At 37.7% G+C, this 144,179-nt stretch overlaps 2 protein-coding genes and 1 pseudogene across 5 annotated transcripts; all 3 read left to right on the top strand.

Annotated features, from left to right (window-relative positions):
* The first annotated feature begins 41,902 nt into the window (after positions 1-41,902).
* On the top strand, positions 41,903-90,692 carry MTCL3 (MTCL family member 3). 2 transcript variants are annotated; one of them, XM_071096417.1, is made up of 7 exons: positions 41,903-42,696; positions 44,604-45,790; positions 46,261-46,485; positions 48,265-48,423; positions 80,737-80,808; positions 87,469-88,644; positions 90,558-90,692. In XM_071096417.1, the coding sequence occupies exons 2-7, from the start codon at positions 44,690-44,692 to the stop codon at positions 90,666-90,668; spliced, it is 2,844 nt and encodes a 947-aa protein (XP_070952518.1). In that variant the 5' UTR covers positions 41,903-42,696; positions 44,604-44,689; the 3' UTR covers positions 90,669-90,692. The 2 variants fall into 2 exon arrangements, with proteins under 2 accessions (XP_070952518.1, XP_011712357.2); XM_011714055.3 differs by having other exon boundaries at positions 44,599-45,790.
* Positions 90,693-90,732: 40 nt separating this feature from the next.
* On the top strand, positions 90,733-123,146 carry LOC105465578 (KIAA0408 ortholog). Of its 3 annotated transcripts, none has more exons than XM_011714056.2 (6): positions 90,733-90,869; positions 109,588-109,842; positions 113,856-114,218; positions 114,307-114,386; positions 116,485-117,817; positions 119,916-123,146. In XM_011714056.2, exons 2-6 carry the CDS (start codon positions 109,708-109,710, stop codon positions 120,087-120,089), a joined length of 2,085 nt encoding a protein of 694 aa, XP_011712358.2. In that variant the 5' UTR covers positions 90,733-90,869; positions 109,588-109,707; the 3' UTR covers positions 120,090-123,146. The 3 variants fall into 3 exon arrangements, with proteins under 3 accessions (XP_011712358.2, XP_070952520.1, XP_070952519.1); XM_071096419.1 differs by lacking the exon at positions 90,733-90,869 and adding an exon at positions 101,325-101,424; XM_071096418.1 differs by lacking the exon at positions 90,733-90,869 and adding an exon at positions 104,581-104,793.
* Positions 123,147-143,236: 20,090 nt separating this feature from the next.
* LOC105465571 (protein cornichon homolog 4 pseudogene) lies at positions 143,237-143,685 on the top strand (annotated as a pseudogene).
* Positions 143,686-144,179: the final 494 nt, after the last annotated feature.

The raw sequence follows: 144,179 nt of genomic DNA, 5'->3' as shown, positions 1-144,179 counted from the left end.
ATTTTTGGATATCTTTTCAGCAATGCCCCACTGTACTGGTACCAATTTACTGTATTAGTCCAATTTCACGCTGTTGATAAAGAGATACCTGAGACTGGGAAATTTACAAAAGGAAGGCGTTTAATGGACTTACAGTTCCACGTGGCTGGGGAAACCTCACAATCACTGCAGAAGGGAAGGAGGAACAAGTCACATCTTATATGGGTGGCATCAGGCAAAGAGAGATAGCTAGTGCAGGGGAACTCCTCTTTATAAAACTCCGAGATCTTGAGAAACTTATTCACTATCACAACAACAGCACGGGAAAGGCCTGCCCCCATGAGTCAATTACCTCCCGCTGGGTCCTTCTCACAACACGTGGGAATTCAAGATGAGATTTGGGTGGGGACACAGCCAAGCCATATCATCATTCAAGGAATTTGACCTTAATTCGACAAGTAATGGGAAATAATTTTGGTATTAAAAATTATTATTAATATTATTTTTATTGATAAATTATAATTTCATACATTTATCGATACAGTGTAATGTTTTCATATATGTATAAAATGTGGAATGAGTAAGTCAAGCTAATTAACATACCCATCACCTTGCTTCCCTATCATTTTTTATGGTGAAACACTTGAGATTTACTCTCTTAGTTATTTTTGAAATATATAACACATTATTATCAAGTATAGTTATCCTGCTTTGCAATTTATCTCAAAACCTATTCCTCTTGTTTCTCTGAAACTTTGCATCCTTTGATCAACAACTTCGTATTCCTTCCCTCCCCACCACCCCCAACTTTGCTAACCATCCTTCTACTCTCTACTTGTATGAGTTCAACATTTTTAGATTCCACCTATAAATGAAATAACGTTATCTGTCTTTCCAGGCCTTGTTTAGTTGACTTACCATGATGTCCTCCAATTTTATCCATGCTGTCACAAATGACAGAATTTCCCTGTTTTTTTAAGGTGGAATAGCATTTCATTGTGTATATATGCCACGTTTTCTTTATTTGCTGGTAGACAGGTGGATTCTACATCTTGGCTGGTATGACTAATGCTTACCATGGGAATGCAGATATGCCTTCAATATATTGATTTCAGTTACTTTGGATATATACCCGAAATTGGGATTATTAAATCACATGGTAAGTTCCATTTTTAGTGTTTTGAGGAACCTCTATATTGTTTTTCATAATGGCTATATTTACATTTCCACTAACAGTAAAGAAAGGTTCCTTTTTCTCCACATCCTCTCCAACACTTGTTTTATCATTTTTATAAAGACCATTCTAGCAGATGTGATATTTCATTGTGGTTTTAATTTGCATTTTCCTCATAATTTGTAATGCTGAGCATTTTTTTCATGTACCTGTTGGCCATTTGTATATCTGAATAATGTCTGTTAATGTCATTTGTTATTTTTGTAATTGGGTTATTTATTTTCTTGCTATTGAGTTATTTGAGGTTCTTATATATCTTGGATATTAACCTTTAATCAGTTGTATAGTTTGCAAATATTTTCTCCCATTCTGTGGTTGTCTCTTCATTTTGTTAATGGTTTTCTTTGCTGTGCAGAAACTTTTTAGTTTGCTGCTATTTGATTTGTCTGTTTTTGCTTTGTGGTTTATGCTTTATGTGTCATATCCCAAAAATTGTTGCCCAGACCAATGGCATAGTGATTTCCTCCATATTTTCTACCAGTAGTTTTACATCTTCAGGTCTTTTATTTGTCTTTAATCCATTTTGAGTTGATTGTTGTATATGCAATAAGAAAAGAGTCTAGTTTCATTCTTCTACAAATGGATATCTAATCTTCTCAACATCATTTATTTGAGGCTATCCTTTTCCATTGTGTATTCGTAGCACTATTGTCAAAAATCAATTGACTAGAAATTCATTAGTTTATTTCTGGATTTTCTAATAGTACCATGCTGTTTTCATTACCATAGCTTTACAATATGCTTTAAAATTAGGGCATTTCATGCCTGCAGTTTTGTTCTTTTTGTTCAAGAGTGTTTTGTTTTGGGTCATATGTGGCTCCATATACATTTAAGGGTTGTTTTTTGTATTTCTGTGAAAATTATTGTGGAATTTTTTTTGAGACAGAGTCTCGCTCTGTCCCCACTGGAGTGCAGTCGCATGCAATCTCGACTCACTGCAAATTCCATCTCCTGGGTTCAACCGATTCTCCTGCCTCAGCCTCCCAAGTAGCTGGGACTACGGGCACATCCCACCCAGCTAATTTTTGTATTTTTAGTAGAGATTGGGTTTCATCATGTTGGTCAGGCTGTTCTCAAAAGTCTGACCTCATGATCTGCCCATCTTGGCCTCCCAAAGTGCTGGGATTACAGGCGTGAGCCACCGCACTTGGCCTTATGGAATTTTCATAGGACTGAATCGATAGATGTCTTTGGGTAGTATAAACGTTTTCACAATATTAATTCTTCCAGTCCATGAACATGGATATATTTCCATTAATTTGTGTTTGCTTCAATTTTTTTCCAACAGTGTTTTGGAGTTTTCAGTATATGGGTCTTTTACTTCTTTGGTTAAATTTACACCTAATTATTTAATTATTTTGCCATTATTGTAAATGTGATTTAAAATTTGTTTTAGATAGCTCATTATTAGTATGTAAAAATGCAAGTAATTTTTGTATGTTGACTTTGTATGCTTCAACTTTAGTGAATTTGTCAGTTCTAACAGTTTCTTGGTGGAATATTTAGGGTTTTCTATGTACAAGACCTTATCATCAGCATATACAGGCAGTTGGAAAGAAAAAATTTCTTTCTTTCCAATTAGGATGACTGTCATTACTTTTGCTTGCCTAATTACTCTGGCTATAATTTTCAGTACTGTATTAAAAAAATAAGTAGTGCGAGTGGGCATTCTTATCTAGTCCCTAATCTTAGTGGGAAAGCTTTCAATTTTTCACCATTGAGAATGATACTATCTATAGGTTTGTCATATATGGCTTTAAATATGTGGAAGTACATTTCCTCTATACCTAATTTGTTGAGAATTTTGATCATAAAAACATGTTAAGTTTTGTCAAATGTTTGTTCTGCCTCTATTGAAATGATCATATAATTTTTATTTTTCATTTTTTAACATGGTGTTATTGATTTGCATGTATTGAACTACCCTTACATCCTGGATCCTCTCGTATAATAGTATACTCTGTTTCTCCCTCCTAATCATTTAATAATTTCTTTATGTATTTAGGTGCTCAAATGTTGAGGGCATATATACATATATATATACAATTGTTATTTCCCGTTGGTGAATTAACCTCTTTTATTATCATGTAATGACCTTCTTTGTCTATTTTTATAGTTTTTGATTTAAAGTTTATTTTGTCTATATAAATACAGGTGCCTTTGCTTTATTTTGATTTCCATTTTCATGGAATATCTTCTTCCATCTCTTTACTCATAGTCTATGTGTGCCCTTACTAGAAAAGGGGTTCTCTTGTAGGTAGCATATAGTTGTATGATTTTTAATGCATTTGGCCATTCTATAATCTATTTACATTCAAGGTAATTATTGATAGGTTAGAGCTTGTGTATTAATCTGTTCTGATGCTGCTCATAAAGACATAGCCAAGCACTGGTAATTTATAAAGGAAAGAGGTTAAATTGATTCACAATTCCACACTGCTGGTGAGGCCTCAGGAAAAACAATCATGGAGGAAGGGGAAGCAAACCTGTCCTTCTTCACATTGTGGCAGCAAGGAGAAGTGCCAAGCAAAAGGAGGAAAAGTCCCTTATAAAACCATCAGATCTCATGAGAACTCCCTCACTATCACGAGAACAGCAACATGGGGTAACCGCCCCCATAGTTCAATATCCTTTCACTGGGTCCCTCCCACGATACATGGGGATTAAAGGAACTACAATTCAAGATGAGATTTGGATGGGGACACAACCTAACCATATCATTATGCCCCAGCCCCCTCCAAATCTCATGTCCTAATATTTCTGAACACAATCATGTCCTTCTAAAAGTATACCAAAGTCTTAATTCATTCCAGCATTAACTCAAAAGTCCAAGTCCAAAGTTTCATCTGAGACAAGGGAAGTTCCTTCCACATATGAGCCTGTAAAATCACAAGAAAATTAGGTACCACCTAGATACAATGGGGTACAGGCAGTGGGTGAATACACCCTCTTCAAATCGGAGAAATTGGCCAAAACATAGGGGCAACAGACCCCATACAAGTCCAAAACCCAATGGGGTAGTCATTAAACCTTAAAGTTCCAAAATGATCTCCTTTGACTTGTTGTCTCATATCCAAGTCACACTGAAACCAGAGGTGAGCTCTCACGGCCTTGGGAAGCTCCACCCCTGTGGCTTTGCAGTGTACTGCCCCCCAAGGACTGGTGATGAGTGTCTGTAGCTTTTCCAGTGTACAGCCCCCATCGACTGATGATGAGTATCTGCAGCTTTTCCAGTGCATGGAGCAAGCTGTCAGTGAATCTACTATTCTGGGGTCTGGAGGACAGTGACCCTCTTTTCACAGCTTCACTAGATAGTGCCCCAGTAGGGACTCTGTATGGGCACTCTGATCCCACATTTTCCTTCCACACTAACCTAGCAGAGGTTCTCCATGAGGGCTGCACCCCTGCCGAAAACTTCTTCCTGGACATCCAGGCATTTCCATACAGCCTCGGAAACATAGGCAGACGTTCCCAAACCGCAATTCTCAACTTCTGTGCACCCACAGGATCAACACCACATGGGTGCCACCAAGGCTTGGCATCTGTGCCATCTGAAGCCATGGACTGAGGTGTACTTTGGCCCCTTTTAGCTAGGCTGAAGCAGCTGGAATGCAGGGCACTAAGTCCCTAGGCTGTACACAACATCTGAAATCTGCTGAAAGCTTTGAATGTGATCTGTTTTTTATCTTTTGCTATTTTTAGTATTCTTTCTTCGTCTAAATTTTGACAATTTAATTATAATGTGTCTTGGTGAACTTCTCTTTGGGTTGAATTTTACTGGCAGTCTCTGAGCTTCTATATCTGAATATCATCATCTTTCCATAGTTTTGGAGATTTTTCAGCCATTATTTTCTTAAATATGCCTTCTAGGCCTTTATATCTCCCTTCTCCTTCTGACACTCCTATTATATGGTGGATAGTTTTTGCTTGATGGTGTCCCATAATTTGGGTAGGTCTTCTTTATTATTTTTCATTCTTTTTTTCTTTTCATTTCTCTGACTGGATAATTTCAAATGCCCAGTCTTTGAGATCATTACTCTTTCTTCTGCTGGATTAAGTCTGCTATTTAAGCTACCTATTGGATTTTTCTCAGTTGTTACATTCTTTATCTCTAGGATTTTTATTTTTTATTTTTTACATTTCTTTGTTAAATTTCTATTTTGTTGATACATTGCTTTCTAAATTTTATGTTTCTATTTAAATTTTCTTAGAGCTTTCTGAATTTCTTTATAGGTTGATTATTTGGAATTATTTTTTGGTCATTTCATAGATCTCCATTTCTTCCAGGTCTATTATTGGAGCTTTATTAGTTTTTTTGTTTTGTTTTGTTTTGTTTTGGTGGTATCATATATTTTCCTGATTTTTCATAATCCTTAAGTCCTTATATTGACACCTGTGTGTTTTAGCAGACAGCCACTTCTTCCAGCCTTTTCCAGTGTTCTTTGGTGGTGATAGACCTTTACCATATACTCTAGCCTGGGATCTGGAGTAATCAGCTTATAGCAACCTCAGAGAGGCTAAACATGGTTCGGGTGTCCTAGTTGGGCTGGGTCACTTCCTGTGCTCTGAGGTCTAATGGTACTGCTCGTTGTACTCTCTGGTTTGGTGAGATCACTAACTGGACTCTATTGTCAAGTGGGGCTTCTGGCTGGACTCTATGATTGTCTCTGAATGGGCAGGATTGTAGATTTTCTTCCTTGGCTGGGTGATTCTGTTGCTCAGAATCTGTAGTTGTGCAGGATTATATGCTGGGCTCTGAGACTGGATGAAGTGGCTCAACCACATAAGATGGACAGGGCCAGAGGCCATGTTTCACAGATACACATGTAGTCTTGCCTCCTTTCTATGGTGGGCTTAAGCAGAGCACCCAGGCTTTTTGGAGTCACTGCTCTTCAGCTTGCTTTGAGTGTGGCCACATGCTCTCTCTGTGAGTACCAAGGCTATATGGAGTAGCTGGCTAGGGACTCAAGCCTGGCAAACTTGTGGACTGTGTTCCTATTGCACTATGCTGTTGGCTAGTCATGGTGTAATCCTGCTGGTACTTCCAATGTTTCCAATAGGCCAACAGGAGTGAGCTTTCTATGAAGGGTCCCATAATTGTGTGGAAACTGAATGTCTTCTTCCAACTCATTTTTCTCACTGTAGAAACCATGAGTCCATGGGAATTCTCTGTGTGTGGCACTGTACTGTCTTGAGGTTTGGGTGGTGCAATCAAAGAGAATGATTCCTCTGATCCCCTGAACATGGTTTTTCTCACTAGAGTGGTCCAAGCGGATCTCTCAGCCTCACTCCTGAGTTCTGGGATTTCCCACAGTTTGTCAACATTTATTTACATATAATTTAATCCTTTATGTTTTATCCAGAGATATTGATAACTTTTTTAAAATATCAGTTCTTACAGACTTACTTTGTTCTTCCAAGGTTGGCACAATGCTACATTGTAAGTTCGTATAATAAACCTCTTAGCATGGAAATTTTAATTGGTTGCAAATTTTTGTATTTAAAATGATCCTGCAGTAAGTAAATATTATTTGCTATTTTATTCCCAGTATCTCACATAGTGCCTGGCACATAAAAGGTGACCATGAATGTTTACTTAAGAAAATATGTGCATCTACATTAGAAAAACTTTATTTGGGTTAAAATATATATCACTTGAAATTAAATTTTGAGAGACTGTATCACATGGAATTCCAAGAAGGATATATTAATTTATACTACCTCTCTTATGAAAAAAATTTGCACATCTCACTAACTCTCAACAATTCTATTATAAATCACTGTAATGTTTGCCTGATAAAATAAAATTTTAGTTGTTTTCTTTTGTATTCTTCCTTTAGTGAGATCCACAGTCTTTACAAATCATTTTTAGCCAGTTTCTCTCTCTCAAATTGACTGTTCACTCTGTTTAGCTATTTTTATCTTATTTCTTTTTGTTAATGACTTACAAAACCCATTTACAAAACATGGTCTGGACATTAAAATTTTCTTTGTAATATGAGACAAATATTTCAACTTGGATTATGTTGGCTTAACTACAAGTATTATTAAATTTTTCTGATGCACTTATGTCTTCATTAAATCTAACAGGTAAATTTATTATATAAATAGTTTCTTAGAGAATTAAGATGTCAAAAAATAAAAGAATAATTGTTATTTTAAAATATTAGACAAATTAAATGAATCAACCCATTTCATAAGGATATTGGGTACTATAATTTAGTTTGCTTGAACAGCTGTTGGAATATTCATAATTATAAAATTCTACCAAATTAATGTTAACCTATCTGTCTGGGAATTCCATAGTAAGCAAATTCATGCCTTGCAAAAACTATACTATTATGTTAACATTATGTTTTTTGTGTTAACCTTTATGTTAATATCATTTTGAAACTATGATAAAATAAAGAAGATATTAAACCTAGTGTCTAAGTATTTACCAAACTTTAGGATATTTCTTGAACTTTTGTTACATTTATATGCCACCTACTACAATTTTTAAATTGTTCTAAATGCCTTCAGTTCTGTTAGCAGGTCTTTTTTTCTAGTTTGACATAAACTCTTACATAGTAACATTGTAGGCGTGGCTATTAACTTGACTCGAAGTTAAAGTCTTTCTATTTGTACTATAAACTTTAGCAAAACAGTTTTTTCTTAAGGAATTGACATATTTTAATAATATAGAATTACATTTTCTCTAGAAATCCTTCAGTTTCTCCTTTTCAAAATGATATCAGCAATATATTTGTAATTATAAACCAATAAGCACAGAAATTAGCATTATAATGAATATACCATTAGAAACTGGGATTCCCTTCAGACTGTTCACTCTTTTGAGCTCAGAGGTCCCGTGTTTGTCATAGGATTCAAGGAAAGTAAGCCAAATATGACAAAGATAATGTGCAAGGAATGACACAGAGCAACTTTCCACCTGAGTTTTAGCCCATATTTTGGACAATGATGGTCTACATACGGGTTAAAGAAGTTGGGAAAAGACACAAAGGCAGGTAGATGAGTTACAGATTCAGTGAAGATCCAATTAACTATGTATTCCAAATCTTGACAACAAATACTTCTCATTTTCTGTACAAATGTAGTGGACAAAGCACAAACAATGAATGGGAGCTCAATCAACCAGCTCTGGGCACAACATAGTGGCGTTGTGTACCACTCACGGAAGACTGCTGGCTACATTACAAACTAAGGTAAGCGAGGACAGTAAAAACTGTGTCATTGTTGAGTTACTGACCACTGGAAACAGTAGACCCCAGAAACATAAACTCAAGAGGGCCTCTCATGACCTTCAAGTCCTTTGCTGATCTAAACAACAGGTTCTCAACTAGGGATAATTTTGCCTACCAGAGGGCATTTGGCAATGTCTGGAAACATTTTCTATTGTCACAACTGGAAAGGAAGGTGCTACTGATGTTTAGAGGGCAGAGACCCGGGAGGAGGCTAATTATCCTACAATGCACATAGCAGCAACCCCACCCTCAACAAAGAATTATGTAGCCTGAAACATCAATAGTGCCAAGGTTGAGAAACTTCAGGCTAGGCATGGTGGCTCATGCCTATAATCCCAGCTCTTTGGGAGGCTGAGGCAGGCAGATCATGAGGTCAGGAGATTGAGACCAGACTGGCAAACATAGTGAAACCCATCTCTACTAAAAATACAAAAATTACCCGGGCGTGGTGGCACGCACCTGTAATTCCAGCTACTCAGGATGTTGAGGCAGGAGAATCGCTTGAACCCGGGAGTCAGAGGTTGCAGTGAGCCAAGGTCGCCACTGCACTCCAGCCTGGTGACAGAGCGAGACTGTCTCAAAACAAAAAAAAAAGAGAGAGAGAGAGAGAGAAACCTTAATCTAGATGAAGGAAAGCTGACAGGTTCATTCAGTAGGATGTCTTTTTTTAAAGGAGTGTCAAAGACATTCCATCAATAATATAAAAACTGAATTTCCTTGCTTGCTCAGGCAAGACAAAGTAGCCCAGTGAAGAACTTCCCTGAGTGGCCCTCTGATGGATAGAAGCATTTATGTGAGAGAAAGGAGATGTTTATTGTAGTTAAGTTCATTAAAAAAATTGAAATTTGTATCCTGCAAAGGGGAGGATTAGTATGTAAATCTGCACATAACTAGATAAAACACATCCTATTGTTCATTGACTTGTAGCTTTCTTTTTTTGATGTGTTTTAGTGTGGTTTTAGTATCAGGGTGATACTGGCCTCACAGTATGAGTTTGGAAGTGTTCCCACCTCCTCTATTTTTTAGAATAATTGGAGTAGAATTGGTATTAGTTCTTCTTTAAAAGTTTGGTAGAATTCACAGTGAAGCCATTTGGTCCTGGGCTTTTCTTTGATGGGAGGCTTTTCATTACGGCTTCAGTCTCATTACTTATTATTGGAACATGACATCACTCTTGATGTTAACTAGGATCACCTGGCTGAGATAGTGTTTGTCAGACTTCTCCAATGTAAAATTATTATTTTCCCCCTTCTCTTTTGCTGTCTGTGAAAGTTGCTGTGCACAGCCTACACTGATGGTGTGGAGAGTTATTCAATCACTTATTTATATCAGTGTGGAATCATGGATATTTGTTTTATACTTTGCGTTTACTCCAACACCATGCTATTTTGCTGCTCAGATTATTCCAGCTTTGGCCATAGAGAGCTCTTTTGGTGAGCTTTCACGCCTCATGGACGTACCCCATTGTAGTGTTTTATGCTTTATGCAAGCTTTTTTGTTTTTGTTTGTGTGTATGTGTGCATTTGTTTGATATTTTATTTGTTTTCAGCACTTTCTTGCTTTCTGGCACCACATAATGCTCCAGGCTCGTCCCTTAGACTTGTGCCTTGGTCTTAGAACCAGCCATTTCTCTAAAGAGCCCTGATTGTTTGTATTGGAAAATGGTATTGGAAACCAAGGTCTGAGTACTGGGTGTCTTCACTACTACTGGGGAATCATTGGTTCTAGGCCTTCTCAAATATGTATATATACTAACCTATGTTTTTTATAAATATTACTATAAATGGCCATCTATACCTATATTAAGCTGAACATGAGTTCATATTGATGTCTCCAATTCTAATCTATTGCAACTTAGACTTTCTAGCCTTCTTTTTTTGCTGGTCTGTAACCTCCCACTCCATAAATGAGAAATCTGACTCATGATCTACCATCCAGTTACTTATTACTTAATTATTACTCACTCCAATAGAGTTCAGAAATCCAGTAGAGTGAGTTAGTTTTTTCATATTTTGTTAAGAAACTGTTGTGTTATATTCACAAGAAATATTGGCCTCTAGGTTGTTTTCTCTAGCAATGTCTTTATCTTGTTTTTGTATTAGAGTGATGCTGGCATCATAAAATGAATTATGAAGTATTTACTACTATTTTGGGAAGAAATGCAAATAATTATTATTTCTTCATTAATTGCTGGATAGAATTCACCTAAAAAGTCATCTTGCCCTGGTGCTTTCTTTCTTGAAAGATTTTTTAATTATTGATTTAATTTCTTTAATATATATACTGAGAGATTAAGGTTATTATTTTTCCCTATGAGTAAATATTGCTAGTGTGTGTCTCTTAAAAAATTGGTCCATTTCATCATTTCATCTACTTATCAAATTTGTGGGTACACATTTATTCACAGTATTCCCTCTTTCTCCTTTGAGTGTCCATGAAGTCTGTTGTAACGATCCTTCTTTCATTTGTGAAATGGTAATTCGTGTCTTCTCCCTACATTTTTGTGTGTTGGTAAGCCTTGCTGGAGGTTTACCTATTTTATTGATCTTTTCAAATAACTACCTTTGGCGTTATGTATTTTCTATATTGTTATTTCATTTTATTTTATTTATTTTATTTGAGACAGGGTCTTGCTCTATCAACCAGGCATGATTATGGCTCACTGTAACATCAAACTCCTAGGCTCAAGCAATCCTTCCACTTCAGCCTTCTGAATAGCTGGAATTACAGGCACCTGCCACTACACCTGAATTATTTTTTATTTTTTGTAGAAATTGAGTCTCATTTTCAACTTTATGAAAATGAGAAAACAAAGTGATGCTTACATTTTTATTATCTCCCTACATGGCAAATTTATAGTAATAGATTTAGACAAAGTATGTTCTCACACCACAGTGGAATTAAGCTGTTTCCTGGGATCTTATTTTATGCTACTGCCTTTTTCCAAAATTTCACTTAGGCTTCTGAACTTCCCAGCGGCTCTATAACTAGCCTACCTGTTTATTGTAATAATAGAAAGTTGACTGGAAAATCTCCAAATATTTGGACATTAAACAAAACATCTCTAAATAAAACTAGGGTCAAAGAATAAGCCTTGAAAAGCATGAAAATATATTTTGAATGAAATTATAGCTAGTAAAAGTAGTGCTTCAAAGGAAATGTTTGACTTTTAATACACATATTTAAAAAGAAGTTTGAAAAAGTTAAAATTAATAACCATTCCACTTTAGAAAGCTAGAGAAAGATTAACAAATTAAATTTAGAAAGTAGAAGTGAAAAAAATTAAAAAAAATAAGAACACGAGTTTAAAACATTGAAAATGGGAAAGCACTCCAGAAAATAAACAGTGACAAAAGCTGATTCTCTGATAAGATCAATAAAATGCATAAACTTCCACGGCCTACATGTATACACCATGTATCATTTCCCCTAAGAAAACTTCATTTGCTTGTGATAAATAAAATCCCTTTTCTCTCCAAGTATGAGTTGCTATTTTAACTATTAACCACTAGGTGGGGATAAGTTACATGGAGAAAAATGAAATGCATACTTGCACAAGGACTTCGTTTCCTAGAAACCTTGAGTTTCTGATACCCGACTTGCCTCATTACTTCTCTCAACAGCCAATGGGCCAGGACAGCAAGTCATAGACAAACAGAAAGGTAACCTTGAGATGAGTGAAGGTTTTAAATTTTAGAACAGGAAATGTCATTAAATATATAATCCAAAACACTTATTTTACTTCCTAGAATACTGAGGTCCAGCCTAGAGACAAGTTGCCCAGAATCACATATTGGATCAGGAATAGAACCAGACCTAGAAGGTAGATTGTACAGTTCTTTTATCTGGCACTTTTATTTGCAAGGGTAGTGCCCTGTGTGTAAAAGACTGCATCAACCCTGTGCTGGGGCACAAGCCTATAGTCCCAGGTACTCGGAAGGCAAAGACAGGAGGATAACCTCAGCCCAGGAGTTTAAGTTCAGGCTGGGCAACACAGCAAAGCCAGTCCCCTACCCTCTGCCACAGTCCAGTCTTTAAAAATATAAATAAATAAATGGTTGCATCAGTGTACCAATTAGGAGGGTGAGCAGAGGATTGTTCTGGCCATATAGTAGAAGAAACTGTTCTAAGGAACACGTGGGCCTTTCCACCAGCAGAGTGGCTGCACCAGTGAGGCAACCAACCCACCAGCAGGAGGTGCACAGCTGCCTTCTTGAAAAAAAATTCAGTCAGTCCAAGAAGTTAATGAGCTGGTAAATCTTAGCATCCACAATGTGTGTCATTGAAGACTATCTATTCTGAGGCTTTGCAGAATTCTGAGATAACTTTCTTTGATTTGATAGCTATAGAAGAAGGGCATTTGCGGACATTAAAAATATATTTAATAACACATTCGTTATATAACATCTTCAGTATGATTGAAAGTAGGGGAGTCAGGGTAATTGGCCAGGCTGTCCAGGGCAGAGTCACGTTAAACCAAGTATTCAGTTCCTGAAAAATAACGTAACCTTTCATACGATCACATCTTTAACACAAAGTCATAATAATGGGTTGATGTGAGAGTATAGCATAGAGAAAACGACTATGGACAGATTTAGAATTGGTCTGACAGATCAGTCAGGTTTTACCCTGGAAATCAGGGAAGTGGGTCAGGGAAATCAGAGGACTAGTAGAGTGAAACAATGAAAATAAGAAAAAGTCCAAGCATGAGGTGCTGACGAACTAATCTGGGTTAGGGACTAAAGTGCTAATGGATGTCCACTGAAGAAATAAAATGAGAATATACGGTGTCTGGGAAAGGAAGAAAAAAGAACAAAGATGAGGTGCAAGTGGCGTAGATTGGAGGCGGCATTCAAATTCATTTTGAATTTGGAACTTAGTCTAAAAGCATGTTAACAACTGAAAAAAGAGCTTCTTACAGCTTTGCTGTAAGAAACTAATTTAGTTCAAACAAGCATTACAGATTTTGTTAAATGCCCTTGTTATACACAGGGGCAAATTTCCTACGCCAAAACAAAAATTCATGAATAAGTTTTACAGATAAGATTTGTCTCCCTCCTCTCTCAGGCTCCTATGATTCCCCCAAAACGTAAAAGAACATCATCCTGCCAAAAATGTGATTCAAACAATGATGATATTTCACTGTGGGGGACACGAGGAAATCTACTACTGCAAAACATACATCAGAGTGGTAAATCTTTCGAAAAATAAGTCATTAACATGCGCAAACGTACAGTGATCCAACTGGAAAAATACTCGTTATTCAGAGAGAATAATAAGGGTGCTTTCTTTTCCTGATTAGTATTCAGTGTTGATACAAAATTCAACATTGTTTCTAAGCAAGATTCTTTGTCAACATAAAAAATGAAAATAATTCATAGATTAATTTGAAGAAGCACTTTTTCAGTATACATGCTAGTTTTCAGTTCTTTTGGAGAAAGACAGTTTATTCATATTCATATTTTCATTTTGAAACCACTTAATCCAATGCAGGATAACATTTTTAAATGAGTTACCGTTGCAGATATGTGATAGGAGCTGAGTTTTAATATAGTATTTCCATCTGTCATTATTACTTAAGGGAGGATTCATTTATATTTTAACACTCGAGATTTAAAAATGATTTTCATTTTTAAAGGAACTATTTCAAGTTGGTTGGCTGAGCTGATTTTTGTTTTTACTTAGTTCTCATTGAAATTCAAAAGAACTGCCAAAAAGTTAAGGGAAATCAAAGAAGTGTGACTTCAAGCAATTTCTGGAAGACATTATACTGATGAGATTAAACTTAATGAATGGCAAACCACCCAGCAGTTTACTAACCCACCTGGAAAGCCAATGGACAGTTTTCAGAAAGATCTGAAAACACAGTGAAGTTCTACTTGACAAGGAATACAGGCAAGCCTAGCCTAAAGAAGGGGATGATGGGTGAGAAGGGTAAAGGGAGTTCTCAATCTTACCTTGCATCCATCTTATGAAAGTGCATGGAGGCTTATTCACAGGCTATCATCCTGTCCTGCACTTGGCCCAAATAGTGTATTAGTAATCAATCCAATAGCAACTATTATGTTTGATTGAAAAACAAAAGCAAAGCCAAATCCCACTATTTCCATTAGAGTCATGAAGAATGTGATATAAATGACATTGCACCATTACCTAATCTTTTTCAACATTGTTTAGAAAGCTTTAACCTAGAGAAAGAGAGAGAGGGAGAGAAAGAGAAAAAGAGAAACAGGGATAGAAGGAAGGGTGGGGAGGGAGGGATGGAAGGAGAAAGGAAATCAATAGAGTATAATTATGAAAAAAAGAGTAGGCCAGGCGCGGTGGCTCACGCCTGTAATCCCAGCACTTTGGGAGGCCGAGGCGGGCGGATCACGATGTCAGGAGATCAAGACCATCCTGGCCAACACGGTGAAACCCCGTCTCTACAAAAAATACAAAAAACTTAGCCAGGTGTGGCAGCGCATGCCTGTAGTCTCAGCTACTCGGGAAGCTGAGGCAGGAGAATTGCTTGAACCTGGGAGGCGGAGACTGCAGTGAACCAAGGTCATGCCACTGCACTCCAGTCTGGCAACAAAGCGAGACGCCATCTAAAAAAAAAAAAACCACAATGAGATACCATCTCACACCAGTTAGTATGGCGATCATTAAAAAGTCAGGAAACAACAGGTGCTGGAGAGGATGTGGAGAAATAGGAACACTTTTACACTGTTGGTGGGATTGTAAACTAGTTCAACCATTATGGAAAACAGTATGGCGATTCCTCAAGGATCTAGAACTAGATGTACCATATGACCCGGCCATCCCATTACTGGGTATATACCCAAAGGATTATAAATTATGCTGCTATAAAGACACATGCACACGTATGTTTATTGCAGCACTATTCACAATAGCAAAGACTTGGAATCAACCCAAATGTCCATCAGTGACAGATTGGATTAAGAAAATGTGGCACATATACACCATGGAATACTATGCAGCCATCAAAAAGGATGAGTTTGTGTCCTTTGTAGGGACATGGATGCAGCTGGAAACCATCATTCTTAGCAAACTATCACAAGAACAGAAAACCAAACACCGCATGTTCTCACTCATAGGTGGGAACTGAACAATGAGATCACTTGGACTCAGGAAGGGGAACATCACACACCGGGGCCTATCATGGGGAGGGGGGAGGGAGGAGGGATTGCATTGGGAGTTATACCTGATGTAAATGACGAGTTGATGGGTGCAGCACACCAACATGGCACAAGTATACATATGTAACAAACCTGCACATTATGCACATGTACCCTACAACTTAAAGTATAATAATAATTAATAAATTTAAAAAAAAGCAAATTTATTATTATGTACAAGCAATAAGATTATTTATTTAGAAAATCCAAGATAATCAAATAAAGAACTGTCAGTGTCTATGAGAGAATTTAGAAAGGCAAGGTGTTTCTGGAAAAAAATAGAAAATAAAAGACTTTTTTATATTTGAGAAAAATAAAGAAAGAGGTGCCAGGTGTGGTGGCTCATGCCTGCAATCCCAGCTACTTGGGAGGCCAAGGCAGGAGGATCACTTGAGATCAGGAGCTCAAGGTTGCAGTGAACCATAATCATGCCACTCCAGCCTGAGTGGCAGTGTGAGAGCCTGTCTCCCTAAACAAAACAAACCAAAAAAAAGGAAAGAAACTAGAAAAGTAAATAAGACATTTGTTAACAGTTTAAAAACAAACAGATAAATAGAAGAAGAAAAAAAGACAAGGAATTCACTCAAGCATTTGAAATAATTTGGTATATGTTAGAAGTATAATTTTAAATCAGTTTGACTTTCGAATAATGCTTTGGGCTAAGTGACTAAACATCAAGGTAGACCACTACCTCAGAGAAATAGATTCTACATCAGAGCAAAAAATTGAAAGGTGTTTAAAAAGAAAAGAAAAACCCATGTTAATGAGTTAATGAAAACATGTAAATATAAAATAAAATGCTAGAATAAAGTATTAATGAATAATCCCAGATTGAGGAGAAAACTATCCAGTTATGTAACCAAATGCAGAAACCAATAATTAATTTGTAAAGAAGATTCTTTTTCATTAAAAAAATTGTTTTTGTCTTGTTTTGTTTTGTTTTTGTTTTTGTTTGAGAGGGAGTCTCTCTGCGCCACCCAGGCTGGAATTCAGTGGCATGATCTCGGCTCACTGCAACCTCTGAATCCTGGGTTCAAGAGATTCTCCTGCCTCAGCCTCCCGAGTAGCTAGGACTACAGGCGCTCACCACCATTCCCAGCTAATTTTTGTATTTTTAGTAGAGACAGGGTTTCACTATGTTGGCCAGGCTGGTCTCGAACTCCTGACCACAGGTGATCTGCCCTCCTCAGTCTCCTAAAGTGCTGGGATTACCTTACTCAGCCAAATATATATACATACACACACACACACACACACACACACACACACACACATATATATATATGTGCGCGCACACACACACACACAGAATAAGTGAAGGTGAGAAAATGGGATAGGGAAACCCACTGAAATCTAGAATTTATTGGATGTCTTTAATGTTGGAGCCCCTCCCATTCAGAGTAAATGATGAAGCCTGGTGCTCTGCAGGTGACCTTAGCAGATGAAACACTTCCAGGAAATTCTACTACAAGCCTCCATATACATGTTTCTCAGTTTTGGAACAAATATGGTACTGCTATAATCTGCCCTGAAATACTTGGACCTGAGACAATGCAAAACAGATTAGTGGAATATATTATGTAGGTAACTAATGGTACTGACTGTTTCACAAGGTTGTGCAGATTCTAGTGTATCAGTTGGCAGAAGAAACCAGAATATAAAAGACATAAGCAGAAATTGGTGTTACTCATGAATCTCTGAAGATGTGTTTCTCTTCATTGATTTCTCAGATATGTATGTCCTCCAAAGCTCTGGCTTTGTGGAGATCAGGGCTAGGAAAGGACTGATAAATGTTAGCAGTGGTCTCTCATGGCCATGCATTAAGGCTGAAGAAAACATGTTGGAAATGTAGTTATCCAATTTTCTTCTTCATAACATGCACTGGATGAGCCCCAGAGGAGACTGATGGCATGTGATTGATACAGTGTTGCATAGAGGTAGACATACAACCTGGGACTACACATGGTAGAAAGGAGGGTAATGGAGTTCCATATTGAACCTCTCTTTCCTCATCACACTCACTAGGAGGCCAGAAGAATATGTAAAACAATAATATGATTTAGGTTTAAATTACATCTTCTAAACTATACTAGAAGTATCAGAAATACTTTTTCCTGCCATATACGAATCATGTCCAAATCATCAAGGGGTCCAGGGCCTCTCAGCTAAGGCCTTAGGGCCGCTAAGCATGGCCACTACCCTGTGACTAGTAGGCAATAAGTAAATGTTCCCTCTTGGCCCACTATCGCTCCTCTCCTCTGCTCTCAACTCCACGTGTCCCTTGATCCCTCTTGCTCCTGCCACAGGTTTATGCCTCTTCTCTTCAATGTGTCCTGCTTCGGATTGTCAAGTGTTCTGATATCATCCATCTCCAAGGTCCTGAAGATAGGAGTGAAGCTGTGAGTAGAAAGTGAAGACCTAAGAGGGCCTCTTCCTGTCATGTCTCCTGGAGTTATTAAGCTAAAGTTGTCTCTGCCTCTTCCTGTGATTTATGTTGTATTTCCAAAAGCTGCCTTTTTATCCAAGATTTGTCTTAAACTTAGCCCTAGAAAGAAAGGTAGATACAGGAAACATGGTCATCAAGGATTGCAGAAATACCAATCTCAGGCTCAGGGAGTGGAAACCGCAGTTTAACAAAGAGACTTGTCTCTCCATGGGCAACACTCCCCAGGTGAGGAAGAGGTTTGGTGGATTCACTTCTGGTAAATGACACATTTAGAAAGGAATCCAGATGCCAAATAAGGGGAAAGAGAGAGAAGAGGTAATAGAGTGGAATAGAAAGCTGTGGTGCTGCAGAAAGCTTGGATAGGTGTGTGCAAATTTATAGCGGCAAGTTCTCCAGCGGGTGTTGGTTCTGTGTGTTTTCAGCAGGAAGCTGATGACTGAAGAAAATGTGGGAAATGTATGTAGAGAACATGGCAGTTTGGAGTTGATTCTTATGCAAAGTCCACAGGGTGAGGGTGGGGGATTTTGTCAGTATTAGAGGCCCCTTCAGAAGGCATCCATTTGAAAAGTTCACTCATTGGGATGGTCCTCCATGGAGGGGATAAAAAACTACATGGAACCAAAGATTTGGTCCATAAAATGGATTAAAGCACATCTTCTTCACCCCATTTCCCTTCTTTAAATTACTCTAGATAGTTTCTGTGAAACAAGACTGTTCTCGTTTATCTGATTTTCATTATAAACCCAAGTCTACTAAGGGCCAGGGTCCTCTGGGCATCGGAGATTCATCTCTCCTTTTATAGGTTACCCCTGAGGTAGAAGTTTCATGGAGGCTGTTGTGCTTCCAAATAAACAAGCCTAGCCACTGCTTTCCCAGGCTGACCTGGTGAAGATGATTCCACTGCATTAGATCTTGGGGGTGGAGGACCCTTTACAGTATGGCAAAGATGAGCAGACATACTGTTGCCTTAAATATATCTGCTTGAATAATGCTTTAGCAACACCTGAGCTGATTTATCTCTTAGCATCTCTGAATAATTTGCAAAGCTGTTCCTGGTTACTGCCAAGAACAGTGTAAGTTATGTCTTGTCATGAAGAATTGGTGAAAAAGAGAGTTCATTTGGTTGTAATATGCAAGCCCATGGAAATATGCCTACAGGAGGCCCAGGAATCCTGCATCCTGCTTGGATGTAGGAAAACCCCCCAGTATACTTTCCTCAATCAGGGGACTGTGACCAAATGCCACTCTTTCAGGCTCCCCCAGATCTTGAGCCTTGTGTGTGTGAATGTTGATTCTTGATGAATCTTGATTTCTAGGTCACCTCTGGATTACTCTGGAAGGAAGGAATGAGGTGGAGGGGAGCAATATTGCTTTCTATATTCCAGTGAAACATTCTTAGAATTGTCATTAATGTGGTACATTTTTAAATAACTGCTAAGAAGCCAGATGATTTCAATAAATATTCCAGATATACTTAAAATATATCACCCACACATCTATACTATAGAAAATATGTTAATGACTACACATATACATTTTATATTTTAAGACTCCATTTTAAAAACCCGTTTACCTCAGTAAAACTGTGATTTATATTCAAAATGTATCTGATTTTAAACCTTACCACTCAATGGACTGCACTCATCAGTCTTTAGTTTACAATGTGACTAAAAACTGCTCCCATGGTGGCATTCGATACAGAAATGGGAAATTAAACTAATTTTTAACAAGCTGGAGTAACAGTTTTTTCTCACCTGAGGATGGATAGAATAATATTCCCACACACCAGGAAATATTGTTACATCAAGGGAAGAACATATGTTCAAATTACCTCTTTTCTCATGACTTTTTCCCTTGTTGATCGTATCAAGATTTGAAAAACTTCATCAAATAACTGAGGATTTGTAAATATTAGCCAGATCCTGGGCATACGGGTCATGATATGATGAATTTTCTAAAGATATGTAAAAGACCTTGGTACATGCCTAGTGCTCCCAGTACAAGTTTATTTATCACATGCACTATGAAATACTGTATCTGCTAAGTGAATGTCAGTTTATACTAAGCATCATCAAATAATGTTGGGCTAAATATAGTCTTTAAAATATTCATGGTTGAGTGCTCAATTTTTTATTATAGAAGCCTGCAGGAATCCCTCACATTAAAATTATGCTGTGCTATGTAGACCTGATAAATGCTGGAATCCCACTGTTGTAAATCACACATCTATAAAAGAAAGAAAATAAAACGTATTTTAATACATTGTATTAAAATATCTGGTGGGTATAGAGTGAACACATGGATTCAGAACCAGTTTGACTGCCGGCTCAGAGCCCTGTGACTCCCTTTTTTCCTATCCTAGTACCAAAGTGGCACAGCAGCTCTCAGGGGTGGCCCTGGAGTAAGCAAGCATGCCCTCCAGATGCTAGGCTAATGAGACCACTTACTTAACTATGTTTTGCCTCGTTCTCAAGAGCACCTGTTTGTCTCCTAGGAAGAAAGATCATATACCAGACTATCTGTTGCAAACCTTGACATCTGGTTCATGTCATACCATTATATGAGAGCAAATGAATATTTTATGCAAGCGAATTTATCCCAAATTTTCTAAATTTCATAGTTATTGTGACATCAACATTAAAAAGGTGGGTTTTGAAAACATTAATTGAAATGATTCTTTAAATGGCTGCTATTCTCTTACTGGGCCCATAAAGTATATAAATATGTGGTTATACATTTATTGTCAATTTATGATACATTTGTAAAGATTACATTAAGAAAAATAAAACTTCAAATATTAAATACATATTTAATGTATAATGCTGAAATTCTCTAGATTTATCACTAGATGGTAGTATATAACATTCAATACGCTCTGTTCCCCTGATTGTGCTGTTCTCTGCTTCAAGCTCTTTCCAAATGGCTTTTTAATGATCACAGACTTAATTACAACTAATATTTAATATCTTCTCTGTCTAATATCTAGACACTGATCAAATAATATTATAGTAACTGAGTGATCTTGGACAAGTCTCTTATCCTCTCTGTGCCTCAGTTTCCTCATCTATGAAGTGCGGTGCACAATTCCCCTTGTAGCCTCTTGATGTCACCTGAATATATCAAAGGTAAGCCTATAACCTAATAAGTGACTCAGAATCTTTCCCCAGGGTTGTTCAAACTGTACTTAGGAGTAGCTAGTACATCCCTGGTAGTGGGAGCAGCAAGATGTAAAATGCAAGTGCTGGAGGAAGCAGGGCAGGAAGCTGCCCTTGAGCAGAAAAAAAAAATGAAACTGAAAAGCAGAGAGGAACACAGACAGTATACTGAGGTAGAGAGGGGAGGGTTCAGTAGGAGAGAGTCCTGACCAGGCTGATGTCCCTGGTTCCAGCTATTCCTGGAAGCCATGATGTCACGCTTCCAGGAGTTGATTATTCATTACTTTCCTTCCTTCCTTCCTTCCTTCCTTCCTTCCTTCCTTCCTTCCTTCCTTCCTTCCTTCCTTCCTTCCTTCCTTCCTTCCTTCCTCCCTCCCTCCCTCCCTCCCTCCCTCTCTGAGATGGAGTCTCGCTCTGTTGCACAGGCTGGAGTGCAATGGCGTAATCTCGGCTCACTGCACCTCTGCCTCCTGGGCTCGAAGGATTCTCCTGCCTCAGACTCCCGAGTAGCTGGGATTACAGCCACGCGCCACCACACCCAGATAATTTTTGTATTTTTAGTAGAGACAGGGTTTCACCATATTGCCCAGGCTAGACTTGAACTGCTGACCTCAGGTGATCCACCTGCCTTGGCCGTTCAAAGTGCTGGGATTACAAGCATGAGCCACCGCTCGGGGCCACATTCCTGTACTTCTTTAATCAAACTTGATAATAAGGCGTTTCTCTAATAAATATTCACTTTTGCCCCAGCTACTTTGACTAGGATTAGTTACTTTAATCAGTGCAATTCTTACCAATTCTTCCCCAGGTGAGAAAGAGATACTACTGTAGCTCTTAAAAATTAGTTTAATTTCCCATTCCTGTATCAAATGCCAGCATGGGAGCAGTTTTATTCACATTAATAAACTAAGCGCTGATGGAAGCTGCTCACTCATTCTGTCTATTGAGGAATAGTGGAGCTGTTTAAGTCCTTACCCACGTGGTCTATTTCAAGTTTAACTCTCAGCTATACATTTAACACCAAAAGAGGAAAAATGCAAAGAAGATAGAAGACAAAATAAGGAGAAGTTCAAAGTTTTGGCTCATTAGAACTAATTAGAATCTTTTTTTTTTTTTTTTTTTTTTTTTTTTTTTTTGAGACAGAGTCTTGCTCTGTCGCCCAGGCTAGAGTGCAGTGGCAAGCTCTCAGTTCACTGCAGCCTCTGATTTCTGGGCACAAGCGATTCTGCTGCCTCAGCCTCCTGAGTAGTTGGGATTACAGAGCACCCGCCACCACGCCAAGGGTAATTTTTGTATTTTTAGTAGAGACGAGGTTTCGCCATGTTGGCCAGGTAGTCTCCAACTCCTGACCTCAGGAGATCCTCGTGCTTTGGCCTCCCAAAGTGCTGGGATTATAGCAGCGAGAATCTTAAAGAGATACACGGGCCGGGTGCAGTGATTTACGCCTGTAATCCCAGTACTTTGGGAGGCCAAGGGGGGCGGATCACCTGAGATCAGGAGTTGGAGACCAGCCTGGCCAACATGGTGAAACCCCGTCTCTACTAAAAACACAAAAATTAGCCGGGCGTGGTGGCGCGTGCCTATATTCCTAGTACTCAGGAGTCTGAGGCAGGAGAATTGCTTGAACCCAGAGGCGGAGGTAGCAGTGAGCCGAGATCGCGCCATTGTACTCTTGCCTAGGCGACAAGAGCGAAACTGCCGAGAGAGAGAGAAAAAGAGAGAGAGAGAGAGAGAGACCCAGAAAACTCAAGGACTTTACAAATGGGTATTGCCTTTTAAGACCATAACTTCAATCCTAAAAATCTAGATACTTCAGTCCTTCCAGACATTTTACTAGCGGGGATTTTAACAGTTTTGGAGGGTAGGTGAGTGCTATAACTTTATTCTATTAACTTATAGAGGTCCTAATCTGATGATTATAAACTGATGGTGTTGAGTGGGTGCAGTGTCTCACGCCTGTAATCCCAGCAATTTGAGAGGCTGAAGCAGGCAGATCACTTGAAGCCAGGATTTCAAGACCAGTCTGGTCAACATGGCAAAACCCTGTCTCTACTAAAAATATAAAAATTAGCTTGGCGTGGTGGCATGCGCCTGTGGTCCCAACTACTCGGGAGACTGAGGCATGAGAATCATTTAAATCTGGGAGGCAGAGGTTACAGTGAGCCAAGATCATGCCACTGTACTCCAGCCTGGGCAAGGCATCTGGAGTGCAGTGGCATGAGACTCTGTCTCAAAAAATAATAATAATGAAACTAAAACTATGTTAATTAAACATTTTAAAAAATAGAATAAACTGATAGTGTTAACATATATTTCCCAGGTACCTAAATTTTCAGAAATCCAAGACTAAAATACCTAGCAGAAATTACCAGGGGTTCTAAACCAGTGTAGAACCTCAAAGCAATAAGCCAATTTGGAGATACTCCTACCTCTCTCAATCTCTCTGTCTTCTTTCCTCTCTCTTTCTCTCTCTTTTCTTCTCCCCCTTCTCTGTCTGTCTTCTCTTTCCCTTCCTCTCTCTACCTCTTTCTCTTTCTCAATGTTTCTATCTCTCTGTCTTTTCTCTCTCTCTCTGGAAAAATGTTGGATTTTGGAGTCCGTTATGGCAATGAGCTGCTTATGAAAGCAGAATATCCTAAAATGGAGACACAGCTAGCAGAGTAGGGCCACAGAGAACCTCAGGATTCATTTATTAGTTTTATGACTCCTTTAGACCCAGTAGGAACATACCCTAAGCTTATTTGGATCTGTACAGAGCCACTCCTCTGCTAGCTAGTATACAGATCAAATGGCAGCTGCCTGATATGTGGAGGAGAAATTTGAAGTATAAAAAGTAAGAACGTGGTTTAAAAGGGACAGTCTTTTACCAGTGTGTCCATTCACCCTTCACTAAGTCATTGAAATAAAGAATACTACGGGTTTGAAACGGTTAAAGAAGAAATTATCAATAAGCCATGGCTGCCCACCCCACTCCCATTCACAACAGTGTCATTTTCCCCAAAGAAACGGAACTTCCCAAGTTCTCCTTGTTGTGAGTGGACTCACATTTTCCAGTTCTCAAAGATCTCAGTATTGGGAATGTCTATGAAATACCGTTTTCATCCACCCACTATAGTTAATCTGGCCAATTCACATTTTCTCCCACATGAAAATTGTAAAATTTTCTTCATTTCCATAACTATTTCTTTTTTTTGTTTTGTTTTGTTTTGAGACGGAGTCTGGCTCTGTCACCCAGGCTGGAGTGCAGTGGCCGGATCTCAGCTCACTGCAAGCTCCGCCTCCCGGGTTTACGCCATTCTCCTGCCTCAGCCTCCCGAGTAGCTGGGACTACAGGCGCCCGCCACCTCGCTCGGCTAGTTTTTTGTATTTTTTTTTTTAATTTATTTATTATTATTATACTTTAAGTTGTAGGGTACATGTGCATAACATGCAGGTTTGTTACATATGTATACTTGTGCCATGTTGCTGTGCTGCACCCATCAACGCGTCATTTACATCAGGTATAACTCCCAATGCAATCCCTCCCCCCTCCCCCCTCCCCCCTCCCCATGATAGGCCCCGGTGTGTGATGTTCCCCTTCCTGAGTCCGAGTGATCTCATTGTTCAGTTCCCACCTATGAGTGAGAACATGCGGTGGTTGGTTTTCTGTTCTTGTGATAGTTTGCTAAGAATGATGGATTCCAGCTGCATCCATGTCCCTACAAAGGACTCAAACTCATCCTTTTTGATGGCTGCATAGTATTCCATGGTGTATATGTGCCACATTTTCTTAATCCAATCTGTCACTGATGGACATTTGGGTTGATTCCAAGTCTTTGCTATTGTGAATAGTGCTGCAATAAACATACGTGTGCATGTGTCTTTATAGCAGCATAATTTATAATCCTTTGGGTATATACCCAGTAATGGGATGGCTGGGTCATATGGTACATCTAGTTCTAGATCCTTGAGGAATCGCCATACTGTTTTCCATAATGGTTGAACTAGTTTACAATCCCACCAACAGTGTAAAAGTGTTCCTATTTCTCCACATCCTCTCCAGCACCTGTTGTTTCCTGACTTTTTAATGATTGCCATTCTAACTGGTGTGAGATGGTATCTCATTGTGGTTTTGATTTGCATTTCTCTGATGGCCAGTGATGATGAGCACTTTTTCATGTGTCTGTTGGCTGTATGAATGTCTTCTTTTGAGAGGTGTCTGTTCATATGTATTCTTTAGTAGAGACGGTGTTTCACCATGTTAGCCAGGATGGTCTCGATTTCCTGACCTTGTGATCCGCCCGTCTCGGCCTCCCAAAGTGCTGGGATTACAGGCTTGAGCCACCGCGCCCGGCCTCCATAACTATTTCTTTAAACTTGATCTCAGTTTGGGTTATAGCAGTCACTTCTTTACTCTTTCTTGTCTTCCTCAGATTTATGCAGTTTTTGACTGAAGATAATCTCTATTCCCTTCCTCAGGTATCTGCAGTGTGTTCTTGCTGATTTTCATACCAAAACAAAACTCCTTTTGGCGTTTAAAATCTCCATCAATGTTTTTTATTTATTCATACGTTTATGCTTTACTCATGGATGCATTCATTTATTCAAATAAGTTAAAATAATTTTAGTGCTTACTAAGATCCTCTATCCTGAGTCTTAGGGATACAGCAGTGAAGAAAAACAAACTCCACCATCATGGAGTTCCCACTGTAAGGTGAAGTAGCAGACAAGAAACAGTACATCAGGTGGAGATTACTGCTGTGAGGAAAAATATAAAGCAATGTAAGAAGGGTAGAGATTATTGAATGGGTGGAAATGTATGTAAAGAATTAAGATTATATCCTGACAATCAGAGAAGGTGACATTTGAAAAAAGACCATAAGGAAGTGTGAAGTTGAAGCAAACAACTATTTGGGGAAAGAGAATTCCTATCAAATGGGAAATGATGCTTCAAAAATCATGAGTCATGAGTGTATATCTAGTATTTGAGGAACAGGAAGGAGGTCACTGTGAAGGAAGACCAGAGAAGGTCAGAGAGAGCGCAGGAGCCAGAATTTGTAGGGCTTAATAAGCAATATATACACCAATGCGGAGGGCTTTATGAGGAATATATATACCTTGAGTTTGCTATGGGAGAGATCCCAAGCCATTGTACAGGTTGAGCTACGAGCAACATGATCTGACTAACCTTTGAAAAGATGACTTTGGTCACCATGTAAGCTTCACTTATATGAGAAAGAGGGCAAAGTTAGAAGCGGGGTGACTCTTACAGGCACCATAAGTTTTCCCCTTGGACTGTGGTGGTAACAGTGAAAGCAAAAAGGATCTCTTCTATTAGAGAATTATTTTGCATATAGGGCTGGCAAGATTTCCTGAAGAGCTGAAGTAGGATATGAAAAGAAAGAGAGGAGCCACACATTTTTAATTGAATAATTGGAAAGATGGTGTTTTCACTAACTGACATTGGAGAACTACAGAAGATATCCAACTACTCCTTAATAGAAAGATTCTCTGTGTTTCAGTTTGGCCTCCTTCCTAGACTTACTCTACATCTCTCATTTCCTTTGCTAAAATTCATCTGCCTACCCACAACACTCTCAATCAATCAAGAACATTTATAAGCCACTCATAATTTTCAAAGCCCTGCATTAGAAACTGAAAAGGACATCAAAATATATTATGTGACTCCACAAGTTTCTAAGAATCTATGTGAGAAAAATAACGTTTACCTGTAATAATATAAAAATATAATTCACGTATGCAAAATTATCTGGATAAATAGCCTTTTATGAGCAAAAATTAGTGAATAGCCACAGACATACAGTAGGGCTATAACTATGAACAAGAAATTACTGCTCTTAAGAAGTTTGTAACATACGCTGAAAGTTCAATAAGTGATATCCATGTTTCCTGGTTGGAATGTAACAGTTTTTCAAAATGCATTAAATGAAAAAATGAAACACCAGAACTAAAGTGGGAAGAGATCATTGTCAGCCAGGGGAATTAAATAAATAGGTCAAACCTGCAGCTCCTGCAATACCAGCTTGCATCTTACCGTTTCATGATGCTTTCTCTAACTAAATCCTTCTCCAGCAAATTTCCTCTATACTTACATACAATCAGCACTAGTCTGATTTTCACTTATGTTTATGTTTGCTTAGAAGTATACATTAGTTATGCTCTAGAATATCCATTTGATGGCAGGAGCTTCATCTTATTTAATTCCCTTTGAGCTTTAGAGAAGCTAAATAAATATTGTGAAAAAGTTACAACACATACTTGAATATTAAAAAATGTTTTACATTACTTAAAATCGCTTTTGGAAAAGGGGGAGGGAGTAGGGATTCTTTCCAAAAGTCTATAAAACTTCCTTCTTTTGGAATATATATATCTTTTGCAGCCCAAGATAGGAATCCACTCAATGTTCAACAGAATCTGTCAAGTACTTGTTCCCTAATTTTAGTTGTCAGATTTTAATCCAGGAAGTGGTACTATTTCCACATATTGTGTATAATTTCAATCAATCGTGAGATATGTGATGTAAAGATTCCTTTCATCAGGAACTGCAAGTTATATTAATTTCTTCTAAAATATTTCTAATTTAAACTCCCACTGAAGACTGATTTTTCTAAGCCTCTTCAGTGGGAGTGAAAACTACAGTTAATGTGAAGTCAGATCTATATTTTGTTCCAACTCTGTGGCTCATTCATCTGCACCTGGTTAACTCAGACTAGTAGATTTGCTCTCTCATCTATCACACAGAGCTACTAAACCCTGCCTATGTCACATAGCACTAGATTGTGATGAAAAGTTTAAAAATAATAATAGCCATCTATAGAAACACTATCAATCGTGAAGCATTCTACAAAAGTAGAATATTTTTGTTTACCAGTAAAACCTGCTAATATGCCAGTTCTGTCTTCTGGCGAGATGCTTTTGGTCAAAATGGGGCATTTATCTAAAACGGCAGACAGCAGTTTGTTACTTTGCTGATTTTGTTTCTCATACTTTAGGAATTGTGTGTGTGTGTGCATTTCAAACAAAATATCCTTTAGTTGTCTCAGGTCATCAGTGACATTCATAGTATGAAGTTTTTGTTTTTAAAGATGCCAAGATTGACAAAACATGATGAGAGAAATTATTGCACAATGCTGATGTTTTCCATTTGTCAGCCACACTTGAGTTTCTTAAGCAATATTTGAGATTATCATAATGTAAATTGACATATCATTTTTATTGTACTTTTTATGCAAAAGGAAAAGAGAAAGCCAAAAAAAGATAACAAAGAGAAAAAACACTGAAGTGAAGGAAATTGCTTCAAACACAGTTCACATAGCTGAAAATACAATAAATGTAGTTAGTTACTTTGATGGGTAGATGCAGTGAACATTATAGTTCTCTCTGCCTTCTTCCTTTGTTTATTCATTTTTGTAACCATTTTATATTCTTCATTTCTAAAGGAAGTATAAAAGGCTTTTAATATTCTTTATTTGTAAAAGAAATTTAATATAATACATGGAATAATTAGAATTAGAATTTATAAAAGCATTCAGCTATGTGATAGAGATAAAAATCAACTAGCTTTAGTTTCCATACATAGCATTAAATAATTGGAAAATAAAGCTGAAAAATAGGCTGCTTATCATTTAAACAAACATTCTGGAATACTGGACATAAAACTAGAAGAAAAGTGCAACACTATAACAAAAAAACCTGAAACATTATTAAGGACCATTTTTTAAAAGCCAAAATCAATGTATAGATTATATTCCTAAGCAAAAATGTTCTAATATTTTAAGGACATGAATTTTCCTAAACAAGTGTATAAAGTCAGATAATCACAGCAGGATTTTCATGAAACTTGACAACAAACTTTAAAGTTCATTTGTAAGATAAAATGAAAATAGACAAGAAAAAATTTAAAGAAATAAGAGGGAATGCCCTACCAGATATCAACATGGTGTATGAATTCATGGTAATTAGAATACCATATGTTAGCATAATAATAGATTAATCAACAGACTAAATAGTATGAAAAAGACTCGTAATAATATTGGAATTTAGAACATTAAATAATTAGTATACAGTTAAGAGCACGTATTATGGAGCCAGAGTGCCTGTGTTCAAATTTGATCCTGACACTAATTGGCTGTGTCACCTTGAAAAAATTATTTAATCTCAACCTAAATTTTGATATATATAAAAAGGAGATATAACAGTATCTACCCATTTATAAAATTAAGCTCTTTTTTTATTGAGAAGACCTTTCTAAGCTAGATGCAAACTTAAGCACTATAAATATAATGATTTGAAAAGTGCTTGCATATGAATTTTAAATTTCGTCCAAAACACTATAAAGTCAAGGAGCAAAGGAGAGTCTGGAGAAAAAATTATGAGTAGATTATAGAAAGGTATATTATCTAGAGTATTTTAAAAATCCTAAATATTAATAAGAAAACTTGAATCTAATTGAAAAATAAGCAAAGGAGATGAAGAGCAATTCACCTACCAATGAGATATAAAAAGATGCCCTATATCACTAATAATCAGGAAAACATATATTGAATAAAAATTATATATAGCTTTTATTTACTTTTTCTTAACCTTAAGTTCTAGGACGCATGTGCAGAATATGCAGGTTTGTTACATAGGTATACATGTGCCATGGTGGTTTGCTGCACCTATCAACTCGTCATCTAGGTTTTAAGCACTGCATGCATTAGGTATTTTTACTAATGCTCTCCCTCCCCTTGCTTCACACCCACTACGTATAGTTTTTGATCAAATATATTGTAAACTATTTAAAAGATAACCTAGTTTTGACAAAAAGAGGAAAAACAAGTCCTGTCATGCACTGTTAGTAGGAAAATGCATTAATAATGCTCTAGAAAGTAAAAGGGCAAATTCTTAAAATATTAAAGGAGCATATACTTCAATCAGTAATTCATTTCTGAATGTCTACTCTACAGAAAAACAGAGGTGCACAAGGGCATATGTACAAAGTGGGCTTTTTATATTTTTACGTACAATAAAAAGTCACAAACAATATAAATGTCTTAAATATATTGGAATATTTCTAGTATGGTGTACTAAGCAGCAACTAGAGAATAAGGCAAATTAGTATGACTCATAGGAGAAGATACCCAACTCATATTGTTAAGTTAAAAGAAAGCATATTGCAGGACTATACAAGTGGTATGCTCACATTTTATATTTAATTCATTTACTTCTAATGCAAATTCATAGGAAAGGCCAGCAAGTGCATGCACTAAACTCTCAACAATGATCAATTCTGTGTTGAATAATGAAACAAGAGAGATGTGAAAGTAGACTTTCAGTTTTTAGTCTATATTTCTCTATTTTAAAAATGTTTCACAGTAAAATATGTAGGCATCACTTATGTAAATAAAATAAAGAATCCATAGTAGACACCCCTATCACATGAGGCTCCTTTTCAGTCGATTATATGATATTTTGCTATGGTTTGAATTTTTGTCCCCTCCAAAATTCATGTTGAAGCTTAATCCCCAGTGTAGCAGTATTGAGACGTGGGACCTCTGTTTGTTTGTTTGTTTGTTTGTTTGTTTGTTTTGACAGAGTTTCCCTCTTGTTGCCCAGGCTGGAGTACAATGGCATGATCTCGGCTCACTGCTACCTCCGCCTCCCTGGTTCAAGCAATTTTCCTGCCTCAGTCTCCCGAGTATCTGGGATTACAGGCACCCGCCATCATGCCCAGCTATTTTTTGTACTTTTTGTAGAGACAGAGTTTCACTATGTTGGTTGGGCTGGTCTTGAACTCCTGACCTCAGGTGATCCACCCGCCTTGGCGTCCCAAAGTGCTGGGATTACAGGTGTCAGCCACCATACACCCGGCCTGAGATGTGGGACCTCGTAAAGGTGACTGAGTCATGAGAAGTGATTGAGTCATAAGGGTTCTGCCCTCAAGAATGAATTAATCCATTCATAGATTAACGGATTCATGGGTTATCATGGGAATGGGACTAGTGGCCTTATGAGAAAAGAGAGACCCAAAACTAGCAAGCTCAACTCCCTCAACATGTGATGCCTTGTGCATCCTTAGGACTCTGCAAAGGGTCCGTACCAGCAAGAAGGCCCTCAACCAGATGCACTCACTCAACCTTAGGCTTCCCAGCTTTCATAACTATAAGAAATAAATTCCTTTTCTTTATAAATTATCCAGTATTAGGTATTACATAATAAACAACAGAAAATGAACTAATACACCACAGAATGCCCAGCCTCACTGATTTCTATATCTCTAAGATTTTCTACCACCCAAGGAACTTTAACCTCCCTCCTCTGCCAACTATAATGCAGAACAATTGAACTTTGCCCCATTTTGTACTGGAAATCCAATGTGTGAAAATACAGAGTTGTAGTATAATCCCTTGTTTAAAAGCATTTAGTTGAGATGTCTCATAACTACACTGAAGGTGTCTTGGTACCACTAACATTATACGTTTATAATAGACTACCCACTGAAGAACCCTTAACTCACTTCTTTTCCTTTTAGATTTTGTACTATGAGGACATGACTCTTTAAGCCAGGACAATGATCCACTACCTCAAGATATAAAGCCAAGGAAATATTAGAAAATGGGAATCAAAACCTTAACATTGTTGAGCTATAAAATTTTCCCTAGACTGCCTAACTCTGGAAATCTACAGGTAAAAAATATCATAATACATATTCATATATTTGATATATGCTGGTGTATAAACATACTATATATGTATATATTAATTTGTTAGTTATATAGTAATAGAAAATAAATAGATATTTCTTTAATACATAATAAATTACTATATAATAAATACATATTCATATCTAACTAATATATTAATATATTATTAGTTATATTAACATGTAATATGTATTATATATGTATTAATATAACATATTAATATAGCTAATATTTAATTATATATTCATATATTAATATAACTAATATATGATAGAATAACCTAATATATTAATATATACTATGCTAATATATAAACATATTTTATATACATTAGAATATTTTTTACCTGTAGATTTCCAGAGTTAGGCAGTCCCAGGGATAATTATATATATATGTATATACACACACACACACACACACACACACACACACACACCCCACCATAACCAAAACAAATCAGCATGTGGTATTTTCAATGAACAGGTTTAAAGTTAAAACATTATATTGAATTTTTTTTTTCTATCCCTGCTCTATGTGGATAAGAGAGATGGGGAAAGCTAGAAGTGTGTGTGTAAGTGGTCCCAGCTGTCTGTCTGAGTCCCAGACCCCCCACTCTGAAAGTCTCCACTCAGGACCCTTCTTATTAGCAGTGTCCACTCCTTGGGCCTACGCTTATTGGGAATTCCACTTGTAGAGGTTGTATGAGCTCCAGTTTTCCAAACATGAATTTATAACTCAAATCTCACCCCATAGTTTAGTTCTGTTACCTGAGAATATCCAATTTGGTTTCCTTTCTTACAGTAATAACTACATAAATGGTAAGAATTTGGGGTAGTCCTTTGGATCTTTAACGAAGTCTCAGCTTCCTCAGTAACAAGTTGGTGCAAATTTTATCCATAAGTTGCTCCAAAAGAATCAGACTTTCCAGAGGGTATTGCACAGTGGCATGGTGTCTTTTTAAACATATATAGTGGTCTTTCCTCCCAACTGCTAATATCTGGTCAGAACTCAACTAGGTATCTTAGAGACTCTCTACATAATCAATCACCATTTAAAGGTTGTTTGACCCTTGATTCAGAGAGTTATTGTTTGCCTCAAGACTGAAGTACATATCTACTATTTGGGCATCTCAGTATCAGTATCTCATTCCTTTGATAACAATGACTTAACTTTCCTTTGGAAGACCTGAATCTTCCATCCTGCCATATGGACTGATGAGATTTACCCTACAACCTAGCTTAAGCATCTGACACATGGTCTAGATCTAGTAGTGATAATTACACGTTCCCAGGACCACTGGAGGGTGAACTTAAGACCCAACGTGGAACAAGGAGAGTGGTGTCGGGAATTTCACTAAAGCTAACTGAAAAAAAAACAGATGTTCTTATTTTTCTGAGGTTGATAAGCCTGGAAATGCAGGTGTTTCCCCACAGACAAAGAGCCTGTCTGAGATTGAAGCCAACACAGAGGAAAGCAGACATACAGGGGGAAAATGACAAATTGAAGATGTGCTTTAAACGCTGAAATTCAGCTTTATCAGGTGTCACGAAAGCCAGTTCTACCTTGGAACTACTTTTTTCTTGCACTCAGAGTTAACTATTATTCTGAATTTTGTTATTATTTCCTTGCTTTTCATTCTAGATTCACTTGTATGCATGTATCCCTAAATAATATTGCTTAATTTTGCTTTTTTTTTTTTTTTTTTTTTTGAGAAAGAGTCTCGCTCTGTTGCCCAGGCTGGAGTACAGTGACGCAGTCTCAGCTCACTGCAAGCTCTGTCTCGCCGTTCACACCATTCTCCTGCCTCAGCCTCCCAAGTAGCTGAGACTACAGGCGCCCGCCACCATGCTGGGCTAATTTTTTGTATTTTTAGTAGAGACGGGTTTCACTGTGTTAGCCAGGATGGTCTCGATCTCCTGACCTCGTGATCTGCCTGCCTCGGCCTCCCAAAGTGCTGGGATTACAGGCTTGAGCTACAGCGCCCAGCCTAATTTTGTGTGTTTTAAAATTATGTGAGTAAATGTTTTGTTCATGTATTTTGTGAATGACTTCTTTTACTTAGCAATATTGAGAACTATTTACATTGTTTGTAGCTACAGTTCATTCATTTTGACTGTTATATAGCAATCCATTGGATAAATATGTAACAATTTTATTACTCATGTAATTCCTGGGTTTTTGATATTACAAATGTCTTCATGAACACACACACACACTGGAAAACATGGAAGAAATTCTATCCCTATGATTGAAGATCCCAGATTGTAAGAACCTATTGCCTTTAATATTTTTGTATAACATTACAATATTTCCCAGAGTGATTGCACAAATATGTAATCCTACCAGCCATACAAAGGCTTAATGTTGCTCCATATTCATTTCAACATTTAGTTTTATCAGACTTTTTAATATCTTGAAAATATGATGGGAATATGTTAGTTCAAGTATTTTATTAACATTTCCTTTTTTACTAATAAGATTGAAAATATTTTCTATCTTTGTGAGACATCCATTGCTTATTTATGTCTTTTGATAATTTTGTGTTACGCTGTTAATTTTTTATTGATTAGTAGGAACACTGAAATTTTCTGGATATTAATCCTTTGTTGTTACAAATTTAAAGCTACCATTCCATATTTGCACTTTTAAAAAATTATCTTTTGATGAATATAAAATTATATTTAGCAAAGTCTGATAGTTTAATGTGCCCATTTGTCTTATACAATTTTTGAATTTTATTTTTTAAAACTTCCTTCTTTATTTGAGACCAAAAAATATTTTTCTCCTGATCTTCCTTTTAACTGTTTTAAAGTTTTGTCCTCCATGTTAAGCCACAAATCCATTGTCAAATAGTATTTTATGATGTAACATAGTGACTTATTTCTTTTCTTTTCTTTTCGTAGACTTAACCATTTGCCTTAGCACTATTTATTGAATAATCCATCATTTCTCTGGTGATTTTAAGGTGCCATGTTACTTTACCATCTCGGTTTCTTTAGGTTTTTTATCCCTGAGACATATACGTATACTGAGTGTTATAGTTTAAATATAAATGTCTGGTACAGCCTGTTAACTCATTTTGTGTTATGGCTATCATTGGCCTTCGAGACTTATGTACAAAACTAATACTCATATGCTAAAGTTCAAAAAATAAACCTGTGAGATTTTGATTGGTATTATTTGAACCTATCAATCAACTAGGAAAAAATGGGCACCTTTTGGATAACAAGTTCGCTTAATAACATCTATTAACATCAATGTCTTAGTTGACTTAGGCCTTGTTTAACTTTTCTGAATAAGAGTCTATTGCTTTCTTCAAAAAGATACATTTCTTGTTAGAGATTTTTATAGATACATTAACTCTTTTGTAGTTATGATAATATATCTTTTAAAACCATATTTTTGTTTCTTATTGGTGTATTGGCATGACTTATAAGTTGATTTTTTATTATATAGTAATATTTCCTTATTCCAGTGTTCATAATTTATCTGCAGATCCTCAAGATTTTTGATAGTTAATCATACCAATATAGCATCTAAAATAAAAAACCAATTTTGTTTCCATTTCCATCCTTAAACTTTTATTTTCATTGTTTCCCTGTAGAACCTTCAGCACAATATTGAATAAAAGTAGTGAGAGAATGTGTCCATGTTTGGTTCTAATTTTAAACAGCATGTTTCTAATCAATCATAAAGTATGCTGCTTACTCTGGATACTTTTAGTGGATATACCGTTTTATGATAAGAAAGTTCTCATGTATTCTTAATTTAGTAATAACCAGTGATACGGTTTGGCTGTATCCCCACCCAAATTTCATCTTGAATTGTAGTTCCCATAATCCCCACGTGTCATGGGAGAGACCCGGTGGGAAGTAATTAAATCATGGAGGCGTTTAGCCTCATGCTATCCTTATGATAGTGAGTGAGTTCTCATGAGATCTGATGGTTTTATAAGGGGCTTTTCCCCCTTTTGCTCAGCACTTCTCTTGCCTGCTGCCATGTAGGTCGTGCTTTTGCTCCTCCTTCACCTTCCACCATGATTGTGAGGCCTCCTCAGCCCATGTGGAACTGTGAGTCCATTGAAACTCTCTTTCCTTTATAAATTACCCAGTCTCAGGTGTGTCTTTATTAGCAGCATGAGAACAGACTAATACAGACATTTGCTACTATTTCTATACATATAGTACCAAAGATCCTAGCTAGTACCGTAAAACAAGAAACATATATTTAAGACAAAAAATTTGGAAAGGAGGAAATGGATGTTATTATTTTCACATGATATAAATATCTACTTAAAAATTAATCTTCATGAAAATTACCAGAGATGATCAAAGAATAAAGCAAGGTTAGTGGACATAAGATCATTGCAAAGAAGTCCATTGTGATTCTATATGCTAACAAGAAATAAATAACAAACGTGCTTTAAAAGACACCTTTGACAACAGCATAAAAATATCAAACACCTAGGAACAAATCTAGCAAAGGATTGCCAGATCTTTGAGAAAAAAAATTGATATTTAGAAAGACAACGTAATTAAATAAAAAGACGTATCATGTGGATATATAGATAAATTTAATACCACAAAATTGTAATTCTCCAATTGATTAATGTGCAGTTCCAATTAAAATATCCACAGAGAAAATTCATTACCAGAATTATAAGAAATAACTCAATATGCCTGCTTTTACTGAAATTTTTAGATCACCACCATATATAAAAATGAGTTTGTGAGGGACATTGTAAATTTAAAGACTTTGCATTATCGATCATATTGTTGTTTATTGCGCTGAATATTTTACATTTCACAGCTTAAGATCTAATCTCAAACCAGGAGGTGGCCTTTATGGGCCACATCAGATGGTTCTATAGCCTTCTGGACTTCAAGGGACCAAGCAATGGACAGTACCAGCAGGACACCAGACAGGGATGAGAATTGCAGTAATGACAATTGTAACACTCAATCCCTCACAGCAAGATAATCTTGGACTAGCTATGTCATCCAATAGGAAATCACCCTTCTCAAAGTAGCATGCTCTACACATCTTTTTCTGGGTACAGTGACCACTCTGTTCTCTCATCTTTTTAATCCCATTGTCAATAGTGTCTTTTTCTTCTGTGTAAGTGTGGTGATAGCACCATCCTAGTACTTAACTTCAGTTTACTGAACTCTCCATTGTGGTTTATCCAACATCTGATCCACATCTTGGAGGTAGTCCTTTTGTAAAATAAACCTTTTTCAAATTATTTTACATTGAATGTGCTATGTATTTCCTTGAAGGACCCTAAAAATTACTTATGTATAATAAATATCACTGGGTGAAGAATGAATCAAGTCAAAGCAATCTAGCATCCTGTCAGAAAAAAGTACTCTTATTTTGCGTAGCATGTTATGATATCCAAAACTTTAGTGACTACAAGTTGAATTTAAATCCTACTGATATTTAAGAACAATAACAAGAAAAGCAAGATATTAAAGTATAACATATAAGTGGCAGTTTGCTTACATTTTCATAACTCGATCAACTGAATATCAAGACCTTACATTTGAAGTTTGCTTAACAGATATTTATAGTATATAATAATACAAATATCTGTCAGATCCATTTACAGTTACTAAGATCTTCCTTAGATTATGTCTATGCAGATGACTATTTGACTTTTTTTCAGACAGCATGTGGGAAGAGAGGAACTAGAAATGTAAAGTTTGTACCTTAGGATGCCCTCCTTGTTGGTCTGGCATAATGAAACTTCATCTACTGTGCTCATTTTAAGGCATAATAATTAGTGATGAATTCTGAAACTAGCAAGAGGATCCACAATAGGTAAGATAAAAGATTATTAAAATGCAGATATAGACAATTTAATGATTCTGAGTTATTAAAGTAGAGATATTGGGGGAAGTTTAATGGTGATTCTAAATATGTATATTGCATTTATATAATAAGTACCAGAGTTTTTAAAAGTTTTCACTAAGATTAAGACTAGAGTGAGAATGAGTTTAGATTGAAATCAGGAATCCAACAATATGTTGGCTATAATGAGTGGCTAGACATTGGGTTGAATTACCAAGAGTACTTACAGATGTCATGCAACAGAAGTTATTCAATACTACTCAACAGTCTTGAATAGAAGCCTATTCAAAGCCTAACTGCAAATTTATACAACAGTAAAGGCATGAGTAACTAAGGCAGCCATGATAAAATAGGAATTTCTGTCATTCACAAAACATCCTTAATCCAATACATGAATTAAACCATAAGTTATTGCTCATAAAGTTAAGTTGTAACGTGTGTACATGTACTCAGAGAGATTGTAGAATAGCCTTTATTGAGACAGTTGAAATTAGGCTAATCCCAACATATAATATGGTTTGGGCACCCTGCCTAGTGATAAAAAGATGAATCATGATGTTTACAGCTCGAGGACTCTATGATTCACTGATGATTATCTAAAGTGTCATCCAGAAAACAAATACAGTGTGTGACTGCATACATAGATCAATAAAGGTCAGGACAATGGCACATCTCCAAGCTAAGTTACTCTCTAAAAATAAGATGAACCCAAACACATCAGCTTTTCTCACTTATGACTCTACTAATCAATTTGTATTGACTAGCTTCTATGTGTCCAATTCTCTGCTGGAGATAATGAGAAAAACAGAAATATTATCTTAAAATATTTACTCTCTGGATGAAAAATTATAACATCAGCCAAGACTAACCAAGTATTTTTAAATAGTGTGACATAGTTTTGTAGAAATTCAGGAATGGTAAAATGTGGTTAAATTAATGATAACAATTAATAACTACAATAATAGTTATTTCATGCTGATAGCCTACAATGCCAGGCACATAGTAATCATCACTTACCATTAGTTGTGATTACTATGTTCCATGCACTGTGATAAAAATTAACGTCACCACTTCATAATAATAATCACATAAACTAGGTATTATTAATGACAAAAAGTCAACGATATATCATACATGTATGAATAAACAAATGAAGTAGTAAGTGAAAAAAACTGGGGCTCAGAAAGTTTAAATAACTTGCCTAAGTTCATGAGACAGAAAGATTTGAAACTTAAGCTAAACCTGAAAATAGGAGCAGATTTGTGGCTAGAGAGGAAGAGGGAAATACCAAGTATGGGGACTAGAAAGAGGAAAGGTGCAGAAGCAGAATAAGCCTGGATGTTAGTGGGAAAAAGAGACAGTAAGTCTGACTAGGACAGGGAGTGAGGTATTAGAGAGTACACCTTATAGAATGTGGACAGTACAGTTCCTTGCAGTCTAGGAAAAAGAGTTTGGATACGATGTAACAATGTAGACATGACTGAAAACAGAATGACATGAGGAAAATGTTGTTTAATAAAGGTGTAAACAGGCAGCATTAAGCAGTGCAGATCTGACAGAAAAAAACCTATCATTAACATAGGAAGCATTTGTAAGTCTAAACTAGAATTATGAGGGTCTGCATTTTGATAGTTGATTGCAAAGGAGATAAAGAAGAAATGATGAATATAAGATATTTTGAAAGAAAATATGATTATAGAAGTGAAGGGAAAAGATAAAGCAATGAATAAGCCCATGTTTAGTGGGAAAGTATATCAAATGACAGTTTCACTGAAAGAAAAATAGATATAGAATATATTGTTTTACTTTACTAAAAGATAAATAGAAATAGATAAGAGATGGAAAAAAGAGAAAAAATTATATGAGTGAGGTGATAATGTTATCTCCAAATGTAGATATTCTACGCATTGGTGAAAAGATTGAACTAGGATACAGGTGCAAAATCTGGCTTTGAGATGCAGAGTTTTACGACATGCTATGAAAAAGAGGTGAGGCACTTGAGACCAATATAATAAGCACAATTGATGGAGAAGAGGAACCAAGTTTAAGTTGCGATTATGAAATTTAACTAGAGGAAGTCACAACATCTCTGAAACTCAGTTATTCCATGTTTAGTGGAGAAGATAATATCTACTTCACACACTTTGTTTTGAGCACACAAAATGAAAGGGCTTTGCAAAATATAAAGCTATGTAAATTAAGATAGTGTGATGTAAAGTCACGAGAATAGAAGGGAGATTTTAAACTACATATTTCTTAAGGATTTCCAAGTTGAGACTTTAGCCTTCTTCCCTTGATTGAAGATCCACATTTTGCTGTGCTATGAAGGGGATAACTCCTTATCATAAGCGAACATTAGAAGGCTGATTGGCCGGTCTGCTTCTGAAACACAGTAAAAATACTGCTGAAATCTTTGTAAATCTTGGAAAAGCCTTTGAATAATCATCTTTAGGTTTTGCTTAATTGCAGCAATATAATTTTAAGCAGCAAATAAAGGAATAAATCAGAAAAATCTCCAATTCAAAAGTTATTTTTCTTATGGCATACTTATGGGTAAACAAGCATGTTAAATATTGCTTATACTTATTCTGTATTATTAGTTTCAAGCCTTAAAATTGCATAATACTAAATTATAAAATGAAATATTTAGACACATTGATTTAAGGATACATAATAATCCATTTTTAGTTTTTCTTTTACTTTTTAAAGTTACTATTTGCACTGAAATAAATGATACCGCTTTAGGAAAAAAATCAAAACATAGATGCCTGAGAAGAGTAAAAATTCTTAGAGAAGCAGGACTATGTATATTTTGTGTCTTTAGACTATGTTTATAATATCAGTATTTTATTGGTAAAGATTGAACTGAAAAATATTTGTATCTACTTTATCCATTTTGATTGGATGAGACATGTGCATCTTGATATTTCTTAAGGGTATTACAGCTCAAGTTTGGGTACATAATAAGAAATTTCCTAATATAAATTCAAACCAACTTGTGATTACATCTTCACTTGCTTTTTTTTTTTTTTTTTTTTTTTTTCCTTTATTTTTGGTATGCTAGTCGAGGTGTGAGCTTTTTATTATAAATGTCACAGATGTCACTTTTCCTTTTCCCAAAGGTATTTGAAAGAAAATAAGGACATTATCTCAGTTTTCACCAGTATGTGTGAGTGTCCCCAGCACAGGGAATTTCTTGATTCAGCTTTGCATCCCAGCACCTTGGACAGTGGCAGGCTCAAAATTGGCTTTTAATACCTATTTTGGAACATGAATGATTTTGTCGTGATATCATACTTGTTTTATATGTCTCTAAAAATAACAATCACCAGAGCTTGAGCATGTTTTTATTTTGCTGTAATAATTGCTTTTATGCAAACTACTTCTAAATTGTTTTTATTTCACTTTTAATGCAAGATCAACACTTGGAAAATTGAATCTCTTAAGCTAAAATTCATGTTAGCACAAAAATTATTATTATTTCAAGATATCTTCTTCATTTTACTTACAAAATCACCATATAAATGTAAGACAAATTAAATTGTAAAATGCTCTTTCAAAAGCAGTGCTTACTTTTATTCTCATACTCAAGCTCACAAAGAAATTCTTAGAGGTAGAAGGGAGGCTCCCATGCCCCCGCCCCCCCAACTCAAAAAAGAAACTGAAAAGAAAAAGAGAAATTTCCACTTAACTTTTAAAAATATTATTACTGTGAAACGGTATGGGTTAGTGTAAATTTTAAAGACATGTATGTTCTGAACTCCTCTTTTTAAATGAATTCCCTTTCACGCTGATATAATATATTCTTCCTGCTTTCTGTTATTGTTCGCATGCACTACTATAAAGATTATGGATCCCAGCAATTACTCCTTATTTTCACGGTAGAAACCGGCACTGAATAGGAAACAGGAAAATGTACAGAGGGCAAATCCGTCTGTAAAGGATCTCTATGGGCCGATATTTATTTCGGTTTGCACTAAATTAGTCGTGGCTTCGCAAGAACCCTTTGTCTGTGGGACGGTGGGTCCCATCATGGCAACCATTATCTATTCGTGGAAACGACATCTGCTGACTCCGCCCGGGCTGGGGGTGGGGAGGGAGCACCGCGTGGAGAGCTCGACTGAGAATTAAAGTGAGTGAACAAAGAGAACTCCCATCAGCCGCCCGCCAGCGTCTCGCAGCTGCATCAGGAGACGTCAGTCACGCCCGGAAAGCTGTTCGAGTCCGCCTCCTTGGAAAAGGAGCTCAAGTAAATAATTGATGGAGATTGATGGAATCCAGGACAAAGCTTTGCAGAAAACGAGTGCATCCGTGTTCGAGCGGTTTTGGAATCCTCTGCCAAGTACGGGATAAGAGAATAGAGCAAGGACTTTGAGCGCTGCTGCCAATTTTCCATCTCGGGCGTGGCTCTGGCCTTTTTGTCTCTTTATCCCGCCACTCCCCACCCCCGGACCCCGTCCCCCTCCCCGCCGCCTTCTCTTTCCTCTTGAAAGTAACCTCTCTTTGGTTACTTCTACCCTATCGTCCCTTGCAATCCCGCCCTCTCCCCTGCCCAGTTCGGTGAGGTCAGCTCATGAATATCTCTGCACTTCCTGGGGAGCGTCTGGCCCAGCTTGGTACCTCGCGTGTTAGCCTGCTGAGAGCTGCAACTCCAGCCCAGCCGCGGACCTCCGAGAAGTCACCAGCTCTGGGGGCAGCTGAATCTTGACGTTACCGCCATTGTTTGGAGAAATCGAGTGGGTGTGGAACTGCGGCGAGCGAGCCTAAAGTCATGCTCACCCGGAAAGTCGCATACAATAATATGAAGTTGAACTTCCCTCAGCGAAGAAAAGCACAATAATAAACCCTGAGATCCCCGGAATATCAGAAGGAAAGTGCTGTTGATTTGCTCAACTACTTGGAAACCTCGCCTCTGCTAAGAAGTGAGCAAGTTCTGGATTTCTAAAGGGTTGGGGATGAATGATGGGGTGGGTCAGCGGGCGGATAAAACTTGAGATTAAAAGTGTTGGTCTAAGTCGTGCCGGGGTTGGTTGGGTGGCAATTTTCACCGGGAAAGCCTTGAAGAGATGCAGCATCTTGTCACTTTGTGGGAACCACGTGACAGCAGCCGGATACCTTTGATTGTGGAGCCCAGTTACTGGAACACAAGCTTTCACCTGGGTTAATGCTGTCTGGGGGCTGAGTTTAAACCTTGGCTTCTCAGTTCTGGAATTATTCTGCCTGATTAAAAACAAAAATAAGTTTGCATTGGCAATATAAATTAGTTAGATAGCCCATGTTAGTGTCACCCAAGATGATAAACTAGGCCAGACGTTCTAGTATTATTGTGGCTGGGAGAGAAGATGTAGAAAATAAGTTGATGGGCAAATTTCTCCCCTGATGTCTTCTTTGTTCACCTTTATATTTCAAAGTGAGTTGGAAGGAGATGCCAGAAACAGAAAGGAAGGTGGATTAGGAATCCTCTGGTAACATTTCTTTATAAAATGAGGAATTACTGCATGCTAAGTTGTGATGCTAAAAATAGATGTTAACAAGAATTATGCAAGTAAAATAACTGGCAGTAGGGTAACCTCCTCTCTGTATAGGACAAATATTTTTAAAGCAGAAATTTATGCCTAGTCATGCCCTTTCACTGCTTTAGACAGAAATAATTTTAAGGAAAAGGCAACTAATTGACTAGCTGCCTGGATCCCTAGGGAGAAGAACCTATGAGGCAGTAGCTTGCTGTTTTTCAGATTAAAGAAGCTAGTGATGGATTTATCTTGGAAATATATATACTGGAAATTGATCTTACCACTATGAGGGAAGATGCACCAGCCTTCTGGGTTCTGTCTCAGAATATGGCTACATAGGAGGGAATGGGCACTTTAAAAAGTACAACTTTGCCTATGATATGCAATGTAAGAAGATGGCTAAGAATGAAAATATTTTCTATCTAGCAATTACACTTAAAACTAAAATGATTCATAAGGACTACAAAATTGGATGAGCATAGGAAAATTCATCACCAGAAACTTAGGAAACTGCAGAACTGACCATCAACTTTTCCAAATGTATTTTAAAAATTATTTCCCCAAAGGGAAAAGATAAGCTTTGGGGTTGCTAATAACTAACCCATATACACAATTCTTAATGCTGTTGTTTTCTTGAAACTGAGATTGATTTAAAGGCATTCATTATTTATATTTTCTTTTAGTTCTATTACAAAGGAAATTGGGTGCATTTCCCCAAAAACAACGTTGGAACCGGCTTGGGAAAGTGTCATTTATCCGTAGAAATTTTTCTCTAGGAGCCCTACATCATAACTCTTTTCCTCTAATTGAACTTGGGAATACTAATTAAATGAAAACTTTCTCCACTAAACTAGGCTTTACATATGGATTTGATGGTGAGGAAAGCCAACGTTGTAAAAGCAGAGATTTGACAACTCTAATATATGGACATCTTTTCTTTCTGAAGCCTCTTTTCGACTTTATCTCTTTTCTTTTATATCTCCCTTCCCACCAATTCCTGTCTGACTCTGTATCTCACCCTTTCCAAAGCCTGCTACCATGAGAATGTAAGGTTCTGCTGCTTTCAGATCCGTCATTTTGCTAAGGTGGAGTGAGATGGAGACAGCGCCACCCTGGGCAAAATGAGAATTGGCATACCTGCATCCTATTCCTAAAGACAGCCCTGCGTCCTATTCCTAAAGTCAAAGCTTCTACTAAGCGCCATCCAAATCTCATCATTTTCTGAGGGCTTCTCTTGTACAGCAATATCACCCTTTGCTGTGCAACAACGCAGACATGTTGTGTTCTTCTCTCCTTTTGTTTCTGTCCCAGCTTAGGAAGGAAGGTTGGCGGCGGTGAAGAGGGAAGAGGATGATCTAGTAATGGGCTATTCCAAATCGCATCTGGTAGGTTCTTCCTAGCCATGAGTCAGCCACCGACTGGGGGCGCTGCCCCTGCCACAGCAGCAGCTCCTCCCGCCGCTGCAGCCACTGAGGCTCGTCTGCACCCGGAGGGCAGCAGCAGAAAGCAGCAGCGAGCTCAGTCACCCGCTAGACCGAGGGACAATTCGCTGCGACAGACAATCGCGGCCACCAGGTCCCCAGTGGGGGCCGGCACTAAACTCAATTCTGTTCGGCAGCAGCAGCTGCAGCTGCAGCAACAGCAGGGTAACAAGACTGGGAGCCGCACGGGACCGCCCGCCGGCGCCCGAGGAGGCGGAGGCGGGGCCGACAAGGCGACGCCCCTGGCGCCCAAAGGGGCCGCTCCGGGAGCTGTCCAGCCCGCTGCTGGTGCTGAAGCGGCCCCAGCCGCGACCCTGGCCTCTTTGGGCGGCAAGAGGCCCGGACCGCCCGAGCAGCCGCCTCGGGAGCTAGAGTCCGTGCCCTCGAAACTCGGGGAACCCCTTCCGCTAGGAGAAGGGGGAGGAGGGGGCGGGGAAGGAGGAGGAGCCGGCGGCGGCTCCGGGGAAAGGGAGGTGGGCGCTCCCCAGCCGCCGCCGCCCAGGGGCTGGCGAGGGAAAGGCGTACGCGCTCAGCAGAGGGGCGGCAGCGGCGGGGAGGGGGCCTCCCCTTCGCCATCCTCCTCTTCTGCGGGCAAAACCCCAGGACCCGGCAGCAGAAACTCCGGAAGCGGCGTTGCGGGGGGCGGCAGCGGTAGTGGAGGGAGCTACTGGAAGGAAGGATGTCTGCAGTCTGAGCTCATCCAGTTCCATCTCAAGAAGGAGCGGGCAGCGGCGGCGGCGGCCGCGGCTCAGATGCACGCTAAGAACGGCGGCGGCAGCAGTAGCCGCAGCTCCCCGGTCTCTGGTGCCCCTTCCATTTGTGAGACCCTGGCAGTCCCCTCCGCCTCCCCAATGGCGGCGGCGGCGGAGGGCCCCCAGCAGAGCTCAGAGGGCAGTGCGAGCGGCGGGGGCATGCAAGCGGCAGCGCCCCCTTCGTCGCAGCCGCACCCGCAGCAGCTCCAAGAGCAGGAAGAAATGCAGGAGGAGATGGAGAAGCTGCGAGAGGAAAACGAGACTCTGAAGGTGAGGAGGGTGGGGGTATCCGGCTGGGGGATGGGAAGAGTGGGCCTGGGAGGATTAGGGCGTGTCCCGGCGGGGGTGAGAGGCTGCTAACCTGTTAGGGAGCCTTGAAGAGGGAGGAGAACAAGAAAGGAGGGAGGGGGTTTCCTAGGCCTTGTCCAAATTTGAAACTGAATCTGCTCTCAGTAACGCAAGGTTTTCATTTAAATTCTAATCTGGGCCTCCGTTTCTTTAATTATAATGGTTTGTCACACTTTTTCCTGGAGAGAGGTAGAGTAAGAGAATGAGAGAGGGCCTAAAGTGGGCCTTTTTTTCCCAATTTCCTCTTCTACACTCAGCTCCTCGTCACTCCTGTCTCGTGGAGAGAGGGCAATTAAAGCTGAGAATTTGAAATTGGAATGGGGTGTGCATGGTGTGTGTCGAAAGGGCTGGAAGCGAGTTTGATTTTGACACGCGGCCTGTCACCACCTCAGAACGAGATCGATGAGCTGAGAACCGAGATGGATGAGATGAGGGACACTTTCTTCGAGGAGGATGCCTGTCAACTGCAGGAAATGCGCCACGAGTTGGAGAGAGCCAACAAAAACTGCCGGATCCTGCAGTACCGCCTCCGCAAAGCCGAGCGCAAAAGGCTCCGCTACGCCCAGACCGGGGAAATCGACGGGGAGCTGTTGCGCAGCCTGGAGCAGGACCTCAAGGTCTGCGGCGCGGGGGCTCAGTGGCGCGCGGCAGGGGCGGCGGGTGGGGACTTTGGCCAAGGGCTCTTTAGGCTGAGAAGTCTTGACTGGCGACTGGCAAGGAGCCTTAGGGACACAGTTTCGTAGCGCTAACCACAAAATACTAGGGTCTCAGAAGGGAGAGAACTGGCAGGTGGCTCTAAAGAGTGCAGAGTGTGTGGAGGGCCTGGCAGCAAAGGAGCTAAGTGTGCTCTCCTGGGAGCAAGGTGGCTCTTCAAGAGGTGATGAGAAGAAGGCTCCCTTCTGGGCAGAAGCAAGGGCGTGGCAGAGCGCAGGCTCTAGCCTTTGATCTGCCCTAGTCTGTCTACTGAGAGAATGCCGGTGGAATCGGGCAGTCAGGAGCCACTAAAAGGACTCCTCTGGGGGAGTTGAAACCCAAAATAGGTACTGCACTAGGGAGATTCTGGAGTTAAGATTTATTTCAGCAAGTGTCCACTCCACCTCCTTCTTCCAGTACTACTTCTTTTCTGCACTTGCCACTTAGGTGACTCCCTGAGAAAATAAAAACAACAACAAAAACAAACAAAAAAACCCCCCAACTAACCAACTTGCAGCCTGTTTGGTGTGAGGTAAATGAAAGAATTTCATTTTTTAAAGTGAAGTCGCTCCTTCAGAATTTCTTCCAGTGGAAAAATCTCAACCTTCAAGTGCATTTTCTAGACAGGTGTGGTCTCCAGTTCAGTCTGACTGTAGGCAGATTCATTGACAATGCAAACTTAATCTCCTTGCACCAAATAAGTATACTGTTCATTGCATTAACTTCATCAAGATTTAAAGATCACATGTAATTTTTCTTTATTTTGAAGAAAGCTATGTGTAAACATTTTATGAAAGACGTATGACTTTTTTCTTAACATTTGTTGAGTGTTTAGTATGTACTAAGCACTGTGGCAAACACTGTTACATACGTTATTATTTCATGTAATTCTCAAGGGAAAAAAATCCTACAATGTAGGGATTATTCAGTCACCATTTTCCAGCTGCAGAAGCTACACCTTTTACAGAGGTTAAGTGCCCAGGCCTGAAAAACAGCTAATAGGTGCCAGGCTCACTCTCCACTCAGTCCAAAATCACAACCTGTGTCCTAAGCCTCTATACCAGGCTGCTCCACTTTTCTTCCAAACGCTAGAATTTCCAGGATAATCTCAAAACATGAGGCAAAAATGCACAGTCATTCAAAAAGTAATAATCGCAAGGACTAAAATGTTTCCTAACATTAAGCAACTGGAATTCTAGTTATAAGATTGAAATTCAAGCCCAACCCACTACTTGTAAAAACTTCAATTTTTCATTCTTTAACATAGATTATAATAGAAACATCTACCTCATAGTTTTGTTGAAGTAAAGGAGATTTGTGAAATTTCTCTACATGTGATAAAATCCAGTGCAACATTTGTTACCACAGGGTAGTGCAGAAGTTAAGGGAACAAAATTTAGAGCCAGATTGCTAGGCCTCTTAGCCCCGCAGTGTCTACTCGTTAGCTGTGTGACCTTGACCTCTCTGAGACTCAGTTTCCTCATCTACAAAACAGGAGTAATAGTGCCTATCTCATGGGATTTTTATAGGGTTAAATGATTGATATATGCGAATGGCTTATATGTATAGTTTGTAGAATAATGCCTGGCACATGGTAAGCACTATATAAATATTGGGTTTTAATGCATTCAATAGGAATAAAATTTTAGCCCTTATTATATAGTCATTAATTATATTTTATTGTTACAAACACCTTAATTCAGGTTGCAAAGGATGTATCTGTGAGACTTCATCATGAATTAGAAAATGTGGAAGAAAAGAGAACAACAACAGAAGATGAAAATGAGAAACTGAGGCAACAGCTCATAGAAGTTGAAATTGCAAAGCAAGCTTTACAGAATGAACTGGAAAAAATGAAAGAGGTTAGTATTTGATTATTTCATGGTGTACTATGTATTTTTAGCCCATTAGAAAAGAATCCCAAGGACTAATATGACTGTTAAAAAATTTATTTTATGATTGCAGAACAATTTTTTACTCTTTCCCAAATAGTAAAAAATACATCATTTCTTACCAATAAATGAGTAGCGACAAAAGATTCTGACCTAAACACTGTGTCTAACTCGACATGTACGAGCTTTGACTGATCTCTGTGTTTCATCTCTGTGTCTTCTAAATGTATGTTAATTAAATAAATTCCAGAGCATACTAAATGCCAAGAGTGTCAAGAGTGTCAAGGAATGAGCCTTGTGATAGTTGAGGGGAATAATTAGCCCCATGAGATTACTATTGAGTTCATAGAACCATGAATTTTTAGGATGGAAAAGACTCTAAGGTCCATTTGATCTAATTCAGTCATTGCTTGAAGTCTGTCTATAGCAAAGCCACCCCTTCCCACACTGTTCTAATGCTTAGAATATCACCAGTGACTATCCTTGAAGATATTTCACAGCAGCCAATTGTATCATATCATAGCTCTGTTTAAAGATTTTCCTTTTTTCTTTTTTTACATGAGATATATTTAATTGTAACTTTAGCCAGTTCATCTTAGTTATACCCTTTAGGGTAGAAGAGTCAAAGTTCTCCTTCATGTCAGCTATTTGAAGATTCCAAATGTATTTATCATGAGTCTTCTAAAAGAATAGAATCAGGATAAAGAAATGGAGAAGAAAAGAGACAGAAACATCTATCAAGAAATGATTAGCTTTAAGATAAATAGCAATTTAATTAGAATTAAATTATACTTTTCTTTGATAGCTACCTGAACATGTACAATGCAACTTGTGAAAACTACCATTGAGAATTAGCAAATGCACAAGTTGTCTTCTGAAAAATTTCCTCTGCTTGAATCAGCAGAATTCTAAAGAAAATTCTAATCTTTCCACAGACTGAGGTATTGACCCACCTGTCATTGCTGTGCTTATCTCAAAATGGTACAAAAATATATCTACCATGTAGCAGTGAAAATATCAACAGTCTGATTAAGAATATGTGTTAGGACTTTGCAGAATACAGTTTCAGTGGAGTAAACTATTTTTTTGTCATCTGTCTTATATTATCCTGACTTTAAACATTTTTTAACATAACAAAATAGTAAAAAAAAAAATTTTAATGATATGAAATCATTGGCTACTAGCTAGGAGTTGCTCTGTGCTATAGTAGAAAAATATGGAGACTGGGAACTGTGTGATCTATTTTCACCAGTAACTGGATGACTTTAAAAGACCTGTAACTTCTACTTGTCTACTTTTATCCAGTTCTACACTGAAAGGTTGTTTTTGATGATTCTCAACATCTTTTTTCTGGTATATAAGACTTTTTCTCATGAAATTCAGAACATTGCCATTTAAGGGATGGCAAAGATTTTTCCCTGAAGTTAAGAGATCAAATATGAAATTAATACAGATATAAGTATATATTTCTTCAACAATAATGTACAGTTGAAGGTATGTCAAAAATTGACTTTCATTTATAGAAAAAAAAGTAAAGTAGGTAACTGTATTAGTTCTCTAGGGTAGCTGTAACAAAATACCAAAAACTGGGTGGCTTAAACAACAGAAAAAAATGAATTGTCTCCCAGTTCTGTACTCTAGAAGTCCGGAATCAAGACGTTAGTAGGGTTGGTTCTTTCTGAGGGCTGTAAAGACAGGATATGTTCCCGGCCTCCCTCTATGGCTTGTAGATGACCATCTTCATGGTCACATGCCTTTCTCCCTGTAGCTCTCTGTTTCCAGACTCCCCCTTTTTGTAAGAATATCAGTGATATTAGATTAGGGTCCTCCCTAAGAACCTCATTTGACCTGCCTATGCTCAGGCTATTCTCCCACCTCTGCCTCCCTAAGAGCTGGGATTACAGGCATGAGCCGTCGCACCCAACCCTGATTTTAATTTGATTACCTCTAAATACCCTGTCTCCAAATGAGATTTCATCCTGAGCAACTGGGGGTTAGGACTTCTATATATGAATTTGATAGGGAGGGTAGAAGGAGAGAACAGAATTCAACCCACAGGAGCAACAATCTGATAGCTTCCTGTGAGCAAGCAAAGAGAAAGTTCATCGTCAGTCTCATAGGCGCCATTCCCTGTTCATACATTACTGTACTCTCTCATATTCCTTGTTTATACAATTTAAAACATTCAAGAACAAACAAACTTTGCTTGATTACCAGAGATAAAAAAGAAATGCCTTGTAATTTGGTGTCATGTGAATGTTTTAAGTGGATACCTGGAAAATTGTACTTAAGAATGGCATAAGAGCTTTCTGATTTTCATTTTACATCTATTAAAGGGGAAAATATGCATAGACTGTCTATCCGTTAGCCAGAACGATGGGACCTCTCCCATCTTATAATAAAAGCCAAAATAATCTGGCCACCAGGAGGAAAGGGTAGAACTTGGGAATGTCCTCAGGAGATTGTAAGGATGCATTTCCTTGATTCTTTTGCTCACACTCTTCCCGGTGACTGTTTCCTTCAGGGCTCTAATTCTGGGTTGGGAAAATGCTATTCCAGTACCAAGCAATGTGGGTATAGATGTTTGTACCAAAGAGGAAATTTAATTCTCCTTAGAGTTATAAAAAACCAAATGCCAATGCCTGATTAGGGAATACAACAATAAAAGTAAAAATAATTTAGGAGTATATATGCAGAACATCAGCCTTTAAAGTAATCTTGTATTAAGAAAATGGCATTCATGATTTGAGAAGATGGAAGGTGGTGGGGAACAGAAATTAAAAAAAAAAAAAACAGAGGAAGGGAGAAAGAGTGGAAGATAAAGATCTGGAGGATACTTAACATAATAAAGGAAAACCAAATAATATTCTTGTAGGAGTGCTCTATAATTACCCATTTGAGGTTGACCTTCATAGTGTTCAGAAAAATGTCAGAAATAGAAAGAGTAGTTTAACAACATGTTTAGAAATCAGAAATGTTCCATTTAGATAATATTTTTGCAATGATAATTTTATAATGCTCTAAGAAGATAAATATTAAAACTGAGCTGCAATTATAACTGGCTTACTCTGTAGATAAGGGTTGTAAGTTTCTCCTTGGATGACTTGCAACAACTTCAGTTAACCATCTGCTTCATTGGTTGTAAAATGAAAACATATTCAAGCCCTTGGTGAGTGTTAACCAACTTGGTTAATTTGATCAGAGATGAATTGTTATCCCTTCATGTCATTCTTTTAAAGGAGAAAAGTAGAACCAGGCCAAGCTCTCCATTAAGAGAAAAGACACTAGTTATAGAGTAAAATCATAAAATATTAAGTAGAATATACTTGAGAGAAGCAATCCTCCAATTCCAAGATTTTAGATCTTTATATGGAGTCATATAGATGTTGAACAGCACCACTGGGACCAATAGACCATCTGCTAGAGTTTAGAACTGTTTACTAAAAATTTAACTAGCTTCAAAGGTATTGACCAATTGCTCTCAGGATTGGTGGCTGCACAAGGTCCTGTGCACCTCCTCACATCTATCTGCCTATCTTCTGCCCCTGAGAGGATGGAGTAGGCACCTGGGAGTAAGAAGAATTGAGTAGAGGCAGAATGGAGGTAATTAGCGGCATCTGTTGCATCTCATTGCTTGTATTGAAATAGCTGATATTTGATCAACTACAAACAGGAGGGACCTCTTCAAATGCTGCCTTTGAATCTTAATAGCATTTTCATCCCAATTATAAAACATTGATTGCTACCAGCAGTATGCTTTCTTACTGTAGAAGAATGCCTTTACCTTTCTGTAACCTGTAGAAAATGGCAATCTATCTTTCAACATTGGAAATGATCAAAGAGACAGAGGTTTTTGTTAAAGTTATGTCATGTAAACAACAAGTAGCTCTTTGAATGCCAGAATGGGTTCATGCACAAATAGGATAAAGTGAGGTTATGAAGGAGGCTTTAGACAATGGATTCTCTGTGAGAAGTGAGTTTTTGCTCCAATTAAATTGAGGATCACTGTCTGTCATGAGGTTCTGCTGCTATAGCAGTGAACTTTATTTTCAAAGCTTTGAAGCTCCTTGTAATCATCAACAGAAGAAGGGTGATGTTGTGTCACTTTTAAGGTCTGCTGCTTGGTGAAGTGTTGATAACAGATATTTGAGCAAAGAATTCACCAACAGAGGAGCAAGGAAAAGAAAGAGTAAGATGATGATGATGAGAACCGTTTATCAGATCTTTTTTCTTTTCAGAATCTGTACTCCTTATATTGTCTCATACCTCACCCATACACAAGATTCTTAAAAGAAAATAATTTTCTTAACTTTTTTCAGTCTGTGCTCCAGAAGGTTCTTAACTGGCCTACTGAAATAGCACCATCTATCTTGGACTTTTATTTTTTGTGCACTTGGTATAATAGATCTTATCTATTACAATGAACTTTCATTCTAGAACACAAAAGTAATTAGTACTATAAATTTAACAGCATCTCTGTTTTTTTGTTTTTTAGAGTCCCTTGAGGGTATATCTGTATACCCAGATTATCTTTACAAATGGAAAACTTTAATAGGCAAATTCTGTACTACATGCTTATAATTACCTATTTATTTTCTTATATAAAATAAAGAACTGATCATAACTAAACTTGGTTCTCATAGGGCATGTTTTCCTGAATAATAAAATGTGAAAAAGAAATGTTGCATGATAAATCAGTGAAGAAGCATTTCAAGAGACAGTTTGATGGGACATTTCTTGCAAATATTTTCCCCTGGTTCTGGTAGTTTACTTAACATTTTAAAATAAAACATTAGTCATTGATATTTTAAAATGAAATGGCCATACATATATTTAGATGCATCAATTAAACATTATTATTTTAGTCATATCTTCTCAGGGCCAATAGTTTGTTGAATAACATGGGCAGGAATAAGAGACTAAATTAAAAACAAGGAAGAGTGTGTCAGGTAAGCATAGAAAAGCTTGTCTTCCAGGAAGTTGCCATGTGTTATGAATGCATTTTAAAGATGTATTTATGTAGGCATTATAAATTTTATTGGATTTTTTAATGAAATTAGATATACAGTTCCATGTACTCTGAAGTGATCTTTAATATTCAGTCGCATGTAAATGACTCTTTTACCCAGATGCCAAGCCCCCATCAGAAGCAAAGTAGTACACAGATCAGAAATTGGTGGATTATTTTTGTGCAATATAATGAACTTTTATTATATACTTCAAATTTCTTATTTACATAAAAATACAGGACAGCATGGCACACCCCCACATTGTTGATCAGATTCCAGTTCCTTTGTTGGCTGAAATTTTGCACTTCATATTATTGAAACTGTAAGGTGCTGAACAAATACAGGCTTTTACCTGATTAAGCATCTCCTATTAAGTACATTTCCAGTTTGCATCTAAAATATCTATTGATTTGGATGTTTGCAATGTAATGGGCTTTCTAAAAAAATTGTTTAATACATGCATATTTAAATTTTTGTTGCTTTTGCTGATGAAGCATATTAATAAGAGTTAAGTCTCCAACCCTGAACTCTTAGAGGCCAGTTTGACTTGGTCCAAGGGCTCAAGACTGAACTTTGAGTGACTCACCTCTGTGAGATTAGCAATTTATCCATGTTAAGTATCTCCATGGAAGTATATTACTTATATAGTTACTAAAGTGTTGTTTATTTCTCTGACTTCTGTATCCAACCTACCTTAAAAGGGGATTTGAGGCCGGGCATGGTGGCTCACGCCTGTAATCCCAGAACTTTGGGAGGCCGAGGCGGGCGGATTACGAAGTCAGGAGATCGAGACCATCCTGGCTAACACGATGAAACCCCATCTCTACTAAAAATATAAAAACTTAGCCAGGCATGGTGGCGGGCACCTGTAGTCCCAGCTACTCAGGAGGCTGAGGTAGGAGAATGGTATGAACCCGGGAGGCGGAGCTTGCAGTGAGCTGAGATTGCGCCACTGCACTCCAGCCTGGGGGACAGAGGGAGACTCCATCTCAAACAATAAAATAAAATAAAATAAAGTAAAATAAAGGTGGGGGGGGTGGGGGGAATTTGAAATGGTTCACAATAAAGCCATAAAACTATTGAAATAAGGGTTTTCAAATTAGGTTAAAACGCTGGGAAGATGAAGAAAAACTTAATCCATAGGATGTACATTGTTATGAAACAGCTCTGAGTTTAGTATCACTCAAGCCTGGGGACCAAATATTGAAAGAAGTCATTTCCTAGCTGTGACCAGATGTAGAAGCAACACTGAGTTTTATGTGAGGCCTCTGGGGCAATCATGAAGAAAATCAATATAGTACAACAAAATGTTGTAGTTATACACAGACTTTACATGCAACCATCATGGATAAATGAACCTTCTAAATACTTGACAGGTCTTTTCTATAGAATCAACAAATTATGAGTTAAAATTTTACAGAAAAGAGAATAGTCAGTTTTTCATTAGCCATGAATTTGAGTGTGATTGTTAGAAAGCACACATATCATGGAGTCTAGAAGCTAGCTTTGAGACCTCATTTGTCATTCCCTATTACCTTGAAGAAACAACTTAAAATGTATAGGCCTCAGCTTTTAATATGTAAATGCAGAAATTAAACTGAGTGCTCTCGAAGCTTCCTATAAATGTACCATTTTCTACTTTGTCAGTTATCCATCTCTGTTCTCCCTGAACGTTTCATAGTCAGGTGTAAAATTCAGTTTCATTACTATTATTTAAATACTGCAATTATTTTTTCATATAGTCAGTCAACAGCTGTTTTTTGAATGCCTGGTGTAGTGTGGCCATGTAGATAACACAGAAGATATAAAGATATAGATGGCAAAATGTTGCATTAAACTCCAAGTTTGCACCCACTGAAGGTCCCTACTGAAAGTTTTTTTTCCAGATAACACATTTTTTAATTGAAAAAAGTGGACATTTGAGGAACATGTGTCTTTTTTTTAACTTTTAAGTTTAGGGGTACAAGTGCAAGTTTGTTACATAGGTAAACTTGTGCCATGGGGGTTTGTTGTACAGATTATTTCATCATGCAGGTATTAAGCCTAGTGCCCATTAGTTATTTTTCCTGATCCTCTCCCTCCTCCCACCCTTCATCCTCTGAAAAGCTTCAATGAGTGTTGTTCTCCTCCATGTGTCCAGGCATTTTCATCATTTAGTGCTAGTTGTAAGTGAGAACATGCAGTATTTGGTTTTCTGTTCCTGCGTTAGTTTGCTAAGGATAATGGCCTCCAGCTCCATTCATGTCCCTGCAAAGGATGTGATCTGTTTCTTTTTATGGCTGCATAGTATTCCGTGGTATATATGTACCACATTTTCTTTATCCAGTCTATAACTGATAGGCATTTAGGTTGATTCCATTTTTTAACACAGGAAGTAAGACACACAGTTATCTCTCTGTTGCTACTCAGCATTCAGGGCCTGTGCTAGTGCTGTAGAAATTACAACTGAAGACCTGATATGTGGGAATGAGTACAAGTTGAACCTCTCTAATAATCCAGCCATGCCTTTTGATGTGGCCTTGGCTCTACACTCTAGGAAGCTATAAAGACTATGTAGTAACCAAAGAATTCATCATCTATTCCAGTAAATAAACCAATGTGTTGAATGATGGCCACTAAACATTCTAATTTCTGCAGAAAGTCTTGAGGTGGGGTTTTTAACCATATGATTCTTAGGATGAAATCTGCCTATGCTTCCTGCCCCTGGAAGGCTCCCAGGCCCTCACCACAGAATGTGGCCGTTAACCAGCGCTGATCCTCAGCTAAACATCCAAATGTTTGTATTTTGTTATTTTTGAAATTTATTTTTATTCCCTATGACTTCTCTGATGTTTTTTGAAGATGCAAGTCTTTATGTTTTCAAGAGCATAATAAAAATTTTTTTTGAGATTACTTGGCCTTTGTATGTGTGACAGACATCAACCTCATGCAGAAAAGACATCAATTAAACAACCTCAATCCCTTCCTTAAGAGATTCTCAGGGCACAGTTGTAACTAAATAGTCCATGTGGTGCATTCAGGCTTTGGGGCAGTAATAAACGACACTATTCTCCACCACTCCCCTCTACCGTGGCCACCCTTGGCTGCCTGTGAATGACATTGCTCCCACTAGTGGCAGAAATAACATCTTATTTCTGTCTCAGCCTTTTAGAAAAAAATTAAAACATATAAACTTGGATCTGACTTTCACTTAGCAACTATTTATGAAGCATATATATAATGTGTATAAGGAATAACAGATAATGTCACCAGGTGGGTAGTCCTTGCCCACAAGTTAATTATTTTCTAATAGGAAAGACAGCTAAAGTACTTCGACTGTAGCTGCACATATACATTACTGTACCAAATACTTCTCATGAAGTCCTCACAAGACCAACCAGACTGTGAGTTCTAAGAGGACAAGAGCCCCTCTTACATTGGTCACTGTGTCACCCTCAGCATCTAGTTCAGTTCCCAGCATATAGGCAATGAGACCACCTTTTTCTGTAATATTACAATAATTATTTCTTACTTGATTTGCATATAACTTTTTTCCTGCATTTGACTGTAAACTCCTTGAGATTAAAGACTGAGTCCATGTTATTAATTGTGTCTATAACAACCAAAAGAGAACAGGGCACAAAGTTGATAAACGATAAGTAATTTTGAAAAGAGAATAAATCGTAATTAAGCAAGGTGTTCATGCCTGATTTTGCAGAAAGAAAAAAAAAAAAAAGTGGCTGTGAACCAGGGCTGTTTTATGGTGCTTAGTGCAATCCAAACATAATGAAAAGGAAGTGGATGGGTAACTCCAGCCTCACCCCACTTCCAGAAATAGAGGTCTCCCAAGACCTTACTACCTTCTAGAAACTTCTAGCACTCACTTTGCATCTCTCAGATTCCATTTATCCCACAGAAACAACAGGTCTTCCCTGAAACAAGGTACCATTGGATTCTTGAGAAAGGGAATGAGGACGGGAACCCAAGAACAAGAAGACGACTCTGACATCTTGGGCATCAGCTCTGCAGTTTAACTTCTTTGTGCTTTGGTGAAAAAATGTAAAATGCGAGTTTAAGGAATGAGAGAAGACTGCAGATCCTGTCACTCCCAAAGACTATCCATTGGAATTTTCTTTATATCTTCAATGTCTGAGACAATTGATTTAGCAGCTAATTTGGCTGGAGAGATATGGAAAATTACCCCAGGGCTGCAATGGTTCAGTAGCCACCAGTGTTGAGTGCTAATTACATGCCAGTGGCTGAACTAGATAGTTTATGTATAATTATGTTGCTAATAGCCTCATTTTAGAGATGAAGACTCCAAGGCTCAGAGAGGTTAATGTCACCAGTTAGTAGAGGCCAGGCCCACACCTAAGTCTGTCTGCCTCCAATGCGTGGTCTCCAGTAGTCAATGCTGCGTGGCCTCACTGCAAAGTCTAGGCTGCCCCTGCCACTTTCATGTTCTTCCTGACCCACAAATAACCTTCATGTTCTTCCTGACCCACAAATAACCTACCCTCTTTAGGGAACCTCAATACTCCTAGAATCTATAATCCTCTATAATACTCTAGGGTCTATCAGAGAATGTTTTGAGTAAACACTGAGAGAAGACTTCCAAGGTGGCTGTAGGGAAAATCTATTTTATCTCACAGAAAGGGAATCTTTGGAGAAAAAAACTAGAAACAAAGGGCTAGAAAAATGTTTTCAGGTCTGTCAATTCTATCTCACTTTTTACAAATGTAATAGCTATGTTACTTCAGAGAAGCCACGTAATAGCTGATTCTCAATTTAATCACCTTTTAAAGGAAAATAAATATTTTTCCTATCCAGTCTATTCACAAGGGTAACATGAGATAACATATGTGAAGGTGCTTTATAAATTGAACAGTACCATATCAGATGTTATTGTTATTATTATCACATAGCTGTAGGTTGGCTGATTAAGAAAATTCCTAGAAAGAATTTTGAAGTCTAATTTTGAAGAATAAAATTTTGGAGCTATCTAGGACCCCATTTTTTTCTATGGAACTTTGAAATGCTTTTGCTTTCCATTTTTTCATGAATGTCTATTAGTCTCTGAAATTCTCCTTTAAATCTCACTTCATTATAAAGCCATGCTAACTTCTTCCATCTGATCCATTGCCTCTTCCACTAGGCCTGTATTTAGTCCTTACTGCTTCATGATCCATTTGCAAGTGTTTTGATGGACAGGGAGATAATCTGGCTGCATTACCTGCCGCTGCATTACCTGCCACGGCATTCATCAACAGGGCAACAGGGCTGACTATGTTGATTTGTCCTATTAAATGGCTCTCTCCTAATGTACTGCTAGATAAATATGCTTCCTGAAAAGAAACAGAGTAGCAGAGAAAGAAGAACTGTTCTTTGATCAAAAGTTGTCAAGCACAAGATAATTTAGATTGCATTGTAGTTTTTATTGACTCCACAGCTAAATTTAATGTTCTCTGAATTTAAGAACTATATTTCTATTTAATTCAAATACACACACAGTGATACGTATAAAAATTATCAATAAAAGTTTGGGCAAGAGAAGAGCTTTAGAAAGATAAGATTGCTGTCATAGGAGCTCATCTTTAGCTTCTTAAATTATAATTTACTCAGTTCTTTTGTTTTCAAATACTTGTGGTATTACTTTTGAGTAAATATAATGTGCAATTTTGCTGTATATTGGAAAGTATTTTCCAAATTAAAATTTCAGTTATATGTTGAAGACCTTAGACTTGACTGAATTTGAATGGAAATACAATTATTTATTTGATGCTTCTGTCCTAGTTCCATTTTTACATTTCAGGGTCAGTTCAATTGATCTTTATCCAGATGGTAAATGACATTTGAAGATGACATTTGAAGTTGTCATTTAGCCTTTCGTGACATTTTCTATTTTATACTTACATATTTCACTTAATTGGAGCATTTATATTCAGCATGATTCAACTTAGAAGCACTTAAAATTAAAACTTCGGAGTATTCTACATTGATCTGCTGGCTAGCTCAGTTATTTAAGTTTATGTCGCCAATTAATCATGGGGGTAAGTGGTTAATACAATTAACTGTTAATTTTCTCTTTCCTTCACAAAGGAAGAGTTTCTTACCATTACATTACACAAGAACCTTGAATAATAGTAGAAATAACTAGACCAATTGCTTACTTATTCAGGTATATAATGAGCAACTAATACGTTAGTATGTGGTTGTATCCACTGCCTCTTTGCATATGAAGAAAAGAAAAATTTTCATAGAACTTTATCAAGTGATCCGTTTGTGTGTATTTAGGAGTATCTGTTATATGGAAAGTATTATCCATCAAGGGTAAAATATAGCTATTGGGTTTATTCATTTAGTGGTATGACTAAGTTTAAATTAGAATAATTGTGTTCTAGAGTCATTCTGAAAGTAGTTATCCTATTTTTAATTCTACTAGTGTTAATTTTATTCTGTAATACATATACAATTCTCAATTTTCCCAACTGTTAAAATCAAAAATGAAACTTAGAAAATTATTGACTGGGAGAAGTGGCTCATGCTTGTAATCCCAACACTTTGGGAAGCCAAGGCGGGCAGATCACGAGGTCAGGAGATCGAGACCATTCTGGCTAACACGGTGAAACCCTGTCTCTACTAAAAATACAGAAAAATTAGCCCGGCGTGATGGCGTGTGCCTATAATCCCAGCTACTTGGGAGGCTGAGGCAGGAGAATTGCTTGAGCCCAGGAGAATTGCTTGAGCCCAGGAGGTGGAGGTTGCAGTGAGCCAAGATTGCATCACTGCACTCCGGCCTGGGAACAGAGTGAGACTTCGTCTTAAAAAAAAAAAAAAAAATCTTTCAGTTAGTTTAACTCCTTACACTACAGCCTGTTCATTGTTAATTTAATGTGAGATTATAGACAAAATTATTAATACTAAATGTTTCATTGTTATAGTATATACTTTCCATTTTAAAGCCTGTGGGAAGGTAAAAGGTGGGAGAAGGGAGAGGATCAGGAGAAATAATGGGCACTAGGCTTAATACCTGGGTGATAAAATAATCTTTACAACAATCCCCCATGACACAATTTTACCTATGTAACAAACTTGCATATGTACAACTGAACTTAAAACAAAAGTTAAAAAAATTTTTTTTAAAAATTATAGGTATTCAAACAATTCAATGCTATCAATGATTTTAAACCACAACTTCTACAATTCTGAGATCATAGTTTTAAATAATCTTTCATTGATTAGATAATACTTGACATTATTTTTCAGGAAAAAAGCTTATAAATATTTTCTGAACCTTCGTACTTTTGAAAATAGCCTTTGATTGATTTCACACAGGAATGGCAGAATAAAATTATTGAGTCAAAAAAATCTGTCTTATTATATATTAGCCCTGGCATTCATTTTGCAATGGCGAAGTATGAGATCAGTCTGACTTGTATTCCTTTGTAGGTCAGATTATTTTCTCTCTACGTATTTATGGATATTTTTCTTCGTCATTTATATTAATCTGAGTTCCCCAGTGGGAAACAGGATTCACCCAAGATGGTTCAAATGAAAAGAGATTATTACAGCGGTGTGGGCAGGATTATGGGAACAAACCAGGGCTGGCAAGGCATTCAGAAAAAACTTGCTGCTCTTGGAAGCCATCACCACCCTGAGAAATGAAGACATAGCTAAGGAAATAGTATTGTAGAGGCCAGTGAAAACTAACCGTGGAGTAGGGTCCTCCCAGTGGGATCTATCGCCTGAAGGGGACTTAGCTACTGCCTAAAAATGTGGTGTTATAAAAGAAAGGAAGTGAGGAGAAATACTCTGAACCATCTCTTCTCCCACCTTCCATCCCTCAGCGTGCCTGCCAGTGCCTTGTATTGGCCAAACCCAAGGAGTCGTCAACTGGTGGGGAGAAAGCCTGGGTAAAGTTTGCAGAAGTCAGCCTCCTGGAGCACAGAGCAGGGCAGAGAAGGAACGAGCATGAATCTGAGTAGCTAAAGAAGAATACCCAGTTCAGAAATACCACCTGGGCATATCTAAGTGATGGTCTTTGTTTATAACATGTCCAGAACATACAGAAAATTAACACTTGTTTATTCATTATTTCAGAAAAGCTTTCTTGTATTATAGATTTGATAATCATGTGCTCTTTTTTTCTTCTTAGCATTTTCTTCACTTTGTATTCCTTACTACCTTCTCATCCTTTCATTTTTTAGTCCTTTTCCTCTGTGGCCTTGGAAAATTTTCAAGTTTGTTTTCAATACTATTGAATCAATTTTCTGCTATGTCAGTTGTGCTCCTTAAAGACATCAGTGCAAAATTTCATTCTTGCATTGAATTTTAGTGACCTTTTTGAGTTTTCTTATTCCTGACACCTTCCTAGTCTTTAGAGCTTAATCTCCTCTTACAACTTTCTTGTTAGTTCATAGAGGCCATCTTTGTTATCCTTTTAAGAATACAATATTTTATAAAACTATCTTCTGTTTCTCATAGCAAATAGTTTTCAGAAATGTTTGGGGGCTCTTTTTCTTTTTTTAGCTGACTTTTTAAGTCATCCTGATGCATTTTACTTTTACAGCTTTGAGGTTTGATTTACATACCATAAATTCACTTAATTGTACAATTTAATGGTTTTTTAGTACATATGCAGAGTTATGCAACCATCACCATAACCCAAATTTAGGACATTTCCATCACTTCGTAAAGATCTTTCATGTCCATTTGCAGTCACCTTCTGTTCTTAGCTCTAACCCCAATCAGCTACTAATCTATTTTTGGAATCTATAGCTTTTGTTTTCTGAATATCTCATATAATTACAATCATAAAATATGTCATATTTTGTATCTGGCTTCTTTCACCTAGACCAGTGTTTTTGAGGTTCATCCCTGTAGCGTGTATCAGTAATTCATTTCTTTTTATTTCCAAGTAATATTCAATTGTATATATATACCACATGTTGTTTATTCATTCAGCAGCTTTTGGACATTGGATACTTTCTAATTTTATAAATAATGCTGTTATAAACATACACATGCAAGTTTTTGTGTGGATATATGTTTTCATTTCTATTGGGTAGATAGCTAAGATTAGAATTTGGGGGTCATATGGTGAATTTGTGTTTGACTTTTTAAAGAAACTGCCAACTGTTTTCCAAAGCGGTTGCACCATTTTACATTCCCACCAGCAATGGATGAGGGTTCCAATTTATCCACACCCTTGTCAATACTGATTGTATATCTTTTTTATTATTATTATTGTTAGTCTACTTGATATCAAATGATACATCATTGTAGTTTTAATTTGTTTCCCTAATGATATTGAGTATCTTTTCATCTGCTTATTGTGCACTCATATCTCTTATTTTGTGCAATGTGTATTGGCAGTGTTTAGCCCATATTTAATTGGGTTGTCTACTTATTTTTTAGTTCCAATTTAAGCTCTATCTGTATTTTGGATATAAGTCTTTCATCAGATACATGATTTGAAAATGTCGTCTTCTTAGGCTTGTCTTTTTACTTTCTTAATAGTGTCTTTTGAAGTGCAAAAGTTTTCGATTTTGATGAAGTCCAATTTATATTTTTTTTGTTTTATCACTTACGCTTTTGGTGTCACATCTAAGATGTCTTTTTCTAACCTACAGGAAAATTCACTTCAATGTTTTTTTCCTAAGACTTTTGTGGATTTAGCTCTTACATTCAGATCTACAATCCAAATTGAGTCATTTTCATGTATAGAGTGAGTTGGGGATCTAAATTCATCCTTTGCATGTGGATCTCGAATTGCCCCAGTACCGTTTGTCAGAAAGACTATCCTTTCCTTTTTGAATTGATTTTTTCTCTTTTTCTTTCTCTTAGAAAATATCATCATTGAATGTCAAACATTCTTTATAGATTCAATGTTGGCTTTATATACTCACTATGTGGCTTTTTTTCTTAGTCCCTCTCACTATCCACTTGCTATTAGTTGTCCCTTCTCAGAGCCAAAGGTATAGAACAGCTTGATGTGCACAATTCCAGCTCAATTACTGATGATTGTAAACATTCAGCTAGTTCTGGCCTGTTTGAAGTAGGAAAGGCTGCTACTGCAGCACTCAGGTACACTGACTCTGAGGGAGACATATCTTAGAAATATTTGAAGCAGTGTGTAGTTGTTCTTTACCTACCTTTAATATATGAAAAACAATAAACCTCAACATGGGTGCTCCCAAGCCTTTTCTACCTATGTTTCTTCCCCTGAATGTTTGGATAAGGAAAGAATATATCTCATGATTCATTGCACAGCTAGTCACCTACCTTTTTTTCCTTGCCTAATTCCTACTTGTTTGAATATTTAACCACCAGAGAGCTACAGTATTGTCTGTGCAATACTTATTTATGTATTGGGGAAAATAGGATTGGGATGCAGAAGTTTTAGTTGCCTGATTTTTTAAATAACTTTGTTGAATCATATTTTACATATAATATAATTAATCCATTCCAATGGTACAATTCAGTGATTTTGTAGTAAACTTCCAAGTTGTACAACAATGACCAGAAATCAGTTTTAGTACGTTTTCATTACCATAGTAGTAAGATTCTTCATGCTCATTTACTGTTAATTCCTATTTCTTCCTTCCCTTTGACAACCTCCAGCCAATTACTAATCTACTTCTTTTATCTATGAATTTACCTTTTCTAGACATTTCATATAATGTCTAGAATTACACTGTATGTGGTCTCTTAGGTTTGGCTTCTTTTACTTAATACACTGTTTTTCAAGTTCATCTGTGTCATATCATGTATCAGTAGTTCATTCTTTTTGTAAATTGCCCAATAATATTCCACTGGACAGATATCATATTTTATCTATTCATTCACCAGTAGATGGAATTTTGGGTTGTTTCCAACTTTTGGTTATTATGAACAATGCTGCTAGGAATAGTACTGTGCACGTCCTTTGTGGATATACGTTTTTATTTCTCTTGGGTATGTACCTAAGATTGGAATTGCTGGGTTATATAGCAAATTTACATTTAACCTTTGAAGAAACAGGATGTCTAGTTTTTATTGGTCTGCATGTCCAATCCTTCTGTTTCAGACATTAAAGGCTATATATTAGATGGCTTATATTTCTCATTTGAATTCCGCTGATGTTATTGTTAAGAGAAAATTTTCTCAGATTCTGGTTAATGCTTGATTGCCACCTTAGTTTTTGATATTACTGTGTTTACATTTTTGTCTTTGCCTTCAGATATATTTTAATCAGAAGTAAATGATAGCTTCATGCTATATTAACTCAGAATTCTGTCAATTTGAGTAACAATATGAATGGGGTAAATTTTCTTTAAAAAATAATACTTCAGGAAATAAGTCTGATTCATCTTTGATTACTTTCCTTAACTTCATTAATATGTGGAATATTTTATTCCTATGGCAGTGATATCTCATGCTCTTGTGTACATGCATTTATTTCCCCCAGGTACTTATTTTTTATTTATTAAGGCACTACTATATATGTAGTTCTTAAGTTGCTCTCATATCTAAAAAAGATGTATGTGCATGTATGTGTATTCGTTAGCATTATATCAAGAGACTAAGGAATTTCCTTAGCCTAGAATATGGTACTTACTTTTGTTCAAGTTAAATTTTCAGAAACTTAGTGATTGTCCATTTATTCTAAAATAACTTAGAAATGAGCCGACTGACTTGAACACATACCAGTACAATTCCAGAGGATATCAAGATGCCTGTTAACATGAAGTAAAATCAAATTATAACTTACTTCAGTGGGCATGTCTTCTAATATTTGTGATACATTTCAAAATTACCTGTTTGGTATATGGATAGAGGGGGATGTCAGAGATTCTGATTACCCTTTTGTTTTAGAATTTGCTAAGTAGTTTTTAAAGTGCGCTGAAATTCTTTTCAGAACCTAAAACACATACATATATACACATTCACAGACACATATATGCTTCAGCATACATATACAATTTTCAAATGCAGACACATGCACATAGGCACATACACTTATGCACATTTGCTCTGTGAATGTACACATAAGCAAACACACTTCATGGATGTGTTACTTGCTTTTAAAAGATGGACTTTGTTCTTTGCCCTTTTAAATGTACTCTCAATTTTTAAAATAAAGCTAATTACTTCTGTCTCTACTCTCCTTATCATAAAAATTGGAAAAGGCCAAAGAAGATCAACTATCCCCAAGAATAGCTAATTAATATAGAATCAAATCATGAAGAGAAAATTTTTTTAATCCATTTAAGATTGCAGAGAAAATATTCTATAATCTTACTTTATTCATGATTTTTACTTAATGGTACATGGACAGAGATTACAGAAGTTGTGATTGTCATGCTTTATTGATGATGTTTTCATATATTTGTAACAAAAAGTTAAGTCAGTCTTTCTTTTTGTGATTTTTTTTTTTTCAGCTTAGTTCAATTATGTCCCTAGTAAATACCTACTCAATGCTAATTAAAAAATATCTAGGCAGGATTCTTCTTACTAAGAACCAAGGAACATACAAGCAAGGATAGAACAAAAAATCGAAATGTTGTCGACATACTAGAGTGATAAACCTGAATTTACAAAATGAAATTTAATATGAATTAATGCAATGTCTTGAAATTTGATTTTTTTTTTAATTTACACAAATACAAGAGGAGTGAAATACATTCATAGGTATTTACACAAAAAAAGGCTTAGGAAGTTTAGTTGATCATAAACTAGGTACTAATTCATATTATATGAGGAATGTTTGAAAGAACTGGGGAGTGTTTATGGCCTGAAGAAGAAAATATTTGAGATGTGATTGCTCTCTTCCAATGTTTGAAGAGATGTACCACGTATAGAAGATAAATTAGATTTTTAAAATCACTTTAAGTGGTTTTTTACTTTAAGTAGATTTGTGATCAAAATAAAGACTTTGTTATTCATTAGAGACATCTGTAAAGGGAATGCATCACCTGCCTCATAGAGAAGCAAGCTCCTGGTTACCAGGAAAACACAGGTAGGGTGTAGGTAGTGTAGGAAAGATTCTTGTAAGGCACTGTACGGAAGGTTGTGTTTCTTGGACTCTTTCCACATACATGACCTTAGCAGTCCAGGGCAGAGTTTGAACATTCCGGTGTCACTAGGGGCCAAGCAGTGTATATGAATGAGTGAAGCTGTCTATATTGGAAGTGATGGGGCCAACTGGAGAGCGTATGTTGTGTGTGTCTTTTTTTTTTTTTTTTTTTTTTTTGAGACAGAATCTCACTCTGTCACCTAGGCTGGAGTGCAGTGGCATGATCCTGGCTCACTGCAACCTCCACCTCCTAGGTTCAAGCAGTTCTCGTACCTCAGCCTCCCGAGTAGCTGGGATTACAAGTGTCCACCACCACGCCCGGCTATTTTTTTTTTTTAATTATACTTTAAGTTCTAGGGTACATGTGCACAACGTGCAGGTTTGTTACATATGTATACATGTGCCATGTTGGTGTGCTGTACCCATTAACTCATCGTTTACATTAGGTATCTCTCCTAATGCTATACCTCCTCCCTGTCCCCTCCCCACAATAGGCCCCGGTATGTGATGTTCCCCTTCCTGTGTCCAAGTGATCTCATTGTCCAGCTATTTTTTTTGTATTTTAGTAGAGACGGAATTTCACCATGTTGTCCAGGCTGGTCTCAAGCTCCTGAGCTCAGGCAGTCTACCCACCTCAGCCTCCCAAAGTGCTAGGATTACAGGCATGAGCCACCGTGCCCAGCCGAGAGTGTATGTCTTAATATTCAATTTTAACCCAGTGTTGCCATGCCATAATCTCAACCCAACTTTACCTGTTCTTCAAATGTTTCAAGTTAAACTGGAAATTTGGATTTTTCAAATGTAAATGGTTTACATTTTTAAATTTGGTAACTAATTCCAAAAATTTTAAAGCATAATTGTGGGCTATCACATTTAACCTAGTCCGGGAATTACCCTCAGAAACTTGCTTCTACATCCTATTAGTGCATTTTGAAAATTAATGAATACTCTGACCTTTAAATTTGTGTTATGAAATATCTTAATTATGTAATTGTGTAAAGAACAATTTTTAAACACTCACATAATGCCCACCCCTTAGTGTCCTGCCATCTTGTAATGGCACATTCAAGCATATTTCTTACAAGATTCTAAACCTGATAGAACAATGTTGCTGCCGGGCGCGGTGGCTCAAGCCTGTAATCCCAGCACTTTGGGAGGCCGAGACGGGCGGATCACGAGGTCAGGAGATCGAGACCATCCTGGCTAACACGGTGAAACCCCGTCTCTACTAAAAAATACAAAAAACTAGCCGGGCGAAGTGGCGGGCACCTGTAGTCCCAGCTACTTGGGAGGCTGAGGCAGGAGAATGGCGTGAACCCGGGAGGCGGAGCTTGCAGTGAGCTGAGATCCGGCCACTGCACTCCAGCCTGGGCGACAGAGCATGACTCCGTCTCAAAAAAAAAAAAAAAAAAAAAAAGAAAAAGAACAATGTTGCTAATTTCACTGCATTAATGAGTTCGAAGCTGATTGAGATGCAGTGTAGAATAGACTGGACAGCTCATCCTTTTACTTTATACATGTTGGCCACAGTTTTTTTCTTTGCCTCAATTATAAACAAAGGCCTTAAGGAACTGTGGTCACTACCCAGACATAATTTTCTAAATGTCTTTTAATTACTCAATGCAATAATGGTTAGAACCCAATCCATTAACAAGAGTGAATTAGAATACATATCTGCATTTGTTGTTATCATCCATAGTTTAATAAACATATCTTTACTGTGGATCTAAGATATAAAATAATTTTTTTTTTGAGATGGAGTCTTGCTCTATTGCCCAGGCTGGAGTGCAGGGGCTCGATCTCAGCTCACTGCAAGCTCCACCTCCCGGGTTCATGCCATTCTCCTGCCTCAGTCTCCTGAGTAACTGGGACTACAGGCGCCCGCCACCACGCCCGGCTACTTTTTTGTATTTTTAGTAGAGACAGGGTTTCACTGTGTTAGCCAGGATGGTCTTGATCTCCTGACCTCATGATCCACCCACTTCGGCCTCCCAAAGTGCTGGGATTACAGGCGTGAACCACCAGGTTCTCAGATTTTTTAAACTGTAAGCTGAGAAATATCCCAGTCTTAAATCCATTTGCTTGGGTGGAGTTCCCTGAGGCTTTTGCATGGTGCCATCCAAGTGTAATACATGATATATTAAAGAAGCACTTAGCATGTTGGCTTTGATTTTTTAAAGCAAGGTGGTGTTGCTTTGTGATCAGTTTATTATTGGCAGTTTGACAGACCCTCTAATAACCCATACCCTGCTCCAAAAGAAGGTTCTACAATGATGAAAGGATTACTTGTATCATAGACTATTTCAGTGGTAGCCTTGAGTCCCTTGACAAATCCCAGAGAAGCTTAGTAAATACAGAGGCCAATTCTTCCTAAGGATCCAGGAAATGTTTTCATCATATGATATGAACTACATAATGGAAGACAGCCAATATTGAGTTCTAACCTGACTTTTAAAGGGGATGTTTTCACAAAGATCTCGTAGGCCTCAACTATTACAGTTTCTGATCAATGCTATCTCCTCCAGTTCTATTGTAACCACATCCCATTAACAAGAGAAGCCTCTACTTTTTTTTTTCCCTTCTTTCTGATATCCCATGGTTTTTAAGCTGTCTTAGATTTTCTGGAGTTAAGTTCAGCATTTTACTTTCTAAGTTTCTGATGTGCCTAAATTTCACTGTACTCTTAGGTTGGTGCAAAAGTAATTGTGGTTTTGCCATTTTAATGTTTAATGCCACTAATAGTTACAAAACATGGGTTCCAGTTTAAAGACATTAAGCATTATTACCAAATAATACACTAGGAAAAGGGCAGAGATGTTCTAAAGTAATTACTGGCACCAAAGAATGGCTTAAAAAGACACCGTACAGTTGAAGAGTCATTCAAACCTATTTGACCCTGTGAAGACAATTCTGATTCCCATACCAAGAAAGACTTAAAAGTTTTCTCTTTTATTTGTAGCCTGATTCAAGGGTATGCTTTACAGATTGATTCACTAATATTCCTTAACAATAAAGAATTCACATAACTCTGTAGTCAATCTGACCTCTGCTGTACGTATCTACTTTATCACATGGGAAAAGAATAGAGGAACTAAGAAAAGGAAAATTTATTGCATTCTTTAATTTGAAAAAATAATAATAATACCTTGATCACAGCTATTTTAGTTTGGCATTGTATTAGTTTTTAGAGCAGAAAAATAGTTTTCTCAGCTTTTAAAATTTGCTTTTATTTAGGCATTCACTGGAGATAGGATAAAATAAGTTTGGCAGCCTCATAACTCAGAAGATAGGAATGGTATCTGGACTTACAGAATGGAGAAAGGGTTTCGCTGTCTAGCAGAAGAGGGTTGGTTGATTTATTGGCAAATTCAGATCTCTGCCTTCATGACATGAACATCTGTATGCCAGATACACCTCCTCACCTCTGACATGTGTGCCTCTGTGATCATCTTTAGAAGGGAGTCAGAGTGAAAAATCCAGGACTTTTAAAATTTATTATTACGTCTGGAAACAATTTCCAGATTTAAATTGCCAGTCAACTTTCCTTCCCATATCTTCCAACATTATTTATTAGAATTAATGAATTAATAATGTTTCTCTTCTTCCTTTGTCTATTCTTTTTTTTTTTTTTTTTTTTTGAGACTGAGTATCAGCTCCGCCTCCCGGGTTCAAGCCATTCTCCTACCTCAGCCTCCTGAGTAGCTGGGACTACAGGCACCCGCCACCACGCCTGGCTCATATTTTGTATTTTTAGTAGAGACAGAGTTTCACTGTATTAGCCAAGATGGTCTCAATCTCTTGACCTCGTGATCCACCCACCTCGGCCTCCCAAAGTGCTGGGACTACAGGTGTGAGCCACCACTACCAGCTTCTATTCTTTTCTAAAGTCTGGCTTTTTAAACTATCACTGTAAGTTTGGAAAATCTAATTCTTAAATTAAAATTGAGAATTTCCTGGGTATAGTTCCCTTTGTATTTGTCTTTGTGCTTCAACTCTATAAATTTACATAAGTAGGGAATTTTGGAAAATTTAAAGTTATTTTTCTTCTCTTGCCTAGAAAAACTATAGAAACAGAATGATAAAATTTGCTAAAACTAAGGGTGGGATGGACAAATATAAATCAGAAGCATAGATAAAGGCATTGTGAAGATGTATATATCACTTCTTCCTAAAAATGAAGAATAAAAGCTAAGTTCAAATAGAAGAAACACTTCAAAAATGTGCTGATTCACACCCAATAATAAGCTTAAATGTTAGGATGAAATTTATTAGCTTTTAACTCATATATACCTTTGGTGCTAATTGAACACCTGCTATTATTAAGGGAAGCATCTACAATTTAGAACTGGAAAAGTGAACTTTAAAAATAATTTCTTTTTCTTTTTTTTTTTTTTGATACAGAGTCTCGCTCTGTCGCCCAGGCTGGACTGCAGTGGCACGATCTCGGCTCACTGCAAGCTCCACCTCCCGGGTTCACGCCATTCTCCTGCCTCAGCCTCCCCAGTAGCTGGGACTACAGGCGCCCGCCACTGCACCCAGCTAATTTTTTGTATTTTTTAGTAGAGACAGAGTTTCACTGTATTAGCCAGGATGGTCTCGATCTCCTGACCTTGTCATCTACCTGCCTCAGCCTCCCAAAGTGTTGGGATTACAGGCGTGAGCCACCGCACCCTGCCTAAAAATAATTTCTTTAAGCTCAGTTTCATTAAAATTTTTTTCTGGAATCAAAATAGTGGCAAAGGCAGCGGAGAAATAAAAACAAGGAAAATACATTAAGCTTTATTTTTCTTATGTTTGATAACCTCAACTCTTCCTCTTAGCCTTTTACATTCACGTTTTTTTGCTTTTATGGAATTTGAATAAGGGATATTTTTTATAAATATGAACTAAATTCATTAGCTTAATGTATTTTTTAATCCCAGTGGTGAAAAATGTTTGGTAGATGTGTCAGTGGTTTTTTGCTGCGTAGCAAACCATCCCAAAACTTTGTGGCTTAAAACAACATTTATGTGGCTCATAATTCTGTGGTCCATTCTGGTCTCAGGTAGGTCCATGCATGTATTTATGGTCAGCTAACAGCTAGAAGGCTCTGCATTGAGGATTAACTGGCTGTTCACTAGGGCAATAGTAGCAACTGGGCCACATGACTTTTCATGGAGCAGGCCAGCCCAGACTTAAAACACAAGGTAGCAGATTTCCAAGAGAGAGTGAGCAGAATTGTATAATCTCTCAAGGATAGACTCAGAACCAGCATGCCATTTCTGCCACCACATTTTACAGGTCAAAGCAAGTCACAAGGCCAGCTCAGAAGAGGTACAGAAGTAGACTCCACTTTTTTTTTTTTTTTTTTTCTTTTTTTTAGACAGGGTCTTGCTGGAGTCTAGCGTCACCTAGGTTGGAGTATGTGGTGGGTTTATAGTTTACCACAGCCTCAAACTCCTGGGCTCAAGCTATCCTCCTGGCTCAGCTTCCTAAGTAGCTAGGACTAGCTGCATGCCACCATGACTGGCTAACTTTTAAAAAATTTTTGTAGAGATAAAGTCTCACTGTACTGCCCAGGCTGGTTTATTCACATATTCCCATTTACAGGCATACCTCAGAGATATTGCAGGCTCTCTTCTAGACCACAGCAATAAAGCAAGTCACACTATTGTTTGGTTTCCCAGTACATATAAAAGTTATGTTTATACTATACTGTAGTCTGTTAAGTGTGCAATAGCATGATATCTAAAAAAAAAAAATGTATGTACCTTAATTTTAAAATATTTTATTGCTAAAACATCCTAAGGATCATCTGAGCCTTTAGCGAGTCATCATCTTGTTGGGTGGCAGGTCTTCCCTGGATGTTGATGGCTGCTGACTGATCAGGGTGGTGGTTGCCAAAGGTTGGGGTGGCTATGACAATTCCCTAAAATAAGGCAACAGTGTTATTTGCCACATCAGTTGACTCTCCTTTTATGAAAGATTGCCTGCAATGCTGTTTGACAGCATTTTACCCACAGTAGAATCTCTTTCAAACTTGGAGTAAATTTTTGCAAACCTTGCCACTGTTTTATGAAGGAAGTTTATAGAATATTCTAAATCTTTTGTTGTCATTTCAACAAAGTTCATAGCATCTTCACAAGGAATACAGTTCATTTCAAGAAATCACTTGCTCATCCATAAGAAACAGCTCCTCATCCATTAAAGTTTTATCACAAGCTTGCAGCAAGTCAGTCACAATCAGGCTATACTTGTAGTTCTCTTGCTATTGTCACCACGTTTGCATTTATTTCCTCAATTGATGTCTTGAACCCCTCAAGTCACCCCTGAGGGTTAGAATCAACTTATTCCAAACTCCTGTTAATGTTTTTGCCTTTCCAATCAATCATGACTATTATTTTTTGTGTGTGTTTTTGTTTGTTTGTTTGAGATGGAGTCTCGCTCTGTCACCCAGATCATGCCACTGGAGTGTAGTGGCATGATCTCAGCTCACTGCAACCTCCACCTCCCGGGTTCTAGCAATTCTCCTGCCTCAGCCTCCTGAGTAGCTGGGACTACAGGCACTCACCACCACACTAGGCTAATTTTTGTATTTTTAGTAGAGACAGGGTTTCACCAGGTAGGCCAGGATTGTCTCGATCTCTTGACCTCATGATCTGTCCACCTCAGTCTCCCAAAGTGCTTGGATTACAGGCGTGAGCTACTGCGCTTGGCCCAATCATGCATATTCTTAATGGCATCTAGAATGCCATTTCTTTCCAGAAGACTTTCAATTACTTTGCCCAGATTTATCATAAGAATCACTACCTGGCAGCTGTAGCCTTACAAAATACATTTTTAAAATAATAAGACTTGAAGGTTAAAGTTACTCCCTGATCTATGCGCTGCAGAAGGGATTTTGTGTTAGCAGGCATGAAAACAACATTAGTCTCCTTGCACATCTCCATCAGAGCTCCTGTTTGACCAAGTGCATTATCAATGAGCAGTAATCTTTTGAAAGGGATCCTTTCTTTTGAGCAGTAGGTCTCAAAAGTGGGCTTAAAATATTTGGTAAACTGTGCTAGAAATTGATATGCTATCATAAAGCCTTTGTTCTTTCATTTATAGAACAGAGGCAGAATAGGTTTAACATAATTCTTAATGACCCTAGGATTTTCAGAATGGTAAATGAGCATTGGTTTCAACTTAAAGTTATCAGCCACATTGGCCCCAACAAGAGAGCCTGTCTTTGAAGGTTTGAAGTTAGGCATTGACTTCTCCTTTTTAGCTATGAAAGTTCTAGATGGCGTCTTCTTCCAATAGAAGCCTGTTTTATCTGCATTGAAAATCTATTATTTAGTGTAGCCACCTTCACCAATCATCTTACCTAGATCTTCTGAATAGCATGCTGCAGCTTCTATATCAGCACTTGCTGCTGAACCTTGCACTTTTGTGCTATGGAGGTGGCTTCTTTTCTTAAACCTCATGTACCAACGTCCACTAGCTTCTAACATTTCTTCTGCAGCTTCCCCACCTCTCTTCCTTCACTTTCATAGAACTGAAGAGTTAGGGCCTTGCCCTGGGGGATGTTGTGAGTTGTTTGATCTTTTATCCAGACCACTAAAACTTTTTGCAAATCAGCAATAAGGCTGTTTTGCTTTCTTATTATTTGTATGTTCACTAGAGTGGCACTTTTAATTTATTTATAGAACTTTTTCTTTGCATTCACAACTTGGCTAAGAGGCCTAGGTGTTTGTCACAAGAGGCCTAGCTTTTGGTTTATCTTAGCTTTGGACATGCCTACCTCACCAAGCTTAATTATTTCTAGCTTTTGATTTAAAGTGAGAGACGTATGACTCTTACTTTCACTTGAAAACTTAGGGGCCATTATAGGGTTATTAATTGGCCTTATTTCAATACTGTTGTGTCTCAGGGAATAGAGAGGCCTGAGAGGGAGAGAGATGGGAGAACAGCCAGTTGGTGGAGCAGATAGAACACACACATTTAAGTTAGCCAATTTATATCAGCGCAGTTCATTGTGCCCCAAAACAATTCCAAGAGTAACATCAAAGATCATTCATCACAGATTATTATAATGGATATAATAATACTGAGAAAGTCTGAGACATTGGGAGAATTACCAAAATGTAACAGAGACACAAAATGAGCACATGCTTTTAGAAAAATTGCACCAATAGACCTGCTCACTGCATTTTCCACAAACCTTAAATTTGTAAAAATTGTGGTATCTGTGAAGTACAATACAGTGAAGCTCAATAAATCAAGGTATGCCTGTGCTTTATATCAACTCTAGATTACTTATGATACATAACACAATGTAAATGTTATGTGAATAGTGGTTTTACTATATCATTTTTAAGTTTGCATTACTTTTTATTATTGTACTTTAAAAAAATTCAATCTATGGTTGGCTGAATCCACAGATGTGAACCCTGTAGATACAGAGGGCCAGCTATATGTGATATGTCCTGTTTTAAATACTTTTCGGCTCATACAATTTTTACTCTTTAGTCTTTTTGTTGAAAAGCCTAAGATATTTTTATTTTTCCAGCTTCTTTCCATTTTATATTCCAGCTTTTTAAAGGTCTACTTTTAAAGTTGATCTTTTCAAATGGGCTTTTATTTGTTTACCCATTTTTATCATTTATCAACTTTTAGTAACACTTCCAAAACAAATTTGTTTCCAAAACAAATTTGTTTCCAAAACAAATCTAGGTAAGAAATAAAGCTCCAGTAGCTGTTTCCTCATTGAACTGACATAGACTGAGCACCTACTTTGTGTCAGGTATATTTCCAAGAGCAGGAGCTCTAACAGAGACCAATTCTAGGAGCCTGCTCTTGTGGAGCTGACATTGCAGAATGAGAAAACAGACATGAAACAAACAAATATACAAGTCAGTTGGTGAGATTAGAGGAGCTATGGGGAAAAAGAAAAGCAGAATTAGGAAGACAAGGAATGTGCAGAGGAAGAGAATGGGGGAAGGATTTGCTTTTTGATATGAAATGGCCTGAGAAGGTCTCTCTGATTAGGGAACCTGAAGAGACTATGGAAGTGGGTCATGAGAGTGTATGAGGGAAGAATGTTGCAGGCAGAGGAAGCCATAGTCCAAAGGCCCCAAACAGGGGCATGCTTGGCATGTTTGAGGAACTGCAAGGATGCCTGTGACACTAGAGCAAAGAAAGCAGTGAGGAGTGTGGTGGGAGATGAGGTTGAAGGGCTTGTTTGGGATGTGGAGTTGGCAGGTGGGGTGACCACATAGAGTGGGCTGGTGGTTGACAGAGCCAGCTACACATTCTAGTCACTCTGGGAGCTTTGAAAAAATGTCTGGGCCCAATCCCAAAATCTGTTTTAATTGGTCTGGGTTGAAATCTGGTCAAGTCTTTATAAAACATTACCAGAATAAATCTAGTGTGTAGTCAGGGTCTGGTACACCTTAGTAAAGCATGGCTCTGACTCTGAGTGAGAGGGCAAGCCACTGAAAGATTTTGCACAGAATGACACAGCTTGATCACCCTGGCATGTGCCTCTTCCTCACCCACATTCCCCTCTGGACCTTACGATCATGCCTTAGTATGAAGCTTGGGATCCTTCCTCACCCTTTTAGAGAAGAGAGTGAATGCGACCTAAGCAAGCTCTCTGGGCACTTCACCTGTTCTGCCTCTGCCAGGTTGTCTGGGTAAGTGTCAAGGATGTAATAGAAGGAAAAGAGGAAGACTTCTAGGAACAAGAGCCCCTCCTGTCCCCTTCCAAGACAAGTTGGAGACACAGCTCCTACCTTTTTCAGTTTGCTTCCAGCAGGCAATCCCTGGGCCTCCCTCCCAGTGTTAGTCACAGTATTTACTGATTGATTTAAGAACCAGTAAGTGGTGTATGTCACTTCTGCTGATCCCTATGATGAAAATATTAAAACTCCTGCACATATGTCATATATGTAACCTAGTACCCCAAACCTTGCAGTCATGTTCTGTTACCATAAAAGATATGCTCAGAAATCATATAAGCCTGCTATCTAAATTGCACCTTTTTTCCTTTTAAGTAACAGTAAAATGTAGTTGTTCAGAGTGGGAACTCTGAAACTGGCTAATTTGCATCCTGGTTCTAACACTAGCTAGCTGAGTGACAAATCCATTGTGTGCTTCAGACAATGGTGTCAATAAGGCTGTTGTCAGTCTGAATGAGTAGATACATATAAAGTGCTTAGAAAAGTGCATGACACATATTTAGGGCTCAAAAAATCTAAATATTAATGTGTCTATAGTTTCCTTCTTGATTTAATTACCACACAAATGAATCTCTCTTTAATTTTATCAACAGCATAGGAGACTTCTATATGCATAATACGTCTTTTGGTAGCATGTTAGGCACATTCTTCTCTGTTGTTTAATTGCTGAAAACATAGAGATGCTACATCTTAAGTGGAGTAAATTTCAACTGAGAAAAGGAAGGTAATCTCAAAACATTTTTAGAAAACAAACAACCCATTTTATATCATTGCTGTGCAAAAATAATTACTGGCAAAACTCTCTAATTCCTGGCCTTCTCATGGTCGGAAAGAACAGCAGCCTCTTTTGGACAAGCTGAGGCTGGGAATGTAAAGAATTAAGAAGTGAACAAGAAATGTTTTCAACATATTTATCTAGAGAACCATCTAGAGAAGTGCCTGCTTTGCCAGCAAAGATGAAAATCTGAGATTCCATTGTGGCCTCCCAAACTGCTCCCCTAGCAGAGGTTACAAGATTTAGTGGATGATGGTGGGGGAGGACGACAAGGGGGGAGGTTACACAGTTTCATCCTCACAGGAAAGGGACTACTTGGACTCACGTTATTTCTCTAACTTTCTTTATACATATAAATGTCTCATCTTTGTTTCATAGGATTCAGAAAGCTAATAAAAACTTACTGGAATATGAAAATATGATGAAATATTTATTGAAAATGCAAATGTGATACTTACAGGTACTAGCAGCCCTAAAGGCACCGGAAAGCTAATGTATCTTTATTCAAGGGGAAGGCTTTACTTCAGAGCTTTATTTGAGCTTAACACCCCACTTCAGTGATATCTAAATAAAAGTGAAATAGAAAATGCCTCTTAGGAAAGAATGCCCTAATTTCAGCATTTCTCTTATATTAATTTAGAGGTCTCATTTTAACATTGCCCACAGGATAAAGTCTAAATTTCTCAGCTGCACAAGCTGACCTCAATCTTTTCTGCATCTTCTTCTACCCCATCTCTACAGTGGCCCTACCTCCATCACTTCTTTTCAGGAGTTAGTGCATCTGAAAGGCACACTCATTTCTCTATATCTTTACTCCTAAAACAGTTTGTTCAGTTTTATTTCTGTTGAAATTTTGCATATCCTTCAAAAGTCAGTTCTCTTGGATGATTTTCTCTGATTCCCCAGGTCTGGAATTATAGCTTCTTCCTTTGCTCTCTCAGTCCCTTGTTCTTCATTTATTGCCCTGAGTTAGTTCTGCCCACTGTTTATCATCCTTTTATCATAATAAACAGTTAGCTCTTTGGGGAAAGAGTACAATATTTCTTAGTCATATGTGTTTGGCACATATACAGTACCATATATAGACCAGAAACTAAATACCTGTGAAATGAATGAAACACAAAGACCAAAAAACATTTCCAGAACTAGAACGTACTTTTCTCGAAATCCCTGCATGTCATCTCTTTATCTCACAGCCATTTGTACTGCCACCCTTCTTTGTATGTCTTCTATGATGTCTAATTATGACATTTCTTGCTCAATTAGGAGCATTTACTGCTCCAAGTTGACCCTAGGACAATAATTTGACCTGAATGAGATCAAATTCAATCTTTATTCAATGTCCTTCAAGATCTGACTTATGCCATCAGCAAATCTCATGTCACTCCTCTCCTCTCACTCTGTAACATCCATACGAAATTTCTGCCCCAGAAATGGGTTTTCTGTGTGGAATGCCTTGTTTTTCCCTTTTCCTCCTCTTCATCTTCCATTGGCTGGCTACTCATGCACCAGATTCTAGATAAGATGTTGCTCATTTTGGAAATTATCCCTAGCTTCCCACACCATCTCCAGCCCCAGATTAGATAAATTCTTTCTCCTTAGTGATCTAATAGCTAACAGTTAGATATCAGAAAGACTTGGGTCAAGATCTGAAGCTATTGTTACTAGTAATTTTAGACATTTGCAAACTTTAGCTTATTAAGTCATAGATTTTAGACATTCGCAAACTTTAGCTTATTAAATCATAGATCACTGGGCCCCATCCTCAGAGTCTCTGAATCAGTGGGTCTGGGATGAATCTCAAGAATGTGCTTTTCCAACAGCTTTCTGGGTGACACTGATGATGCTGTTCTGAGGAGCACAGAGATAACTGATGCTTTTGATAATTTATTCATCTACTTTTGTTTGCCCCTGTAAACTTTAGTTTCAGCATCTGCAAAGTGAGGCTAAAAGGAGTGTTTAAAAATTAGTTGAGATAACGTATGTGAAGGGGTTGACATGAATTAGGGCTCAATGACAGTTAATATTGTTTTTGTTTTATCATTGCTTTCATAACACTGTGTTGAATTCCAAACTGAACAGATAGTGCCAAGTAAGCTGAGAACCCCCAAAAGAACAAAGATTGGTTTTATTATTATTGTGTCACAGGTGTCTTATGAAGTGTGTTAGTAGTCAGTAAATAAACATACAATGGAGTGAATTCAAATACAAGCATTCAATAAGTATTTAGTGAAACAAATTTAATGCTTCTTGTAGGTAGCCCCTACCTAGAATGTTCCAGATTTCTCCATTTAGCTCACTTTATTCTTGGTATTCTTGGGACTGTTTTGTTGATTATTTCCTAAATTACTTTTTGGTTATGGTGAGTCAGTCCCCAAGCTTTCCTTTCTAAGAAGATTATACAAGCAACAGAAAGAACTTCTTCCTGTAAAGAACTAGAAATGAATAACCACGTGGGCTATTCATTTGTCTCTGTAGTTTCGGTTTCATACTGAATGAAAGCAATTGCATAAAAGTATTCCCCTGCCTTCTGTGCTTGAACATATGCCTTTACTTAACAGTGGATATGGGTTAGAAATTAACATGTGAGGAATTTAACTTTCATTTCTTTGCAAATTTATGAAGCCTCCTCTTTGGAAAAGCCTTTCCTATTTTTACTGTCAGTCTATACCCCTTTGACCTCAGAACCTCGTATTTGGTATATTATATTCATATATTATTAACCTCGTATTTGGTATCATATATTCATATATTATTAGTTCGGCGAGTATTTTTTTCACCAAGTGCCATGTGGCAAGCACTATTTTTATGGTGGTGATGCTTCTCTGTCTCCTCCCCTGCTAAGTTTCAGCCTCCTGATGGTAGATGCAGTATCTAATTGAACTTTGAGTCTCCCCCTCAATGTCTAGTATATGGTAGACATTCATATCTATGGATAATTATTATTTACATACAGAGACCCTTCATTATACTGGTGTGAGAAATGGAACTGAGCACCAGAGATCATATAATGCTTGTCCTTGAAACAGTTTGGCACGAGCTGTGTATTCTTTGACTTCCAAAGTGTTAGTTTGAATTTTAATTAGGATCAGCCAGTAAAATGTGGGAGATTTTACATAAGAATCCAGATTTCCAGCTTCTCTTGTAAAAGCCCACATTCCTGTATCACACAATGAGCTGAAGCTGTGGCTGGTCCACCTGCTTCTTGAGATGGGGCATGCCTTCTCCATTTCACTACAACCCTTACCATGCCCTATCATTTTGCACATGTCGGGGAGGGGCAGGGGGGTGATGTGTGGTGAAGGGAGAATGAAGTTCTTCCAATTCTTCATAAATTCACTGAAAGTGTGTGTTCATAAGCTTATAGCAACCTAACTCCCAACACTGTAAATAATAACTTACTTTTTTCCTTCAGTGATGTGGAATGCTAACAAGCATTTGTTTACATTTGAACTATATATCATATTGAGTAAACAATCTAAATTTTGTCTGTTGTTTTTCTGTATTTTCACAGTAGGTTTCTTGTATTTCTCAAATTAAATAATTGCCAGCTATATTCTACTGTAATGTGTATCCTAGTCCAAAGTAAAAATATATCTAAATCTATCTGGTTTAGAATTCTTTTCCTCCTTTTATGATTACTGAACTAATTCTTTTTATTTGTCTTGGTTTTGTCATTTGAGACTAGAATACTTAAAAACATAAAATTGAATTAAAATTATAGTTTATCCAACTAAATATATTCGTGCTTTGTTTCAGTTATCCTTAAAAAGAAGAGGAAGCAAAGATTTGCCAAAATCTGAAAAAAAGGCTCAACAGACTCCCACAGAGGTATGTGGAAATAAAATTTCAACTAGTACATCAGGTACCTCTAAGTGTATATAATAATAAGCTACATTTATAAATAGATATAATGTCCAGATAAACTTATGGAAAACAAAGTCAAATTTGCTTATCAATTATGTGGTTGTGGATACAGGCAGTATAAATCAGGATATTTACTAATAAAGCCAGCCGTAATATCCCTATTATAATTGCTTTACATTGTAAGCACACAGAAAAATGTCATTCGTACTTTATACGCTGCTGTATTTGAGAACTATACTCATGATGCTAATCTTGTCCTTTTATAATTAATAAGGTCAATAGAAAGGCTGTTCCTATAGTGTCAGGAGAAAGTAAAGAAAGGAATGTTACAGAGGGAAGTCAGAAGGGAGAGAAAGGCTCGTTATATCTTTAGAGACCCCTGGAATGAAGTAATTCTCCATGCCAGTGATTGGAGAAGCAAAATAAAGGAGACAAAGGAATAAAAATGAAAGTTGAAAGATGTACTCAACATGGGCTTGTTAAAAACCTTAGAAACACAGCCACAGTAAAGACTAGCTCTGCTTCCAAGGTAAAAAGAGGTGCCAATGGTTGTAATGAAGAAGATTTTAAAATGGAAGGGGAAACATTTGGGATAAAAGTGACACTATTGTTAAGGAAAGGGATCCCGATCCAGACCCCAAGAGAAAGGGATCCCGATCCAGACCCCAAGAGAGGGTTCTTAGATCTCACGCAAGAAAGAATTCAGGGCGAGCCCATAGAGTAAAGTGAAAACAAGTTTATTAGGAAAATAAAGGAAGAAAAGAATGGCTACTCCATAGACAGAGCAGCCCCAAGGTCTGCTGCTGGTTACCCATTTTATGGTTATTTCTTGATGATATGCTAAACAAGGGTGGATTATTCATGCCTCCCCTTTTTAGACCATCTAGGGTAACTTCCTGATGTTGTCATGGCATTTGTAAACTGTCATGGCACTGGTGGGATTGTAGCAGTGAAGATGACCAGAGGTCACTCTTGTGGCCATCTTGGTTTTGGTGAGTTTTAGCTGGCTTTTTTACTGGAACACGTTTTATCAGCAAGGTCTTTATGACCTGTATCTTGTGGTGACCTCATATCTCATCCTGTGACTCGGAATCCTTAACCATCTGTGAATGCAACCCAGTAGGTTTCAGCCTCATTTTACCCAACTCCTATTCAAGATGTAGTTGTTCTGGGTCACATGTCTTTGACATTATGACTCTCCAAAAGCACTTGGCTGGATATTAACCTTTAAACTATGTCCATTGGATTCTATGGTACTGTAGTATACTTTTATGATTACAAGGTTTTTTTCAAATTCGATAGATAATTTAACTAAAGTGATTTTAAATATTCAAAATTTGAAAAAGTTGATCTCAGACATTTTTTAAAGCATAACATATTAACTGTATATTATTTTCCTTTTTCCTCTCTGTACCTGCTCTATTCCTGCTCTGTTTTCTCTGGTACTTGCACCAGAATGTGTATAGACCTCAGCACTTTTAGAATCCCAGAGAGTCTCACAGCCAAGACCATGATATCATTTTTCTGTACCTTTCTCTCTGTTCCCTTAGTAAGTCCAAATATACTCTGTCACTACAGCTTTTCCACTCTGTCTTTGCTGTCACTTTATTCAATTCACTCTAAATATTTTGTTGTGAATCATTTCACGTGTTGCCATGAATCTTCTTTCCTACCTTGTTTATGGAGTAGACACTGTATCTACATTTTTCCTATTCTTACACTTTCTGTGTTAAAAGTTTATTTATTCTTTTCAACCATAGTCTCTGATGCAGGAATTCTTTTTTTTTTTTTTTTTTTTTGAGACGGAGTCTTGCTCTGTTGCCCAGGCTGGACTGCAGTGGCCGGATCTCAGCTCACTGCAAGCTCCGCCTCCCGGGTTTACGCCATTCTCCTGCCTCAGTCTCCGGAGCAGCTGGGACTACAGGCGCCCGCCACCTCGCCCGGCTAGATTTTTGTATTTTTTAGTAGAGACGGGGTTTCACCGTGTTAGCCAGGATGGTCTCGATCTTCTGACCTCGTGATCCGCCCGTCTCGGCCTCCCAAAGTGCTGGGATTACAGGCTTGAGCCACCGCGCCCGGCCCTGATGCAGGAATTCTTAACCGTTTAGTCTTGGCTTTATGGACCTCCACTCGCTATGCATGTGGGCAACTTTCTGCAAAAACATCCACAACTTTAATCAGTTTCTCAGTGAGGCCTGGGACCTTACAAAAGTCAGGATGCCATGCAATCCACCAGTTTGCCCAGTTCGCCCAGTTTTCATGGGCAAAAACTTCTTATTTATATATACTGCAGCATTTCAAGTTTCTGCTATCATTTCCAACACATCTATTTTCAGAGCTTATGACCTGTCACTTTACAAAAACCCACCCTAGGAGATGGATCAGGCTATCTCCGATGGGATATCTCAATTATAAAATGGTCCATTTTTACAAAATTATAACGCGATTCCAATGTTCAGTCAAGGTTGCAAGCCATTGATCCACATATTTGAATTACTGAAAATATACCATTCTATTGAATTCTTGTTTATGCATTCATCTCTCCTACTTAGCCAGGCATTTTTGTAGACAGGACTCATCTTATTCAGCTTTGAATCATCTGTGTCTAGTGATTGGCACTCTGGACATGTTCAATACATGCTTTTAAATATTCCCATGTCTCCTTTTTCTATGTTAAACCACACAAAATTGCTAACATGCTACTGATCTACAGAAATGGCAATTTCATATGGTCCAAACCTCTATTATTCATTTAGCTTTGTATTTCATTTTGTTAATTTGCTTCCGCATCTTTGATCTCTTCCTCACATGATCCTCCAGCAGCACAGTGACTTTAGTTACAGAGAATTTATATTGCACGGCAATTAAGAACTGTATCTCTAGGGCCAGGTTGCCTAGGTTGAAATCTCTGGCATATACCGACTGTATGAACTTGGGCCCGTTACTTATTCTTTTTGTGCCTCTATTTCCTCATGTATAAAATGGGAATCATAATAGAGAGTTGTTGCATGGAGTAAACGAGTTAATATATGTAATCAATTAGAATGCAATTTAGTTTCTAGCAGTGGCTCTTAAAGTCAAAGCCAGGCTTAGCTCATTTATTACTGGCCTTCATCATATCTTTATGTTCCCCTCTTCACATGTAATTTGCATCTTAAATTCAGTGAGTCTTTAACATACACAAAAATAACAAATAACTTGCTTCACACCTCAGAGCATTTTAATTTTTCTTGCCTACTGTTCACTGTGGGAAATAGGAGCAAGTATTTACTGCTCAATTACTGTAGACTAGGCACTTTGCATGCAATCTCCTGTCTTTTTCAATAATTATGTATGATATTTCTATGCCAAGTTTCCAATGCAGCCTACAATAGTTGGGTTACAAGATGAGGATGCAAGCATATTGGCATACAGGGTTGTAAACTCTTGGCATTGCAGAAACTGCGCATTTTGTATCTTGAAAAGATTTATTTTTAAATAAATAAAATAATTACCATGCCCATTAGCCCTTGATGCAGTTCCTTCCCTCATAATGCCTCTATTACATGCAGTCTTTGTCCAAGTGTTAAAATAATTGTTGTTTTCATTCCTTTGGGCAGGAGAGCTTACATACACACTCATCAGATATTCTCTTTCTTATTTGCTTAATATAACCCAGTGAAGTGTTATTCTGCTTCAGTTTCTGCCTTGTATCGCAACCACTGCGGTTTTGGTTAGACTCAATTTGCAGTATGTGCCAACTATACTAGCAAATAAAGGCCTTGCCTTGCAATCAAGGACTTCCACCACACATGCAACCCTAGCTGGCTTCCCAGTCTCATCTACTCTTGCATGTCAAATAAAACCTAGCCTATATAAAAGCATATTTGACATTGTTGGTCATGTTTCTGTTCAAACATTGTTCTAATTATTGGCCTACATGACCTTAGATTTCCCCTCCCAAACCTTTGACCTGTCTCCCTTCCTTTTTTTTTTTTTTTTTTTTTTTTAGATGGAGTCTTGCTCTATCATTCCATCACCCAGGCTGGAGTGCAGTGGTGCAATCTCAGCTTACTGCAACCTCCACCTCCCGGGTTTAAGCAATTCTCCTGCCTCAGTCTCCCGAGCAGCTGGGACTACAGGTGCATGCCACTATCCCAGCTAATTTTTGTATTTTTAAGAAAGACAGAGTTTCACCATATTGGCCAGGCTGGTCTCGAGCTCCTGACCTCGTGATCCACCCACCTCAGCCTCCCAAAGTGCTGGGATTAGAGACATGAGCCACCGCCTCCAGCCATCTGTCTCCCTTTCTTTTCTTCTCCTCATTGGTTGTGTCTGTGACCATTATGATAGGTTCAACCATCACCTCTACGTATCTCATCCACACGTCCTCACTTCTAGACCTGAGCTCTAAGTGCCAAGATGTAATCTTAGTAATCTAATCATGAGCCTGACATTCTACATGACTGTTGATGGATGTTTCCACCTCGTGTCCCTCCACCAGAACACCTCACAGACAGCATTCTTAAAACCTTAAACCCATATTCTTCACACAAAACCATTTCCATTTCTCCTTTGTATTTTTCAATTTGGTTAATGACTGGGCTTTGAGGTTGTCCTGAGAATGTCATGAGAATGTATGAGAAGAACTTCTGTAAGTTTCATTCCACTATCCTTTCAGCAGGCAGAACCAACATTATCCATTTCAGACTGATGAGAGTACATCCTATTTTAAAAGTTATTTAAATGGAATGCTCCTCTTTGTTCATTCCCTATCCTTGCTATTGGCCATACAATCCAATGAGACCCCTCAACTTAAAAATTCAGGGTCATCTTTGATTCCTCTGCTGATGTGATCCAAAACATTGTAACATATCCTTGGTCTCATCCTCACTGAATTAGTGGGAGGGTCCCAGCACATAGTATAATATATTGTAGGAAGCTTCTCTCTTCCCTTGTGAAATGAGTTCTTCCATCAAAGCTTTCCATGACATACCCTCTTCTCCTCCTCTCTGGATGCTACTAAGGCTCTCTCATCTCTTCTGGTAGTCCTTCTCTTCTTTCTTCTAAGCCTCTTCTAGAGGAAAGTGTACAAGACAACACATCTTATATCTTTGCTTTTACCACATTGCTCTATTTTTTTTTCTTTTATGCTTCTTTTCTAGAGGCAGCATGTGCAGTGGAAGGAATATGAGTTTGGGACTCAGCCAGAATATAGACTGTGCTCTGTCACTTATTAACTTGTGCACTGCAATATTAATAAATGTCTCCCATCGGTAAAGGGGAGATCGCATCACCTATCTTGAAGGGCTGATATAAGGATTCAATACTATATGGAATGTAATGTTCAGGTTCTGCACACTCAGCAGCTCTCAAACCCTTCATATTCCCATTAGTAGATAGGAAGACAAGAGATCTGTCCCCTGTTCTCCATCTCTTCCATCTCAAAGGCTCTGTGTGGTATTTACTGAGTGTCTCTGGCAGAAGCTCATTATTCTCCTCACCTTCTCACCAGTGGTTGCTCCTTTTTTACCAGAATGCATCTCAAACACAGATGACTAAGTACTAGGTAAGGAAAGAATTTTTATTTTCATTTTTTTAAATGAAGAAACCAAAGTTCACAGAAGTTACATGATTGGCTCAAAATACATACTTAAAAGATAATTTTGAGAAATTGTCCTTGGGAGAAATGTCCATAGATATAATAACATGCTTCGGTAATATCCCTCAGAGAAAGATTTCCACTAGTCCTTTTGTACTTTTCAGTTTAGTTAATGACTGGGCTCTGAGGCTGTCATAAGAATGTGTGAGAAGAACTTCTATAGTTCCACTATCCTTTCGCCAGGCTGCACCAGCTTTATCCATTTCAGACTGATGGGAGTACATCCTATTTAAAATGTGATCTAGATGGAAAAACTAACAATTTCTCCTTGGATGGACCATTCCAGTGTCAAACTTTCCTGACTTACAGGCCTCTAAAACAATTCTCCTTTGAATAAAAACAGGGGACAGATTATTTTCTAAGTGACACAGAAATCAAGAGCCTGAGCATTAGTTTCAGACAGAACTGGATTCAAATTTCACCTTTGTCCTTTGCTATTCATTAGCTGTGTAACCTTCAAAGAGTTACTGAACATCTTTAAACCAGGAACTTTAATACCTACTCCTAAATTTACTCTGAATATTAAATTAGGTTCATATTTGTAAAACACTTTTCAGCACTTGGCTCAGTGTAAGTGACAAAAAAGTGGCAGCGAATGCAAAGGAACCACATGCTCCTTGAACAGATTTTATATTTATTACTGCAATAATGAAACAAAACAAAAGAAACACTGCTGCAATGATCACCAAACAGTTGTATGCAGTTACAACATATAATAATCTCTGAATAGTGATGACCACAGTTTGTCTCTTTTCATATTCCTTTTCCTTTTTGCTTCCAGGATGTAACATTGTTCTAATCTTTAATTTGCCAAAGAATTTAAGTGATCTGAAGAAAATAGTCAGTGTCTGCTTCTGTTTGTCTGTCATTAAATCTGTATTGCAAGAAAAAGAAATTATTTTTCCAGGTGTCCTCTTTTGGTTGTTTCCTTGATTTACATAAAAATGATGTCCTATCCTTGTCCCTCTTTTCCCCCAAATGAGGAGGACAATGAAGATCTGAAGTGCCAGCTGCAGTTCGTTAAGGAAGAAGCCGCTTTGATGAGAAAGAAAATGGCCAAGATTGATAAAGAAAAGGACAGATTTGAACACGAGCTTCAGAAGTACAGATCCTTTTATGGGGATCTGGACAGTCCTTTGCCCAAAGGAGAAGCTGGAGGCCCTCCCAGCACCAGGGAGGCCGAGCTCAAGCTACGGCTAAGGCTGGTGGAGGAAGAAGCCAACATCCTGGGCAGGAAAATCGTCGAACTGGAGGTGGAGAACAGAGGCCTGAAGGCGGAACTGGACGACCTTAGGGGTGATGATTTCAACGGCTCGGCCAACCCGCTCATGAGGGAGCAGAGCGAATCCTTGTCAGAGCTGCGGCAGCACCTGCAGCTGGTGGAAGACGAGACGGAGCTGCTGCGGAGGAACGTGGCCGACCTGGAGGAGCAGAACAAGCGCATCACTGCGGAGCTCAACAAGTACAAGTACAAGTCCGGCGGTCACGACAGCGCGCGGCACCACGACAACGCCAAGACCGAGGCCCTGCAGGAGGAGCTGAAGGCAGCGCGCCTGCAGATCAACGAGCTCAGCGGCAAGGTCATGCAGCTGCAGTACGAGAATCGCGTGCTTATGTCCAACATGCAGCGCTACGACCTGGCCTCGCACCTGGGCATCCGCGGCAGCCCCCGCGACAGCGACGCTGAGAGCGACGCAGGCAAGAAGGAGAGCGACGACGACTCGCGGCCGCCGCACCGCAAGCGCGAAGGGCCCATCGGCGGCGAGAGCGACTCGGAGGAGGTGCGCAACATCCGCTGCCTCACGCCCACGCGCTCCTTCTACCCGGCGCCCGGGCCTTGGCCCAAGAGCTTCTCCGATCGGCAGCAGATGAAGGACATCCGGTCGGAGGCCGAGCGCCTGGGCAAGACCATCGACCGGCTCATCGCCGACACGAGCACCATCATCACCGAGGCGCGCATCTACGTGGCCAACGGGGACCTGTTCGGACTCATGGACGAGGAGGACGACGGCAGCCGCATCCGCGAGCACGAGCTGCTCTACCGTATCAACGCGCAGATGAAGGCCTTCCGCAAGGAGCTGCAGACCTTCATCGACCGCCTCGAGGTCCCCAAGTCTGCGGACGACCGCGGCGCCGAGGAGCCCATTTCCGTGAGTCAGGTACAGTTCTGCCTATTGCGAGCCACGGCGGTGGCCAGGCTGGCCCGCGGAGCCGCGTCCCAGGGGGGCGTCTCGGCGCCCGGACTGCCGCGCCCCGCTTGAGGGAAGCACCCGCTCAGGGCCGCAGTGGGGCCTGAAACCCCCAGCCGGCCCACCCGTTCTTCCACACTGTCCTGCAGGGATGAGGTTTTTGTGACTCCATCATGTAGTCACCATTTCTTCCTGTGTTTTGTTTAAAAGGAAAAGTTAACACCATTCATCACCCTCAATTTTTGTGGAAAGAGTAAAGGATTTTGAGATTTTGAGGCACAGTATTATTTTAGAAGGTCAATATTTTTCTGTTACTCTGCTAGCAGATGAACTGCAAGATGGTCCTGAATAGGAATATTTAGCTGCTGATTTGTGGTTTTCGAGTCAAGAGCCATATTGAGTTTAGGATTTTAAAAAAAATGACTAGACTGGTAGACCGAGGAGGGCGGATCGCTTGAGCTCAGGAGTTTGAGTCCAGCCTGGTCAGCAAGGCGAGATTCGTCTCTCCAAAACACAAAAAATTAGCCGGTTGTGGTGGCATGCACCTGTAATCCAAGCTACTCCGGAGGCTGAAGTGGGAGGATCTCCTGAGCCCAGGCAGGTGGAGACTGCAGTGAGTGGTGATTGCACTAGTGCACTCCAGCCTGGGCAAGAGTGAAACCTTGTCTCAAAAGAAAGAAAAAAGCTAAAACAGAATTGATGGCCGGTCACTGTGGCTCATGCCTGTAATCCCAGAGGCTGAGGAGGGCGGGAGGTCAGGAGTTGGAGACCAGCCTGGCCAACATGGTGAAACCCCGTGTATACTAAAAATACAAAAATTAGCCTGGTGTGGTGGCGCACTCCTGTAATCCCAGCTACTCGGAAGGCTGAAGCAGGAGAATCGCTTGAACCCGGGAGAGGAAGGTTGCAGTGAGCCAAGATTGCACCACTGCACTCTAGCCTTGGTGACAGAGGGAGACTCTGTCTCAATTAAAAAAAAAAAAAATTAATTTAATTAAATAGAACTGATGGATAACTGTTGGTAAATGTAGAAACCAGTGGTAAAGGGACATGATTTTGTGTCTGCAGCCCCCTGAAAGGAACAAATGAAAGCCACTTTTTTTTTTTTTTACCATAAGTTTAAATAACATGATCATTATTTCCAGAGAAAAATCCCTCTCAGTTGTATAGTGGAGAATCTCAGTACTGGGGAAGGAGTCTATACGGTAGCTTGAAGGCAACACTAATTCAGAGAAATAGTAATAACTATTCCAGAACAGGGAAAACCAGCATTTTTCCTCCATCCTGATTTGTAGAGGCACACCGGATGAATTGGACTGAGCTGCTTTGGCCAGGTATGGTGGCCATTTAAAGACCAATGCATTTTATCAGAGTTAACCACATGAAAGATAATTTATGAAACAAAACAGGCAATGCTGTTTCCTCTGGCAAGCCTGGTGTCCTGTATCCATTGGAGAACCCACGGAAGTACAACAGCATGCATGGCTTTTAAGACACGCAAGACATTTAAAAGCCAGTTTATGTACAGAAGCATGATTTTAGATTAACTGCCTGTTGGTACAGCTAGAAAAATTGCAACCCTATTGCTTATTTATCTTGCATGTTGCTCTGCTTTGCTATGAAAAATACTGTTTTATGATAAAACTTGTTGAATTTTGATATGTATTCAATTATACCCGCAGGGAAAATAATAGAAATTAGAGTGAGAGAAAGTGCTGTGTATAAAATTAGGCTTTCAGATGTTATAGATATAGGCTTAAGGGAGGGTGGGGGTTCTTTTGTATCTTAAGTTGAATGAATGCTTAAATTAGTTGATATGAATTTAAGTTTTAAAGATTATTATTAATTAACTCTTCTCTTTGTCTTTGCATTTACCTTCCCAGATGTTCCAGCCTATCATTTTACTTATTCTCATTCTTGTATTATTTTCATCACTTTCTTACACAACAATATTTAAACTTGTCTTCCTTTTTACACTGTTTTTTGTACTGTAAATTTTTCACCATCTACCATTCATTGTAGTATTTTCAGTTTGTTTATTTTGTTCACCCTTCAAGACAAGAAGTAAAAGAAGTATAATTTCTGTAGTAACCAATGCTATAAAAACACTGAAGACTGCTTATTTCTTTAAAAAGACACAACTCATCTTACCACGACCAAATTCAATAAGAAGCCCAAGCACTAAAATATTTCAGGTAAGAAAGTAAGTGTGACATTTTTCTGTATGAATTGTTTTAATTTTGCTGCTTTTTCATCCTGTTTGTCTCCTCTTGATAAATAATTGGCATATTGAATATAAAAATGGACTACATGTCTCATAATTATTTCTCAGTAGCTCACTATTATTATTCAAAAGCTGGACGAACATTCACAATTTGGTCACGTTTCCAAAAAGTACATACATTTATAAAGTACCTTTGCCAGGTTACATCAAACTAGCAAGATAATTTTGACATCCAATAAATATCTGAAAAAAAATATGGGAAATAAATGTGACCCTCATGGAAACTAAGTAATGTGTTGTAATGCCAATGTGTTTTGTCTACAGAGATATGCTTGGAAGCATGAGATTGGATTAGGTCTTAGTTCATTTAGGAAACAATTATCCCCATCCTACTCTGTTTGACCAGATTCCCACCAAACCTGCCATTCCTGCTTTTACTTGTTATACTTGAATTCATGTATTACTAATTGAACTTATTACTTGGCGTCCTGTCCTCCATAATAGAATGCCTCCAGAGCAGGAAATGCTCTATAAATATGATATATGAATTGTTTTGAATAGGGAAAAAATACAGTCATTCTCTAGAATTTCATTAAAATATGGTCATTTTCTCGAAATCATTCGACCACAATCCAAGACTGGTAGCGTAGTTCTGGCGGGAGGTGTTCTCGAGATATAAACTAACTTCAGTAAACCTGAGCATCCCCCTTTCTCCTCATACCGAAAGTGGCCTGGATAGACTCTGTCTACCTAAAAGACCTATTCTGTCCATCTCATTGATAGTTTATCCAGTGCCACCCAAGAGTCAGCAATCTCCACACTTGTTGAAGTCACATATTTGTAAATACTCACAGGCTGGTTGATGGATATGAAAATCTGTGGAAAGTGAAGTATCTTGCACGTCTGCAAAAAGAATATGTGGAAAACTTTGTTCTAAAAGTTGCTATTGGTAATGGGCCTTGGAATCTCCAGGAATTTAACTTTCAAGGGACTCTGATTTATTTATCATCACATCCTCCCACACATCCATTTGAATATTAATTAAACAAACAAACAAAAAACTTTCACAATAGTCTAAAACTTTAGTTTAGAATAACTGCTCTTACTGTCTACAGAGTTTGTTTGGTTTTGGTTTTTGGTTCTGTTTGTTTTTTGGTAGGGGGAGGAGAGACTTAGAGTGAGGAGTTGTTAACCAATGGTTGGAATCTGTCAGTATGCACTTCTGGCTTTTCATTTTAGAGATTCAGAGAGCTAGGTAAAACTTCATTACAAAAAAGAATGGAATGAGTAAATGCCATGTTTAATCAATTATATATAACTCAGGTGTTTACTTTTTAAAATTTTTCATCTCAGGGATAACAAACACTTTAAAACCTAAAGTTTGTCTGTTAGATCCGTGGTAAGTTTCCAGGCCACCATTTCAGGAACTGAAAGTAAATGTTTGAGGGCTGAAATTTAGCTGAAATATTTATTGTCTTTGGAGCCAGTTACACCTGTTAAAAGGCTCTCAGCCACCTACAGAGCATTTGGAAGTGTGTGGAGTGTTGCAGGTTATTACAATGACTGGGAAGCTTGCTGGCATTTAGACGGAAGGGATCAGAGCTTCAAGGTCCCTGAAATCCCACATCACAAAGAATTGTCTTGTCCAAATTGCTGATATTATCTTTGCAGATAAATGTGATATGGCATGCACTCACTCACTTCAGAAGCATCATGCATATTCACTACCATGTGTGACTTTAAGAAACTGGCTTTAGATTTTAGTTTTATCATGTGATGAATCAAAAATGAAATAACTAGATCGTAGTTGTCAATGCTAGCTGCACATCAGAATTTCTGGGAAGTTTTTAATTGGGGACCTACTCCATACTAATTGAAATAAAATGTACGGACCTAGGCATCTGTATTTTTTTAAACACCCCAGAACCACTACTTTTAGATATTTGAATTGTCTAAAATGCACGTTTGATATAGCCCCAACAAAGCTTACAGTAAACTATGTGATACTAAGATATAGGATCATTAGTTGTCTAGGTTTGAGTCGACTTTAAAATTTCAGCTGCTCAGTGGATGTCTGAATTCTCTCCAGAGCATTTCCACTTAGTTGTACAGCCTTTGCCAGAAGGGATATCACCTCCAGTGATAAAGCAGTTATATTTCTGCACTGGTGGTGGTGCCAGAAAACTTGGCTTGCATTAATACAAGTTCTCAAAAACACAGAATCAAAGGTAAATAGGAATAGTACCCAACAGAAAAGAGAACCAAGGTGAATAGTGTGTGGGCACAGCGTCACACAGCCACTGAGAGACATAGGCACGTGTGCACACTGAATTCAGGCTCAAGATGATCCGACAGTGATCTAACACATTATTACAACAAAATCCCTAGGCATTCTTAGGTGGACTGACACCATAAATATGCAAGGGTGGTGCAAACACCTCAGTGATAACTTGTGACCTGAATAGGGAAGGAGAGCTGTCTGGGCTAACCAAAACACCAGCCTCAACTGTAGATCTCATTTTAGGAACTGTGGTCATGTTCCTTATGTTGCCCTTCTGGCAACAGTGGTATTAATCTTACCTGTGAATTCCTAAAACAGTGATAAGGTTTGACTCTGTGTCCCACTCAAATCTCATCTTGAATTGTAATCCGCATGGGTTGAGGGAGGGACCTGTAATCTCCACATGTAGAGGGAGGCAAGTGATTGGACCATGGGGGTGGTTTCCCCCATGCTGTTCTCATGATAGCAAGTGAGTCCTCACAAGATTTGATGGTTTTATAAATGTTTAGAAGTTCTTCCTTCACTCCTGTCCACTGCCGCCTTGTGGAGAAAGTGCCTGCTTCCCCTTCCACCATGATTGCAAGTTTCCTGAGGCCTCCCTAACTATACAGAACTGTGAGTCAAACCTCTTTCCTTTATTAATTACCCAGTCTCAGGGAAGCTCTTTATAGCAGTGTGAAAGTAGACTAATACAGGCAGTGATTTTATAGAATTTCATGAGACTCTTGAACCTCATCCAGATCCTCCATATGTGAAACTCCTGTGAAATATTGGGGAGAGGAAAGTCGGCTGAAGCAGGACTGACTTTACTGCTCACAGATTCTGGGGGCTATGGGATCATTCCAACAGCTCCTCTGAAGTTAGTGAATCAACTTTACTGAACAGTTGAATTCCAGGGAGACTCTTTTCCACTCTGCCCCACTCACTGCATAGACCAGCCTCCCAGTTGTGCCTGTGTGTACACACACAGATCCATCACACTGCGGTATATAATGAGAAATGCATCCAGGGCCAGGGCGTTCAGACCTGCCTCTATCTTAGGGGACATGCTGGGGACCAGTTGGTGGAAGGTGGGGTCAGAAAATTGCCAGCAGGCACGAAGTGACCTTTTTCCTTGCCATCTTTTCCCTGTAACTTAAAGCTGTTCAGCGGGCACCCAGTATCCAGGATGCACCTATCTCTTAAAGCATAGAACATAAACTTGGGACTATAAGTTAACAAAGATGGTGCCCAAAACCTCAGAAAGAGAATCCCCAGCATCATCCCCTTTGATCCTGTTGCTTGCATTATTTTTGTTGTATTAAGCTGTTTCTGAAAGAGGAACAACGAGGCTTCTTCATTCACCAAGAGAGAAAAGACCCTCAATTATTAAGACAAGGCGTTGTCTTTTGTTTGGACCTTTGAAGCGGTGCTATTTAAACATCACACTAAACTCAACTCAACAGAGCAAGCCTTATTCTAGAAAATTCTCTTGTATGCACATTCTTGGCCATAGGAAGAAGTGTCTTCTTGTTAATTTGGCCTAGATCTAAGAAAAAAAGGAATTCAGTTGGCTATTTTTAAGCATAAGTAACTAAACTCATAAAACAAAGGAAAATTCAGTCCTGAGCCTGGAATGTGTTTTGGCCTGCATTCTCTAATCTTCAACTTTAGTTTGTGTGGTAGAATGGGATATACTTATTTAATTAGCTGCCAACGACGTTTGGACTGTCAATTTGGTAGCTCAGCCTTAATTCCAAGTATTCATGCAGTGTTTGTAACTGCATTCTGATAGAACTACAGTCCAGTTCATCTAGCAGAGTCATACTTTGTGTCAGACACTATAAGTGAATGTAGAGATTGAAGAGAAGGTAGTGGAGAATGTACCAGAAAGAAAAGTCGACCATTTATTGAACTACTGGGACATGGTACAGTTAAAACATAGTATGCATGAAGACATAACTGCTTAAACCCTAGTTGTAAACCAATTAGGTCTAATGAAAGATAGGAAACTTTCTGCGGTTTTAATTTTGATCTGGTTTTCGATAGGTAAAGTAATATCATTCACATTTTGATGAAACACATTTCATGGGTAGGTCCTGACATTCTCAGCAGTCTACTTGTAGAATTTCAGATAAAAACTCATACAAAATAGAATGTTTCATGGCCTGGAGATGGCAGAACACCTTTGTAGTTACAGTAATAAATGTGGGAATATCTTAAATGCTTCTGAACTGTACTTTTGTGTTGATCAGTTGAGAGAAGGGAAAGTGGTAGTGGCTGTTTTTCATGTTTGCCATTTTGAAAGTGTGTGCAAATCACAGAATCTCTAAAGGTCCTTTCCATGTAACTTAAATACATTTTCATCCATGTCTTCCCTGCTTAAAGGTGTATTTTCTGTACTCACTGGCAGTTCTAGCCTGTGTCTGTCCTAGTGAAGTTATGGGTAGTATTTTAAATATTTCTGGGGAACCTTTTGAGTAGAGTACTGTTATAAACCACTTGATCAAAAAATAAGAGCAGCAAATATAACACTTTTTAGATGTAAAGAGAAACCTCAGAAACTTCTACCTTGCACTGCTCACTGTTAAGCCAGGCCATGTTGTCCTAAAGAGCCCCATCTGATCTTTTTATATCCCACATATTTATGATTAATAAACTTAAGTCTATTGACATTTCCTGATTATTCAATTTCACTGTTACCATTATAAAACTTGTTTAGTTCAGAGTTGTACGTATTTTTCTGTAACTATTTTTCAAAATAAGGTACTAACAAAACACAACATCTGAAGATAAAATTGCAAACATTTAGTTTAAGATAATACATAATCAGTGGTTGTTAGCAGTTATTCAGCCTTTACAAAAATGTTCATAAAATTTTATTGACTTGCATATTTGGTGTTTTTCAATGTTTTTGAATCCAAATTCCTATTTAGCATATATTAAACTCAGATAATAAAAACTTGCCTTTGTTTTGATGATTTTTATTTAAATTATCAGTAAAGTTTTAGATATATTTTAAAAATGATTTTAAGCAACTTTTGTTTTTTAGGAAAATAAGCATTAAATAAACAGTTAACAGTGTAGAGCATTACACTAATTTAAAAACTAGAACTTTTCAGAAAAGTTTAGAACACCAACTCACTTAAGAAAATTGCAGGCTGGGCGTGGTGGCTCACACTTGTAATCCCAGCACTTTGGGAGGCCAAGGAGAGCAGATCATGAGGTCAGGAGATCGAGACCATCCTGGCTAACACAGTGAAACCCCATCTCTACTAAAAATATGAAAAGTTAGGCAGGTGTAGCGGCTCCTGTAGTCTCAGCTACTTGGGAGACTGAGACAGGAGAATGGCATGAACCTGGGAGGCGGAGCTTGCAGTGAGCCGAGATCGTGCCACTGCACTCCAGCCTGGGCGACAGTGTGAGACTCCGTCTCAAAAAAAAAATTAAAAAAAAAGAAAATGCAAACCACCATGAGGTATTCATGAGTGGTGCAATATCTTGACTGTTTGAAGAGTTATAATATCATGCATACTCCAGATGTGGAACTGTGGAAATTACTGACTCTGAGAAAGTGTGCTTTATGTGTTTATTTTCTGTAGTCTCTTCTGAATGCTTTTAGTTGAGCTGCTTGTGTTAACAAGCATGATGCATAAGTGATTATTGAAGGCTGGGAAATGGCATCACTTCTTTCTGAGGTTGCCAACATGATGTACCTTTAAAGCCAGCTCTTTAAGTTTATTCAAAAGTACCTGCTTTAACCTGTGTATTCAAATATTAAGAGAGTATGAGGGGCAGAGAGCAACTCATCAGTTTACTTAACTTGCCTCAAGTGATTTAGTAAGGGAAGGTAATTTAAGAGCTTTTTTAAAGAAATGACTTACATACTCTTATTTCTTAAAGTCAGAACATTCAGTTTAGTTCGTAGTTTATAACTCCCTTCCTTCTTTCTTATAAACAGTTTTTTCACATTCTTTGTTACTCCTTTTGTATCTCTGACTCCTGAACAGACAAAATAGAGTGAGACTTCTTAAATAGAACATCCTGTATATTGGCCTAGATCAGTCATTTATAACTGGGTTTCAACATGACAAGGTACTGAAATTAATTTTTTTCCGGGCATTAGGTGACTCCTGGGAATCCAAGCAGGAAAGGAAATGTGTATCTTCTGAGCCTTTGCCTGAAAGGAAATGTGTACCTGCTGAGGCTGTCGGGCCACTGCATAGAGGGCCTTAGCATTTGTGAACAAGCTTAGATTACATCTGGTGGAAAAAGCCACATTGAAGCTAGTTGAGGTAGTCAAGGAAAATGAGGACTGCCTGGCCTTGGACTTCATCTTGATGTGGAAAAACTGTCCAAGAGGGGAAACTGAAGCCTCTGTTCAGCCTCCTTACTTCAGAGGGAATGTACTTGATTCAGATGCAGCTATTAGTTTGAAGATACCTGATATTTGTAGAAAGTGACTGGATTCAAAGTAGTAGCGGGGATTAAAAAGAGTTGGATTAAAAAGGGTGAGGTTGGCCAGGCACAGTGGCTCACGTCTGTAATCCCGGCACTTCGAGAGGCCAAGTTGGGTGGATCACCTGAGGTCGGGAGTTCGAGACCAGCCTGGCCAACATGGCAAAACCCTGTCTCTACTAGAAATACAGAAATTAGCTGGACATGGTGGCGGACGCCTGTAATCGCAGCTATTTGGGTGACTGAGGCAGGAGAATCACTTGAACCTGGGAGGTGGAGGTTGCAGTGAGCTGAGAACATGACATTGTACTCCAGCCTGGGCGACAAGAGCGAAACTCTGTCTCAAAAAAACAAAAACAAACAAACAAACAAAAAGAGTGAGGTTACAGAAATCTTATTTTGCAATACATATTGATAGCATCAACAACAACAGAATACAGTGGAAGGGTCAGACACAGCTGCTTTTGGGGAGGTACTAAATACCTACTGCCTCCTTCCTGCATTTGAATAGCTTTTGCCCTGCACGATATCACCATTTTGTGACTCTCTTTTCCTAAACCCTTTTCCTTTATGAATTTTTGAGATGTTCATGGGCAAATTACCCATCAAGGTATTGTGCTTATAGGCTGATATGGACTTACTGAGGGACCTTGGCCATGGAAAATGGGTCTGGCTGGTTCTGCAGAAGTCTTCTGATTAGAGTGGGCCTGGGGGCTACACTGAAGTGTGAATTTAGGCCTCCCTTTCTGTAATTTTACCTCCAAATCCTTTACCGTATCCCTCTCATGTCATGATGCCACATTTCTTTTGACCTGAACTCCAAGTGCTCAAAATCTAACACCCACCCATGCTGTTCCCCATTCAGATCTTCCACCTGTTTCCCTACTCCATGCCCTGTGAATGAAACAGATGGCTTTCCCGACCTCTAATCAAAGCCCTACCCATATTGATTTGTTCCTTCTAGTCCTTAGTATGTGCTACCTCTTCTCCTTTTCTGTGCCGAAGTGTGACTAGCCAATAATTATTTCCTCTATCAGTGGTATTTTACTAGGCAATTATTGGAAATAGAATGCTGTCACCCACTAGTGATAAATCTAACATTTCTCGTAGAAGATATAGGTGGATTAGTTACTCCCTGGGGGAATATAGATTAGTTCCTGTGTCCTTCAAATTACACTCACCAAGCCTGAGCCATGCTTTACTGCTGAACCAGCGCAGCAGAGAGAAGTGGCTCAGGGTGGCCCTCTTGTGGTGGACAAGCATTCCCGGAACTCTTCTGGTCACTAAAGAAAAGGTAGCCCTCGAGCAGTCCTTTTTATTATTTTGATTTTATTCTCATCATTATCAGTATCCTTCAAGTCAAGAATCTGTAAATAATACAATGAGATGCTAAAAGCAAATTTGAAAAATGTGAGCAAGCTCTGTTTCTAGTTTTAAAATAGCCCACATTTCTCAAATATGTTACTGCTTGGTTCAGAATTTGGACCACGACTTGAAAAGAACAGATCATTCAAACGTGTGTCTTTTGAATATTTCTGTCATCTGGAAATGCCTGTGTATAAGCCCCATGATGGATGTGCTTGGCTAAAAAACCTGTTGACGTGTCATCAGCCTTCAGAATAGAAGAGAGAGCCAGTGTCCCATGATTCTAAGGATAAACATCCCCCACTGGAAAAATAGTACATTAGCTGGCAAGTAATAATCCAAACATGTAACTTCTGTGGATAGTAAATATTCTGTGTGTTATCTTCATAATTTTATATCCCAAAACAGTACTTTAGGAGGATCAAAATTATATTTATTAACACACAGTTGAAATTGCCATTCTAGAACTCAAATAACACAGGACCAAATTTGACAGAATCAGCTGTGGAACTTTATCAAAAGTCTGAAGCCAGGACCTCACCACTGGATGGTCTGAGTCAGAAGTCTGGGGAGAGTTCCAGCATGGCTATTTTTCTTTTTCATTTGCTGTGTGATTATAGTGTGCAGCTAGGGCTGAGTGAGAGTAACACTAAACCGTGATCTCCTTGGTGGAATGCTGTGGGTACTCCTAGGAGGGACTCTCCAAATTTGTGAATTTATACCAGTGTAGTGGGCTACTCAGAATGTAAACAGTCATGCTACATGTCACATTTCAGGGAATCATCAGAGCTGACCAGACCTGTTGAAGACAAGGACTTCTTACTCTTCTTTGAGCCCTCTTGGTCTAACCAGGCATAGAATTGGTATTCACAAATATTTATTACACGGAATGTTAATTGAAGTACCCAAGACCTTAGGAATTGAAGATAATTTGAGATTCAAGAGTTCTGCTAACCAACCGAGATCTCATGATCTTGAAGTAATTTCACAATTGCAAGAGGAAGACATTATTCAAGAAGAAAGAATTTCTTAAAATACATTCCTTATAGTAGCCTTTGAACTTTAACATGCACAAGAATGAGTTTAGGCTGGGCATAGTGTTTTGGGCCTATAATCTCAGCACTTTGGGAGGCCAAGGAGGGAGGATCATTTGAGCTCAGAAGTTCAAGACCAGCCTGGGCAACATAACAAGACCTTATCTCAAAAAAAAAAAAAATCAAAAAATTAGCTGGGCATGGTGGCAAGTGCCTGTGGTCCCCTATTCAGGAGTCTGAAGCTGGAAGATTGCTTGAGCCCCGGAAGATGAGGTTGTAGTGAGCCATGATCACACCACTGCACTCCAGCCTGGGTAACAGAACAAGACCATCTCAAGAACAAAACTAAAACAAACAAAAAATAACAAATTTAGTTTTTTAAATCTTTTCTGTCTTCTTTCCAATGAAAATAGAAACACAGTACCCCTTTTATTGTTAAATATGTTTAAAGGGTAAAAGAATAAGCAATGGAAAAATGATGTAAGCAAGAAATCAGAAGCTCTCCAGTCTCATAACAACCAGGTTGTCATAGCATAAAGAGAACAAATGAGTAACTGCTTTGTAATACTTCAGGATCATTCTGCAAATGAAACTATAGATTAAATATGTACTGGCATGCTTAAGGCCATGTTGCTGTGTTTATCTTCAGATCTTTTTAACTGCTAAGATAAAATCCATTTGCCTTTTTATTTTGACCCAGTGTTTACAATTAGCTAAGGACATAAGCCTCTTTAGACGGTAATAAATACTCAGCTGGCTGGGCACAGTGGCTCACGCCTGTAATCCCAGCACTTTGGGACACTGAGGTGGGCGGATCATGAGGTCAGGAGTTCAAGACCAGATTGGCCAATATGGTGACACCCTGTCTCTGCTAAAAATACAAAAATTAGCTGGGCATGGTGGCGTGCTCCTGTAGTTCCAGCTACTCAGGAGGCTGAGGCAGAAGGATCACTTGAACCTGGGAGGTGGAGGTTGCAGTGAGCCGAGATCACATCACTGCACTCCAGCCTGGATGACAGAGTGAGACTATTTATTTTAACGACATAAATAAATAAATAAATACTCAGCTATATGATTCTTAGGTCATACTTGGAAGACAGAGTATCATCTCTCTCATTTGGACATAGAAGAAAACTGAATTTAAAATTTGCCAAAGCCAGAAGTCAACTTCTCAGTCTCCTCTCATATCCAGCATTCTTATTTCAATTTTCTTCCCTTGCACTTCTTGGAATTTTGAACTTCAAGGCACTCCACCAGGAATGAGGAGACCGGGATTCTATTCTTGGAATGGCCAGTAAGTGGCTTTGTGACCTTGAACAGATGAGTTACCCTCAGGGCCTCTTCCCTCAACTGTAAAATGAGAAGGTTAGCTAGATGATTTCAGAAGTTCTTTCTGACTGTAAAATTCTGTAAGTCTGGAAACACCTGCTAGTGACATTTATGCACGCATTATTTCTCTTTTACGCTTTTCAAAATGTTTTTGCTTGTGCCTTAATATTATTATTAATATAGATCTTTTCCAATCCTTTTTAGAATTTTCTTTTTTGTTTCTTGACAGCAGGCGGTGTTTCTACATTTATTTTCCATTAAGTGTTGTTATGTACATTTCTTTACATACCTGTTTTACGTTGAAATAAGATTAGTATGTCATCAGGTATGAATAATGTAATTCTTTCTAAAACATAGGACAATCATTTGCGAATTTCATATTTGAAGATTTAAATGTTCAAATGGTTTAGAGATAAACCGCTTTACAAAACAAATTGCATTTTTTTTTTCCATAAGGTTTTCAGTCATTCTGACACCTGCTTGAAAACCTCAGGCAGTTCAAGATGTTTGAATATAACTGTTAGGGCTGAGTGTGCCAGCATCAGCCTTTTAAATCTGTTCATTTTATGGACATAATTGTGGGAACTTTCTTTTAAAAGTTTTCTTAAAAAACAAAAAGTTTTCAAGGGAAAATCTCAAAAGCTGTGCTGAACAGTTCTTGACTTTGCACTGTATCAGCCAATTGACTGACTTTCTGTCTTTGGGGTTTGAAATATGGCATGGAAATTATATATTATACATAAATAACATATAATATAAATTTTACATATATATATAAAATTCAACAGAAAAGGTTGGTAAATACTAGAAAAAGTGGTAAACGTGGAGTAAACTTTTTATCAAAGACTTTCACTAGTATTTGATTCTGTGTACAATTTAAGATGAGCTTTACCGTGACAAGAAGCAGATGAAGCACTTGAATCTGTTATACATTGAAATTATAAGATTAGTATGTCATCAGGTATGAATGATGTAATTCTTTCTAAAACATAGGGCAATTATTTGTGATTGCCCTGGGACAATCACACCGGGACATCCATGAAAAAAGAGATTGAAATGGGTACTACTGAGTGACACTTAGGAAGTATAGTCCAACGTAACATCTCTTGTAACTTAGACACATACTATCTGAATTTTCAATAGGATTTAGAAAATAGTCTTAATTTGATTTACAAGTGATACATAGAAGTTAAGACGTTTGGAGTAGAAGAAAAGGTAAAGGAAACAATGTTTTTTGGTTTGTTTTTCTGAGACAGAGTCTTGCTCTGTCAACCAGGCTGGAGTGCAGTGAGGCCATCTCCGCTCACTACAACCTCCGCCTCCCGGGTTTGAGCAATTCTGCCTTAGCCTCACTAGTAGCTAGGATTACAGGCCTGCGCCACCATGCCTGGCTAATTTTTTTATTTTTAGTAGACACAGGGTTTCACCATGTTGGCCAGGCTTGTCTCGAACTTCTGACCTCGAGTGATCCACCTGCCTCTGCCTCCAGAAGTGCTAGGATTACAGGCGTGAGCAACCACGCCCGACCGGAAACAATGTTAAGATAATTCTGTATTGATGTTTTTGTGCAACTCCCTCCTCCCTCTCCCTCTCTCAAAGAATCTTCTTCCTAGCCTCATAAGTATGGAGGTAGACATGAACTACCCTTTATTGTAGTTTGGCGCTGTATGCAATATTATTGTATTGCTTGGCACTGTATATATTCCCTCATATTCTTACGGCCTCTTAAAGTAAATATAATTATCTCTTTAAGGAAGAATCAGGGTCTACAAGATCACACAGATAAGTGGTGGCAGTAGAACTGAAACCTAGATCTCTATGACAAAATTCCATGGTTTGCAATAAAAAAAAAAAAAAAAAAAAAAAACCGTTTCAAACCCTTTTCCTCCACATAGGTGTGTTTCTATGAATTTTTGCAGGTTGCTTTACCACTATGAGCCTTGGGTTTTATCAGTAAGATCAGATTATCAGTATCTACAGACAGAATTGCTATGAGGGTGAACTCAGATAAAAGTCTGTTCAAAGTACTTAGCACAGAACCTTGTAGAGAGTTGCCCCTCAGTGAATAATTACTATTATTACTGTAACTATCACTGTTGTTGTTGTTGTTTTTGCTATTGAGATTATGATGTCAGGCTTTCCAGACACAGAGTAGGGTTTCATTTGATTGTCCTACATGTATTAAAGTCCTACTATGAGCAGGTTACTATTATTAAACTTTAGCTCCTCATGAAATGTTTATCTGGAAGCAGGTGAAAATAATATCAGTAAATATGTATTACTTTAAAGACCACACCAGGGACGCTCTTCAGACCTGAAGATAAGACCTTATTGTTTAAACTTGTATATTTGCTAAGTTAGGCACAAAATTACTCTAGAGACTTTTTTGGCTAAATTAAACCAAATGCCATCAGGTGGGTGTGTGTACAAAGCCACAATCAACCTGGAAATGTCACTGGGGAGGCAAGATCTCCTAGCATTTCAGAACAGGCTGATTTGATCATGATTTAGAGAACTTTTCCATACGCTTAGGCTGCTATCTTTTCCTATGGCTGCGGCACACTTCAGTGGAAAATAAGCCCATAAGTATCTCATATTTGGGGGGGGGGGGTGTGTGTGTGTATGTGTGTGTGTTTTGTCCTCCCACAGTAAGAAATCTCATCCTTTCCCATGGGCTCTGATTTTCTCTAATGTAAAGACATCGCTATTATTGTAGATAAAAGCCACACACTGTCAGAATCACAGAGAGCTAAGAGGTTGGACTTTATGTCCCATTTCTATTTTATTTGAAGATAGAAGTTTGGTAACTTTCACAGATCTTTTGAGAGTATGTAGTATTTATAATTATGCTACACATGCTGTTCTGCCACATCCAGATGCAAACTTCTAAAGGCGCAGCAGAGTACATCCTGCCACCAGCTGAGAAGGAGAAAGAAGTATGGAAGGAGCGAGATAATTCTTGCCTATAAAAAAAATGAGTTTACTTTCCTAATAAAATAAATCTAAAATTGGCCATTGTCATCGTATGATGTTAACAACCAGCTCTTTTGGCAAGTTTGAAAATACTGGGCTCCATTATAAAAGCTAAAAATGTCCTGGACCTGGAGTTGTTTACCCAGAGCAGGAGCTGCTCTAAAGTTACAGAGCTCTGGTTGGAAGAGGTGGCTTGAAGGCCGCCTCCAAGTAGCTGACGTCACTGTAGTCTCAGCTGCTGCTGTGACACTAAGCTGAGCAGCTTTTTGACTTGTAAAAGTGGTGAAGGTTTCAAAGGGACTTGTCAGTACTGCTCTGTGGAATGGTTGGACTTATTTTGCATCCCCTTTTCTTGTAAAGAATTGAGATTCACCGAGTTGAGACTTTTCTCTTTAAGACAGCTAGCCATCCACTTCCTTCCATTGCTAGATTGACCAGTGGTCGAGCATCCATAGGATTTCTCCCCAGTGTGAAAGGTATGTTTCTTTCCGGCAAGTTTACAAGCAAGTGACTAATTAGGGCAGGCTACAGAGGGGCTGCTGGTGAGATGTTTTGAACTATGGATACTGTTTAAGTGGAGTGTAATTTCAACATCTGTCTCTGCTGTTGTCTGTGTCTGGGCTTAAAAACAGTGGGCGGGGTGCCTAACAGATTGTACTGACTCCTAGGAAAAAGGCTGTTCAGCTGCTCAGGGTAGATTTCCCAACTCTGGACTGACAGTACCATCCGCTCTTTGAGACTGTTTTTCCAACACTGCTTCTCAGTTGTTTGAAAAGCACTTTGCCCATCATTGATTTTCACTAAGTATATTTATTCAAATGTGATTTTTTTATTCATATAAAGACTTTTAACATTTGCAAATTAAAGTTCACAATCCTTGAGATTGTTGGTATTTGAAAATTGTGGTGAAAAACATATTTTAGTTTTATCTAAGGTGGTGGTGGACTCTCTGTAGAGTTAGTGTTTCTGTAATTTGAGCTGAAGTCTATGCCATTCATAATTGAATAATCTACAGTTAGGAGGGAAACTTACCACTATGTCTTTTGTTCACGATGGTTAGTTTTAGACATTGTTTACTCAAACCAAATGTTTGCTTTAAAGGTTGCATTTTATAAGTTAAGTAAAATCAGTGTGCATACAGCTTGGATGTTTTCTAATTTGAGTAAATAACTGTAAAGAAAACAAGAAAGAAGATTATTAAATGAGACTGTAAAGTTGATTCATTCGGAATTGTGGTAGTGTCTCTTTGACCTTGTTGGAGCATGAGGAATGTGCTAAAACGGCAATAAACAGCAATGAAAAAAATTTCCCTTTTACCCTGTAACAAAGTCAAATCACGGTGGTCTTCGGAAAGATTCAATGGCAAGTGAACAATAGAGAGGAATGAGATTTATTAATTCATTGAAATAATTCAAGTGATTATAATAGCCTGGAGAAAGGGATAGAGAATTTAGGAGGTAAATGGTACATTACTCTGATAGGTTATAAGCATGGGAATTCCTAGTCCATCAAAGTTAATCAGAAGCAAAGCATCTTCAGGCCAAATGAGTCTTCTAGGGGAATTGTGAGATTAGCAGTACCTACTGTGTGTGGCATTTCTATTGGAATATGTAACCTCTTATAAATGAAAAATATTTAATTATATGAAAAGTGATATGTTTAGCAAAAGGAAATAAGGAGAGCAAGAAACAAGTACTCTAAACAATAATCTAAAAAGAGAGAAGTAGAAATGGAGCAGCTGCCCCTAAGGAACGCTGTTTGGTTTGTTTGGCTGCAATCCAGTTTTCAGTGGGCAAGGTGGAGGTTGAAAGGGTAGTGACCAAGGTCTCCTAAGAATGGAGCACCCCTCGGAGAAAGAATTGCTGCCATGACCAGACGGAGGCTAATCTGGGGGATGAAAATTTCTTGTGAGACTTGTATGTTACTCTTAAACTTTGCTTACTGGTAGGGCCGGAAGGCTAGCAAAACTATTTGCCTCCCATCACCATACTTATGCAACCCACTCACAACTCTTTATAATTCTGGCTTTCAGCCCTGGAAAGGGGAAGTAAGTTAAAAGGGATTATGCAATGCTGGTTTAGAGTTGGGGTGTGTGACTAAGTACTGCAGCTCACTCTGTCCTCTTACATTTGCTCTAATAAATTTTTATTCTGTAATGGAATTCTAGAAGGAACAACATAAACTGGAGAGCGAAAGAGATATGGGGTAGGGGACACAGACAGCAGAAATCCTTCCTTCTCTCCCACATAGATGCCAGTATCTGTGGGAGAAAATGAATGACAACTAGGAACAAAAAGAACTTTTATTTTTGCCCCAGTAGAGAGCACTTAAATTGAGTTTTTGAATCTGCTGAACCACTTTACCCCATAACTTCTCATTACGAAACATTCTGTCTCTACAAAGTTGCCCCTTCAGTTTGATTTTTTTTTGTAATATTTAAGTCAGATTTATAACAAAAGCAGTTTTACATAAGATTTGTTCACATTTTTACTAACAATAAAACTTTTTCTTTAAATACTTGACATGTATCTTTAAAATACTTGGAAAAAGGCAAAAGAAGATCATGGAGAATATGAGAGTTCACACAATTATACTTGCTTCTATCTCATTTTTAAATAAAGATCAAAATAATCAGGTTTTTTTTTTCCAGAGAACAACAGGGAGAGGGATAGATGAAGAAAAGAGAGGAGAAAGGGAAGGAGGGAGGAAAGACAAGGAGAGGAAGGGAGGTAACAAGGGACAGAAGGAAGAAAACAAGAAGCAAGTATTTATCAGGCATTTGCTATGATCCAGAGCAGGGTTTAGGCACTTCTTTTAAGCATTTTTCCCTTTTGCTCACTTAATCTCCAAAATAATTTTATGCCCCTCCCCCTTTATATTTAGAGGTGGAAGCAATATGTTTGGCTACGTTAACATCTAACATTATATTTATGACAAGACTGAGATGCTAAGGAGGCCAAATCCTTCCACAAAAAATTGGCACAGATATTGCTCTATAGAAATGTTCTTGTAAAGACTTGTTTCTGATCCATAACTATTACATATTTTGGCACCAGCAAGTGCTCTGGGCCTGGAAAGGAAAAGCTCCATACATTGGCCCTTCTCCATATTAAGCGATCAGTTTGGCTCTTTGCAGATAGGTGCAGGATTCATTCTGCTTCAGGACTGTTACCTGGGCTTACATATAGTCTTGTTATCAAGAGCAAGACTGATTTAGGGTATTCCTGAATGATCTTCTGGTAGGTTAAAAAGAGAAAGGCCTGGCATCTTTCAACAGTAGTGTGGAAACGATTCGAGAAGAGTTAGGAATAGAAGGAAAAATTGGAGCCATTTGCTACATAATTGTAGAAAAGACTTTATGGTGATTTCGGAACATTTCCAGTGTTTAAAGACAGTTGGGATAAAACATGGATTTATCATAGCTACTCTTTTCCAGGTAGCTTGAAATTAGTCTGCATCCTTTTTTAGCTTCTTTGGTTAAATCTGCAGTTATGTCTTATTATCTCAGTCCACACCATTCTTCCTAAGAAATTACAGTGGCAAATACTTTCTAGTCAGCAAGGTAGTTTCACCACACAGTTAATTACATATAGTTTTAAAGCAGTCTGCTAGTTTCAAGACAAGTGAGACATGATAGCACCTTTAATAGCTGGATCTAAAATTATGTATTTTTCTTGACTGAATTAATCATAATAGTACTATTGCCACAGACATAGGAAAAAATTATCAAAGTATCTTTAGTAAATAGTTTGAGAGTAGAGTAACAATATAGATCCTTAAATTATTAGGGTGTTTTGAAGGCAGAACCCTGCATGTATAGCTAACATTTTTTATTCTTATTCTATTCTAATTCATTGATTGTGACTCAAAAAATCTATGTTCAAAACTGTTTACCACTCAGATATGTATGTTCACAACAGTCTGACAAAAATAAAATTAGTCTTCGATATTTATCTTACTTTTAGGATATGAAATATGCAGTTATCTTCTGTGAATACAAAATTGGCGCTTGCTGCTTGGGTATGTGGGCTTAATTTGGTAATGCCAGCACCCACAAAGCTATTGATTGTTGGGATCTTTGTCCATAATTAGCATTAGCTGCCACCAGTAAGTTATAGCATTTTGATAATGGCCTAGTGACTGAAGAGTTAGACATCTTATAGGCACAATTGTCTTAAACAGAGATTCAAACATTTTAAACATGTTTTTCTACCTCCTAAAAAGGCGCATGACTTATTTAATACAAAAGTATTTTTAATTGAAGTCAAAATGAAATTTTGTAAAGCAAAAAATAGAAAACTTTCTTAAATTTCTCAAACTACTCTGCATTCAGTATGCCATTTAATCTTTTTAACAGTTCTATGACTATCCCCATTTTAATGCAAAAAACTAAATCTCAGAAATTTTAGACTTATACCAGAGTTACATAGCTGGTATTTTAAATTGTGACTTCAAACCTTAAATACACATCCCTGAAGGCTAGAAAATTAATTATTTCAGTCACTACTTAATGTAATAGAGGATTCCCTGAAAACCGAGCAAAATGTTTTCTTCAATTCTCTGTATTCGATATCCTAAGCAGTTTATAGTATATAGTCTATTCAAAGGAAAAGAGAGCATGGATAAATTTTAACATATATTTCACAGGATAGTTTTGATGCTTCTAGATTTTCCTTGATGAAGTGACATAATGAATATATTTTTTATAATTTAGATTAGTTTCTGGATGATAAGTCAGTCCCAGGTTGACTACCAACTTTGGGGTCTTAGTAAGTAACACAGTAATGACATTTGGCACAGGCTTGATCTCTGAACATAGAATTAAGACTGCAACCAAGCTCTGTTTCAGGAATTTAAGTCATAAGAGTATGGTTGCATCAGAACAGAAAGAATAATTTTATTGCAGCAGAATCTGTCACAGTCTGTAGAAGTGACCATACATTTGAATTATATACTTCCACTCTTAGATATTCATGAAAAAATCTACTTTTAGAGTAAGTGGTTAAAGGGATGATTATATCTCACATGTGCATTTAATCATCTTGTCCACTATAATTTTGCTGTCTGGTCTCAGAAAGGGGAAAAAACTTTGGACAATACTTTTTACTTTATTGACTGTGTTAGTTTCTTCTTAAGTAGACTGTTGTCATCTCTTTTCTTTTGAGTCCAATTTTCCTATAGTTTGTTTATGTGAATGGCTCGACAAAATGATAAATATATTTCCAGAAAGCACATGGATTTGGAACTCTCTCTTGTTATGTTTATATTAGGCTTTATTTTAAAGGCAAGTGAGACTGCTTCAAATAAAACAACTTCAAGCTTCCAAGAAACGGTTAAGAGGAGGCAGAGAAGAGCAGAAACACTTCTTCACCGACACTTACACTGTTGCCATGGACCTACATAAGCAGTGGGAGAACACAGAGACTAACTGGCATAAGGAAAAGATGGAATTACTGGACCAATTTGACAATGAAAGAAAGGAATGGGAAAGTCAATGGAAGATTATGCAGAAGAAAATAGAAGAGGTACACTTTAATTTGTTGTGGATGTACTGTAATGTTTAAGTGCAGGATGAAAATTCTGTTGACTGTTTTGCATTGGAAACTCTTTTGTTTTCCTTATTCCACCTAAGAGGTGCATTTCTCAGTGATATTTACTAGAACAAAATAGCATAATCTTATCCAGTGGCATTGTAAGGATTATTTTATATCACTGCATGAAAATTAAGCATTTGAAATGTCACTCTAAAATGTTTCAACTTATTATTTTCTGATGAGAGAGCTTTTTTATCAAAAGTGAGGTATGTATTTTGTATGAGTTTTCAAATACCAAGGGGGCCAGGACTAAAATGCAAGAAAGATATACTTGGTGGGACATAGATTAGTAAAATTATAATTGGGCATTAGAACATAGATCTTTCCTAAGAAGATTTATGAGTAATGTCTATTAAAGGAAATTACATGTTAGATAGCTCAGTATAATCAAAAGGAGTATCATATATCAAACAGAAAATGGCAGTAGACATGAGATTTATTATATTAAGGTGTGCACATTTAGTGGCATATTTATTGGAAAAGGGGTTATGAAAAATAACATGACTCTGACACAGTCATTTTGTTTCCGTTAACCCTCCCTCAGTCCTTTGACCCTGAAATATTTCCTTCAAGCATTTGCATTGATGTATATTCAAGCTTTTGCACCAACTGGAAATAATTTATGCTTATCTTGCTTTCTTTTGGTAGCATACATAGTATTGACTTTATATGGTTTTATGCGCATTACCAAAGTTGTTACTTTAAGACTTCTTGACCTTTTTTGCAGGCAAAGTAAGTGCTTTATGTGTTTATAGTTCTGTCATGTTTCTTATTAACAGCCGTGTAATTGACTGTGAATAAAATATGAATTGGCACAGTAGGAAGAAAGCTGAAGAAAAGTAACTATTAAGCCCTTCCTCTAAAGTAGAGCTGAGAAGGCAGGCATGTAGTATATGATTAGGGATTATAGGAGAATATATACTTCTTGTCACTCTATAGTTTGGAAAATGTGTCCTACCTGCTCCTTTAACCCCTCTACCCATGCTCAGATTGGATCAACAAAGAGATTCCCTGGTCAAATCAGAATTCTAAACTCAAGTTCAGTCAGAAACTGACCCGTAGTCCTAGGTCATTGCCTCCCAAATGTTTGGGAAGTTCAGTTGGTAACAGTCTCAGACAATTCTAGCATCCAAGCAAAATAACTAAGGGATGCAGGATTAGTCTACCAATTTTTAAAGCCATGTAGTTAAAAGAAACTGCTGTCTGATTAAATTTATTACTGTCCAATAATGATTCTGACAATTCTATAGAGTTCATCTAAGGTAAATATTAGCCTTATCAATTAGCAGGCACGAAATATGTTTTAAACATCAAATTATACCTCAGAGAGATAACATCTCTTTCTGTATCAGGGAGACAGAAAAGCTGTCATTTTTTTTTTATCTTGGAGAGTAGCTGTACTGCTGTTTATGTTTTGCTGCCTGTGCTATACAGCTCCATAGCTGGGAATTTGTTTAGATAATGTGCTTACCCCTAATGCCTACAGATGATGCTTTTCAATCAAGACTTGAATACCAGCACTGTGCTACCCTTACTAATATATATGCCAAACATGTATAAAAGGTACCTTCTTACAGGCTTCAAAGCTGGGGTAGAAAGATCAAGGAAAACAAGAGGAAAGTTTTTTCACATGTCATAGAGAATCAAGATAATTTTTTAAACTAAAATTAAGAAATCAACACTTGGAAAAATAATCTCATACCGCAAGCATAAAAGACTGTATTTGTTTAACATTTATCACAAAGTTCTATATGTTAAATCAGATGTAAATTATTAAGTCATGTACTAGAGATTTGTAGATTCCCAGGTATGCACATATATCTTCAGTGATTTTAATATCTAATGAGAGGATATAGTATTGGCTATTAAAATGCTCATAGTTCACTGTTCAGCCACTATCCACAGTCATTGCATTTGCTATGCCAAAACCAAAATGTTCATACTTGAAATAATTTGAAATAATCCAGATAGAAATTCTGGATAGAACTTATAGACATCTGGGATTTTTTTTTTTTTTTTTTTCCCCACACTGTAGTCTCCTGCCTGTATCCGTTGGTAGAATAATCAGGTAACCATTGACAAGGGCTGAGTATCAAGTAACTTAGATTACTTTTGTACAAAATAGTTTTCCATCAGTAACATTGTTATTTGGTTATTCATACCTCACATAAGTCCGCAAGAAAATTTAAGATGGCATAAAATTAGGTATAATATAAAATATGCAAAAACAAAAATAGAAAGATGAGCTGAAGACAGGAGGAAGGATCGTATATGAAATGTACCAGTGAGTCTTTCTAGTAACTAACAAAAATTATCAGGTACATATACTTTCAAATTCAAATGATAAGGCAAACTTATTTCCCAGGAATAGCACATTTTCCCCTGGTTTTGCAACTAAAGCAATTTTGTTTTTACTCATGACTTCTCAAAAACAGGACAGTTTCACCAACAACATCCTTAAATTTAACATGTCACTTTTTAGCCCGGGCGCGGTGGCTCAAGCCTGTAATCCCAGCACTTTGGGAGGCCGAGACGGGCAGATCACAAGGTCAGGAGATTGAGACCATCCTGGCTAACCTGGTGAAACCCCATCTCTACTAAAAAATACAAAAAACTAGCCGGGCGAGGTGGCGGGCGCCTGTAGTCCCAGCTACTGGGGAGGCTGAGGCAGGAGAATGGCGTCAACCTGGGAGGCGGAGCTTGCAGTGAGCTGAGATCCGGCCACTGCACTCCAGCCTGGGCGACAGAGTGAGACTCCATCTCAAAAAAAAAAAAAAAAAAAAAGTACTTTTTAGGGTGGCTTCTTATAACCCTCAAGGTCAGCTCAAACCATAATGCCCACAGAAGTTCAGCACAAATAATTTGGCAGGGACCAAACAATCGATTCATGGCTGCAGTTTGATGCTATCCTGATTTCATACAATAAATACTAATAAATTTATAAGCATAAGAAAAATAAATGCACCGTATATATTTCAGGCATCAACTCTAGTGCTTCTCTCAACTGAGTTACTGGTATTTATTAAGCAGCAATAAATCTGTTATGTTACTTGAATAATACATGTAGTGTAGATATTGATTGTGGCTGTTAAATATAGAGTCAGTTGCTTTGATAGTCGTCTGACAGTCTTTTGAAGTTTGACAAACTTTTACATGACTCAAGCCTAAAGAGAAAGCCATTTCTTTCCTCTGTTCAGAAGTGAACTGAATGAGTGTGTGCAGGTTTAACTAAGATCTCATAAAGAAGTCATCTGGGTTCTGCTTTAATACAGACTAATAGATGATCAAAGCCTTGCAGTTCTATTATATCACGTAGGGTTTTGTCATATTTGTTTTAATCTGGATGAGAAACTTTTTAAAAATGTGTATCACCTTGACATTTTTTTAAAATCTCAGTAATGTCTAACCCTCACCAATGTAATTGACCAACCAAAGGAAACATCTTTTGACTGACAAGTGACTATTTAAGGAACAGAGTAAGTTGACTTACTATATGAGATTGTCAAGCATTTAGACAATTAAATGTTAGTGTACAAGTGGGACCAGACGTTTGGAAACTATGGCTTGAATGTTAAATTCTTGCTTTTCTCTGAAAGCAATTATATAGTATGGCCAGTAGTTGATTCAGGTCATTCTAATTTTGTGACAGTGTTTCTGTATTTATATACAAATACAGATTTATTTCATTTTTTGAATGATTGATTGCTAGTCAGAAAGAATTAGCATCCATGTGTTGCCCTAATAAAAGTAGCCTTTATGTTTCATCAAACTTGTTCCAGCTAATCCATATTTTAGAGGCACTATTTAGAGGCCGAAGCATTAATACCTAGGAAGTATATTTTAATATGGCAAAGAGAACTCAAAGTGGTTTGCTTAGTATCAAGAATATTAACAAAGTGAATTAAGGGAAAAGAAGTTTTAATTTTGTTTTCTTTTTCTTACAGCTTTGCCAGGAAGTAAAGCTTCGGAGGGAAATCAATATGAATGAACGTGCTAAGATCATTGATCTTTACCATGAGAAGACCATTCCAGACAAAATGATAGAATCTTCCCCAAATTACTCCGATTTAGGACAATGTGAATTTATAAGGACAAATCACGAAGATGGTCTGAGAAAAGAAAATAAAACAGAGCAGAGCTTAGTCAGTGGAGGAAATCAAATGTGTAAGGAACAAAAAGCAACAAAAAAATCAGAAGTAGGGTTTTTGGATCCTCTGGCTACAGACAACCAAAAGGAATGTGAGGCCTGGCCTGTCCTGAGGACTTCTGAGGAAGAGAGTAAGAGCTGTTCTGGCGCCCTCAATACAGTAAGTAAGATGTGATTGGCCTAGAACTGTTTCTAAAGAAATATTTACATTTCAAAGTGCTAACGGGCTGTTGCTTATATGTGTAAAGGCTCTTGAAGAACTTGCGAAGGTTAGTGAAGAATTATGCAGCTTTCAAGAGGAAATTCGAAAGCGATCTAACCATAGAAGGTAGGCTGGTACATATTATTATTTTAGATGGGTAAATAAAAAGAATATTGTTTTTAGTTAATGAATCCAAACTGCCTCCTCCTTACATGTAAGAATTAATGAGTTATTAAAATGTGTTATCTAGGGTGGGAGATAGAAACTTTAATTTCTTTTTTTTTTTTTTTGCTTGTTTTTGAGATGGAATCTTGCTCTGTCTCCCAGGCTGGAGAGCAGTGGTGTGATCTCAGCTCACTGCAGCCTCTGCCTCCCAGGTTCAAGCGATTCCCCTACCTCAGCCTCCCACGCAGCTGGGACTACAGGCACACACCACCATGCCTAGCTAGTTTTTTTGTATTTTTAATAGAGACGGGATTTCACCATGTTGGCCAGCATGGTCTCGAACTCCTGACCTCAAATAATCCCCTGCCTCAGCCTCCCAAAGTGCTGGGATTATAGGCTTGAGCCACCACACCAGGCCAGAAACTGTAATTGTCTATTTCTCTGTTCACTAATTCTTAAAGCAAATCTTCCAATTCGCTTTGTAATCTATTAGTAATACTTTACTGTTTTTGGTGTTTAATTAAGGAAGACCCTCTATAAAAAAATCAGTAAGTAACCTCTAAAGTAGTTCTTTCTCATTCTGAGCATTTGAGCAATGAGAGTGTGCAACTGGACTAATTCAGTTAAACGTATCATTGAACGATGTCAGATTTAACAGTGTGGCATTTTGCTTATATAATCATGTTCTACTAAAATATTTAATGCTTAAGAGTACTTTATTTTACTTCAATTAGTATTTATATAATGGAGGCCTACATACTTTTCAGAACAACATATTATAAATATGTACACATGTACACATGCCACAAAAAAATGCTGTTTCCATTTGGAAACAATATATACTTACAACAGTAAGTTTTAGCCAAATTAACAAATACATTGGAATTCTCTACAAGTTAAGTAAAGATGGATTATTCTAGGATCAACATTTATCTGTCCTCATGGGGCAGTATGCTTCATTTAGAAAGCTACACAAATGCATTCCCTTATTTTTCATTAGTTGTTAGGAAGCTCAGAAAGAATTTTTGTGCTGACTTGCAGTAGATTTTTTTAGCCAGTCTTGTTTTAAACATAACTTTGTCCTCTATTTGCTCATTTAGTTTTGTTTCTATTCTCTGTTAATAGGTATTTATCCACATTTTATTGTAAGCTATACCATAATCTTTTATAATTTGAAGAGGTATAAATATGATTTATATTTATCAGTGATTAAGTTTGAATTGTGATATTTAGCTTATTTAATATAACCCAGAAAAGACTTAACAATTTTCTTTTACAAATCACACCTAATATAAAGTTCTTATTGTCACCCCATGGACTTTAGAACAAGGTTCAAGATATTTGTAAGTCAGAGACATTACAATTTGGCATGACCTAATGTTTCTCTCTCATTTTTCATTATCCTCCCCACTCTGCTTTATAATTCATCCATATCAAAGTACTCATTTTCCTTCGAATAGCCATAGTATTTACTCCTTTTGCCTTTTACTTTAATCCTATATGCTTTTTACTCAAGTCATCCAAAAAAATTTTACTTTTTTTTCAAGCCCAAATGACACTTTCCATTTGGAATTACTCATGCCTCATTGCACTTTTATTCAGATTTCTATCTGACTACTTAAAATGTTATTTCACATTCAAGGAGAAGAACTTGAGCTCACATTACATAATGAATAAGAATTCAGCAGGCAGAGAGGAGGTAAGGGAATGGCAAGATAAAAGCTACAGAAAGGGAAATGCCAGTAGCAGAAACCCAGGAGACTACATAGTTCAATCTCAGTGTAGGTGAAGTCTCAGGTAATAGTGAAAATGAGAGAGGAGTTTGGAAAGAGTTTGAGTCAGAGTATGTAGGGCATTGAATATAACACTGAAAGGTAGACTTCATTCTACCATAAAAGGACTTGAAGTTTTTAACTGGGAGGTTTATATAAAAATGATGTATGAGGGAGTTGTGAATCCTTTTATTATAGCAGAAACTCATTGCTTTAGCCATGGTTGCTGTAGAGAGCTTATTCTAAATAAAGTTATAACTAATACACCATGTTTTATTGTTGTTTAGGATGAAGTCAGATTCTTTTCTCCAGGAAATGCCAAATGTAACTGATATACCTCATGGGGACCCCATGATCAACAATGACCCGTGCATTCTTCCAAGTAGTTTAGAAAAAGAAAAACAGAAAAATAGGAAGAATCTGAGCTGTACCAATATGCTCCAGAGCAATTCTGCGAAAAAATGTGGAATTGATACAATCGATTTGAAAATAAATGAAACTCCACCAGTTCCTCCTCCAAGAAGCACCTCTCGAAATATTCCCAGCTCAGATTCTGAACAAGCCTATGAAAGATGGAAGGAAAGGTTAGACCACAACAGCTGGGTGCCCCATGAGGGTCAAAGTGAAAGGAATTACAACCCTCACTTCCCTTTGAGACAACATGAGATGTCTATTTTGTATCCAAATGAAGGGAAAACTTTGAAAGATGGTATCATCTTTTCCTCTTTGGTACCAGAAGTCAAAATAGATAGCAAGCCTTCAACTAATGAGGATGTTGGACTTAGCATGTGGTCATATGACATTGGGATAGGTGCAAAAAGGAGCCCCTCTACTTCATGGTTTCAGAAAACCTGCTCTACCCCCAGTAATCCAAAATATGAAATGGTGATCCCAGATCACCCTGCTAAATCTCATCCCGATCTTCATGTAAGTAATGACTGTAACTCCTCAGTGGCAGACAGCAGTAGCCCACTTAGAAACTTCAGCTGTGGCTTTGAAAGGACTACAAGGAACAAGAAGTTGGCAGCAAAGACTGATGAATTTAACAGAACTGTATTTAGAACAGATAGAAATTGTCAGGCAATACAGCAAAATCAAAGCTGCTCAAAATTATCGGAGGATCTCAAGCCCTGTGATACTTCATCTGCTCACACAGGTAGCATATCACAAAGTAATGATGTGTCTGGTATTTGGAAAACCAATGCCCACATGCCTGTGCCCACGGAAAATGTGCCTGATAATCCCACCAAGAAATCTACAACAGGCCTAGTAAGACAAATGCAGGGACACCTAAGTCCTCGCAGTTATCGGAATATGCTCCACGAGCATGACTGGAGACCGAGTAATTTGTCTGGCCGTCCAAGGTCAGCTGATCCCAGGTCAAATTATGGTGTTGTGGAAAAGCTGCTGAAAACCTATGAGACAGCAACAGAGTCTGCACTGCAAAATTCTACGTGCTTCCGGGATAACTGGACCAAATGTAATTCTGATGTCAGTGGTGGTGCCACATTAAGTCAACATTTAGAAATGCTCCAAATGGAACAAGAGTTTCAGCAAAAGACAGCTGTGTGGGGGGGACAGGAAGTGAAGCAAGGAATAGATCGGAAAAAGATAACAGAGGTGAGAAAGCAAATAACATAATTTGGTAGCATCCATATTAATAATGGCTCTGAATTCTGTTCATATGTGCCATTCATATAAACAGAATGGGGGCACAAGTTTTGGACTCTTCTTAGCCTCTTGACCCTGTTTGTAAATAAATATAACTCAACACGAACCTTGAAGGTGTAGTTTTTAAGACTGAGAATAGTACATTGTAACTTTTGAAAAATTCTGAAATGAGATAACATAAATACAGTAAGTGGATTTAGGAAACTGAAGAAGATCAAATGTTTGTTCTTTCTTGAAAAAATATTCAGAATGGACATTTCTTGATTTGTAGAATTTCATTCTTTTAAAGGTTCTTTTTAAGTGTCTGGAAAATATTTTAAAAATCATTTTCACTTTTCAGTTATTAACTATGATTGGTTCAGTCATTCTCAGCATTTGACTCATGTTCTTTCTCATAGGATTAGTCACATTAATATGAATATGAGAAATACACATCATTTAACAGTGCCTAATAGAGTCCTCTTATCTGTGGAACTAAAAGATAGTATATATAAATAAGGTTATTCTTATTTCTATGTATTCTTAGCATAGAAATTGACCAAAAAACCCCCACTCAAATGGACATTTTAAGTAAACTGTTATCTTTTTTGTTCCTGTCTATTTATGAGAGTTTAATATTCATCAGTTATAGGAGAAAAAGAAGTCGAAGAAATTGGTATTTACAAAGAAGAGTTATACAACACTCTCTTTTACTCATATAATGTTTAAGAACCTAACAAAAAGTTACGAGGTGACATATTGTTATTATTAACCAATACTTCAACACTCCTAGTTTCATAGAATGCAGTGGGTATGCAGCATGGTTTTAAACTATTGTGCAAGTTGCTTCCTTCTGGTGTAAAAAATTACTATGTGGATTTCAAATTCTGCAAAAATATCCGTTTTCATCCATCTTATGAGAAATCTTGCCTGTCTTTATAAGGTGCAAAAAATATTCTGCTTTTGTATTTCTCTGCTTTTTAGTTGAGCCCATCAATGCCTGCAAGGTCCTGTAGCTAAAGATGGGAAATACATATATCTGTACGATAACCAAACAAAATTCTCATTAACTAACAAGAAATAATACTAAATGATTTCCCTTTTTGCATTCGTTGGGAGTTTGGCAGGGAGCTCCTCTACTCGAGATCCTTAGGAGCAGCTTTTGTTTTCATTTTTTGTTCTTCCCCCTGTAGGAACAAATCTAAAAAATAGGTCTCCAAAAAGAAAAAGAAACTGCAGGTTACTGTCAGACCATGGCTAAAATAGTAAAAATAGGAGGCCATCCTCACTGCCTAGCTCATATGAAAGAGCACAGGCTTTGTGGGGTCTAAGAAGGGTCAATAAGAACCAAGTGTATAAAGTGTGTCATGGAAGCTTTGTACTTTCGTTTTAATTTTAAGGACCAAGGAAGGCTTTTTTTTCCATTAAAATAAAAGGAAAGAAGGAAGGAAATAAAAGAAAAAGAAGAAAAGTGAAGGAAAAGGTTCTCTCCCATCAGAACATGCCCAAGAGATAGGAATTTTGTATTAGTAATTAGAATGAAGATGTATTTAAAAGCATTTTAATGATAATTTTAAGGTTTTGATAGTGCGAGTGGAAAAAAGCATCAGATTAATCATTTGGTTTGTGTGCCTTTTGCTTATCACCTCTAAAAGTGTCAATAACTTGACATGAATGGTTTCTTCTATAAATTATCTTTTTATTTTTAAGTAACACTGTAACCTCCTCATCGCCCACTAAGAAACATCTGTATTTCCATGATATTCAAGTTACTTAACTTGAAATTTTAAATCCTGAGCTCATCATTAGTTCTACAAAGAGATTAACTGTATTAAAATTTGTCAGTGTGAGGAAAGGGACAAGATTATCAAATGGCATATTCCGTATTAAAATTGAATTGCTTTAAAACATTCAAAACCACAAATATTAGACAAGTACCTTCTTTAGTTTTCAATACTTTTTCTTTCTTGTAAATTTACTAACAGACTAATGTTACAGTTGAGCTCATCATATATGAAGCCTATTGTTGGTAGCCAGAGAGTGAGGAATGTTTCCACTTGCGTCCTAGGAATCCATGTCAGTGAACGCCTCACATGGAAAAGGATTTTCCCGACCTGCTAGACCAGCAAATCGTCGTCTCCCCTCCAGATGGGCATCCAGATCTCCATCTGCACCCCCTGCGTTGCGAAGATCTACCCACAACTATACCATTTCTCTGCGATCCGAAGCATCAATGGCTTAAGTCTTTGGCCTGGACTGCTATATTGCAGAAGTTCTAGTCCACTTGTCAAACAGAGCATTCTGAGCGTTTACAGGCAGACCTGTTCTCTTCCGACAAGCAATTTAAATCTTAACTTTCCATCAGTCTTCAGTGTTTTTAATCTAAGGAATAATTATCTTCCTGTATTTTGATTTCTTAGGTCAGAATTTTTTAATACCATCCTCATTAATTTTCCAATATGATATAAGTTGAAACAATGTACAATATTGTATATTCTTTCTTGCAAGTGGCAGAAAGTAAGGTTATGTGCATGGCCATGTGTTTGTAGGTGCATGTGTTGAAATAGGAAGTATCCTAGTATGTATTTAGATAGGAAAAACTTACGTGCTAGTGTTGACTTTGAAATTATAACATGTATACCTATATATTCTTTGTGTTTATTTAAAAGTTTTGAAAATATACAGTACTGTTTATATTTTGTATACCTTTTAATAGGTATCCACTTAAGGCATTTGCAGTACAAATATTAATTAACCACTTCCTTGGCCCCCAGCTACATTGAAAAAGAAGAATTATGCACACATCTAACATTGGTAGATTATGGCACACATAAAACCATATAAGGATAAAATAATACCATTGATATCCTTGTTTATTCTTTTTAAATAAAAATGTCACAAGTTTAATAGATCAGCCTTGTAAAGCAAGCATAAAATGTTCATAAAGTTTTATATATTATTTGGTAGTCTAGTATGGCTTTAACTGAACATTTGATCCTCAGAGACAGTATCATGAGACTGCATTATAAATGACATGACTAAATAATGAATTTATTTTGTCAGCCTCAGTGACAAACATTTCCTAAATGGGATGCAAAAAGAAACTGAATTATGTTGAATTTTAGTTTTTCTTAAAGTTGTGGTAAGCTTTTAGTTTAGCTGCTTTAACATGGAGTCATACATACTTAGAGGTAAGTCATTTATTATTTTCTTCTTTTTTCTAAACTTTTCCTTAAAATTAATAGATAACAAACTAATAATTTACTTTTTTACTAACAAGGAAGATCAGGAATAATATTTCATTGAGAGCTGAATTATACTTCTCATAATTTGCTACAAAAAAAGGCTTAAACTAAACCTTGACATCCACAGTAGCATCAGGAATAGAAATGTATATTTTGGCTACAGTTTGCATACAGCGAACACATAAAATCTATATTGAAAACTGACAGAAATATGAATGTTGAGGGGCTTGGAATTCTAAATGGAAGATTTTAGAAGGAACTTTGCTCTCTACTGTCACTATGTAAAACCAATTATGTTATGTTATTAGATATTAATTCTATTTAAGCTTTTCTTTTACTAAGAACTTCTTATGCCAAACGTATTCCAAGAGCCATCTCCTTATGATGTATTTGAACCATTTAGAGAAATTCACTTCGTTGTACCCCATGACCTGAGGTAAAGAAAATAATTTTCAAATTGCAGACTTCCTTGAAAGGCTCAAGACTGTAGCATGGTGATGTCTAGATTCATACTTTACTGTAAGGACAGTTTCGGAACTTAAATGGAATTAAAGATCTAGAGTGATTTGGATTGGATGATAACTAAGGTCTATAAATCTACTCTTTTAATTCTTATTTCCTTCAGGAAGATCCTTTTCCACAGGAGTATCAAAGAAAAGTAAACTAGACACCAAGTAATATCACTCTTATAATATGCTTTCCAGCTAGAGGGGAGAAAACACCAGGAAAGTGGAACCCTGGGTCATAAAATGACGGACGTGTTAGGAAAATGCTGTTGTGTGACAGTGGAGAGCCTGCCCAAGGACTGTGCAACCTATCTGTTCCTCTCCACCACTGTTTCCTAAGTAGTCTGGTATGATCTGTGTTTCCTTAGGATATTGAGGATCTCTTTTAAAAAATGAAATTTCTGATCTCACCCCATAATTACTAAAGCAAAATTTCCAGGGGTAGGAATGGGGACTCCAGAGCCATTAATAAAGTAAAACAAAACAAAGCAAAATATTGATGATCAGGCAGATTTGAAAACAGTGACATTGATTGATCTCTGAATGGATGGATGCCCTTGAATGATCACTTTTCTTCCTAGGACTTGCCTTTGTTGTCTGTAAATTAGAATGGCTATACTTTCAGGCTTCACAATTTTAAGCCACTTTTTTCTACTAACAGTTGAATGAACCAGTGGGACACATTTTAACATCTTTTTATGTTGACTAAAGTTATAGTTAGAGCTGAGAAAAAAAAAATAGCATCTAGTCCAACTCGTTGATTGTAAAACTGAATTAAGATCATTTGAATGTTCTGTTTTCTCTTTTTAAATATTTTATAATTTTTAAATAGAAAAACCTGTTGGGTAAATGGAAATAATCTTTGAAAATATTTTTTGATGTTTTGTGATTTTTAACTGGTAACTTTCTACTTTAGGTGGGCATTTTCTTCCCTAGAATATACCCTTTATTATGCTATCATTGCTAGATTTAAAGGGGCTTCTAAGCATTTCTGGAAATATTTGATTTAAAAACATATATTAATAGATGTTTTCCCTAGCAAACTTTTGGAGCAAAAATATTATTTTAGTTCAGCAGAGGATTACTGATATTATGGGCTGATCTCAGAAAGGAATAAGAATGAGGCAGAGAGGAGTACTTGAGTTTCTGTGTGTGTTTGTGTGTGTGTGCGAGTGTGTGTTTGTGTTTGTGTGTCACATAAGTTCTCCATATTGCCTTATGTCCCAAAGCCAAATATAAAAATATAAATGATGCTTTGTGTAATTCATTTTATCAAAACTTACCCATAACTTTCATTTGTTTTTATATCGACAATGAAGATGATAATATTTCATTTTGCAGATGTGGCCATAAAATATTATTTATTTCTACATAGGTGATTTTACCAGATTTAGTTATCTTGAGAAAACATCTGGACTTCAAAGAGTTTCTGCTTCCCTACAAAGATCTTTAAAATTATTTTTAGGCACATTTGTGATAAACAATTACTTGATATTGAAATCTCCTTCAGCCATTAGAAGCTATCAAATAAAGTAGGCGTAAAAACAACTGTCTGTGGCATTTGTATACATCGAGAACATTTTTCTTTCCCTCCTTTTCTGCAGTGAACTCCAGTAAAGTTGAGCGTGTTATGAAATCTAAACTCAAATATGTACACAGTTCACTCTAACCTCTTCCAAAATATCTCTAGATAGTAGAATTGAAGCCAAACCTGCCTGACTTCCCAGACAGATTCAGGGGCTGGGAAGAGCACTACATCAAGGACTCCAGGGTGGACGGCGCTCAAAGGTCAGACACGCAGTCTGTCCTCAAGGAGATCTCTTCCTAAAACAGCAGAGACCTGACTCTGCAGAGGCCAGGGTAGAAATAAAGAGTTTAGGGGGAAAAAAAAAAATAGCAAATGCAAGATCCAAGATCAAGAATCCCGGTCCTGGGGACCAGCATGTAGGAAAAGAGATACAGCCTGAGGTATGGAGGCAGGCCCATTGGAAATAGGAATTGAGAGGTCTTTACCAGCACATCACATCTTTACTAAAGTTGGAACCTAAAAAGACTACAGTGGCAAATGAGGACCCTCTTGTAGGCAACTAGGAGAGTAATCACCACTAAGCTGAAATAAATGGAGGCTCCATGCAGCTTGAGCCCTCATCTGGGATATTTTCAGGAAAAAAAATTATAGGAAACCATCAGAGGCCTCACTGTGAGAGACTGGAAAAGATACAAAGATGATGAGGTGGGGACTGATCCTCTCTTTTCTCTCCACTTTCCATTTATTGCCATTTTCTTGTGACTCTATCCCCAGAACCTAAAACTTTACCTGATAATATAATAAATAAAATAAACCATCTATACTTTCATATAATTGACAATAAAAACAAAAATTAGAAAATATATTTTTCTTCAATTAAAATCAAAAATAGGCACATAATTAAAGAGTAGGACGATTTTTATATCTTATAAAATTACTCAAAATTGCCATTATAAATATGAAGTAGATTAGCATAGGGAACACCTGTACTGCATTGGTAAGAATAAATACAGTCTCATGGAGAAAGAAATGCCATGTGAGTATAAGTAAAGGCAGTGAAATGGAATCGACCTATCCTGAGCTCCAGCTACAGGTGGGGTGATGGGCTGCATGCACCACAGGAAAAGGAACCCCAATAGCAAGAATATCCAGTGTTGACCCACTATTGTCCAGTGAGAAAGACCAGGCTCTGAGAACACAAACTTTCTGCCACACAGCTACTTCCTTCTGTTGTGGGAACAGGAGATGCCTCCAGATGGATCTGTGCCAGACAGATATCCCTGGAGGTCAGGTCACCCCATTCTATCGACTGACTTCTTTCACACTCATCCTAAGAGCCTTCTGATTTTCAGATTAACTACCTAGGTCCTCAGAGAAATTAAAGAGCATCTAAATCAGTGTTTCTTGACTGTTTCCAGAAAGTTTTTTCTAACTGGAGAGAAAAATAGTCCTCCAAAGGTCTCTGATAGTATCTAAAGCAGCCCATTGTTAAGAGAAAATTCTTTAACTTTGAAGGGTTTTAACTTGAAAATGCTTATAAACAAACCAGGATTCTATCTGCTTCTTTCACTGATTATGCCAAGCACTTAGAAAAATGACAGCAGAGATTACGTTGAATGAATTAAGATTTCAGCCAGGCACGGTGGCTTACCTCTGTAATCTGAGCACTTTGGAAGCAGAGGTGGGTGGATCACCTGAGGTCAGGAGTTAGAGACCAGCCTGGCCAAAATGCTGAATCCCCATCTCTGCTAAAAATACAAAAGTTAGCCAAGTGTGGTGGCACACACCTGTAATCTCAGCTACTCGGAAGGTTGAGGCATGAGAATCACTTGAACCCGGGAGAGGGAGGTTGCAGTGAGCCGAGATCGTGCCACTGCACTCCAGCCTGAAACTGTCTAAAAAAAAAAAAAAAAAAAAAAAAAAATTAACAAGATTTCTTTTTTTCTTTTTAACTTTTGTTTGCATGTATTTTATTTTATTATTCTCACACCATAAGTTTTTGTTGCTACAGTTTCTTCTGGGATATCTTTTTCTCCAGTGGATCCTCCTCTTCTGGTTTAGGGACAATCTGTTTCTTTTATGTAAGGATCATCTCAGTGTGGCAGGGGAATTAATGCATGGATTTAATCAGACCACGAGCTCTGTAAGTCCAACGGTGCACCCTGAGTGCTTTGTTCACCTGGATATGCTCGATGACCAGAGAATCTCTGCTACAACCTTAGGTTCACTTAGCATAACTCTGCATTTTAAAGCACGTGCAGCAAAAATTCAGCACTCTTTTTGGACCACTGACCCTGTGTCCAACCCCACTGTTTGTCCTGGACACAGCTATCAACTCCATCCTTGTAACATCAGAATAGTGAACACTGTTTCTATAAAGTGACATATTTAGTGGCTTTTTATATGAGTATACCCTTGATGGCCTGGCCAGACTCATGAGTGTTCTTAAAATGAACACAAAGATTTGAACCTCTTGGTTTGCATGATTTTGTAGAGTTTTCTGGGTCAAGTGAATAACAAACCATTTTCATAGATCACCTCAGGCCACTTAGGAGAAGAGTGAATTAATGAAATTTTTAAATATTTTAATTACTTGTTATCAGCAAAAAAAAAAAAAATGTTTTTCTTCTCTGACTCTTCATTTAGTCATAGCTGGATTAAGAGTGCAGGATTTTTGCTCCACTAAATTTATTTATTTCAAAACTTGAGCTGACCTGAATATATATGGTACAGTAATTTCTGTTCTGGTGTCAGCATATTTTCAGAACCTGAATCCACTGAAAAATGAGCACACAAATTGAAACTGTTTTCTTGTTGTTTTGAAATTTTTATAATATAATCGCTAAGACAAGATGACCAGAATACTATTAAAGAGATAGCACACTGTAACATTTCAGATGACTGCTGGTAGAAAGTCTGTTATTTAACAGAATTAAAGAAGAATTAAAGATTTTAATCCTGTTAAATATTTATTTAATATTTATTAATAATAAAATAATATGCATTTTATTATTAAATAAATAACGAAAGGCTAAAGGACTTGCAACATGTGAAATATAAGGCTGTCTCTTCTATTGTCTTAGGAAAACAATAGTTGAAGGGCCTTTTTGAAGGAGGAAAAATAACAAATTACATAGACTTTAATTTTGTGTAGTTGAATTAAGTGTTCAAAATTTTATTGTTGATAAGAACTCTTCACAGCTCTCACACTTTAATTCTGTTGCAATCTTATTGCACAGAATTAAAAGTGAAATGTAATTCACTAATGAAAACTTTCACAATTTCCCTTTCACAGAGAAGTTACCCTTAAAATGTCTTGGCTGAGTAAGTCAACTTTGAGAACCAGTTTATCATTAGGCAAAACAATAATTAGGCATTTTAACCTATGTTTTAGGCATTGTTATGGAAAGTTTTTTAGTTCTCCACTTTAAAAAGAGTAATTCCAATAATTGAAAATCTGATCAGTATTTTTCTCTGCCTAAACCAGCAAATACATATGTCAAAGAGCAAGTTTTCAAACTTATCTCCCATTTCTTTCTTTCTTTCTTTTTTTTTTTTTTTTTGAGATAGAGTCTTGCTCTGTTGCCCGGGCTGGAGTGCAGTGGCCGGATTTCAGTTCACTGCAACCTCCACCTCCCAGGTTCAAGCGATTCTCCCACCTCAGCCTCCTGAATAACTGGGATTACAGGCTCCCACCACCACATCTGGCTAATTTTTTGTATTTTTAGTAGAGACGGGGTTTCACCGTGTCGGCCAGGCTGGTCCTGAACTTCTGACCTCAAGTGATCCACCCGCCTCAGCCTCCCAAAGTGCTGGGATTACAGGCATGAGCCACCATGCCTGGCCTCATCTCCCATTTCCTTATGGATTAATCTAAAAAGATAAGCATCTAAATTTTTTTTTCTACTAATGTTAAACGAAATCCAGCATTTCTTTCCAGCTCAGTAAAGCACAAAGAAAACCAAGAGACGTTCGTGACCAGCCTAACTAACATGGTGAAACCCAGTCTCTACCAAAAATACAAAAATTAGCCAGGCGTAGTTAGTGGTGGGTGCCTGTAATCCCAGCTACTTGGGAGGCTAAGGCAGGAGAATCACTTGAACCTGGGAGGTGGAGGTTGCAGTGAGCCGAGATCATGCCATTGCACTCCAGCCTGGGCAACAGAGCAAGACTCCGTCTCAAAAAAAAAAAAAAAGAAAGAAAGAAAGAAAAAAGAAAAAAACAAGAAAACCAAGAGACAAACTCTTTGAGAGGAGATATTATTAGTGAGTGACTGCAGAGCTGCTGACTCATGCAGGATACAGAAATGCCACCTTTCCTGCCAATGTCAGCATCACAGATTTGTTTCCATCATACACCCATCTATATGTGTTATTACATTCATTTTTAAAATCTCATTTATCTTTAAAAAATGATTTTTACCAGTTATATCCGTATAAATTATCACTTTAAAATTAGTGGACAAAGATCAATAACTACATTCCTAAATTATTTGTGTCCATTATTTCCAATGTAAAATAAATACCAAGGTGATTCTTCTCTCAGCCAATCATTCCAGGTTATCCTTCTTCAATGTTAGAATTGTTTCATTGGGTATCATTTAATAAGTATGGCTTTTTCAGTTTACCCGTTTATTTTTTATTTATTTATTTTTATTTTTTTATTTTTTTGAGACAGAGTCTAGCTCTGTCGCCCAGGCTGGAGTGCAGTGGCACGGTCTCTGCTCACTGCAAGCTCTGCCTCCCGCCATTCTCCTGCCTCAGCCTCCAGAGTAGCTGGGACTACAGGCACTCGCCACTACACCCAGCTTTTTTTTTTTTTTTTTTTTTTTTTTTTTTGTATTTTTAGTAGAGACGGGTTTTCACCGTGTTAGCCAGGATGGTCTCAATCTCCTGACCTCGTGATCTGCCTCTTCCTGGCCTCCCAAAGTGCTGGGATTACAGGCGTGAGCCACCACACCCGGCCTTTACCAGTTTATTGTTAAGCTTCACACAAGTTTGACTTTAACTTCAGTGTGGAATTTACCAAGTTTTTGTTTGATTGGGGTTTGTTATTGTTGTTACTGTAAATAGATTTTAAGTTAATTATCAAGTAATTTTGGCTTTTCAATTGTGGTTTTCATTCCTAGCGAATATTTTTTTCTTTTGTTAATACAATGTTTTCCGGTTGTTTGAATAGTTTATTTTTATGTTACCTACAAAAAAAATGAAGATTTATGTAATTATTCTCAGGATTTTATCCACTGAAAGATATAAAGGATCAAACCTTTGGCAGTTACACAATATTAAAGCTGTTTTAAATATGCCTCTCAGTATATCTACTATTTTTAGATGGCATCCACCTACTACCAGTAGTAAAGAGAATTGTCTGTGATATTTTTCACCATCAATTTCTTTGGGAAAGCCTCATCTCTCCAATCTTTGCAGATTTCTGATTGTACTGAAATTTTTAAATTATCTTTCCTATTTTACCCAATATCAAATTTATGATCCAAACTTTCTGTATTAAATCACAATATGTGTTTCCCATTGGAAATATAATTTTAACATTATTACACTTTTAAATGTATAAATGGAAAAAAATGGTAACTATACACACAAAGCAGAATATTTAGTGGGTGACAAGGGTGATACTTATCTGCTATTAGTAGGAAGTAGAACTAATGGGAATCACATGCTTCTAAACAAAGTATACAATGAGAGTAACTTAGAAACGTTTAAGCTCCATTTTGGAATCCATGACTTCTGGAGGGGTGTAATCTAAAACAGTGATTCCTGCAGTAGGAAAATAATTTATCAAAACACTGGCTGTATGGGTCTCTGAGTTTACATGAAGACATCACAATTTTCAGCTATTTTACTCTGGTGGCCAGTGCCATGAGCAACCTCAGCACATGCTGTTCTTCCCCTAGTAGCTTGCCCACATCAACTGTTAGGAAGTGCAAGGTTAATGCCACTTTATTCTCCAAGCACAGAAGTGCCAAATTTTCTAATCAGCAATTGCACATAAAAATTTATGCTTTCCGCCTGTAATCGCAGCACTTTGGGAGGCCGAGGCAGGTGGATCAGGAGGTCAGGAGATCGAGACCATCCTAGCTAACACGGTGAAACCCCGTCTCTACTAAAAATACAGAAAAAATTAGCCGGGCTTGGTGGCGGGCGCCTGTAGTCCCGGCTACTCGGGAGGCTGAGGCAGGAGAATGGCGTGAACCCGGGGGGCGGAGCTTGCAGTGAGCCGTGATGGCGCCACTGCACTCCAGCCTGGGGGACAGAGGAAGACTCCGTCTCAAAAAAAAAAAAAAAAAAAATTGCTTTCCAGGCTTAAATAAAAACAACACAATATTCACCAACAAAGAAAATAAAATTTTCTTAGGTTCATTGAGTTGGCATATACCAAACACATTTTTTAAACTTTTTGTTGTGAACTGAGAATAAACTCATGAGAGGTTGTAAAACTGGGAAAGTCCCATGCAACCTTCACTTAGCTTCCTTTGATGATGACATCTTTTATCAGTGTAGTAAAAAATCAAAACTGGGAAATAAACATTAACACATTAGTGTTTAAAAATCTGCATTCATTGTGTGTGTGTGCATGTGTGTGTGTTTCTATGCACCCTTTTCCATGTACAAATTTGTGTAATCGCCACTATAGTCAAAATACAGATTTGTTGAGCATCACAAAAGAACTCCCTTCTACTACCTCTTTGTGTCTTCTCTTCCCCACTACACCCGTTCCTGTGCTCTGGCCAGACAGCCACTGATCTGGTCACCATCTCTGTAGTTTTGTCTTTTTGAGGGTATTATGTGAATGGAACAATACAGTATGTAATATTTTGAAATTAACTTTTTTCAGTAACCAAAATGCCCTTGGAGTTCATTCAGATTATTTCATAGTATCAATAGTTCATTACTTTTTATTGCTGAGTAGTATTCTATTGTATGGATGTACCAGAATTTTTCAACCATATACTCATTTAAAGACATTTGTGTAATTTCCAGTATTTTACTATATAAACTGTTCTTAACATTCAAATAAATGTGTGAACATGTTTTAATTTCTCTGGGATAAATGCCCCCAAAATAATTCCTAGTTGTACTATAACTACATGTTTAAGTTTGTAAAATCTGGCAGACTATTTTTCAGAGTGACTGCACCATTTTCCATTCCCAACAGCAATGCATGAGAAATTCAGTTTCTCCTCATCCTCACTGATATTTGTTATTACAGTCTGCCTTTCCTATTCACAGGAGATTGGTTCCAGGACTCCTTCTCTGACTAATACCATATCCACTGATGTTCAAGTCCCTTATATAAAATGAGAAGTGTCACATATGGGGGGCCAACTATATAATTATTTTGTATTTTGGATGTTCTGAGAGATATATAATATTATCTCATCGTGGTTTTAATTTGCATTTCCTAATGGCTAATGATGTTGAACATCTTTAAATGTGCCCATTTGCATGCAATTCATGTGTCATTTTTGACAAAATGCTTTAACATATCTTTTGCCCATTTTCAAACGGGATTTTTTTAATGTTGACTTTTGAGAGTTATTTATAGATTCTTGATATAAGGCCTTTGTCAGATATTTGACCTGCCGTTATTTTATTCCAATCTGTAGACTGTCTTTTCAACCTCTTCACAGAGTGTTTTGTGGGGGGAAAGTTTTTAATTGAATGAAGTCCAATTTATTAATTTTTTTCACTTATGAATCATGTTTCTAGTGTCAAGTCTGAGAACCTTTCCCCTTGCCATAAGTACCAAAGATTTTCTCCTATATTATATTCTAAAAGTTTTATAGTTTCATATTTTACATTTAAATCTATCATCCATTTTGAGTTAATTTCTTTAAGTTGTGAAGTTTAGATAGAGTTTCGTTTTTTTCTCATTCTTATTCCTCTTTTTCACATTTCTTGTTCTCTTCACATATTTTAGAACACGACTTTGGTTTATCGAGAATGTTTCTCAACGTATCTCTTGGTATAGTTTTTAATGGTTGCTTTCATTACCATGTTCAGACATCGCATGTTACAGTCTACTAGTATTAACATCTTATCACTTTGAGTGAAGTGTAGGAACCATACCTTTATTTAGATCATTTTGCTCACCAAGCTTTTAAATATAAATGTCTTCAATATTTTCTCTATATATTTTAAGCAACAAATCAGATGATGTTATAATTCTCATTTCAACTTCAAACACGGTTTAAAAACTCATGAGACAAAAATATAGTCTATAATTTTTACCCCTATTTTTACCCATTTCCTTTTTAAATTCCTTCCTCCTGAAATCCCAGCCTCCTTCTGTTACTGTTTCCTTTCTCCTTAGAGAACACCCATATATATATATATATATATATATATATTTTTTTTTTTTTTTTTTTTTTTTTTTTTTTGAGACAGAGTCTTGCTCTGTCCCCCAGGCTGGAGTGCAGTGATGCGATCTCGGCTCACTGCAAGCTCCACCTCCCGGGTTCACGCCATTCTCCTGCCTCAGTCTCCCAAGTAACTGGGACTACAGGCGCTCGCCACCACGCCCGGCTAATTTTTTTTTTGTATTTTTAGTAGAGATGGGGTTTCACCTTGTTAGTCAGGATGGTCTCGATCTTGCTGGGATTACAGGTGTGAGCCACCGCGCCTGGACCCTTTTAGACATTTTTTAAGGGTAGTTCTGGCAAGAAACTTTCTTAGGTTACTTTCATCTGAGAATGTCTTTACTTCTCCTTCCTTCCTGTGGATATTTTTACTGAGGTTGAAACCAGAACAACGTTGTACCACTTTCTCCTTGGTTTCATAAGTTCAGATAAAACAATTCACTTTAATAATTTCCCTCCATAGATAACGTAGTGTTTCTCTACAGTGTGTTCTAAGATTTTACTTCATTTTGTTTTGTTTTTATTTAGCTCTCAGAAGTTTCATTATGATATATCTTGGCATAGATTTCTTTAATAAGTTTATCTTGTTTGAGTTTCACTCAATATTTTGAACTGGTAGGTTTATGTCTTTCACTAACTTTGGGAAGTTTTCAGCCATCATTTCTTCGAATAATCTTTAGTATCCAGTCTTATTTTATAGGGCTCTAGTGATATAAATGTATCTTTTGTTATTATGTTACAGATATATTTATTAACTTTTAATATTGAACCAGCCTTGTATTTCTGGAACAAACCCTACTTGGTCATTTTACATATATATTAATTATATATAAATATGTAAAAATATCATTTATATATAATATCACACACATACACACACACAGCACTAAATTCAGTGTGCTAGTATGTAGTTGAGGATTATTGTATCTAAATTCTTGAGAGATTGAGAGATATTGATCAGTTGGTTGTTTTCCTTCTTTGTGCTATGTCGTTTTGGCATTAGCATACTACTGGCGTCATAAAATGAGTTGGGGCTGAAAGCAGTGCTCATGCCTGTAATCCCAGCATCTTAGGAGGCTAAGGTGGGAGGATCTCTTGAGTCCAGGATTTCGAGACCAGCTTGGGAAACATGGCAAAACCCCATGTCTACAAAAAAAATACAAAAATTGGCCAGGCATGATGGGGCACACCTGTAGTCCCAGCTACTTGGGAGGTTGAAATGGTAGGATTGCTTGAGCTTAGAAGGCAGAGGGTGTAGTGAGCCCAAATCGTGCCACTGCACTATGGCCTGGGCAACAGAGTGAGACCCTGTCTCAAAAAAAAACAAAAAAAGAGTTGGGAAGTGTTTCCTCCACTTCTGTTTTCTCAAAGAGATTACGTAGAATTGGAATTAATACTAATTCTTACTTAAATATTTGGTAGTATTCTCCAGTGAAATAATTTGAACCTGGAGATGTCTTTTTAAAATATTTTTAGACTATAGATTCAATTTTTTTGGAATTGTTAGACTAATTAGATCATGTCACTCAGGTTGGATGTTTGGTAGTTTGACTTTTCAGAGGATTTGGTCCATCTCATCTAAATTGCTGTATTTGTATATGCAGAGCTGTTTATAGTACTTCCTTTATATCATTTTAATGGCTGCATAATGTGTAAAGATATTGCTTGTTTCGTTTTTGATATTCCTAATTTGTGCCTTCTATTTTTTAATATTTATCAGTCTTGCTAGAAGTTTATTCATTTTGTTGATCATTTCAAATAACCTGCTTTTTGTTTCATTGATTTTCTCTACTTTCTGTTTTCAATTCCAGTGATCTCTGCCCTTTATTATTTCCTTTCTTCAATTTGCTTTGGGCCAATTTTGCTAATTTTTCTTCTAGTTTCTTGGGATATAATCCGTATCAACGAAAGTTTAATGAGCACTTGAAAAGAATGTGTGGCTGGGCGCGGTGGCTCATGCCTGTAATCCCAGCACTTTGGGAGGCTGAGGCAGGCGGATCACCTGAGGTCGGGAGTTCGAGACCAGCCTGACCAACATGGAGAAACTCTGTCTCTACTAAAAATACACAAAATTAGCCCGGCGTGGTGGCACACGCCTGTAATCCCAGCTACTAGGGAGGCTGAGGCAGGAGAATCGTTTGAACCTGGGAGGCGGAGGTTGCAGTGAGCCGAGATTGTGCCATTGCTCTCCAGCCTGGGCAACAGGAGCAAAATTCTGTCTCAAAACACACACACACACACACACACACACACACACACACACACAAAGAATGTGTATTCTGCTTTTTGATGTATAGTGTTCTGTATATCTCTGTTAGATCCTGTTCATTGGTTGTGTAGTTCAGTCTTCTATATCCTTGATACTCTTCTATCTAGTCCTGCTATCAACTGTTGAGAGAGTGGCATTAACATCCTCAACTATAATTTTGGATTAGAGTCTATCAATTTTTGCTTCATGTATTCTGAAGTCAGTTTCTATGTCTCCTTGGTGTATTGACCCTTTTATCATTATATAATCTCCCTTTGTGCTTGGTAACTTTCTTTTCTCTGACTTCTAGTATATCTCATATTAATATATCCACTTCTGCTCTTTTTAAATTAATGTTTAGGTACCTTTTTCCATCTGTTTACTTTCAACCTACTTACATTGTGGATTATTTGAAGTTAGTTTGTTGTAGACAACAATAAACTTGGCTCATTTTTTAAACCCACACTGCCAATCTCTTTTAATTGGTGTAATTACATCATTTACATTTAAAGTAATTATTGATATGTTAGTACTTTAAGTCTGTATTTTTATTTTTTATTTATTTAATTTTTTTTTTTTTTTTTTTTTTTTTTGAGACAGGGTCTTGCTCTGTCACCCAGGCTGAAGCGTAGTGGCACAATCCTGGCTCACTGAAACTTCCACCTGCCAGGCTCAAGCAATTCTGCCTCAGCTTCCTGAGTAGCTGGGACTATAGGCATGCGCCACCATGCCTGGCTAATTTTTTGTATTTTTAGTAGAGACGTGGTTTCACCATGCTGGCCAGGCTTGTCTTGAACACCTGTCCTCCTGTCCACCTGCCTTGGCCTCCCAAAGTGCTGGGATTACAGGCTTGAGCCATCATGCCCAGCCTATCTTTTTAAATTTTATATGCTGGATATAAATCCTGTATTAGATATATAATTTGCAAATATTGTGTCTCATTCTGTATGTTCTCTTTTCATTTTCTTTATTGTGTCCTTTGAAGCACAAAAGTTTTTAATTATGATGAAGTGCAATTGATGATTTTTTTTTTCCTTTTATCACTTGTGCATTTAATGTCATATCTTAAAAAATCCATTTCCTAAAGCAAGGTCATAAAGATTAGCTTCTATACTTTCTTATAAGCATTTCGTTGTTTTAGCTCTTACATTTAGGCCTAGATTCATTTTTAGTTAATTTTGTATATGGTGTGAGGTACAGGTCTAACTACATGATTTTCGATGTGGATACACAATATCCCCAGAATCATTGATAAAAAGTAATTGATCTGGCTGTGTGTGGCGGCTTATGCCTGCAATCCCAGCACATTGGGAGGCCAAGGTGGACAGATCACTTGAGGTCAGGAGTTCAAGACCAGGCTGGTCAACATAGTGAAACCCCATCTCTACTGAAAACACAAAAATTAGCTAGGCGTGGTGGTGGGTGCCAGTAATCCCAGCTACTCAGGAAGCTGAGGCACGAGAGGTTGCAGTCAGCCAAGATCGCACCACTGCACTCCGGCTTGGGTGACAGACTGAGGTGCCATCTCAAAAAAGAAAGAAAGAAGGAAAGAAAGAAAGAAAGAAAGAAAGAAAGAAAGAAAGAAAGAAAGAAAGAAAGAAAGAAAGAAAGAAAGAAAGAAAGAGAGAGAGAGAAAGAATGAAAGAAAGAGAAAGAGAGAAGGAAAGAAGAAAGAAAAAAGAAAAAAACTTAAGTATTTAATTTGCTGATGCTATTATAAATTGAATATTTTTCCTTGATTTCATATTACAATTTATTTTGTATATTGACTTTGTGGCCTGCAGTCTTGCTGAATTAGCTCATTTGTGCTAATATTTTTCTGTGCAGGATTCCTTAGGATCTTTTACATACAAGAATGTGACATCTGCAAATAGAGTTTTACTAGTTTCCATCTAATCTGGGTACCTTTCCTTCATTTTCTGCACTAATTGACATAGAACATCCAGCACAAAGTTGAATAGAAGTAGCAAGAGTGGATATCCTTGTCTTATTCCTAATATTAGGGGGAAGAACTCAGTCTTCGACCATTAGTTATGAAGTTTACTATAGGTTTTTCATGGATTGTTATCAGTTTGAAAATGTTTCCTTATATTTCTAGTTAGTTGAGTATTTTAAACATAAAAGGGGGTTGGACTTTGCCAAAATCTTTTTTCACATCTGTTGAGATGATCATGTTAATTTTGTCTTTTATTCTACTGATACAGTGTATTACATGGAATGATTTCATGTATTAAACCAATGTTGCATTCCTGTGATAAATTCCACTTGGTTATGGTATAATCCTTTGTATATGTTGATGGCTTCAGTTTGATAATGTTTTGTTGAAATATTTTACATATATACAAATATATATATATACTGTCTCTAGTTTTATTTTTTGTGATGTCTTTGTCTGGCTTTGTTATGAGGGTAATATTGACCTCACAGAATGGGATATGAAGTGTTCCCCCCTCCTATTTTTTGAAGAGTTTGTCAAGGATTTTAAACTAGTAAAATTACCAACTTTTCTTTAAATCTTTGGTAGAATTCATTAGTAAAATCATCTGCCCCCAAAATTTTAAGATTGAAAGAAATATTGTCCTTTAAGCACAAATTTTCAAGTAAAATTTACATTCCAGGAAGCTGTGTTGAGCTTAAAATATGACACACCACTCCCATTTTCATTTCAGAAGCATGAATGTAGTTCCTCATTCTTTTGTGAAATGCTATACCTTCTTAGAAAAGGAGTATCATTTTTCAGGCGCCTCTTTCTTCTGGTGTCAAAGACATATGTTCTATTTGTAGTGTAGGATTCTTAGTGGCTTTTATCAGTACTTTTATCAGTCAAGGTCCAGTTAGGAAAACAGAGAAACACTAAGCATTTAAACGCATAACAACAGGAAACTGGAAACAAAGGTGCTAAAATATCTAGAAGAACAAAATATGACGGGAGATAGGGGAGCAAGAAGGAAGTGGAAATAAAACCTAGAGATTAGAAACTGCTAATGATTCTGGCCTGGAACACACACCTGAAACTGCACTGTTGGCTGATTCTGGAACACTGAGTAAGAATGATTTCACATGGAAAAGTTCTGCTTCCATTTGAAAGTGTGAAATCATCTGACTTCCAAGGCCATAACAACAACTACCAGCGTTTCCCACTGGTATAAGCTAGAAACCAGAAGCTTCTCTTTTCCTTTATTCTTCTGATCTTCTGCCAGTATCAAAGGACCCAAGGAAATATAATTTGTAAAGTCCCAGCCCTGACCACACACAGCAAAGTATGTAAAGGCAAGTGGGGAAAATCCAAGTGTTTCTGCAGAACATATTCGAAAATTAAACATTTGATCTTAAAATGCCTTAAACTATAGGAAAAAGGATAGACAATAATGTCTGTTGGGTGATTTTTCTGTTTATTTCAATATTTTAAAGCAAAATAAAATTATCCCCCAAATGTAGAAGTATCATTTACTTACAGCTCTCAGTAAAATCAACAAAGAGAATTTATAGCTTAACTTGGCAGAGGGTACTACACAGAAATGTCAAATTGCCAGAGAAGAGAATAAATAGGTTTAGTTTTTTAAAATATATATTATACTCAGGGTATTAATTTGTCATATCAAGGAAAAGAGCAAGGAATAAGACTTTCACCATAAAAGCACTCAACCCATTCCAAAGAGGGAAGGGGAAGGATAGGAGATTCATAAACCATTGAGAGCTATTCCTTAAGTTTTATTTCACATATGTGCCTTAAGCAAGCACCTGTAACCCAGGTCATCCTGAAATAATTTACAAAACCAGTAAATATGTTCATCTACCTAATATTTCTTTAATTCTGAAATTTACATTCTAAAATGTTCATGCTTATTTAACAAAGATTCCATAATTATTTAAATCTTAGTCCAGGCTCGGTGGCTCATACCTGTAATCCCAGCACCTTGGGAGGCTGAGGCAGGCATATCACAAGGTCAGGAGATCGAGACCATCCTGGCTAACATGGAGAAAGCCCGTCTCTACTAAAAATACAAAAAATTAGGCCAGACACAGTGGCTCATACCTGTAATCCCAGCACTTTGGGAGGTCGAGGTGGGCGGATCACCTGAGGTCGGGAGTTCGAGACCAGCCTGACCAACATGGAGAAACCCCATCTCTACTAAAAATACAAAATTAGCCAGATGTGGTGGCACATGCCTGTAATCCCAGCTACCCAGGAGGCTGAGGCAGGAGAATTGTTTGAACCCAGGAGGCAGAGGTTGCAGTTAGCTGAGATTACGCCATTGCACTCCAGCCTGGGCAATAAGAGAAAAACTCTGTCTCAAAAAAAAAAAAAAAATAGTTGGGCATGGTGGCATGTGCCTATAATCTCAGCTACTTGGGAGGCTGAGGCAGGAGAATCACTTGAACCTGGGAGACGGAGTTTGCAGTGAACCGAGATGATGTCACTGCACTCCAGCCTGGGCGACAGAGCTAGACTCCATCTCAAAAAAAAAAAAAACCCTTGAATTCATTTTAAGAGGGAAGTACAAATTATTTTCTTTGGTCAAGCATAGTGGATCACACCCATAATCCCAGCACTTTGAAAGATCCAAGTGGGAGGATAGCTTGAGCCCAGGAATTTGAGACCAGCCTGGGCAACACTGAGAGACCCTATCTCTAGAAAAACAAAAAAATTAAACTTAGTCCCAGCTACTCAGGAAGCTGAGATGAGAGGATTGCTTGAGCCTGGTAGGTCAAGGATGCAATGAGCTGTGACTGTGTCACTACACTCCAGCCTGGGTGACAAAGTGAGACCCTATCTCAAAATATATATATTCTTAAGTAAAAAATATGTATATTTTAGATAAATATATATGTTTTTCCTTAACAGTTCAACTTTCTGGGGCAAGCCTGGTGGCTCACGCCTGTAATCCCAGCACTTTGGGAGGCCGAGGCGGGCCGCGGGTCAGGAGTTGAAGACCAGCCTGGCCAACATGGTGAAACCCCATCTCTACTAAAAAACACAAAAAATTAACTGGGCATGGTGGCATATGTCTGTAATCCCAGCTACTCGGGAGGCTGAAGCAGGAGAATTACTTGAACCGGGACCTGGGAAGCAGAGGTTGCAGTGAGTCGAGATCACACCACTGCATTCCAGCCTGGGCTACTAAGCAAGACTCTGTCTCAAAAACAAACAAACAAAACAGTTCTACTTCTGAAATGTTATAAAGTGCAAAGGGAGACTTTTCAGAATGAAAAGAAGAATGACTTACAAGTGATCGTAATGAAGTGATTGAATTTTTTTATTTCAGTCTGGACATGGGGTAAGAAGCCCTTTGTGTCTCATAAAATTCCAATGAAAAGGCAGCTCTGGTCTGAAATTACACCACTGCCATCTTCCCCAAATTCAGACAGTACATGCCATGTAATGGGAGCACAGACACAAATGCACACACAAAATTAGCAACCAGAGGCATAAAAGTAAAGTGGGTATCCTAGGGAATATAGCAAATATATCGGCAGTGAAAACAGCAAAGCACACCCCATCCCATTGGCTTGTGTTATCTTGCAGAGAGACATGCTGAAGCAGGGGGATCCAGATGCCAGGGGGATCTGGACGCCAGGGGGATCCAGAAGCTTCCTGGAAGGAGTTCTAGGAGTGCCTCACCTACTACTACCACTCTACATATTGATAGAGTAAGAGGGGTAGGTTACTTCATTTTGGCAGTGTAACAAGGAGAGCGTTCTGTAACAATGCCACGGGTCATTGAAAACAGCCTTGTGACAAAGAGGGAGCGGCAGAACTCAGGCACTGTATCTGCTAGTTTGTTCTTCGGTTAAACTGACTCAGATGGATGTCTTGCTAAACTACCAAAAGGGGGAGGAAGTAAGTCACCAACACCAGCCATCTGACCTAGTCTCTCATTGTATTAGTGAACTGTTACAGCCAAGAGAAAGAGAAAGAAAATTTAGAGAATTTTAGAAGACTTACTGGCAAATAGGCATCTTTTGACTGTACCGGAAAAAGTTACTATACAGTAGAATGCCTAAAAAGTAACGAGATCACTTTTATATGGTAATATATTTTTGTATTTTCTGCTCAAAATGTTTATGAGAACAGATATATGAAAAGAGAAAACAAATTTTTAAAGATATAGACAATATATGATTTATTTTATTTAGCCATTCAAATTATGTTTATCCTTTAGAGTCCTAATTAGATTAGCTTAATTTTCCCCTAAAAAATAAGAAATTATGTTTTTTATGGTATAAATATATTTCTTTCTAGTCATGTAAACTAATACACCCTATTTGTTAGTTTTATGGTGTTCGGCCTATTAACTTATTTTAAATAATATACTGTAAATGCTGAGTTATTTACCCTACTGATGAATAAGAAATTGCCATCCTTGAGGAAAACAGTTTCAATAAACATATTTATGATGACCATGCATCTGGGGTTACTAGATTTAACAAATATGAATATGGAATCTTCAATTAAATTTTAATTTCAGATAAACAACAAAAGTGTTTTAAAATAAGTATACCCAAAATATTGCATTTATCTATCTCTTTACCTATCTTTGTGTTAACAATCAGTTCATAACCACTTTATTGGTTAATTACACTAAATCACTAATTTGAGTCAAAGGTACTCCCAACCTCAGATTCTTTTGCCTACATACATCCAGTTTTGCCTAGCACAGTCCTGGTTACAGCATAACTTCCCAGTAATTATTAACCCCACCTTTTCACTCTCAAAAGTGTCCCAGTTTGAATATTAAATTATATAAAAAATTTATGCACATTAAGTATAAAATGCAGCTCAAAGCACTCAAAGGGGTATTAAAAGATAAACAAAAGAAAAAAAAGGAACAGTTTAAAACCAGAAAGCAGAAATCAAAGGAAGGGCTAACTAGAACTAGTGATAAAGTCCTTGTGTTGAAAGTAAGGAAGACTAGCCGGGTGCGGTGGCTGACACCTGGAATCCCAGCACTGTGGGAGGCTGAGGCAGGTGGATCACCTGATGTCAGGATTTCGAGACCAGCCTGGCCAACATGGTGAAACCCTGTCTTTACTACAAATACAAAAATTAGCCAGACATGGTGGCATGTACCTGTAATCTCAGCTACTTGGGAGGCTGAGGCAGGAGAATTGCTGGAAACCGGGAGGCAGAGGTTGCAGTGAGCCAAGATCGTGCCATTGCACTCCAGTCAGGGTGAGAACAGTGAGACTCCATCGAAAGAAAGAAAGAAAGAGAGAGAGAGAGAGAGAGAGAGAGAGAGAAAGGAAGGAAGGAAAGAAGGAAGGAAGGAAGGAAGGAAGGAAGGAAGGAAGGAAGGAAGGAAGGAAGGAAGGAAGGAAGGAAGGAAGGAAGGAGAAAGAAAATAGGGAAGGCTTTAAGTTTACTTACATGGGGCACTGGTAGAGCTCCTAGTTGTACAAGATAGTGCAGATGTATTTCCCAGTCTTAAAAACTATGCTGTGAAGCTGAGAAGAAAATGGAACAGACAGTCTGTAAGTCAAAATAATTGGAAGTGGAAGGGAGCTTAGAGCTTAGAGTAGAATAAACCAATAAAGTGGTGTTAGTTATTGCTAATGAAAAGGTAAAGAAATCATCAACTAGGAAAAAAAGCAATAATTTTAAAGTATATTTCGCATTGTAAGCATAATAAAGCTCATTATATCAATGTGAACTTATTTGATTATAAATATAATTAGAAGGATAATCTTCTCCCAACCCAGAAATTCTCTCCATAAAGGTAGTAAAGAAAATTATTGAATAAACATTAAGCCAGAATGTGAGGTACATCACAGGTAATCCATTAAGAGATTCAAAAAACAGAAAGTAATCATACCCCCTTATATTGCCAAGCAGATACAACTCATTACATACATGTTTTCAAGATAAATAACAATTTCTCAGGTAAGACAACATGACAGCCCCATTTGCAAGCATCATTCATCCTAACTTTACCTAGAAATTGAAGAGATCATTCCTGTTAGCTAGGTGACCTTGTCCGGGGAAAAGCAAACTTCTCATATTTTTATGACAGAAGGTAGTTCTGGAGCCTGGCTTCCACTGAAGTTAGATTCCTGTCCTCCCACAGAAACTGGGAGATTAAGGATGCTATCTCCCTCGATGTGTACATTTCAATGGCATTGTTCCTAGATTATTGAGAGAGACATTCCTGGGCTGACAAAGGGCCTATCTAGTCTTCAAGATGATTTATATACATTTTAATGAACCAAGAAAGTACAGTGGGCCCTCTGAATCCAGGAGTTTGCATCTGTGGATTCAATCAACCATGGATCAAATATATTTGGGGGAAAAAAAAAATATTCCACAAAGCTTCAAAAAGAAAAACTTCAGTTTGCCACATACCAAGTACTACATTCAGTCCATGTAAATGAAGTGATATGTAGACATGGTATTAGGTATTATAAGTAATCTAGAGATGCTTTAAAGTCTATAGGAGGATTGTATAAGTTCCATGCATATACTATGCCATTTTATAGAAGAGACTTGAGCGTCTTTGGATTTTGGTATCCTGGGGGTCATGGGGGGCCTGGAACCAATCGCTCACAGATACTGAGGATAATTATGTTTAAAATTACAAGCTTTCTAGAATAAATGCTCTGATAAAAAAAAAAAAAAAAAGAGAAGGAAAATCTCTTATTTTCAGCAGGGATAATTATGCTTCTTATTTTAAAATTTTAATTGTCCTTACAAAACCTACAAAAAAGGTTGAGAAAATTAAATATTACCTATATCTGGATATAACTGTATTAGCATTTTTGTATATTGTCATACATTTTATGTATTATGTTGGTTTTTTATAGCTTTTAACATACAATATATATATAATTTTATGTCCCACTTTTTTCTCTTAACATTACCCCATTTTATTAGTTTAATATCACTTTAAATGGCAGTATTGTAATGATTGTATTATATTTCATGTTATATGATAGATGATATCTTGGTAAATAACAAATTTTCTTTTTTTTCTTTTTTTTTTTCTGAGACGGAGTCTCACTCTGTTGCCCAGGCTGGAGTGCAATGGCACGGTCTCGGCTCACTCTATCCTCTGCCTCCCAGGTTCAAGCAATTCTCCTGCCTCAGCCTCCCAAGCAACTGGGACTACAGGCGCCCGCCACCACACCCAGCTAATTTTTTTTTTTTTTTTTTTTTTTTTTTTGAGACAGAGTCTCTCTGTTGCCCAGGCTGGAGTACAGTGGTGTGATCTTCGCTTACTGCAAACTCGGCCCCAGGGGTTCATGCCATACTCCTGCCTCAGCCTCCCCAGTAGCTGGGACTACAGGCGCCGGCCACCAAGCCCGGCTAATTTTTTAAATATTTTTGGTGGGAGACAGGGTTTCACCATGTTCGCCAGGATGGTCTCAATCTCCAGACCACGTGATCCACCTGCCTCAGCCTCCCAAAATGCTGGGATTACAGGTGTGAGTCACCGCGCCCAGCCTTTTCTACTGTTTTCTTTTGAAACATTATCAGGAGTAGGATTTCTAAGTAAATAAACATTTTAAAGCTTTTGATAGATGGAGGAAGAGGACATGGTCTTTGCCTTCTTTCTCCTCAGTTGCAGGCTCATTTTTCTCTCAGTCTTCATAATTACATTGTCTGATTTAGAGTGTGATTACATTAATGTTAGATCATGTTGCTCAAAATTAAACAAGTAGGTAATTCCAAGATTGATTGGCCATACTATTGTCACTGTATTAATGCTCATTTTGTTACACTGGTTCATCTTCCTTCTCAACTTACCTATTGCCACTTGGAATATACATTGATTCATTATGATGCCAGGCAGTAACATAGGAGTGTTTGATCCAACAGAAATACACAATCAAGGACAGCAAAAGTAACACATGAAAGACCATAATCAAGCTTAATTTCCACTTGCTCTATTTTTTCACGTATCTTTAAACTATGGTTTTAGCTTTGATAAATGACTGAAGCTGGAGAAGCCATGGTTGAAATCAACCTATACTTCAGTGCACAGTTGAGGAGCCAGAGACTAAAATCATCTACAGAACCATGACAATGGCAGCATATCTTTTCTTCTTTGAACAAAAATCTATTTTTGCTTTCTTTTTCACTGTAGAAAGTTCTTCTGATTTTGTTTTTTTTTTTGTTTTATTGGGTTTTTTTTTTTTTTTTTTTTTTTTTGAGACAGTTTTGCTCTTATTTCCCAGGCTGGAGTGCAATGATGGGATCTCAGCCCACCACAACCTCTGCCTCCGGAGTTCAGGCAATTCTCCTGCCAGCCTCCTGAGTAGCTGGGATTACAGGCATGCACCACCACGTCCAGCTAATATAGACGAGGTTTCTCCATGTTGGTCAGGCTTGTCTCGAACTGCCAACCTCAGGGGATCCGCCCACCTCAGCCTCCCAAAGTGCTGGGATTATAGGCGTGAGCCACCCTGCCTGGCCTAAAGTATTTTTTAAAC

The sequence above is a fragment of the Macaca nemestrina genome, chromosome 5 (assembly GCF_043159975.1).
Source record: "Macaca nemestrina isolate mMacNem1 chromosome 5, mMacNem.hap1, whole genome shotgun sequence".
NCBI classification, from domain to species: Eukaryota; Metazoa; Chordata; class Mammalia; order Primates; family Cercopithecidae; genus Macaca; species Macaca nemestrina.
This window is presented reverse-complemented; position numbering and strand designations above follow the sequence as displayed.

What these genes read in the sequence shown, in the direction of transcription:
- MTCL3 (XM_071096417.1), top strand. Translation starts at nt 44,690, where the DNA reads ATGAGTCAGCCACCGACTGGGGGCGCTGCCCCTGCCACAGCAGCAGCT. An exon ending in GCCTGGAGCAGGACCTCAAG is followed by an intron (nt 46,486 to 48,264) that starts GTCTGCGGCGCG and finishes ACCTTAATTCAG; the next exon opens with GTTGCAAAGGATGTATCTGT. An exon ending in CTCAACAGACTCCCACAGAG is followed by an intron (nt 80,809 to 87,468) that starts GTATGTGGAAAT and finishes CCCCCAAATGAG; the next exon opens with GAGGACAATGAAGATCTGAA.
- LOC105465578 (XM_011714056.2), top strand. Translation starts at nt 109,708, where the DNA reads ATGGACCTACATAAGCAGTGGGAGAACACAGAGACTAACTGGCATAAG. An exon ending in GTTCTGGCGCCCTCAATACA is followed by an intron (nt 114,219 to 114,306) that starts GTAAGTAAGATG and finishes ATATGTGTAAAG; the next exon opens with GCTCTTGAAGAACTTGCGAA. An exon ending in AAGCGATCTAACCATAGAAG is followed by an intron (nt 114,387 to 116,484) that starts GTAGGCTGGTAC and finishes ATTGTTGTTTAG; the next exon opens with GATGAAGTCAGATTCTTTTC.